The following is a 101,330-nucleotide window of genomic DNA, read 5'->3' as shown; positions in this document are numbered from 1 at the left end:
GGAGCACTACAGGCACGGGGGAGTCCCCTCCTTCGTCCTGGGGACTTCACATTTGAATCCCCCGTGAATCTCAATGGGATCAAGGTTAGCCAGTGTTTATTCTCCACTCCCAAAGGCAAACCAGAGGTGAGGGCATGACCTTCGAAGTTTTGAAGTAACTTGCCTCAGGTACACAGCAGGACTTGAAAGGAGGGCTGATGGCTCAGCAAAAACAGCAGCTTTGGCTTCAGGAGCATCAAGGCCTGAGAGGTCACAGCAGGTGGGTGAGGGAATAAAAACTGGTCTTGTAACCAGCCAGGGGCAAAAACTACAGCCATCGCTTTATACTGGGACAGCGGGGGATGTCCTGCACCCTTGTATGTCCGCACCGAGTGGTGTCCCCAGGTGACTGCACGGGAAAGCAGCAGATTTCTGGCAGGGCTGATGCCGCCTCACCCACCCAAGCTCAGTACCTTCGGGGGGTCAAGCCAACCCCTGCAGGGGGTGATACATAAATCCTTGTCACACGCAGGGTCTGGAGCTGCTGCTGGCACCAGGGTTGCTGAACAGGGGCTACCCAGCGGCCCCGGACCTTCCGGAGAAACGTGGAAATGGAAGATGCAGAAGTGGGCACCAGGTACAGGACAGGAGGAACCAGATATTGCCCTTGCTCTGACTATCCTGTTGGCAGCTGCCACCACATTTTTCTCTGCCTTAGCAAAGCTGCTAAGGCAGGGCTAGGGGTCCAAATCCCAGCCCTCCCCTGGCCCCAGCCCCACATTCAGGCCCATTCACTCTGACACTTCACCAGATGCAATTTTCCCACTTTGTCGGTTCCTCTCATTCCCTTGCCCCAGAGCCGTTGGCTTTCACAGCCCCGGCCACTGCAACCCCACTTGGAGGGCAGCAGCCCCACGCCCCGGTGGCCACTGCTGCCCCTCTGGAGCAGCGTCACTCTGGGGGCATCAGCAAGCTGGGGCAGCACATGCCTAATGGGGCACAACTAAATCATCATGCCCTGCTCACCCAGCCCTTCTTGGCAGCCCAGCTGGACTGAAGAGGAAGGGACAGACAGACACCTTCCCCAAGCTTAGCACCCTCAGCCAGTGACCACCTTGTGCAGCGCTGGCCAGCCCAGATTTGAGCACCTTCACTGGGGAAGGTGCCACGGTTCCCTCGTCCTGGCCCCCAACATGGGCAGCTGGCCCACGAGGTGGCCACTGGTGGCACGGCAGATGGGCCACTTCCACCACTGCAGCGAGCGGCTGTGCCTGAGAGCAGACTGGCCCTGGTGCAGAAGTGTCCCCTTTGTTCCCATGGGGGAGAGAGCCGGAGCTCCAGCTCTAGCAACCCCTTCGCAAACAGCTAAATTACGCCCAACCGCTCGTGTCCGGGGATTCATCCTGTACACTGAAGGCAGCAACTTAATTAGCTGCTAAAGCCTCACAAGCCAGGAGACTTAGACCTCACGGACTGGAGCAAATGAAGCTGTCAAGTTTTTATGCTCCCGTTACCTGCCAGACTCTTTAATCCTGAGTGTCGCAGATGTTAATCCTGGCCCAGGTGACTTGTGAAGAGGAAAGCTGCTCCCTTTAGAAGTCAGCTGGGTCTGCTGAGGCAGGGAGCAGGTGAGGAGACCCTACTGCTGCACAGCAGGGACAGCCCCATGGTGGTCATTTTCCTCGATAACAAAGCCTGACTGGGCTCGGACAGAAGCTTGGCATTTTCCTTCTGTTTGAAGCCAGCTGAAAGAAGCAACTAAGACGGGAAGGAAAGAGAAAAAAAAGGCTTTGTTAAAATTTAAACTTGTCCAAACAAAGAAATATGTAACCAGGGTGAAAACAAAAAGCAGGGCAGGAGCTCGACACAAAACATGACTAGAAAGATAATGGGCCAAATCCAGAGAGGCACCAGGCACCTGCAGCTTCCAGTGAGCTCAGCGAGGACCCATCACTGTGCTTTTAATATCTGCCTCCTCTACGCTCTTGCCTTTACGAGGAGTGAGTCATCTTGCGTCAACTGAGGATGGGCTTTATGCAATTATTTATTTATGTCAAACCCTCCTCCCTGCCCCCACACATCCCTGATCTCATCCCCCTCAGAAAACAGACGCTTTATTAAACGAGGGCTAGAAAACTCCATCTCACTTGGCTTTTGCTGAGGCCCCTTGTTGTCCAGTGGCTGGCTGGTGAGGAGACAGTGGGCACAAGCTGCGCAGCACCTCGCAAACAGTGTCCTCTATGGCCTTGTTTGGCTTTTTGGACACAGGCACCCTTCTCCCTGCAGAGTGGGATGGAGCTGGGAACCTCCTCAGCTAAACAAACACTCCAGGGGTTGTTCAAAGAGAGCAGCAGGCTCCAGCCTGCACCCCCCCCAGGCACAGAAGTTGCTCAGATCTTGTAGCCTCGGAAGGAGGATGAGATCTTCTAGCACAGGGCACTCAAAAGCCAGGGGAGAAAACACCCCAGTTCAGCCCTAGCTGCTGCAGGGTACCGTCCTCTCCCTCCCTGCCCTCTTTGCCGCAGGCTGCGTGTTTTGCTCCTGCTAAAAGCAACACAGCATCCAGAAGCAGACAAGGCCCACTGCCTGTGCCAAGCAACAGCATGTGGTAGCAGGATCAGATGCACACACAGGTGCAGCATCACCATCTCACACCAACAGCCCCCAGGACCAGCCCCGGGCCAGTCCCCTGCCCAGTTCACCCCCAGGGCAAGGAACTTGGGGCAGAGGCAGCATGTCCCATGTCCCAGCTGTAGGCAGGAAGGCAGGACATGATACCAACAGATGTCACTAATTTAAATTCCACACACAAAATTCTGCACCTACTGAACTGGAATGATTTCCAGCAGATTTTTCTGATGCGAAGCCAAACGCAGCTCTAACTAGTTATCAATTGCTTCCATAATATGGCTCGAGAGTGAGCAGGAAAACACAGGAATTACTGGCAGTGAAGGAATTCAGGCTTCCCAGAAGGCAATCGGGGGGAGGAGGGGGGGAAGTTACACTAGCAAGAGATATGAACACGTTCCTTAGTAATTATATCCAACTGTCTCTTGGTGTAGACTTGAATAATTCATGCACTAAAATTACCATCTCCCATGGAGAGAATTGCGAGGGTCCTAACTGTCACTGTGCTTTAGCAACGGCTTCAGCTACCCCTGGCCACACCAGAAGGCTTCTCACAAAAGCAGAGCAAGCAAGGACAGACACCCAGCCTTGGGGGAACCTATGCCAGAAATCCTTGCATCATATTCCACCAGCAGCTATTACAGCCTGTGGACATCCCCCCCGCCCCTGGGCTGGGAGTAGTGCCCTGTTGAGTTGAGATGCAACACACCAACATAAGAAGTGTTTCCTGCTCCTTTAATTTTTTAATGCTCCATGTAACCTTGGTGAAATGCACTTTGGTTTTGCTCAGAGCACCTGCAGCTCCACTCCCAACTAGTGTAGGGGAAGGGGTGTAAAATCACCCTCTCTCCCCAGCAGACTTACACCGTACACCATCCAAAATCTACGTGTCCTGGGTAGCACGACTCATCTGTGCCCCTCATCCTCATTTCACTCACTTCTAGCACAAGGTCTGCAGCTCCTCAGCTGCTGCAGGGGCAGGAGGGAAGACATGGAGAAGTGACAGCCAGGTGGGTTTCTCACACCCACAGCTACCTGCTGCCAGCAGCACCAGAGGTGACCCGATGTGTTCGTTAGCTGCAGTGTCTCCCCCAGGAGGAGGTTTCGAGGCAGTCAGCGGTGAAGTGCTCTTGGAGAACGATTTAATGCCCTCACTGGCTCTGGGCAGAAATTCCCTCCTCCAGCAACACATCTCTGCAGGAGCCTGCTGTAGTAGCCTCCTCCCAGCTGTTTAGGGACAGACAGGAGAGTGTTGGTGACCTTCAGGGACAAGGAAATCTACACACTGCCAAGCCACAGGCACAATGGCAGGGAGTTAGTTTTAAAGAAGAAACTATTAAGTGTTTTAGGAGGAAGCTGGAGTGGTATTTGGGTAGAGGAAACTGAAGAAACAAGCAGTGTATTAAGCCAACTTGATGTTTTGATGGAGCTTCCCAGTCCCTAGGTGATGAGAAAGGGCTGTTTGCCACCCTCTATTTTCTTTTTAAACCACCCTCACCTCCAGACCTGTTAGCTCTAACTTACACTGACCTTGAAGGCCATCATGTCTGCTGAGGATCACCAGAGGACACACCAACCAGAGAAACTGCCCCTCCAACCACCAGCCCCCCGGCTAAACAGCAGCTACACCAGCCCTGCTCTGCCACGATGACTGTCCCTGGCCAGCTTTTAAAAGCCTGTCGCATAGCTCAGCTGCTTTGCAGGATCTGTAAAGAGGGCTCTGAGAGGGGCCCAAGGCTGGCCCAGAGGGTCTGCGCTCCCCCCTGCAGAACTGCAGACAGGCAAGATACCAAGCTCCTTTTCTAACTGTGACTATACACTGTGCACTGCTTTTCCTTTCTCTGCTTCAGCTTGGTCTGCAGCACAGACATACAGCAGCTCTGGCCCACAGTGATGCTTCTTTCACCAATACTTAAAAAAAACCCAAACCCACAGCTGGAAGTGTGAAGAAAACTGTGCTTCAAAAGATTTATTACATATATTTATACATATTTTACATGAATGGAATGTTAAACATACAACCTAAAAATCAATAAAAAAATATTTTCATTCATGATTATGTACTGGCAAACCACTGAAAAGAGTACCTTAGAACAACTTAAGTCAACTTGCAATCATACTGCTCAATTTAAAAAAAAAAAAAAATACAAACACGTTTTACATTAGACATTGCAAATTACATTCTGATTTCTGCTGCGGGTAATGAAGGAAGACATCTTGTCCATTACCACTGCACGTACAGGTGGCATTTCAGAAGCTAGCACGGAGTTCCCTCTAACTCTCTGTGGACAGGGTTAGCTCTGTGGGAAGAGGCGTATCAAAAGGGGGAATATACACTCTGCTCCCTACCAGCAGGTACTTGCCAAAGGGTAGGAAGAGCCAGAATGAGATTCGCAATCAAGTGGTAAGGTTAATGCTGGATCACCACTCCAGTGTGATGCTGCAGCTTTTAAAATTAAGCAGTTCATGAAAACATCCCCTCTACAGCTTAAGCCACCTCCCTTCTTCCTTGAAAGTTATAGTGCTTTGGCAATATCAGCTAGGAGAGAATTCTTGACTGTACGGTAACGAATACTTCGGCTTCATCTTAATATGTACAGGAAAAGCACAGAATCACACCTTGGTGTCTCTTCCTGTTAGCATTTCACACCTTGAGAGCTTGTGACACCAGTCACGCTGAGAAGTGTTTACTATTAAATATAACAAATTAGCGATAAAAGGGACAGATTTGAGGGAAAACAAGAGGAACAGGATTCAGCAACAGATTATGTTCTTGCAACGTCGGGTTACTTACACTTGAAACTCTGCCAGAATCAAGCAAATCCTACTTATCATTGCAAAATCTTTGCCAAAGCACACCCAAGGGCAAAAGTCTCTCAAACAAACATACATAGATTAAAAGCTGCCAGAAAGATCAGCTAGCGGGCTTGCTGCCTTCTACTTCTTGTACACTGGCAACTTATTACAGACAGAACCAAGTCCAACCTTTTTCAGGTGCAGGATATTCCTACGCTGGTTTACCTGAGCAAGTCTTCAGCAACTAATAATGCCCCACAGTGAGGTCATTTTACAGTTTATCCCACCATCAGCTCTGACATACTTAATTGAGAAATGACTTTACAGAACACGATGCAGCAGCTTGGGAAGCCAGCCGAACAGTGTGGTAAGATAACCAAATGCAACTTGAGACAACTTGAGTGTAAGGACTGGGGTTTTTTTCCCACCCCCCTCAACAGGCTAAAACATCTTCAACCCGATTTTAGAAGCAGGTTAATTTATACAAAGAAACATAAGTTCTACATTCAAGAAACAAATCCTAGACAGACATAGTTCTGTCATGAATTTCTCACGCAGAGTATCTTGAATGACAAGATGTTAAGTGGTACAAGCTGATGCCACTGCTGCAGGAAAAAAACATGTTTGGCTGGGTTATAGCAAACCTATAACAAGCCCTCCTCTTCCAACTACAACCTCTTACATTATTTTTGCTGATGCCAATGGAAAACCTGTCCAAAGACTGAAGGAAAATGGCCTAAAACGTATCATGTCTTCAGCTAGGAAGAGGAGAAGAAATTGATACTAAAATGACTTTCAAGCTTAGAAGGGTGGAAAGTGAATCATAAAATACAGCATTCATCAAAAAATGAGATAATCCCCCACTAGCAAAGGTGAGCTGGAAGATCCATAGTAGCACTGCTGCACTCCTGGGTATACAGTAGTCTCTCGGCAGGAAACTCCCAACTGTACAGCAAAATTAGTAGGTACAAGACAGCAATACCAAATTTGCACACAAATATTCTCTTTCAATATGGGAAAGCAGCTAAAATTCACAGAAACTCAGACAGATCATGGCTTATATCAAAACCAATCTCTGTGTTGTTGCTGTTTATGTAGAGATAGTAGTAACATTCAAGTGACAAGTTCCCTGCTTTTGGTGGAACAGAGAAGAAAAGGAGCAAGTTTTTGAAGCCCTCACACAGAAAAGGCAGCATACTAAAAGTGTCCATAAGCACATCTTATATATTAGACATTATCCATCCAGAAACACCAAAGATCCAGATTTCTGAATAAAAATTATCTTTCCCACATTTGCTGAGATTTCAGTCTTCTGGGAGTCAGTTTTACCATCTCTCCAGCCTTTCAGCGAAGACTTAATTAAAAAGCCTATGCTCCTAACATTAAGAACTAGGATAAATGTATAAATCTTGAGATTTGGTCATAAAACCCCCTTTATACCATAGGGGGGGGGAGCAGGGGAAAAAAACGGTCACAAGTATCCACCCACATCTTTGTACATCACCTACACACTTTCCATTTCAAAATACTGCAGTACACTTACCCTTGAATATGACATTAACTTGATTACAAATACGACCATCTGTTTTAGGTTTTATTCTTCCCCAAAATACCACAAATTTGCAGTGTGCTTCATATTTTTGCTTTTATGTCCCACTAAACTCATCATTGAACGTGCATCTTGAAAGAAAATTAGCTACCTCCTTCAAAAGGGAAGTGTTATTATAGATATACTGATTTATAAGAGACAGGACAATGGGTGCCCCGTGCTGACAGCAGCATGGCTCTCTTGGTATTGTACGGGATACAGTTATATACAATCCAACTCATAGCCACCTCCACTATCAACTTCAAAACACAAGTTGCTACTCAAGATATATGGGTATGTTACAAGTTCAGAAAAATCTCACATTTCAAGACAGTGTTGAGTCTACTCTTCCCCTTCTGGCAAGCAGCATGTTTATGGCAGACCTGAGTATGGGAATTATTTCACACCCTTACATACTTAGGGAAGAAATAGGCCAGATGACAGAAAATACTCTGAAACAGCACAGAATTGGCAATCTCAATATATTTACAGGCAAAGAAGCATATCGCACCGTAATTTAAATTATTGCTTCTTGTGGGCAAGTGTGGTATTCCTTGATCGAGACACAGGACTTGTTTGGTGTTTATTTTCCCCTCTGAAGCACAATGATTCAGGACCACTGTGAGGATGTTTTTAAAATGAAGGTGTTGCCTACGATTAGAGCTACGTCTACAGCATGGTCATCGCCAACTGACCAACACAGCTGGAGGGTGACAGAAAGCTTACGTAGGTGAATTTCCACGGGCATTTTCAAACCCAAGCATCACTCTCACGCTTCCACCATCATTCTAGGCTTGGTCTGTATTACCGATTTTGATACCAAAAAACCTCCCACAGCCTTTCAGAAGAGATTTATGGATACCAAGAATGCCAAACTAGGAACTAAGGCTGACCTCCCATCAGTTCCTCCAATAATCCAAGGTATTGCTGCTCTACCATGCTGATGGAAGTAGCAACTCTTACCTTCAAAACCACGCACCAGTGCGATTGCTAGTGGCATGCTTTTCAAACACTGGTCCTAAATGTAGGACAGCAGTGATAACTGCTGGGTCTTTAAACCAGCTACTTGCATCTGAATACAGAAAATCAATGTTTTTAAAAAACAGTAAATTAACTAGAAATATGAACTACCAAAACTGATCTTAAATTGTAAACAGATTTATGTTTATAATATTTACCTACTTAATCCCCAAGCCAAAGGCTATCTATGGCCTTGGGGCACAGGACACCAGAACACTTACCTACCCCCTTTACATCATTACAGGTGAGTTTTCTGTAGGCATGAAGCCAACAGTAAACATTAAATCAATGCAAATGCAAAAGCTTTACTTTCAGAAGGTAGCAGGAACTTAAAACATTGGAAAAGTGGGCCTGCAGGCACACTACTATTCAAATATTTCAGGTGCTGTAATTCCTCACCACCCTCCACCCCCCCCCCCCCCCCCCCCCCGATAATACAAGGCAACACAAATATTCTCGGCTAAAAAGGAATCTGTACAGGGAATAACTGTACATTTGATGTGACTACAGAATTGAAAGTGTGACAAAATGATTCTGCTCCCACTGAAAAAGAGAATACAACAGGGTCCCATAGTTACACGTTCGCTGAAACCAGTGATGCAAGCCCAAAAATGTAGAAACTGCACCGGCGATTACAATAATTAATCTAATTTGGACTCCTTTAGATTTGCAGCATAACAAAGGCATTTTACAGAGCAACATTCAGGAGAAAATGTTATCCAGGCAAGAATTGCTCTGCAAGCAAGATAGGAGAGTTTAATAACATGCACTGAACTTGTTCTCCAGATAGCAGCAGTTGCTCCTGTTCTTTGCCCTTTTTGATATGAATCACAGTAGCAACAGAGAGAAAAATGTACTTAAACAAAAAAAGAAAAGCAGAATTATGTATGTACAAGAAAAACGTTTGAAGTGTTGTGCAATTTATTTGAACTACTGAAACCACTAAAAACGCTGTCGCTAATAAATATTCATAAACTCTCCCTGTGCGGTGAAATTCAAAAACTACAATTAATTCTTGATATAAAAAGTATGCTTCTAAGCCCTGATATCTGTTCATTCCAGTTTTTGTCTTTTTTTCTCCTGTCTTTTTTTTTTTTTTGAACTATGATACTTTATGGGAACTAATATTTATCCACAGTTTTATTTGGTGTACCCCCCAGAGACATCCTGTGTTTTGTGGAGCCCTGGTTATACCAATATAATACAGTAAAATAATAATAAATTAAACAAATGCAGGTGCATTTTAAAAAAAGATACCAAACCACACCACACTGTCAAATGCTGGTTTCCACATGAAGAGACCAAGGATTTAGATGCAAAGTACTACAGATCTTGCCATCAAAAAATGTTCAAACAAGGAAACAAAAACTGGCGTGTTTTAAAAATTAAACACAAATCCCACCTCGATGTTATCTCACCAATGCCTATAATAACCTCTTGCTATGCCCACATTTGCAGTTATTCATTTACACCTCAGGAGGCAGCCTGGAGATGAGAGTAGTACAATAAAATAATTACCTGAAACATTTTTAAAAAAATACCCGTTAAACAAATTACCTTAACTGGCAGCACTTAAAACTGGTAATAATTCTTTTTTTTTTCCTATTTAAAAAAAAGTTGCATAGCTGTAAGATTTTGCTTTGCTGCATTTTTTTTTGTTTTTACTCACAAGCAGTAAAAGAGAAGTTTTAGTTTCTTAAATAGCAATACAATGTGCAGATTTCAACAATCCCTATAGCTTGATCAATATAAATTAGTTACCTGTCTTGGTTTTACTCTTTGGACTGCATTGTGACAAAGGTTTAGTTACAAAATTTTGAAATATAGTATTCCTATGCAGAGAAGTTTATGTTTTCTGTTCCTGAAAAAAGTGAAGAACGTAAAACAGGGTGTGAATTCAGTAAGTTAAGGTCACTGTTAGATCATATTTAGTTTGCCATTTACTCTTCTTCAGCCAACGAGAAGGTGAAAATGTTCCCACTCAAAATCGGGGCCATCCTCCTACAAGGGTCTCAGATAGCACGTATCGAATGTCTCCGCTTCCACTTGAGGCAGTAGGAAACATGTCCAATAACCCGCTTCTTCACAGAACCAGAAGTTAGGCTGAAATTAGGAACTTTGGCCTTCAATACAAAACAGTGTCAGTAATGTCTGTGGGGAGTCGATTGTTACAGAATGTGCAGCATTTTCAAAATCCCTGTGTGTTCTTTGCATGAGTGTTTGGTATACCGAGCACTACTGGCAAGTAACCAGTGTCTGCTATGCTTTTTCCATGTCACTGTCCATCTTTGCCTTTTTCAGCCACAAAGAACGGTAAGTCTCAAGCCAGGCACGCTGTGTTCAGCAAGGGAACCTCACATCTCGTACGTTTTCTGATCAGTGGAAGCAGCTGTTGAAAAAGCAGAAGACAAAGTATCGTTATTTCAGTATATAACACACTCAAACAGCATGAGCACAACCACTGTGTCTTCCTTCCCCTTTTCCTTAAACCCCCAGTTATCACCATCTCTGCTGTCAAAAAAAGCAAACAGAATTTAACGTGAGGTTAGACACCCATGAGCATGTGGAGACAAATGTGCTCATAAACAGCATGTAGGCTTCTTCCACAATTCAGTTGTTGGGGGCCATATAGGAAATGTGTTTGTTTATTAATTTTGGCTAACACTGCCCTGAGGTTAAAGCAATTATCCCTGTAGCAGGATACCTTCCTTCATGTTTTCTCTGCTACCCCTGCAACAACCATAGCACTGCAATGTGACCTGCAACACAGACTCATGGAAGCAAGATGAAACAAATGAACAAATAACTGCCAATGATGAAGTCTTCAGATTTATTTTTTTTTTAATTCCCATCAGAACAACAAAACCAAACCCTCAGCTACCAGCCAGAATTTCAGACATCTCCATTTCTCTAAGAATTATGATGATTGTTGGTGTGTTTTGCCAAGCTTAGAGGCAGTAGTTTAGTTCAAGATAAAGTTTTCAAACTAGTCAACCAGAAGAATAAATCTATCCTTTAAACCTTTGACACCAATTGCAGATCTGCAATCATTAACACAAAACATAAGCTGGAAAAATGTGAACCTCTGTGAGATGGGATGGATAGAAACATGTTAATATTTATATATTTTAAACATTCTGGAATGCATTAACACGAAGGTGGTTTTGAAAATACCTAGTTTCAACTTTTTCATATGATTCCAAAAGTTTCCGTCAGAAATAAATGCCAGTATACTCATGGAACAATCCAAAATTACACAATTGTATTATTTTAATTTTTTTTCATTTCCATGGAAAAAATACTCTTTAAAAGTTAATGCTAAAGCTTTATTGGCACTGACTTGCCACTTTCCAGTATTAAAACTGGAATACATCATTTCAGACCATGCCATATAAGGATGCAGAAACCTTTTACATATTTCAACATACGTCAATACTTACTGATTAATATTGCAGTTCTGAGACACAGTAGCAAATTCACAAATTAAAAAAAATAGCATAAAGAGTTATTTCAGATAATCAGGATATTTATTGTTGAAATGTACGCATCTAAAAATAAGTTTTACCTAAAAATATGAATCTTGTCTTAATCTGATGGATGCTCAGGGCAAGATCTATTTACTTCAAACCATTCATCTATGCAGCTGTTGGATGCAAGACAAAAACGAAAACAATTGACATGAATATCTTAGTAACATTTAGCAGTAAGATATGAATATAAATCTGTTTCTCATAATTCCAGTGACTAGAAGGATTTTATATTATACAAAGAAGTATACATATACATACACACATCACTGGAAAATTTAATAACCCCAAACCACAATAATATTTGGATATTAAATACTGTTGAAAAACTAAACTTCCTAAGTGTTAAAATTTTCTAAGGAAGCATTTTACAAGTTACTACCCATCTTCTATACACGGGTTACTTCACTACTAACGCTATCATCTCGTTTGTATCATTCATTGACATTTTACTTCCTGTATTACAGACACTTGTGAAAACAAGTATGAAACAGGTTTAAAAAGTGTTTCCCCCCCAAGCCTATTAGCAAAACTTAAACACACAGAGCCTAAGCTCCCTGGCCATGATGTTCCCCATACAGGTGATTTTTCCTGTGGGCTTTTCATGCAAGCATGAGAACACTACAGCAGGGAAAACTGACTTCAAATACATTGGTGGAGATGCAGAAAGATGTCGTTGTAAAAACACCTTTAGGGCTGCTGCTGTTGTTTCTTTATTGCTTTTTACGTTTAAAAAACAAACTAAGAGCAAACTAAGTTTTAGTGCTCTTTTAAGCACTCCCTTTAAGGAGTTACCCAATAAATGCAACCTTCTGGAATTTCATATGCATCCTGAGGAATACTTGCCCTTTATGATATATGCAGAGGCAAGGCAGCCGTGCTATAGTATCTCCTTGCTGCAGCTCTTCCAGGCATATTGCACACTCCCCAGCATCTTTACTCAGCACATCCTCTGAAGAAAGAGCACAAAGTTAAATGGTTAAAAAGCAGACTACTGTCTAAGTAAAATATTCCTTATTCAGAACATTAGGGACAGCTACAGAAAATACTTCTTGACCTGCAGAAAGTCCTGTCAAGGTGAGGATCAGTCACACACCAGCTGACTGAAGATTCCTGATGGGAGACCTCTTAGCAGCTCAAATTAAAATATGGTTATGATTCAGTATCTTGCCTGAACAACACAGCTGTAGCTCAAAATGAAGTCCTGTAGGAAGACACCCATATGGAGAAGAGAGGTGGCCATAATCAACAGTTCATACTCTCCCAGCAGATCCATACCACCACACAGGCTGCTCTGATCTGACCTTGGAAACCCGCACTCTGAACCACGCAGCCGCAGCAGACACACGCTGTGCTGCCAACCCCAAGAGCTAAGCCTTGGAGAAGTTAGGTTCTTCGTAGAGATGGTGCGTAACGCCTCCAGGACTTTGAGGATTCACGCTGGGTGGGTTTTTCCTCGCTATACCTTTGACCTCATGCTTGGTTTTCACTATGGAGGTTAGGTTCAAGAACTGAACATAACATTTCTCTAGACAGGGCACAGCAGGTAATTAACCAGCTAAAGATCTTAACTTCTAAGCACTTAGCCTATCATTTGATTTTTCTGCTCTCCTACTCATCTCTCTTCTATATATCTGGCTTTCTTTTACCAGTCTTGCTGGTACTCATATTTCACACCTTCAACCTCCTCTTCTCACCATGTCAGCATGCTCTAGCACATTCCATTCACCTTCTCCTCAAAGTGAAGTGTGCAAACTTTTAGCAACAGGAGTGGGAGTTTTCCATCAGTTTTCCAATGACCCTAAATTCCTGGAGATACTGAATTTTTTGTAGCGTTACCAAGTCCCATAACAAAGGAGGAGAAATAAGTTACTAGGAATGCACAAGAGTTGGCTTTCACACAGAAGTTTCTGGGAAAATATATTATTTTTAATAAAAACCTTCTCTCTTGGACACTTCGCTTAGCCAGAACGTGGGATGAAGAATTCAGCCTTAGCACAAAGCAAAACAGGAGATCACGTAAGGCCCCATTTGCCAGAAGCAGGTTAGAAGTCCCAGTTAGACGCGACCTCACGCAGTGCACAGAGCATTCCCAACAAGGGACCATGTAGCAATTAAGCTGGAAATCTCTGGCAGACCAGAAAGGTGCACCCTCGGCAAAGTAAAACCCACGTGTTCAAATTTCCACAATTTTATGGGAAAAGCTTCCCCTTCTTAACCAAAAGGAGCCAAAGGAACTGTTTATGGAGAGTACAGTTCCCAGGTATGACTGCGAAACCACCAGCTCTATGCTCTTCTCTCCAGTGGCTCCGATACTCATCACTATGGCATTCCAAACACACAGAAAATGACAAGCAGACAACTAAAAAGCTATCATGACAGCAAAAAGTGAGACTAAATGAGGTCTGCCTTGTTTCCCTTAGAATGACAGCAAGCTGTCTTGCAGGTGCTTGGGTTTCTAAAACAGTGCTTATTTCAGTCTCTGCTATATTCATTGGTTAAATACTGTATAGTGGCGTGTGTGGCATCTTCATGAGGAATTGTGAAGAGTATTTAACAGAGGTGATCTGTTATACAGAAAAATATTCAAAACAAAATAACAAACAATATATATCCACCACAATGAATAAAAAAAAAAAGTATTTTACACACGGTAACATTATTGGCAGGCATCATATTAAGAAATTGCTTCTGTTGTTCTATCAGAAAATGTAAGTTTTCAAGAACATTAGAGGTATGAAAGATACAAAGTAATTTAAAACAAAAGATCTTAAAAACTCTCATCTGTCGTTACAGAATCCTGACACTAAGAACTTGCCCAGAAGAGGGTGCTATGGATAAATACTTCCTCGAGGTTGTTTTTTGGGTTGGGTTTTTTTGTATAAAAAGATACTTTAATATCTGACACCAGGAGACAAAGACTCTCCAGACAGCATTGTCCTGCTACAGAGATATTAATCTCTGCCTGAGGCTCCCAAACACCACCCTCCTAAACCGTCCCTTTGCACAACCACTTTGCCAAAAGTCCTATGAGCACATCTACTCTCTTCCCAGTTAGGCTGCAGGAAGAAGCTCCATGAATAATTCAAGCTTGTATCATATACACAGAGCATACTTAATAAAAGCCATTTCTGCCATGGAGTCACTTTATCAGATCAGCAGCTAATACCCAAAACAAAACGGCACTAAGATACCTGAGGCGAATTAAACCCCAGTCTCCCTCACTCAGCACTCTCAAGAGGGAAGCATTTAGTCAAGCTTTGATGACAAAAATTAAAAAGCTGTCCAATAAAAATACAATTTATAAAGGAAAACATTCCTGTGAACTGCTTTCCCATCATTCTCTACTGTACATGTCTGGCTTATTGTGTACTCCCCAGACTGAACAACGCTTGGGTCTGAACTCCCGCTGAGCAATTTAACAAGGTTCTGCACCTTTTGGCTAACATTAGGGCAAGATGCCAATTTAAACATTTGTATCTCCAACTAGCCCTGGCGTAAGTGTCTGAGATTCCTTTTCTTCCCTCCCTCTTGCCATACTGGCCCTACTAGACAAGTCCCAGGCAAACAGCTTGTCATCCTCCCTGGCTTCACCCCAGGCTTTCCCACCAGGATGAGCTGCCGGACACACACTAGGCTTTGCCTAGTCGTGCCAGAGGAACCTGGTGTGAACGCTCACAATGGCTGGCGTGGACGGGGCCTCAGAAACACGGTGGAGTTCTGCCTCCCCTGCAGAAGAGATTTTGTTAACTGGTTTCAATGCTGCTCTTCCTCTGAAATAACAAGGAGTCACCACTCCCTACTTCTTGTGTTAACCTTACGAATCCTACCAGGCTCTCATGCAAGAGAAAAGCATAAATACTGAAGGAATTCATACAAAATACCCAACTGCTATAAATGCCCGCATGCAACTTGGCACTGCACGTTAACAGACTCCAAACCCGTATAATTATGCTCATCATTCATTACACATGTAGAGTGATGACAGCAAAACCAAATCCTTCAAAGACCTATGATACTTTGGGTCTGACTCCCTTTTGACCACTTTAGGTGATTCGGATCATCAATCCCAAATAAAGAAAAAGGAGTGAAAAAACTTGTTAGACCTGGATCCGGTCAGAATTTGTTATGTACTTGCTTTATACAGCACTCTCCTGTACCAACACTAGCTTATACCAGATGGAAGTCAGTTTAAGGACCATTTAACACTGACTTTTAAACGTATCCATTACAGAAATACGTGTAAATCATTTTGCACAAAACCACTGCAGTCTGGCAGATTTTGTTTTCCTATTTTCCTGCAGTAGAGTGATTCAGCGGATACATCTTTTTCTTCTTCTCTTCAAAAAAAAACGCCTAAGTTTGAGATTTCATCATTGTTATGATTAAAACATTTATACGACTGTGTTACCTAAATGGAAGTGGGAAGAGGAAGTAAGCAGAGGCCACAGTTTTCCATTTCGCCCACATGTGGGTACATACACAAACACTCACCACACCCCCACATCCATCTGCCTTGCACCAAATAGGAGGTAAACACTCCTCCACCTTCCCAGCTATTTGAATGAGTACTCACTAGCCAAAGACTGGTGTCAAAGATTAAATCTGCCAAAAGATGTAGTATTTCCCTCCTGGTGTCTGCTCAAGCACTTCTTCCTCCTCTCCTCTATCCCTAGTAATAATCCTACTGTTTTAGCTTCTGATTGTCCATCATTTTTCCTCCTAAAATTCTTTTATCTTTACTGAAAAAGAAAGTCTCCTCTACTCCTGCTTTTATAGAAAAAGAGGTAATACTGAATTAAAATACAATCATCTGGCAATTTTGCACACACTTTACCAATTAAAAACTTTGGCTAGAACTTTTGAAAAATACATCAAACAACTATCAAAGCCATCAACTCAGCCATGGTAAAAATTATAGGCAATGCCTGTGATGAAATAATCTCTCTTTAAACTGAGGACTGCAAAAGCACATGCAATACATACCTTATGGATTAAGTCATTAAGATCTGTGCTACTGCTTTTTCTTTTTAAAACACAGATAGATATAGCTCTACACTCAGGAAACCCCAAGTCACAAATCATGGAGGCAGCAATAGTATTTGGGGAGATATCGCCTTATAGCTGCAGTATTTTATTTCTCTCTAGGCATTCACTGGAAACTGAACACCAAGTCAGAAAGACCTTTGATCTAATCCAGTACAATAGTTTTTCAAAATATCTGTATTTTTTCTAAAACTTAAAAGCTTAAATATCTGTGGAAGCTGCCACCACTGCTACCTTAACAGTGAAGGACACCACAAGAGTGTACCCTTTCAGGAGTACAACTGAAACTTAATTGGAACATACCTTCTGAACTGTATCTTCTCAGCACCAAAATTGGTAGAACAAGAGCCATAAGAGGTTAAAAAAATGTTGATGAAACTTCATTAAATAGCACATATTACCATCTATCTGTTACACATTCATTCATTTTTGTTGCTGATTACTAAAAACTCTCCCAGTTAAGAGTTGGAGACTGTCTTTGCTTGTTTATAAATGGAGTACATCATGCTCTAGACAGCTAGATGACAACATATTTCTTCATATGTATAGCATGCATTCACCCACATGGCGGAATTTATTCTACACTTTTACTGATATGACCTTCTGGGATGACCCAAAGCTTTTCCTTACACTGTTACAAAAATAAGTAGACAAGAAGGACCTGCACATTATTCAGTAGCCAGTAAATGTATGTGTATGTGATTAACATGCTCTTATTAAATGTTACTGATTTGATTTACTAAATCATTCCAGCTTCTGCTGCATCTGTTTTTCTCCCCCTCCATTCCTTTCCAGCTATTTTCTACTATGTTTTCCTCCTCTTCACACCCATTTTCCCCAAAATATCATTCTCTCTAGACCTACTTTTTTTACCACTCCTCCTACCCCCCCCATCATCTCATCTCATTTCATTTACTGTTGCAATGCAGACATTGGAGAAAGGAGGAAGAGACAACGTTATTAGCCTCTATCTGATATGAATAATATAGACAGCCTTCTTACTTGGGATTAATATTCTTGGGAGTAGACGACACTGGGATGGACGGAAAAGGGACCATTATGCAGGGTGTGCTTCTCTCATGCAGCTCAGTAACTATCTTTGCAACCTGGTACTGGCTGCAAACAAAAGCTTTCTCTCCTAGTCCATCCTAACTACTAGGAGAGCAAGCATTTTCGTTGGCATTCTACCTGGTTTTCAGTATTCTGGCTGCCACAAGCAGAACATCCCTGATTCAACACGCTCCAGCTAGAGATCATTCTTGGATGACCACGTCAGCCCTCTGCTGCTGCTCAAAAATTGAGGCAGAAAGACACTTTGAAGGAGAGTTGATTGTTTAATGCTCAGAGCCCTCAATAGTAAGAGAAAGATCACTCAGTTGCACTGCAGAAGATGCTTATTTTGCCACTCAGAGCTTTCCAAGCTACGGGGTCTCTCAGCAGATTGAGCAGGGCAGAGCTGAAGCCATTAGCTTGGTTCACATATGAAGACTGCACCTTCACAGTCAGAAACTAAACTTGCACTGCTCTTGGAGAAGAACACACCTTCTGAAGAAGCAGTGGGTTCCTGAGCAGAAACATTTCTTATTGCTCTAATACAAGGAAGTACCTCTTAATCAGATGCAGAAGGGAAGATTTTTAACACCTAGTGGTTTTACTTGAACCACAGCTAAGCGGTTTTCAGGATTCACAATACCAGAAGGTTGAACATGTGGAAATTCAGAATTCAGCTCTCCTGACTAACTTCAACCCAAATTCCCTTTTATACTGCTGAAAAAACTAATACCCAAACATTGCAACTTTCTGTGCATTTCCAACAGGCACAATAACCCCAAACACCACTGCACAACTTGCGTGGTAATACCTGGAACTTAAGCAATCTGAAAAACACCTTCCCCACCACAATACACAAAAACATAACCTCTCTAAAGCAAACTAACCAGCTACAACAAATGTGACACTTCCTCAAATTTTGACAAAGCATTTGATGAATTTGGTGGTGGGGGTGGGAGGTGTGTTGGCATCTCACTGCACCCCTTTGCAACACTGCAGCCCATCACAACTTCCTATTCGAAGTCCAAGCATTATCCTTGTTTCCCCCTTCCCTCTCACCTTGCTCAGTGTTGGTCCAAGACTGAGATATCTATATACAAACAGATACCCATCATGAAAGACTTCCTGCACAAACACTGCCTACAGTCTTTGGTGCTCCCTCCTCTTAAAACACAGAGGTAAAGAGGTGGGAGCACACAAAGTGAAAGTCGCACAAGAAAAATATTTGCAGAGCAAGGCTTACATGGCAATACTTCTACCGCAACATCACGCTGAGCTAGAGGGATGTGGCTGCAGAAGTTTCATTGTTTCTCAGCTAACCCAACATTTGAAGAACTGGATTTAGATCTTTGTGGGACATTCTCAGCTTTCAGAAGCTAATTCTGAGAAATAGATGCTTCCTGTTCAGAGAGATAACGATTGGGTGTATAGTAGAGAAAAAATACTGACTTTTTGTCGAATAAAGGTAGAACCTGAAAGAGTAGCACTAAAAATACATTTTAGGGAGCAGGATGAGTATAAAAGCCTGTATAGTCCCAGCTACCTGGATACAATTCTAATAAGGTAAACTAAATAATATAAAGGGGAGAGGGATTTGTGCACTGAGGGAAACAGTTCTTTTGTAAAAAGGTTTGCTTCAGTGGCCACAATGGAAATCTATCTGCAACTTTAAGATACGTGGTGGCAATACAAGCTACAATTCTGCAAAAAAACCAATTAAATCCCAAGTTTAAATAAACATAGCTTTCATACAATGTCCAATTAATTAAGATACTTTGCTCACAGACAAAGTCAAGTTTGCATCCCAGGACTCCCAGTGAAGGGCTAGGCTTTGAAAAAAGGCCAAGTAATCCGAGAAATAAAGCTCCTCACTGCCGAGCAACAACATCCACAGCTACTCCCTATGCTATTGGGATCAGCACATCAACTTTCTCAGTCCATATTTACACTTCTGGTAGAAAGCATTGGGGTGAAATAGGTACTCATACAAAATAAAATTTACCAACCCAGTAGGACATGAAACATGCTCCTGTCTTGAGATTCATTGCCAGAGTGACTATGCGTTTCCACAGTGATTCAAGATTTGCTCTTGACACAGAGACAATCATCTGATTGACTCTGAAACTTCTGCTTAAGCTACAGGCTTTCCAAATTCTGTTTAATCAGTCTGCTTGCAGTTTGAGATGCCCTTGAACATTAAGTCGTCTCAAGATAGCTAAACAACTTTCTCCCGTTGCACTGACTAAAGATAAATTCTGTTCACCACATTTGTAAGTACCATGTCCTTAAACTGTCAAATTTCAGTCTAGATACAAGCCAAAGAGCTGCACCTGTTCACAAACAAACCACAAATAAACAGTCTCATCCTCCAGAACATGATGTAAAGAAACTTTGTGCTAGCCTTACCCATTCTGTACTAAGTCCCCATTCCAACTGAACTGATGTATATTTGTGTTTTGAATGACCCAAGGGGTAACTTGTTCTTGAATAGTCTTCCTTGGCATGCTGTGTTTGTCCCAAGGCTTCCCCTGCTTCCTTCAGAAACACTATTCCTAGGAGATGAAAATACTTCTAAATACTGTCTCACCAGGAGGCAACTAGGTGAAAAAGCCTTGAATGCAGCAGTACCAAACTAGTGCCCTACTGTGATACCCCATCATGAATGGTGTACCCCAGCACATACTGTCAGAAACAAAAGCTGCTTATTGCAGCGCATGGAACAAGGAAGCTGCCTTTAGGCTGTTTTCTTGGGTTTTAATCAATATTACATGACCTCTCAGGTTATCGGGTATTAATCTTAAATGTCAGGAGTTAAATCAAAAGTAGCACGTAAAGGGGCAAACCCACAAGAAACAAAACAGCAGCAAAATAAGACTCCTTAGGAAACGGTGTAAGGAACTATCGCTTGGGGAATACGTCCTCCTTGGCTCCATCGGGTAAGAATGATTTACACTTCTCAAGGCTGAGTTTACCATCAAAGAGGATCTTACACCACAAATATGCTACAAAAGAAGGAGTGGTTGAGTAAACAGCCAGGGGCAACCAGCACGTATTGCTGACAAAGAGTCTGCTGCAGTTAGAGAGGATTGTTTCTTACAGGGAGCTGGACATAGCTGGGATGAAGGAAACATACAGAAGCAGGTAAGAAAGAACCAGATCTTTCATCATTTTTGTTCTTTGCTAAACAATGCTTCTTATCTTTGAGGAGTAAAACAAAGCAAAATATTTAAGAGCTACTTATATGTACCTGCCAATCTGCACCAGCACTAAGAAACTGATATGATAGATGAAAAAAATCAATTTAGGCCTGTTGAGGACTTGGGATTGCAATCCAGAGATCCAGTCCAAAGGTGGCTAAACCATACGGTTTCCCCCTGAGCAACGGACAGAAATTAAGTCTTGTCACCAAGGGGGACACACTCAAGAAAAATGAGAGGCCTGAAGCCCAGCTTGCCTTGCATAGCTGATGACTTCTTTACCCAAAGGTACAAAAAAACAAACCAACCCCCCCCCCCCCCCCCCAAAAACACCACAACCAACCAGGCATAAGACCCCAAGAGTATTTATCTACAGAAGCTTCTTCTGGTAGTAAATCACTTGGGAATCTCAGTTAATGATTTAATGAGGAAAAGATACCACTGTGGTCAGGAGGAAGGTGAAGAATTCCTTTCACATACCATGCAGAGTCAGCTCTCTTCAAATAGCTTTATGGTTGGAAAGAAGACTTGACTATGATGCTGTAAGTCTATTAAAATGAGCAACTTCCCATATTAAGAGTGGATGGTATCACCAACAGTGTTCACAAAGACTTGAAAAGTAAAGCAGAGTGTGGATGTGGTAGAGTAGGTACAACGGATGATAGCTGTCTCTGATCAAGCTGAAGGAAAGATCTAAATTGGAAAAGAAAGATCTTCCAAGGGCAGGATGTTGATGTGACTGTATAAGAGCATCCCCACTGAGGTTGGGAAATCAGCTTTTTAAAGTGACTAAGCTTATTTTATCTCCAACACGAAAGGAGACTAAAAAGATTGCAGAACACAGTTTTTCCAAGTGGCAAGGCTTCAACCATTCACCATCACTGAAATTGGTCAGAAGCCAGAGAAATTGCTTTGTGATGATTTTCAGTTAAGAAGTTTCATTCTAGTAATGGTCCGCAACGAATTGAGTGTGCCGGGGACATCCTGGCCTAATGAAATCTATGGGAACTCTCATCTAACACAACGTAGGTGAAGCAGGCACATTAGAAACCTTCATGGAAGGAAAGGATAGGGCAATCATGTCCCTGAAGAGCAGAGGCAGAGAGGGAATGAAGAGAAGCAGCTCAGATGCAGTTAGCTATCCTATTACTCTGGGCAACATGGGCTACTTTAATGGCGACTTATTTTGAAGTTGGATGTAGGATTTGATTCAGTGTTTTCTTCACTTTGTCTTTTTTCAAGTTCCTATTCCAGGCTTCCTATAGGTGCCCTGAGCACAGTAAGTTTTGCAAAGTCTTTTTTCTAGCCTTCTAACATTGGCCAAATAACTTTCTTTGCAAGCTTGCAGAGGAGTTTGGTTTGATCTGTTGCAAAATGAATCCATAGGGAGCACTAAGGAAGATGGCATGAAAGATGAAACTATGAGCCTAAGCTCGAAACAGGAGAAAAACAGGTGTGTCTGACTAAGACACTATTCTTAGGGAAGATACAATGCATTACTGAGCAACACACAATGAAAACACTGGTGCCAAAACTCAGTGCACATAAAGCCCGGCTTATTAACCCCAGTGCCAGGTGCTAGGCCTACAGGGTGCTTTTTTCCCCAGCAGGCTCAAGATCAGCCTTCTCCAAGTTAAAACTGAATGTCTGGTGTCAACATGCATAAACAGGACAGGGATATAAATCACTGTGTAATTTTTACTTGTCTGTCTTTTCTGTTCACAGCAGACAGTCTGCTTTTTACAAGCTACTCCTATTTTAAATGCAATTACCCTTGCAATATAGATGGAATGCAAGACACGTCTGAATGCAAAAGTTCTGATAACATCAAATATTGAGTCGGAGTTTTCAAAGCTATCTCAATTTTTCTGCTCTACACCAACCCATAATTCAGTATTATAATGTATTCCAGCAAGCATAGAAATACAGTATTTCTGGTGCTAACAGGTACCTACAGGTTTTTACTACCCCAGTAAGATATCAAATATATGGGTCTTTAATTTCAAGAGGAAGAAGACCCCAAAAAACCACCAATAACCTTCCTTTACATTTTAAAGCAAATAGCATCAATTTCTAGATCCTAGCAATTAAGTCAAATAAAAGACAGCCACATAATTTCAATAGTATTCAGCAATCATGATCATTCACAAATAATACAAAAAAATTAACATGGGAGATGTGTTTTAAAAAAACAGAAGTCTCCAAAGACAATTCTCCAGTATTTGTTCAAAGTTTTATCCACATAATCTGACAGTACATTTCTACAACCATTTTCAACTTTTATTTTTCTCCTCATTTTTTAAATCTACAGGCTAGCAGAACTATTGGACACCATTATGACAACTAAGCATTTCAGCTAATAAAGCCATAGATTGAAATAGACTTCCTTGGAACTGGGGAAAAAAAAAATATAAGTGTTAACCAAACAATTCCTCCTCCCATCTCTTCATTCCATACAAATAAACATTGTTTATGGGCTAGAAATTATCAATGAATACTGCATTATTGCTTAGCTACATGAAGGCTATCCAATACCTAATGTTATACATGAAGACTATCTAATGAAATGTTGTACAACAAAGGAGGGGATGAGGAACATTATCAAAATGAAGAAAATTTGATCTGGCTTTAAATTACAGATAGCTATTAGTACAGGCTTAAAATGGAAGTTACCTGAGGTTTTTATGAGGCAACTGTAACAAGGTTTCTTAAGTGTTGATATAGTTCATCACTAAATCTAGCAATAGTGAAGTTTTTCGTGTTTCAGCTGTGTTAGAACTTTGGGTTATTTCTGCAGCTGAACAAATCTGTAGCCAGGTCAAACTTAGGGGAGCAAGGAGGTTCCTCCAGAGAGGATACAATAGGCAAGTCTAGTGTTTTGTACCTATGTCAGTATATAATCACTGTAATTCCTGTCAATAGGTAATTTACAGCCTGTTCTAGAATCACAGGATTTTGTTAAAAATACTAAAAACTAGTAATCTTTTCTTCTGTGCAAGCAGTAAGAATAATCCCCAGTTCAGAAGTGAGAGTACTCTATCACATTAACAGTGTTTTCACCCAGCTTTTTTCTGAAGAGTTAGGCTTGTTCTACCACTGAAACCCCCTGCAAAAGCTGGACTGACTTCTTTTGTCATTTTGTCATTCTGTAACTCCACAGCACAAGACTATTTAATTAATCAAAGGGTATCAGGTTTTAAAGCAAGATTTTAATCTGAAGAAAAAAAAAATATTACAAATTACCTTTCAGGCAATACTTTCAATTGATCTGCCCTTGGGGTAGTTTCTGAGCAAGAAGGAATGCCTCTTACTCTTTTATATTTCTTTAGAAAAAAATCCTGATCTGTGAATAATCTGTTCTAGTTCCTGCAAAACAGTGAGGAATTTAGGGAAGGAAATACCATGAAATTCCTACACAGATCACTCCACCTCAGCGAGATGTAGTTTGGCATTTATTTTTAAAAACCTAAAGATTTCAAGTACTTTTATTTCAAAATCCAGCCAATGAAACCTATTCTCTAAGATTAGGAAAAGCTGTGTATTTTCAAGGGTTTTGTTTCCACAGAGCAGCTACAAAAGATAAGTCAGTTTGCTGCTAACAAACAAGTAAAATCTCAAGGTTTTAGAGGTATCAGCTTTAAAGACTGCAGAATTACCATACAAAACTAGGAACATTATTTCCCCTGAAGCTAAATTCCCAGCAGTCACAAGACTGCAGCAGTTGCAGACACGATTTATGACATCCTTCGAATGACCTCTCAAAGCTAAAGACTGATTAAGTGTAAGACATGGAAGGTAGCTCCTGTCTGCCCGTATCACATGATGTGGAGTCACAGTGAGCGTTTGCTACCCAGCAAACAAAACTGTACCTTAGTTTTCTACTGCATGCAGCACTGCGCTGCCATTATATAAGAGAACCACAATGACACACAGCACAATATATCGGGTCCTCTTCTAACCCAATCTGAATCACTCCTCGTGTCACCCGCAGATGTTCTTTGCAGCACTGGTTCACAGGTATATCTCCAATTTTCTAGGACAAGAATCATCATTTGACTTTAGCAGCACTGTCAGTACCAAAGCAAGACAATGGCAGTATCTGAGGTTAGGAGTAGCTTATAAGGAAAAGAAACAATTTGAGCTATTCAGCACGTGAATGATCCTATTTTCTCTATTTCTTTCAGAAACAGGCAGGCTTGTTCTATAGTTGTCAAAAGCTTTACTGTATTTATTCAGTGCTACATATGAAATATTCCTGTGACACATGTATGCATTTATATAAAGGCAATTCCAATGTACTGAGAAAAAAATTGTTGTACCACTCTCAAGAACTGAATTAAGTATGAGGTGACATTGCAGCTATTTTGGCCAGGAGTGATTTGCAACAGCTCAGTCACAGGAAAAGATCTAAGCCTGGCTCAAGGGAAAGCATGCCGAGAAATCACCCACCAAACATGCTTCTCCCCAAAGGTTCATTAAAAGAGTAAGTCACATTCACAACGAATCAGAGAACAGTTTAAAATATGAATGGATGTGATCTCTGCAGTGTGTCCTCCTCAGTTGGATCCAAGCATGTCAACTTTACTTCATTACAGCACGAAAATTCGGCATAGTCTATTGAGCAACCCCAATCTGAACCATGAAAGTGAGCTCTCATAACTTCTTTACAAATCTATGCCTCCCTTTTTCTTACATGAAAAGTAAAACAATAAGCAATATTGATACCTCAACCACCACCACTAAACCTCTGAGATTGTATTTTACCAAGATAAATGGGGCAGTCTGCAGTTCTGGGAACTGCCGTTCCAGACATTTGAAGCACGTCCCTCTCAGTTACACTATGTTCCCATTTCAGGAGCTTTCTTCAGAGCCACACCATTAGAAATACACAACTTACTCTTTTGACTCTGTAGCAAAGGGTTGACAGTTTGTGGGTGTGGAAGAAAGATAAGAGACTGCAGTCTCTAAAAGTGCTGCAACACCCCGCTATTGCAGACTGACCCAATTCATCCACTGGCTGAGGCTGAAATGGGGTCACCGAAGCAGGTCCTACCCCCTTTAAGAGGTAGGTACGTGTTGAACTTGAGTGTGGTTTTATTTAGTGACATTTGTCAGCATTACTCTTTAAATTTAACAACCTCCCTCCCAACAAACCCAAACTGTAACAGGCTGCTTTCGCAGTGATGCTCTTCTGTGAGGTACCAAAAACTGTTGAAGAAGAGATTTGGGATGGTTGGAAGGAAGTACAGCTCTACCGGACAAAAGGATGAGCTAGAGTTTGCCACTGTCTCTCTTGGCAGGCTGGTTTACACGAGTAGCTATCCATGAGCTACACCGGTGAACAGCAGTGAAAGTTTCCTCCTTATTCAAATGTTACCAACAATTCCCAAAGGGAGGAAGTACAAACTAATCAATGTATTTTAATCAGTTCTTCAAACACAATTTCCCTCCTTAACCTTGTAACAATGATTTGCAAGACAAACTATGAAAAGTCTGAGCTGATATTATACCAATTCACAGAATAACAGCTGTGCAATGTCTGATATTAAATTTTATTTACTATACTAATGTTCTACTGTCACCGCATTAGGCAAAATCTGAAAGTTCAACAGATGTTCAACAGTTCTAGTTATTTTTTAAGAACTACTGAAGAAAACAGTTTTAAAGCATCAGGGAAACTGAATGAACCTCCCACGTACTCTGGAGGGTGTTCATAAGTACACAAGATCAAAACAAGAGTAAATGTCACTATTTTAACTGCAAGCACAGGATAAACGTCTGTTTATATGTCCTGTTAAACTACCTTATAAAGTATGCTCTTCTCCCTCCCCAGTACCCCTGAGGGCAGAGCACAGAACTGTCTAGGGCAGAGCAAGAAGCTAGAAACGTTTAGCCAAGAAGCGTGTTAAACTCAGAAAATGGAAGAATTGAGAAAGTCCATGGAGAATTTTATACCTCGGATAAAGTGGAATGAAAGAACTGATTGCCTTAGTATTATTTCGTACTGCTTTGCTGAAAGTCTAGTCCTATTAAAGGATGAGGACAAGGAGGAAGGCTTAAGCTTTTCCAGGCAGACTGGCAAGATGCCCTTTTGCAAGGTCTTTTAGGGTATGATCTCAGGAACCCTGGCAGAAAAGTTAGCAATTATTTTCATTCCAGACTGAAGTTTTGAGTGCATCGGCGAAAACAGTTGACAGCATCAGCCCTGCTGAGTAAAATACTCTCCTTTTTTTGTACACAGAAGTGGCCAAGGAAATCAAGTCACTGAAGTGGGCAGAACTACCAGAATCATATTTCGGTGGCCCAAACATAGGTTAAGGTCAGCTATTTTACTTCCCTTTTACTGAGCAATATAAACTGAACAAGCTCTAGCACAAGTAGCTTGCCCCAAAGATGCTGAAACACCTACCTATCAAGAAAGCTTATAACTTGTGTTAGAAAAAATTAGGTCAGTCCCATTCACAAAGAATGTTTCCAAAATATTTTTATTTAGTCCTTTAGGTGACTCATGCCCATGTTCAAGTCTCTTGATCAAAATGCATATGCTATGGCTGTCATTTAGATGTTCACAACTCCTCTAGCAGGATTATTGCTCATACAGATTGCAGCTCAGGATTCTGACACTCGCTCATATGCAGGCCTCAGCATGTGGCAGTACCAGCATTTCTTTTTCCTCACAAGACAAAACTTAACCTTACACTTAACTTAAACCTAACAATACCTCAAACTGATTTAGACTAAACAGTGTATTTAAATCCTCATGACAAAACCCTGCTTCGCATCCTTGCTAATCTAAATCAGTTGCACTGTTGTGTTCCACGCCACTTAGAATTCTGTTAAACAGCACAGGAATATTGGGCTAGCTGTGCATGGTGTTAGATTTGAACACCCCGGGACAGGAAGAGCACATTGAGTTTCATTCAGTACACCTACCTTAATTTTCAATATTCTGTCTGCAACAGTCTTTCCATATACTAATCCCCCATTCAAAACAGAGCTGGATAAACTTTAAATATAAAATAATGTATGCAATCCCTGCTGTGATGTTTGATCCCCTGCTCTTTTTTGATGTGATAGGCTAAAAAATTCACTTATTGTAATTTAAAAAGAATAATTGCAAATTTGTTACCTTGAGTAAGGAAAAACTCTCCAGCAGCTCACGTACTGGATGTCTCAACACTCTCCCTCTCTGAAATTACACTAGTAAAAGCTTTTCCCCTTAGAATGAACCTCAGTAAATATGTTGGCCAATAATCAGACCCACCACTGTATCTGAATTAAATGCAGAGTGGTCTGAGCAAAAGCAGCATCGATTCAAAGCAGCACCACCCCTGAGCAAGCGGCTTTGAGGAGACCCGCTTAGAAAGTTTCCAGTAGAACAGCGTTCCAACATAAAGTGCTGACTTGATGAAACCCAAAATATTCCACAGGAATGTGCTAATTCAATCAAAACTTTTGAAAGGGGACAGGCCGGCTCGCCGAGCCAGCCAACCAGTCTAGTGAGCTGACTGCCTCTCCCCAGCTCTCCGGGTTCACTGGCTTCCCCATCTGGCCAGGTGCCAGGCTGCTAGTCCCTGCTCTCAGAGGGGCCCTTTAATAATAATAATAGTAATAATAATGAAGTCTTACAAGGGGCTCTGAGAAACAAACAAAGGAATTTTAAAATTAAAACCAGAATTACTTCAGACCCAACTGCAAGGTTTCTTCAAGAGGAATTGGTTGCATTTCTTGCAAAGCATCTAAAACTTGTGCCCCTAAAGTCACAAGTCTCTCCTGTGTCTTCTCAATTTTTATAAAACATCTTCCAGTGAAAAAAAGCATCAATACTGTAACAACACAAAATGAACAATAATTGTATTCAAAACTGAAACTTCACCAGATAGGTGTAAACATCAGCAAGTTGCAGGCAAGTTGCTTCCAAAGCACTGAGTAAATTCAAGTAAATGTCCCTGCCTAACCAAAACACACAGGGCCACCTTGTAATCAACATCTTTTGCAGAGTAGTCCCCAAGTGGGCACCCTTGAGATGGTGTAAAAGGCCTCATTTAAGACTTTGGAGAAGCTCAAAGGACTACATATGGCTATATAATATTTTAGCAGTGTTTTTTTTAAAAAAAAAAAAGTCTGCCAACTAGCAAGTAACCTACTTTCTTCATAAAACTGGCTTTTGGCAACCTGTGGCTAACCAGTGCATGGGACCTACTCTGGCTTCTCAGCAACTCAGCAAGTAACAGTATAAAGAGAGTTTTTAACTGCTAAAAAAAGCAAGGCTATTTAAGACAACAACACCAAACACCACAATGCTTTTGCACAATTCCATTCATTTAACCAGCTTTTGTATCAAAATGCCTAGATATTGGTTCATGTGTGAGCACCACAAGTAGTTTAAGAGATGTGGAACAAAGTTCCAAGAAAAAAGAAAGAGCTCTTTTTACATGCCAGATTGAGTCAGCAATGAGATCTCTGTTGCAGGCAAGTCACATGATTTTCAAAGAACAAGGCTAATAAAATGTACTGATTTATTTATATGAAAATCAGCACAACTTCCAGCATAGAATTGGGACAAATTTGTGACCACTCTCTTTCAGAAAACACATGTAAATCATACAGCTGCCAGAGTTTGCAGTTCACTGACCCTTCTTACTGCCAAATGCAATGCACAAAGGTAGCTCAGAAAGCAATTAGAGATCGGCTGAGAGGACTCATTAATTTTTTTAAACTTCAAATCACAATTAAACAGTCTTATAACATTCTTCTGGGGAAGCCTGTATGCCTCAGACTCGCATTTAAAAAGAAAGAAGGTTTGTCTTCTCAGAATGACAAAATACATACAATTTGCTCCTTGCTGTTTCTTAGAAAGATCAACTAATACATTAACAGTATCACAAGGAAACACATCTAGAACAGAACTAGACATAAGCACAGTTCAATCCAACTGCTCAAGTTTTAAAAATCTCAACACCTGCAAAGTCTAAGGTTCCTTTCAACTACTTGCAACACAAAATTCAGAGAGAAAAGGTGAGGGGAAAAAAAAAAAGAAAAAAAAAATTTCCTGCTAGTGGTAATAGGACTGGGAACCACAAGTGACTAACACAAGCAAATGATGCCTACTTGGCTCTGTTTGCTTGCGTATGTATAGCATAAGGGCAAGATAACAATGAGAAAGTAAAGCATAAAAAGATGTCTTCCATTTTGGAAGAAGGTATCAAAAGTTCATAGCAGCATCTTTTCTTTTCCCAAGCAAAATTTGAGATGCCCTTCTTATGGCTTATGACAAAAAGGCAGATCCATCACTGATCTCCTCATCATGGCAAACAGCAAAATATACAAGAAAAAAGCACATGCTTATAGACATTCATATGCAATTCTGGGCCTGTAATCATGCAGCATTAGGTTATCAATGTGCTAGTTAATTCTCTTTCATTAGCCTTGTTAAAGCAATCACAGTCATACCACAAAGTAACAACTGAGGGCTGCACAACTCTGAAGCCATATCCTCAATTCCTTTGTGCTGCAGTAATTTAAATAACCAGCTATAGGCTATAATTTAAGATTTAGTCCACAACTCTGTGAGCTAACCAACTGAGTTACAAGGATCAATGCACACTTCTATTAAGTGTTTATGAGAATGAGACCATACTTCTAAGTAAGTGTCTGTCTCAAACCAGTCTATGTAATTTAGTAATTTTCTCCTTTCAAGCTTATATAACCATTTCCTAGAATGAGGGTCTGAGTCTCTAAACAGCAGACACGCTCCTAAATTGAGAGGTGACATGTTGCTGGTAATAACTCGTATTACATTGTCCACAACTGCTTTTGTCATGGTGCAGATTATCCGGAGAGTGGCTTCAGGTGCTATTCACAGGTTTTACTTCTGCTCATTTATATAGAAGTTTGTTGACGTAACAGACTGTGCAAAGGTAGTAAGATGGCCCAAAGGAGCTCCAACCAGCAGTGTGCCAGCTGAAAGTGCATGAAACAAACATACAAAAAAAAGTCTGAATATCTGAATATGGCATCGTTGTGATACAAGTGAACATCACAAACAATACTCAGAGGTTACGTCATGTAATTGCTGTATCTTTGAAAAAAAGTTAAGTCAGCTGAGAATGCTCATACATTCATGTAGGCAGCAGCAGGGGCAAAGGGTTTCAGTCAGCCAACTCATAATTTGTACACATCCCATCAATTGGATTACCGCCAGAGCTTGCTCTCTGCCAGCTTGCCTCCTCCTGCTCCACCCTAACTGATCCCAAGTACGTTATCCCTCCCTGACTTGGGCAACTAGCCTGCTTCTCCCTAACGTTCAACATCCCTCAGTACACAGATTTCTATCATCTTATCTTGGAAAATGCTCAGTCAAATTAAAAAAGGCAAACCAAAGAGAAACAAAGCCCCCTCCGTTAGATGAAGTCAACCTTCTCAAATGTGCGTGTTGCAACACCAGGAGAAAAAAATATTTACTTTTCCGAAGTGCTGTGCTTTAAAATGGATTTCACAACTCTATATGATTTCAAATTGTTTTTGCAATTAAGGGCCAGCATTATTGCTATCCAGACAAAGAATAAGGTGGGCCCAACCACCCTTCAATTCCAATTAAAAAAATCCAGTGTAGGATACCATAACAGCAAGGTGCCAGGAGGGTCAGAGCCACTGCAAGTTACTTATGCAATAAATAACTTGTGTTGGAAGGGACCTCTGGAGTTGTCTGGTCCAGTCCCTCACTCAAAGCAGGACCAAGTTAGTTCAAGTTGCTCAGGGCCTTATTCAGTTAATTTCTGATTGTGTCCAAGGATGGATGTTGCACAACCTCTTCAGGTGCCTGCTACTGTGTTTGACCACCCTCATTATGCAGCATTTCTACCTTACATTGCATCCAATTTTTCCCTCATGCAACTTGTGACCACCAACTCTCAACTTTCTGCTGTGCACCTCCAGGAAGATGCAATTCCCTCTCCTATGCAACTTCTTTCTACTCTCATTCTGTTCTCACATATTACATATCTGATGACTGGTGAGCAATAAGCTCATTCAGGAGGCTCTGTAAGATTTCCTGATGGTAGTAGGGCAGCTCTGCCAAAGTAGGCACTAAGATTTCAGTAAGATTTTCTAATTCCTAGTTTTCTGAAAGCTTTTTGTGTGCTTGCCTTAGAACTGAGTGTCAGCCTAAGGCACAGTAATAGAAAAGTTTGCTCACAACAGCGGCAAAAGTCCTGTCTGCCTTGCATCAAAGGTTGCCCAGAAGGAGAGCTTAGTGGTAGGGGAAAAAAAAAGCTACCACAGGTGATTCATTTGACATTGGCAAGTTTCACTGAAATAACAAAAACATACATATCTACCAGTCCTTATGAAGTATTACATATGCAGTCAGCTAAAGGAGAAAGTTCTTTAGCTCCTCCAAGAAAGGGTCATCTTCTTAAACAACATGCAAATGCACAGTGCATCAAGTAAGAGTCCTTAATAATGACCCCAGAAGGAGACTTGACTGACCTACCTCACTACTTCATGGGATTAGATAAGACAATGTTTAAGCTACACATATCTCAAGTGGACATTAAATGCACACTGACCAATCTATGATCTTGTGGTCAAAAACTGGAATAAACACACTCAAAAATAATTTTATATTTGCATAACAAGTCAACAGTGTAAATTATATTAGCATACAGTATAAAAAAGACCAAGTTCTTAGGAATTAATTTGAAAAAAATAAACTGCAAGCAAAAAACATACATCATTTGAATCCACTGAATTTGTTAACAGACCATCTCATTAAATAAAGAATTATCATCACCACTCTAATGTTTAAAATGAATAAATAATTATCAGCTTACTTCTTTCTTACCATTGTAGGTTATCCTTGGTTTTGTCAAACACATCACAAGATGTAAATCCATTTCGTCAGAAGATACAAATTTTGAACATACAGGGCACTTGAATCCTATGGAAAATAAAAATATGTAAGTGTGAGAACACTCAACAACATTGCACATATGTACATTCAAGCCAAAAAACTATTCTGCACACATTAAAACAAAGAAAAAAAATATCTGGTCACTTTTCAGTTCTGACCTGACATTTCTTACATGAATATAATTCCCTTGATTTCAAAAGATATCAAACCATTATTTCTGCAAACTGATCTGTTGCCAATTGCAAACATGTCAGCACCTCTGGAACACAAACTTTCCCAACAACTCCAAGAACAGTTTAAGACAGGAACAAGAGGATAATATAACTCTACTAAAACAAAAAATTAGAAATGTGTAGAGAACGTAGCCATTAAAATCTGAACTCGGGGAGGAACCCTGAATTACCATCTTCATTTTTACTAGGAATACCGCTGAAACTTTAACAAAGGATCTAAGTTTTACATCTCATCACGCAAGCTGCAGCATCTTTTACTGGTCTGGGGCACAGGGAAAATATTAACTCAGGGGTGTCGCCTCACCTACTGAATCACTAATATTTCCTGTAGCACTGAATTTGTTTGACTTCTCTCATCCTAGCCAAGCATGACCTTGCTTAACTCTTGAGATCACACACAGCCTGAGGCAATATGGGGTAAAGAATAATTAAGACGGTCTGGATTGTGATGCAACTGCATAATAGTCCATGACAAGACTGCTTAATACTTTATGTCATTATCAAAGACAGCAGTCTTCCAGTTAAAGGACAAGACTGGCTGGACAAGATTTACAGTCCACAGAAAAGTCTGACTGATTTTGATCTGCTGAATAATTAACATACAAGTGAGAGACAAAAGCCACCAACAGGGATCTTGATACGTAACAGCTCTTAAGGAGTATACCTATGGGAGAACATACGGCAAAAATACCTAAATCCACGCTCAGTGCAAAGGAGCAACATTTTCTTTGATGTCATTGAAAAGTAATAATGCAGGCATGTATAAAAGGCCACTGCACCTTCCACCAACATCCACATCTGGGCCTGCTCCCACACATTTTAGTTTGTTGCCCCTTACTTTTGTACTTCTAACCTTCCACAATGAACTGAGTCAGTCAAGAATGACAAGCGACTTGATGCTGCACCTTCAAGTTACTGATGCCTGAAAATGTTGATCTTTACTGTTAATTATTATCCAGAGGTAGATCAAGCAGCTAACCTAAAGCATTAGCACTTGATACAAGTAATGCACTTCATTTAACAAGACAATTATTTTAATTCTTTAGTGCAGCTAATAGGAAGCAAGTCAAAGCAGACAACTGGTAACACCCATGAGGAACTCTGAGCAGCAGCTGAACATGCACTGGAAACCACTTCCTGAGATAAAGTACAGTTCTTATTCTTCCCATTTTAGTCATAAGCAGTTCATATCTTTCTTCTTGTGTCAGTCTTACACTTCAGTTTAAATATATCTCGTCTCTCCTTATTTTTAATCCTCCTCCTGCAATCCACATCTTTACAAACAACAGTTACAACCACAAGTTAATAAGCATACAACAGCCAAACACATCTTTTGGAAAAAACAAGTTGAAAGAATTAATTTATTTGTAGAAAGATTTGTCAGTCACCCTTCAGCCACTGTGTAGCCTCCTTCCCCCAGGCTGCATCTCAACATGACTAAAATCAAAACTAGTGTCTCAGTCCTCCAAACACCTAAACCCACTCATAACTGTTTTGTTATGGTTTTCTTCAAAAACTGACCCGGGCTAAATTTTCTCTCAACTTTTATCAGCCTAATGCAGCTGATTACTCAAGTCTAGTCAAAACCTACTAAGATCAATGCATTATTCTCATTTATATGCTTCCATAAGGCATAATTAACAACATATTTTGATGTGAAAAAGTACATAACTTCCTTATGCACTGCAGACTGAGTCCTGCTGTACCAGAAGGGAGTGTTTGCGTTACAGCAAGTTAACATTTATGTCCATGGCTAGTTAAGCACCAGGACAGTCATTAACAGGTTTCTTCTGCCTTCTGGACAGAATCCTTCTAGCTTATTCCCTAGGGTCATCAGCACATCTAATTGGGAGCGATGGGAGAAGGAAAAACCATTAATACGTCTTCAGAACCACTGCTAAAGTTAACAGTGTTATTAAGAAGGCACGTATCCCAGGAATGCTTGGAGGGAATACATAAATCCGAACAAAACAGTAAGGAGAGTTTGGGTAGACGATGATGATAACAACAACAACGCTTTTACTTAAAACCATGCTTAAAGATAGACAGCTGTGAAAAATCTGCTTATCCACCTAGAGTATTCAGCTGAATGTGCTTATACAATCATATACCTGCCCCTAAACCTAGTAAACAGTCTACATTCTAGCAATATAGTAAGTATTTTAACAGTACAGTATCTTGTGGCTTGTCCAGTGTCAAGGGATATCTGAAGGTAATAGTTAAACAACTACAAATATCCTCCTGACACAGCAAGTCTGGGATATTTGACTGCTATAGCTCTACTCAGTGTGCAGAACAGGACACTGAAGAACCCAAGAAGTAGAGGACATCACACTTAACTAAGCCTTACGGACCAACTTAACTAAGCCTTATGGACTGCCAGTGGTAAAGGTATCTTTGTGAGAAATATATTTTTCCAGTGACCAGCATCAGCTGCATGCCAGAGACTAGCAAAACAGCAGAAAGAGAGCCTTGAGCTCACAACACTTGCTGAAACATTTTTCAAATCCAAGTGAAATCCAACTTCTCATTCCTTCACAACATTCTGCTGCAATACCCAGCTCCTGAAATTAGCCGTCTTCCCCAAGAGATGCACAGTGTATGCTTTGTGTGAAGGAAATTACCATTTCCAATTCCTTTAGTAACCCCAAAGAACAAATTATTTTGACTGTAGACACAATATTTGCTTTATTTTTAACTCTATTTGAAAAATATAAATAACTGAACAATCAACACTGTCCACAAGCCAGCTAAAGGTGCTTAAAAAAAAAGCTGTATTTTCCCACCTTTCCTCAAATCAGAAGGCAATAGTTTCATGACCCAGTTTACAATTAAGTACTCTGTAAGAACAAAGACTCCATTGTACCACTGCCCAGCAGGCTAACAACATTTGTAGCCTATGTTTGTTTTTACCACCAGTCTCAAGGAACAATTCTGAAAACCTGAAGAAAGTTTCACATGACTTTAACAATCAGCAACAGGTCAAAAATAACTTGCTCTCTACATGATTTGTTTTACTGAGTTTTGCAGATAAACAACGCATTCACAGACATTTGGACAACAAAATGGAAGTAGTCATCAGATGAGGTGGCATCACGTAAAGTGTCCTCTAAAAACTACAAAACTCAATTAACTACTTTCTCACTCTCTTTACAAGAAGAGCGCAAAAGATAATGTATAATTCTGGGTAAAAATTCAGCTCTTATGAAGGTGTTGGTTTCACAGCATCCCCTATCCTCATCCAAGATGAGGAACTATCATCTTTGTATTAGGGTCATCACTGTTTGTCAGCATATCACTGCAAAGCGGTCCTTCCTTCTCCAGTAATAGAGAGGACATTGCCTGTGATACAACCTAAGTCAGGGAAGAACCACCTCCCACCCCGCTCTCTTTCTGTACAGCACCAAAACTGAGCAAGCACATGCCTCTAGCTGACTTTTACAACTGCACACTTAAGAGGCAGGGAGACAAATTTTTACAAGCTCCCATCATCTAGTTTCACAACTGTGACTACAATACTGAAAGTAACACGTTACTGAAAACCATAATCCTGGAAAAAAGTACAGTTACAAGAAAAGAGAGACAGAACAGAAGGTTGCGGTACAGCTACTAGAAAATCCCAAGGTGGTACAGAAAGCTTGAAATAACTAAACTTGTGTAAGTAGCAGGACTTAAATATTCAGAAGTCAATTCTCTCTCTCATTCTCTCTTGAATGTATCACTTTCTTCAGACTCCACCATCTTCTGCATACGAACCTCCAGCTAGCCAAGAAATCCCATCTTCTCTCACATCCATTTACCGAACTCATAACCTTCATCTCTGGAAGGCGTAGAAACTATCGACAGGGACAAGTCGATGGGTGGCCACTCACTCTATCCACACCAATTTCAACCTCTTATTAATATCTTACTGTGTTTGCCTTGCTTTGCAAACATCAGACTGTTTAACTTGCAGTTCAGTGCATAGCAAAGCAAACAAAAACCATCCAACAAATAACAAACTCCTGGACCTCTATAATTTTTGCAAAATCATGTTTGCACTCATTCTGAAATATCTACTTTATGGTGGGGAAAAAAAAGAAAAAAAGAGCGAGCTAAGAACTTCCAGACAATACAGTGCAGTGTCACAGAATTGCACATAAAGGAAACACATTAAAGCAGTATTAGACTTGAACAGAAGAATGGATGACCCTTCTTGTCAATAAACAGTTGTAGCAAGAAGTAACCTCAAATAAAACATTCACCAAAGCAGAAGACTGCATCAGCCTGATCAGAGTAACCTTTCAGCAGAAAACATCTCAACTGGAACACTGCCAAAACCAAACAAAGTATGATACCAGCTGTTCTTTTAAAAGAAGTGATATATTAGAATTTTAAGTTTGGGCATCCTTGTGTTTTCAAACGAGATGGATAAATCCATTTTGGTTTACATTTGAAGAAGTCATAAGAAAAGAGAAATCCCTGCATACACATACTTTCCTAAAATGTATTTGACAATAAGAAGCCTGACAAATGTTACTTATGAACTTGCACTTGTTCTTTGATACTTAGAAAAATAAGTATAGACAATCTGGAAGAACAGCATCCAGTAAACATGATGGCATAAGGGTGGTATGCAAGATTACTGTCACACAAATAAAGCCTGCATAATGATGCTAAAACAACCCACCACAAATAATCCCCTCCCCCCAATAAACAGAAAAAACTTCACATAATCAGAGAAACATGTTAGAAAGGACCTCAAGAGGTCACCAAGTCTATCCCATACTGGGAAACTGGGTTAAATGTACTTAGAGGATTTAACCTGCCCTTAAAAATCAACTAGTGAAAGATTTTACAGACATCCTAGACAACCTACAATGCTATTCCTAGGGAGTTAGAAAAATCTTCCCTTATGTCTAATCTGGCAGCTTTCACTTAAAAAAAGGTTGATTACTTTTTATGCGTTCGGTAGACATGGAAAACAGTCAGTAACTGTCCTCAGTATAAAAAACATGTTCACACTGGAAAATGTGTGCCCTTCGTCTTTTTCCCCTAGCCTGAAAAAAACCAAGTTACTCTAATCTTTCCTCACAGGCCCTGATGCCTAAACCTTTTATTCCTATCGCTGTCCTCTGGATTCTCTCCAACCTTAACATACTGCATTGCCAAGAACCGGGCAGAGTTTTCAGGCTAAGACTTCACGAGTCCTAAGCAGAAATTAATAATTACTTATCACATCATTCTGTTACACTAGGCGTTGAATATCTATATACAGATCTATCTATACATAGAGATATCTCCTTTATGTGTGTGTATATAGGTATGTACATTTTAAACCAACAGATTATTGGTTCATTCCTCTCATGACCCATAACAATCCCTAAAGCCTCAGCAGAACTGTTACTAGCCAGGTCCCATTTTTGAGTGGTATGTTTTATTTCTCCTCACATTCAGTAATTCTCATTTGTCTTTTTTAATCAATTATGAACACTTTTCTAACATGTTAAAAAAAATATGAACTCCAATTTTGTCCTCCATAGTACTTTCAGATCTTACAAGTTTGGCATTATATTTCTTTTTTTAAAGTGCCCACCCTCCAAAAAAAAGATGATTGAAAACAGATCTAAAGTAGACTGCAGTGATACTGGATTTGAATCAATCTCCTAGAGCAGCTACAGGGGTTTTTTTTTCAACTATTTCAGCATCCACCTACTTTTTCACCTAGACCATGTCCTAAGCTTGCTAATATAAAGCAGAATAGCATAAACATTTTATTAAAGTCAAAGTATAATGCCTCTACTTCTTCCACTTCTTCCTTTTATATTCAACTGTGTAGAGGACTATGAAGTGAGATTGTAAGAACGGCAGAAAAATAGACAGGAATAATTCAGATTCTCAGTGAAGTAACAACAGTCCTGGTCAAGTCAAACTTCTGTTACTCCCTTCTTCTGTAAACTGATTTGTAAAACTTAAAAAATAATTAAAAAAAGCCTCCAGTAAAGATTACATGGTCTGTCAGAGTTATGTGTCCACAGAATTCTCTCTTCTCCTCAGACAGCTGAAATGGAAAGACAGAATGAGTAACTCCTTAAGCTCAAAACCATAAGGCTCTGTACATGACAGCATATTGCTTTAACACAGCTTAAATCTTACCTGGCAACTTTACTCTTACCATCAAAGAGAATATGAAGATTACTTCACAGTATATGCAAGAACAGAGGATGGACATTTTAAAAATCTCTAAGTTAGAAGTTAAAGAAAAAAGAACATCACCAGGGTACCCTCTATAGGAGAATTTCTGGGTGCTGTAGCTCCAAATACAAGTGGCTACTCAGAGAAAGTTTGCTATTTTATGTACAGAAGTTTTTTATTAAGGGAGAAAGTGTCTTGGTGAAAAGATACATTTAGTTCTCTAGTTTTCATCCTTCCTTATGCTGTCAATGGCCTAAGCCAGGAGAACACAGTACCATCTGGAAAGACTTCTGGAGATGAAAAGAAATAAAGAAAACTTCCCTCAATTTGGGAGAGAATAGGAAATCAAATAAAAATAAGGAACACAATACAAATGTTCCAAACTCTGTCTTTTCTAGAAAACTGAACCAGGATAAGCACAAGTAATTTCTTCTTCTCAGCACTTACTGATTTTGTGCTCATAATGCTCAAAAAGTCCCCACTTTTGTGCCATAAAACTGAAGTAAACACACTTGTGAATTCCTTGAGGGAAACAAGGGATTCTCTCTAGTATTTTCTGATTTAAAGCTCCCACAACACTCAGTGGGAAAGGAGGGATATGTAAAATGGGTAATAAAAACAAACCTGAAATTTATTTTAGTTGAGCCCATGGAATAATTAGAGAAGATATGTTTGGATAATACTTAAGCTCCTAAGGAAAAACTTATGAAAGATAGAATCTTACTACATAACTTCTTTAGCTCCCTTCATGTTGTTAATTGGGAAAGTGATATCTTCAGTAGCAATCACTGAAAAATAACACAGTGCAGAATGAAGAAGAGAAATTGAACAAGACACATTCTTATTCATAAATAAAGCCTTTATCAACTGCACAACTTCAGGTGCCTAATACCAGTGTAAAAGTAACATATGATGATGATTATAATTGACAGCTGCACATTTTTAGAAACTGAAAAACAATAAATAGAACCATTAAAAGAGGAAAAACACACCTCTATGCTAAAATATCTTGCAAACCAGAAGATGAAATTATAAGTGGGAAGGACCTGTGGAAAGAGAGATTTCACCTCTTAATAAAAAAACAAGAATAGCTGTTATTAGATGAACAGCTTTTTAGGAGTGACATTTTAGACCGATGCAAGCACCCAACAAAGGAAGACAGACCTTAGCTCCACACGTGTTTGTGGGTGGGTGTTACCCCCCCCATACCATCATCCATAGGGATCTGTAGTCAAGGTAGACGAGAGACTGCTCAAGTCTCCTTCACCCAAACTCCTAGTCTTTGCACTTTCAAATTGACAAGCATACAAACAAGAACAGTTTTTAAAGTGACTGTAAGCTATTAATTCACTCTTTAACTTACTACTTTATTAACTGCATTTCAGACATGTCACCCCCTCAGCAGAGAAATGGAACAGAAGCAACTGAAGACAGACAAGTGTGAATATAAACTTACATTGGGAGTTGCATTTGGTAGATTTAAAGGTAACAGCAAGCCTCAGTTTTCATGTAAAAAAGGCTCCACCCACACCCTAAATCCAGATGATTTTAGATTTTAGCTTATTAAAATTGAGAAGTGTATTTTCAACTAGCAACCAAAAACTCCACTTATCAACAAGACTTTCCCCTGAAGAACACCATGAATTTCCACAGCACCTTTCCCAAGGAAGGGGGGCAGGTGAGAGAACTCAAGGGAACACACTTTCTCTCTCTTTCATACAGGTGTGATGACCCCCTTCTAAAATCTGAATCAGGGGCACCAATGGAAAGAAACTTTCCTCTCTCTCATGTCTATTCATTGACAGATCTCTGGCAAGCAGAGATAAGAGCAAGGTCCCCTTCTAGCCACACTGGCAGAGTAACACCAGTAGTATGGGAAGAAACTAGCCCTATCAACACTTCAGAGGGTTCTGTACACAACTGGGGCTTTTGCCACTTCAGAAAAATCTTGTGGAGCACAACAAGGTTGTCTGAATACGCAGTTAAGCCAGGTTGGACATATTTTGGAGCCCAGTCAACTAACTTGCTCATAAAGCAAGTAGCCAGAAAGCATGGTCAATGGTTTGGGGCACAAATGGATTTTATTTCCACATGGCAGGCAAGATTAACCTGTCAAACAAGCTTAGTTCTTGCATTACCCAGATGATGACAAATAACTCTCTGCAAGTCAGCTCGGAGGTCTGAAAACTTTATGCAAATGAAATGCATTAAAACTCTTACTTTAGAGATACTACATATTCCCCTTGCTTTTTTCTTCTTAACTCTATCTTAACTATTACAGTTCAAGGAAGAAGAATTCTTCTCTCTCATTCCTAGTCTCTCCTGAACCTACAATTTTTTTTTTTCTTTCTTCCTTACTTTTCCTACTCCCTCAATTTTCTCTCATTGCCTGGAGGAATATTTTCCTCAAACACCTGAAAAAGGTCTTTCCACTCATCATTCCACAATGAAAGTTGGGGAAGACAGACAGGATAATGGTGTTCTACTGCCAGAAGTAGGCTCTTCTGGAGTAACTGAATAATTTGGCAAGCCAGCTACAAATTTTTAAGTACAGGGAACCAGTTTGTCTATGCTCCCCTTCTCTTCTTCACACTGTCAACAAAGTCACTATTTTCAAAAATATACTAGGGTTAAAGAGAAGTTTCCATTAGAAATCACATCATTTAAAGGAAGTATAGGAAGAGCTGCTCCAAGATCAGAAGAAAGAATGAAGTCCTACTTTCTGAAAACACGCAGATGTCAATATCTTGATAATTTGTACTGTACAATGCAACAAATCTGATTAAAATTACATGAAGCATGACAATAAGAGAGGAGAGGGTGGCTATACCATGCTGAGAATATATTTAATGATAGCTAAAAGGGAAGAAGTATGATGTGAAAACAGCTGAATAATGGTTGACAAGGATGACTAAACTGAACATGTGAAACAGAGCATCTTGTCCGATGCAGAGAAGTCTTCTGAGCAAACTGGCCAAAATGTATACGAGGTCTTATGGGAAAAAAAAAAAAAAAAAAAAAAAAGAAGAAGAAATGGGAGAGACACTGCACTTGAAACGCAGCAGACAGGAACAAAGGAGCAAGCCCCAGGAGAAGGCAGCATCTTAGAAGTCAGCACAGATAATGATGCTGCTTGAAAGCATGCAGAAGACAAAGTCTCTCGGAGAATCTGAAAACTATTACTCTACTACACAAACAAGACGATAATGGAGACCTGAGAAAGCACAGCATTTACAGACAATTGGTCTGTTGTCTACAAAGTTTTTACCAAAGTAAGTGAGGGTAAAAAAAGAAGTCCTCACTAAGGCAAAACTTTGTAAAGTCTGATTTAGTTGAAATACTTACCAATAACCTACTTGTTCCTGCAGAAATAGAGGTAGCAGTGACAAAGAAAAAAGGGGAAAACCAATCAATGACAAAAAAGTCAGAGTACAAAATATTAAAGATTACAACTGGGAAGAATGTAAATAAAAAGTTAAATTGTTATGTGGGATGTTCTCAGGAGTTTAAATATTAATTCTAAACATAATGTTTCATTTTTCAACAGCAACATTAAATTATATTTCAAAAGTAGTTATAATTACATTTATCATTCAGTGTAACAGAAAAATTATACCTATTAAAAGTACGGTTTCAAGAAAGTCAAGGACAAATGTTTCAAAGCATACTTGTTTTCTTGTGCTTTTAATCTAATTTTTTAATCACAGATGCAAGAATTTATTACCTAAGCATAACAGCAGACTTTTCTCCATTATTATACTCTGTATTTTCCCTCTTTAGGTCTCAAAATAGCAGTCCTCCACAGAGGGCACCAATTTCATAATTCTGCAGGGGAACATCTAACCTATGGACTAATTTACTTTCATTCAATTGAAACTAGTGGGAGCAGAGTAAGTATGGTTGTGTTTATTTATTTGGGTTTGTTGGGGTTTTTTCCCCCAGAGTATAGGTATGACTTATGAATGAGGACTGAGCTTAGTAGAAAAGTCCAGGCTGAAAAATATCATTCATCCTCAGCACAAAGGAACTTTAAGGCATAACTTTTTAAAAGTACTGCCATCTCTGCTTATCATTAAGCAGCCTTCTGTTTTTAAATGGAAAATTCAACTAAGAGGAGTTCACTCTGAAGAAGATCCCTCCATTCTTCCAACTGGGAAAATATTTACCTTAGTATATAGACTATTGCAGAAACTAGGATGTAGGTTCATAAGCAGCCAGACTTTTAACAGAATGATTAAAGAGAATCTTACAAAATGGGAAGACCACCAAGGGTTACAAAACACAATTTCAGAAAGGTGTACACTGGAATCTAATCATTAAATCCTTCAGTATTAACAGAATTTAACATGAATTATGTACAAATTTTGATAAAATGCAAGACCGGTTTCTCAAATTTGAATGATACGCATTTATGTATTATAATGAATAGTTTTGCAAAAGTTCCTAAGACAGAACCTTTTAATAACATTTGGGGATATACCATAGTGAAGAAAGCATGCAAAATGCCTAATAAGAGGAATAGTAAAGATGATGCATAATTGTTTCAGAAAAAGATAGAACTGAACCCATAAAGAAATAACCCCCCAACCAAGTTTTCTTAACTACTCTCAGTAAAAGCTGAAGAAAATCAAGCTATTGACTTACATGCTTTAAACATATCAATCGTGGCAGATTTGTCTATATTTAGTCTTTTACCTCTGTTAAGAGAGTACATAGCACCCACACCATATTCTGCAAAATCTTACAGAACATCCATAAATCACAAACCAACCAAACTTTCAAATAACATGCCACATCACTCCTACCACAGCAATTAAGTCAGCAATGTAATTCCTGCTTTTTCATGATTAAGATGCCACTGTTTGAACAACCTGTTAAGAAATATTTTGTGTATCACTGACATTTTAAATGATCTTTGTAGAAAATGTTACTGAGCATTTTCTGTTTTTCACTCTTTACAACTGCTGCATTGGTCTTCAGTCAAACTGTTGAGAAATTTGATTAGTTACCTATTTTAAACATCTACACTTAGAAGAGAAACATCTTGTTTACATTAACCAGATTGTGCTAATAAGATGCACATATATACACACACACAGAGCACAGACTGTAAATTAAGTTTTAATAGGGATGTGCAGTTGGAACAAGTTAGTTTAAATGATATTTTGACTTTTTAGCAGTTTGAAAAATGACATGGTAACTAAAATGCTTTTATTATCCGAGTACAGCTTTTTCTGTAAAAAGTATATGCTTTTATTGCTGTACTGATCCATAACACTACTGAAGGCAGGAAACCTGCGACTATTTAAGAAGTATATTTTGTTCTTCACTGTTCAAAATCATGATCTGTCATTTGAGACATACATATATATAAGCATTATATATAAAAAAAGGAGACACTGTCTTGAGTTTTTTTGAATACTGAGATAGCATGAAACTGCAACATGCCAATAAGTTATACTTTAATAAGAAAGGGTTGATGGGTTTTTTTAGTATGAAACTGCAACATGCTAATAGATTACATTTTAGTAAGAAAGGGGTGTTGGGTTTTGTTTGGGTTTTGTGGTTTGTTCTGTTTATTAAACAACTGACTAAAGAGCCATCATAGTATTCCTATTTCAGGAATGTCCTTGTAAGATCAGGATCACAGTGTGCTAAGTGCTGCAAATGTGTTTGTTCATATATATGTATTAGTCCCTCCTCCAAAGAGCTTACACTCTAAAATAGACAAGAAAAAACAATAGTTACAATAGGAGCAATGTCTCCATTACATACTTTAGAAAGTTAGTAGGAAACTTGTTCTAGCTTACACAGAAAGTCAAACAATTCTCATAAGTGTCTAGGTGCCACCTTATATAAAAATGCCCATTTGCCCACAAGGACATTGAGACAAGGGTCACAGAAAAAGTAAATCATGAGATAAATTTGCTCTGCCTTTCCACGTAGCTCTGCCATCATAACCAGAGCCTTACCTAATGAGTTAGCAAGGCTCTACCACAGATCCCTAAAACCAGTGATTGAGCAGTTAAAATATAAATAATAAAATGCTCAAACAAAAAAACCCCAAAAGTCTGCTGGGTTTTTTTTAAGACTTGAAAAGCTCTTTAGAACAATTCTTGAGGGCAGCATAAAGAATGCCAGGGTCTGAACCTGCACTCCTCTCAGCTCATTTATGCATTCATTCCTTTACCTGCCTTCTGCCTCTTGGCAGCATGACCTCCTTTGCTCTTGCTGTCCCTTCCTGTGTGTGCATGTCAGCTACTAGGGACCAGCCCAAGCAAGTAGGACTCTGAGCCTTCCCAATGGTACACTGGAGCAGCCTACTGCACCTTGTTGTATTAGTCAGCCTGCCAGCAGCATATAAAACAATCTAGAGACTGACAGGATCAAGACAGCAGCTAGAAGGCAAAGACCAGTAAGATGCATTTAAGTAAACCCTTCTCTGTTATAAAACAAACAAACAAAAACACACCCAAAAACTGTGGACTTCTAGAACAAGTGACAAGCTAATGAAGGATGCACTTCAAACGTGTACTATATACATACATCAGCAGCAAACAACTTTTTTTAAGGAATAAAAGTTTCCATGATGCATGTTAAATAACCGGACACCTAGACCTTCTCAAACAACTAAGATTTAATTCTCTTCAGATTCCCACTTCTTCAAAGTGTAAGGCATCCATTAAAAAATAATTTATGAATCCTCCATCACTTTAGTCCTGAGGTAAGACTACTCAGGACTACTACCACTACTAACCCAATGCCAAAATGATTAGAAACAGATTTATATCTATTTTCCCATTGTAGCCTTTCATTCTATGTTGAAAAAAACTCACAACTTCCTAAAAGCTTCTGTGAAAGAAACAATAGTTCTCGACAGGTACTTGCAGTTAAACAAACCATTCTCTGAGCAAGAAAGATTTTATACCGCTAAGTATTTGGGTACTAAATTGTCACAATGTTACTCTTCACAGACCAGGCTTTAAGAACTGCAAAGAATTAATATCATTTATAGGCATTTTTCTGTTTCAAATTAGATCTCCTCCTTCATCTAAGAGGAGCATTAGTCCCCCAAAAAGACTTCTGTTTCAGTAGACAGAAGATGTACTTTCAATGTCTTACAAAACAAAAATCTCCATGATGCTCTTGAAGGATAACTCTCTCACACTTAAACCTTGTTACCAGTTTTCTAAAAGGCTTTTTCATTCTGGATTTTAGGATAGGTAAAAAGTAGCTGTCTCCCACATGGACACCAGCTTAAATCCACTCCTTTTGTTGTAGAAGCCCTCAGAAGGCAAGTCCATTGCACACAGGTGAGTGCAGTTAACAGCAACTGTGATAAATTCACAGTATGGCCACCAACAAATTAGTGAGATTAAGCCAGGTATAAATCATCAGCTCTTGTGGAAAGACAGACTTGTTCCAGTTCTGGCATAGTAAACCCTATCCATATTGAAGACTAGTGAGAAGTAAGCCACAGGCACGTAGAGGACGTCCTCTGCCTCCAGGCTTTGTTGTTTTAGCAAGTAACTTTTTTTAAAATTTGCCTCTCGTTTTCAGGAACACCTAATAAAAGCTCCCAAAGGAAGCCTGACATTCCTGTCAGTCATTACAAAAGAACACTCTTTCTCTCTCTAGTGGAGGTCTTGCCATACCTGTCCTTTACAGCAGTTGTACCAAATCACAAATCAGTAAACTGGGAGATATGCCAACAAGAGAAACCTACTTTTATTGTTTTATCCTTAAGAAGCAATACTCAATACAATTCCTGGCTTTGTGCAGTGAGAATGCCATTTAAACATCTAATCTTACATCTTTGCTTTCCAGAACTGTGTAGACATTGTACCATTCATTCTATTAATCCTATAATCTACAACAGCAGTTTCTGGTTTGAAAGACATTTCTGCAGGGCAGTAGGCAGGCTACAGAAAACTAACAGCTGTTTAATCTTTCAGGGAGATCCTCCAGCTTTAGGTTGAAAAAAGTGAATGCTGAACTTGTTCTGTGAACAGAAGACTTTGGCCTGACACGCTGTTTGTCTGGTACTTTCCACTGAACGTGGTAGGACAGACAGAAATTCTGCTCTTGCTGTAAAAACACTCCTTAGCTAAAACTATGAAAACTGTCCAGAAGCTGGCCTAAAGGGAAAAAACCAGATGCAGTTGGAAGGGTTATGTCATACATATGGGAATATAATAAATATTTTACATACAAGAATATGCTTTTGGGTAGAAATCAACATAAACATGAAAATTGCCCTTCTTCACTACTGTGTAGGTAGGATCATTTTTATTGACATCGGAGACATTCAAAACAACATTGAAAATTAAGCTCTCAGTTAAGGAAGGGAGTTCACAGCACTTAACATCTACACAATGATTTCCAGAAAGAAAATTAAAAACTTCAATTCATTCACCAGGTTTCTACCCGCAACAAAGTTCATACAAGTTGCTCTAGATCTCAAGACAGACTAATCTTGTTTCGCTGTCACCTAGTTACTCTAGAACCATAGTGACAGCTTCAAGGGGAAAAAAGTTCATTTAGGCTCTTAAAAAAATACATTGAATGTTTCAGATGCATTTATGCCAATTCAGCATGTTACTTGACCTACAACACAGGTGGGATTATAAATCCTGCAGTACATCATTGTTGCTCTTGACGTAGCCTGGTATCTTACAAAGTTGAAGGTAGTACCATCTGGCAAAATAAACCAGCAAGCCTTCTGGAATAAATTCAAAGTACTAAAAGGACACTACAGTCTTCCAATCTATTACTATTCTGGCAAGAACACATATACACAAATGTGAGTCTTTAAAACCAATCTAGACAAAAATTCTGATCTTAAATGCATTGATATGGACAGCTATAAAGCTTTTTTTTTTTGGTAATAGACAAACAATTTATAAAAGATGTAGGAACAACTTCTAAAGCACCAGTTATGACAACTTTTATTATCAATTCCTATTCCCTCAGGGACAGTTTTACAGAAAGAAATTGGAAGTGAGGCAAGGAAAAAAACCCTCTTATAAAACCACTAGCTTTTGTCTTGCACTGGCTTATCTGTTAAAGCAGGTTTTAAAAGTATTTAAATGTAAATGTACATGGTGGGTGCCACCCCCAACCATGTCCCTCCCATCCAAGCCAATATGAATAGTGTTTCATTCACTATCCAATCTCTGCATGTTTCTGTAACTACTCAGGGAACTAACAGTTCTTCTACCAAACCTAAGAAATTATAACACCAGGGAAATAACTTCTAGAATGTGACTTCTATAAAAACCTTTGGCTCATGTTATATATCATATCTCCAATGAAGCAAGTTTAAGGAGAGGAAGAAAAAACAATATTGAAAAGTGGAATGCAACCCTGCAAATTACGCAACAGCTTGCCACAGTTCCCAGACAGATGGAAGAGGTCCAACCCAAACAAAGCAAAGTTACCCATAAGTTAGGGACAACTGATTTGGAAACACAGCTTTTCCAGGACATTGAGGAAACACTAATACTAATTTTGATAATGATGGTATTTCTATTTTTCATTTAGAAGTTAAAATGGGTGTACTCCAACAACTGAAATAGCAAAACCTGTTTCTTTTCTTTTCCTCCTGAAATTCACTTTATTTCTTCCATTAGGAAGGGAGTGTAAGATATGCACGTGGCTTCCCTTTTTATTTGTTTAGTAACAAACTGAATAAAGCTGCCAATGTTCTTACAGAAGTTAGTGTAATGGTATGGTAGTATACCAAAAGGTTTTCAGCATAAAAAGGAAATAATATTTACTTAGGATTCCCACCCCTAAGGAAAATCCTGCAAGACATTTGTAAAAAGATAACAATAAGTAGGAAAAAAAGCACATACTATCTTAAATAAACTGCACTTAACAATAGGGAAAAAAATATTCAAACCACATAGCTCTCTGCAGCTGGGTCACAAAAAGAAAGGAAAAAGGTCACTGAAGTATTTACAAACCCTGTTTTCACACATGAATCAAAGTATTACTGTGTTTTCCATTTGGCTTTGAAAGCCATTAAGTGAAATTAAATATTTACATGTTTTGTTCTTTTTCCTCCACACAAAAGATGGATCTTATCTTGTTATCACAGCATTACTGGATGCAAAACTACCCCTTTTCAAAAGTAAATATTTCAGAATACCACCTTCTAGATTTTAACCTCTTGTCAAGAAAAGCTAATGTTATTTCGAAAGGTTAATCTTTCAGTGAGCCTCCTACAGTTTAAGGCATCTTTCTAATACTAATTCAAAACACATCAGAAGTTTCTCCAGGTTTTTAAACATTTAAGGTCAAATATTTTAATCATCTCATTTAAGAAAGTGGTGTCACACAGCATCAAAGAAAACTGCACAGACAGTGTGATAACAGAAAGGATCTGTATAACCTGCTTTTTCTTCTTCTACTTCCACTTACTGGAACGAACCAAACAGGGAAGTCCTGTTGAAACTACAAGACTAACAAAACTTTTAGCAGAAAATAGGAACTAGCTCCGGAAAGTCCTTAAACCATGTGAAAAGCAAACAACAGAGATGAAACTAAGAACAAGGAAGCTAGCTTACCAATGACTGGGAAAGCCAACAAGAAATCTTTCTTCTAGGATAAAAGTGAACAAATAGATGAAGATTGAACTTCTGAAACCCAAATAAGATTTTTTAAAAAAGAAAAAAGAACCAACACATAGGAACTGTAGGTATATGAGTCAGACTTAGAAATGAGTTACAAAAAGCCTTCCAGGGAAAGTCTGTCTGGTCTGCTCTCAAGGCTGTCAAAGCTGCTTTCTGTACCACAGGGAACTGGGGCAAACGAGTCTATCACAACCTCTTGGTCTTTTAAATGCAATTCAGTAGCCCAAACAGAAAGCTTTGCGCCAGCACGAAGCGTTCTATTCTCGAAAGGTCCCTTGTTTCACCTCCCGGCTACAGCACCGGGCGCATCTCATGGGTAGCAGGAGGGGCTGGAGAGGAGCGCCCGCCTGGAAGAGGCTTCGCCTGAGCTGTCCAGGGCGCGGGTGCTGAACGGGTCTCTGCCCTGCCAGGGGCTCCCCTCGGCTTTTGGGTTTTCCCCTTTTTTGGCTTCTACAGAGTGTGTATTAAACCCTGACCAGTTTATCCTTGACTATTACTCTTTTGTTAATCCTGTTATTATTAAATGCAGTTAGCCAAATACCACAACAATGACACAAATCGATATATTAATACGTGAGGTCTGTCTTCTCCAGCCAGGCCAGAATCAAGCCTTTTTAATGGTTTTTACTCTTGGTCTTTAGGCAATATTCACGGCTCAAAGATGCAACGATACTAACTGCAGTTTGTGTTAAGGATGACAAGGTATATGCAAGTGTAAAAAAAAATAAATCTGAAATCCCCCTCTATTTATACACCACTGGTGCCAATTTGTATGTACAGTCACAACTGTACTTTTGTCTGTGTCATGGAAAGGTTTTTCACAGCCTAATCAGATGCTTTGAGTTTTAAAGAATAATTGCAGTTGGCTTTCTTGTTTATACAGGAAGAAGCAGCTTCAAGTTTACCAGCTAACACAAATAGTAATATCAGATAGCTCTCTACATAATTCTGTTTTTAATGAAGTCTCTTATCAATCTGTCCTCCTGAATCTGGCTAGGCAATGACCGACAGAAACAGCAACTTAAGTTTAAGACAGTTACTTTACTGTTAAATGTCATCTGCTTCATTACCATCCTGGTCCTTTTTTGTCAGAAACATCTAGCAAATTAGAGCTTTCTACAAGCCTAATTCAAAGTAGGCAGATATAAAAATTGAGAGATACTAAACTGTAACAGTGCAATAAATGCCCTTCACTTACATTTCAAGGCTATATACATTGTTGAAATTGTATCTAATAGCTAGAAAGAGTCAAGTACAATTGAAAAGGAAAAAAGAGCCCTTCATATTTGCAATGAAGAAAGAACTACCCATTTATAAAAATGCATCAATTGCAAATTTCTGCATTCAAAATTGGGAATCAGTTCTGAAATAGTAAGAGTAATTTGCTTATTAGGAAGTTTTCCAGTGGTAAAATTAGTTGTCACAATAAAATACTCAAGGAAATGGATGGCTTTCCATTAAGAAATTAAGACAGAATAGATAAGCATCAATTGCTCAAAATGGGCTAAACCCAACTGATCCTGCATTCCAGTGCCGGGAAGGAACTGTTAACCTCAAAGTCCCTGCTGTGATCATCAACAAAGAGACTTTCACCCACCCATCACTCATTAGAATTAAATCTGTTCTTGTAACCCCTTTTGTGTAAAGTTTTTCAGGAAAAAACATTGTATGCCTACTAACCTAAAAATAATCATGAAAATTAATTTATAATGTCAAGAGCAAGGCCTGTTATTTTCCAACACACTGTGTGAGAAAGGAAAATGCACTGTTTAAGTATTGCATACAACAATAACTGACTGTAGTAGCTGTATCCTTCCTCTATACTTACCCCTCTATGGACAAGATATTGTGGTGATATTCCTAATCCTCAATTACAGGGTTCAATTGTCATACCATTCACTGACTTTCAGGGTTAGGAAAGCACCATTAAAATTACCTTGCAGTTTAGGAATTTCTGCAGAGGGCTATAAATCTAACAATTTAAAGATGTGAATACTGAGATTACAGAGGGAGCTCCTTTCCTTCAGCAGAGGAAGGGATCCTTGTCAGTTATATATGACAATTTCTGACAAATAGGATTATGCTCTTCAAGGCAGATTTGTGAGCATACCAAAAGTTCTGCACACGTAAGACTCGCTGAGTAAAGCTGTCCTCATCGTGTTTTAGATGTACCAGTAGCTTAGAAACATTGTACCTAGTACATTTATCATCACTCCCTGAAGGAGCACAAGGCTAAATATGTCAGAGAGAAACTACAGTAGGGAAAATGCAAGAAAAACAAGGTACTGACTTGAAGCTTTTCTTCCTTTCCTATTTCTATATGAAGTTTCACATGTCTGAAATGGAATTACAAATGTCTAATTTTGTAAATTCACACATCTGTAAAGCATAAACAGAAAACTGAGATTAGAATTTAATATGTGGACATTTAAGTTCCAGGCTTTAATGCCTTGTGCTCTATGTAGAGCACATTTACCCAGTTAGATCTTTGAGGAAGCAACTTTAATCAGTTTTAACTTGTATGCGCTTCAAAATACCGCTAACAAAAAGAAAAATTTACGTCTCAATTTTCAAGTTTCGGTAAATACAAATTAAAAAAACTGGAGACAAGAAAATACCTACAAACAGATACCCTAAAATAATTTCATCAAATTGGCCTCTCTTCTATTTGATATAGAGCTAATTATCTCTTTCAGCATGTTTCTCTTCAGTGTTACTCCTCCATTAACACTACAGATACAACTATTGCTAGATAAAACCAGGGTAACTTAAAATCCTGATTAAATATACTATCCAAAATCATGTCTTCCTAGGAAAAAAAGAAAAAAGTCCTAAACTAAGACACTGATTTTTTTTTTAAAACGGGAACATTTTAAATATCCAGCTAAATCAGTATTTCTGCAATTTATTTTTGTTTCCAATAGCACTTCAGTTACTAATACAAGCATAGCGAGTAAGATGACTCATCCGCACAGAAAACAGCAAGAGGGCAGAGAAAAGGAAGAAAAAAGGAGAGGCTCTGAACAAGCTAAACACACACACACACACAGCTTTAGTGTGTCACAGGATCACAGTTTAAGAGATTGGAAAACAACTGTATCAGCACAAATATCCATGCATCCTGATTGCCTCCAGGTAAGAGTAATGTAACAAACACCACCATTCCATACAGAATTTTCCCCTCCTCCCTCTTGCTTACAAATTTGGCGTCTTTTTCAGAGGATTTCTTTGAGGTTAAAATTTTCTGGGGTGCTTATGTTTTTCACTTATTTTAATTCTGCATCTTTATGGGTAGTGTCAGGCCAGCCACATGTTGAATACAAACATTTGTTTTAAAACATATTTCAAAGAATGCTTGCATTCTACAGCTAACAAAGTTTTACAGTTAAGAATAAGCTGCCACAGGACGTAGCTGTCAAACAGCCCAGAAATAGTCCAAATCCATGATGGGAAAAGGAAGAAAAATAAGAGTCCTAAGAGGTGCATCTTATAATTAGTATTTTGCAGCACTTTGTAAAATGCAGAACATTTTACAAATATTACAGTTAAATAAAAGTAGAGACATTTGACTACTTGCAAGCATTTAAGAGCCTTCCTCATATTGACAAATTATGCATCACTTTTGTGTACTTAACCTGCAAGCTAAGGTATTTGTTGAGCAAAACAAGGGGAAAATCAGAATAATCCCCAAATTGATATCATCTCATCTAGACCAGAATACATTCAGGTCTCCCATTCTCAGCGCATTATATCAGACCTGTAGCTAGAGTAATTTCTGTTATTAAAAGGCAGTATAGCTACATTAATTAGCCCAGCACACTGTTTCTCAGCATAGTTAGCAATCCAGATCCACCACCGAACAAACAACATGGCTGTATCACTTTTTGGACTTGAAAAGCCAACAACATTCAATATCATGCTACACCCTCATTCAATACCACACTACACCCCACACGCTACGCTTGCCATTTTCATTAGTTAAGTAATGAACAACAGGTGGAATGGCAGAGATGGAAGGAATAACCTGTGGATAGCAAAATACAAGAACCATTTCTCCCGTATACTTCACAGGGATCAGCTTCATTTTTGGATGCTTTTGTCTACTCCTAGTTTTGCTGCTAAGTATGTGTTTTTCATCCGTAAAATACCAGGATAAAATACAAAATCCGTATGCCAGTATTTGCATCAGTAAATTAAAATTCAGCTAAAATGGAGGTCAATATCATTAGTCCACTGAATAAAAATCAGACAACAGCCATACATCTGCAAGTATTTTGCAGAGAAAGACTGCCATGTCTGTTACAACAAATATAAGGCAAGTCATCCTTATTGATAAAGACTGTTCAGAGTAAAATTTTTCCAAGAGTTGAAGGAAATTACAAACATTAATTCCTACTGACTTTTCTAACACTACTAAAAGCAATGACTGCAGCAGAGGCCCTGGAAATTTTTTACTCTGTCACTTAGTAATAAATATTTTTTTGAAAAACTTGTTAAATATTTGACATTTTTTAATGTATTTAGCCAGTGGTCAAAATTCTTTGATCAAAGATTACAGCTAGCCAATCCCTAAAAGAAAATCAATACTGGCTAGAATTTAAAAACTAGAATACTTTCGACAACTACTGCATGACCTCTGGTTCCATGACAGCATAGATTTGCCTTATCTGTGTGAATAGGAACAAGCAATTTCAACACTGCTGTCAGCCCAAGTGGTCTTCACAAAGCTTAATTTTAGTCCACTTTTCACAAATCAACAGTTTTCCCCAACTGTTTAATGTCAAGAAATTATATCATCGGAGCTTAAAACTCTTTTGAACATTTCTTCTGAATAAAGCTTTAAAGCAAAATGTACAATCATTCAATACATTTAAAAGGTTGGTTGCCTGCACACCTGTAGAGGAAAGGCCTGTATACCAGCCCAGCCCACTAGCAGGAACTCTTGCCCTCCAGCTCCAAATGTGTCCATCAGCTGCTTTTGACTTCATCAGCTGAACACAACCATGTGCCTTACAACTGGAGAGGCACAGTGGAACACATCATCCCCCACACTTGCACAATGTAGACCACATTATTTGTGTTAGCCTTCTCATTTCTTTCTTTGCAGCAGGACTAGTCCCACATTTGTACAGAACATTTCCTCCACTCCTTAGCTGTATGCTGTCACTGGATCTTGGTCTTATTGAGTGTGTGAAAACCAAAGTTTATTTTAGCACATGGTTTATTATGCCAACAATGGAATCTGCATTTCCTCCAAACTGAAAGCTATTTCAGTATTGTATGTTACTTCAAAAGCATTTTAAACACTTTGGTTTTTCGCATCTATGGTTATGGAGAAGCCCAGTATCATCTGTCTTTGAAGTGTTATCGCTTACAAAACACACAAATTCATGGATATAAACTAATCCAAGGCTGAGTTGTAGCAAACATACAATTAAAGCTAACTGAAGAGTAATATAATTCAGTCCTTAAGAAGTGAGGCAATGCCTGTACGCTTGTCATCTAGTATCTAAATGTTAGTCATCTAGTATTCAAATGTTCAGACAGCTGAATTAGATATTCAAAGGGTGTTTCTTTGATAGCGTGCAGCCCTTTTACATATGTGAGTTTCATGCTGTTTTCACTCACATGCTGTTCTAGTAGATCATTTCTCTTCAGACAGCCTTATGGCTCTATTGCACGGGTGAAGCAGGTATTTTATTTCTTTAAAAAGAACTTCAAAAATACAAACGTAGTTTTATCATTATATTTTATTATTTTGGAATTGTGATTCATTAATAGATTAATAGAGCTTTAACAAAAATTGGAGTCTTTTTTGGTTTGTTCTGAACTTAGACAAACTACTTGTCATGTATTTAGTACTACTCCCAATATAGAAATACAACAAGTATAAGTCCACATTGATCTGACTACCTCTAATAACTATACCCACATCAATAAGGGGGAAAAAACCCAAACCAAAACACTCAAACCAATCTTAATTAACCATTAAGGTTTCAAAATCACAACACAAAAATTAAAAAGCTCTAGAGGGAAGTTGCATAGGTAACCCCGTATTTGGGCCCTTCACACCTGAACTCAGTCTCAGGACACTTCATCAAAATCACCTCTGAAGATGAATCATGCTTATCCAGTTTAAGAGACTATAGAAGCCCTGAGCCACTTGCTGCACAAGCATAATATGCCTTCCAATATTCAGAATGCAGGTGTGTGATTTTAAACTCACTCTGCCCAAAGGACAGCAAAACACCCAAGAAAATGGACAACAAATCCTCAAGCCTGACATCTTAGACTTTAGTATCCTTGCTTTAGGCTACTCTAGTCATCCTTGTTGATGCAGCAAAGACAATGAGAAGAACAAAGACTGTCTCACAGTGAAAGCAGTTAAATGACCATAGAGAACTGCATTTTACTATTGACACAGTTCTTTACATTCTGGAGATTGTCCACCATTATCTCTCTGAAGTTTGCTTAACTGAGGATGCTCTGCTCTATTTGAGAGGGCCACAGCATCTTCTCAAGACAGGCAAGACTTTTCCCTATACTGGAACTTCATATTCATGGTCAAGAATCAAGGAGGAGTGATGTTCTTCAGTTCACAAGAAGTAAAACTCCTGATAGTTGCAGGAAGTCAGGATTCAAAAGTGACATGAATTTCAGGGAACTATGAGGATTCTTGGTAGGGAGACAGTTTATTTTCTAAGTTTTCTGAAAGACTATCACCAGATTGGTCCAGATTTCATTATAAAAGACAGTTTTTTAAAATTCTCAAAAATACTGTCTGTTGTTCAGGCAATCTGCAGAAAGCACTTCTAAGCAGTCTTCTCTTTTGCTGCACATGGAAGACTTCACCAGTTTTAAGCATCTTTCATGAAGGCCACATCTGTTAGTGTACACTATGACAGTTTTTATTTTAGCAGTACAGAAGAACTGCATTTAGGTTATGCTTAGTGCAATTCAGCAAGAACCCATCCTTCAATTTTGTGTCAAATTCAATACTCAATGCATCTGTATTTTAATAAGACATGGGTCCCTCCCCTTTTTGCATTGAGTCCTAATGATTTAAAAGATGTGCTAAGTGGCTTAACTATATTTCAACTCAAGCAAATGTATATACACCAATACTTGATGAAAAAAAATTTCGAGGAGAATCATTAACTACAACTTCATTTTTCCTCACAGCATAGCCTTTATGCATGTCCAGGCAATGTGCTAGTACTGACATAACAAAGAATGTCATTTACTAGCATTGATACTACTTCAGATGCTCAACTAACATCTCATAACTAAAAACTCCACCTTCAATTTTTAAAACCGTAATGAATTAAGAACGGTCAGGGTTAGGTTAATGGTTGGACTAGATGATCTTCAAGGTCTTTTTCAACCTAGATGATTCTGTGATTCTGTGAAATTGCAGTATAAATCAATCTGACATAGGGACTAATTATGGTAGCCCAACTAGGAAGTGTTTTGAACACCACTAGTTTTAAAAGCCAATTACAGTTAAAATGTTGCTAAATAATTGCTTTATATAAATGACACTTTGTATGGAAAGCCAAATAAATTGTAACAGCTCTTTTTTTTCTTGCCATTATTCTTAGGTGAATTTATTGTAAGTTACTAAAAGACATGCAAAGTGCATGCCAGATGAGAACTCTGTATTTATAGCACACCAAGTCAGTCAGCAAACAGAATCTACTAAAAATATCCACAATGGTATGCAGCACACCCACCCTTTGGGGACTATTCACAGGCTGTGGTGGTCTGACTTTTAGACAGAGCAGACAGGGAAGAAGAAAACACTCAAGTAGGTCAGTTCCTAAAGACGACTAAGAGTAACAGAGTCAAATCCCACACAACATTTCATATTTTGTTTGGCGGGCAGGCAGACATCCTGAGCCCTATGAGATTTTTCTGCATGCTTCCTGACGTCTCTAGGTCAATACTATGAAATTTCCATGGACAAAACAGAAGAATGTCCTGAGTGAAAGTGAGAACCGGTCTCATTCTTTCTATGGCTTACCCTCCCATTTTTGCAAGCATCAGGAATTTGAAGCCTACTGAACAATAGATGTCAAAGAGCTCTGGATGCACACCGAGACATCCTTATGAAAGTCCACGATGATCATTTACAAAGGAAAGGTGGTCTTGGGAACATAGGCACTTGTTTAGGAAATACCTAACCAGAGAGTAGACAGCAAAAACTTTCCTGGATGTTTAAGAAGTGCTGTTCTGGTTTTACTCAGGTAATTGTGTTTTTCATACAAATTGTTTTCTTTTGATTGATAAGATGCAAGTCTTTAAAGATATTCCAAAATGGAAACTCAGAGCACTCAAAGCTTTCTCACTATTTCTTTCCATGGGTTAAACATCTGCAAGAACAACATGTTCCATTACCACAGTAAATGAACACAATTTGTAGAAAAGACAATATGTCTCTCCTGAAACTAATTAAACCATTAATGACCAGTAGACACAGTGCAGAAAAATCTTGAAAATAATACAAATTTGGTTCATGCATCTGCAAATAGCAGGGGAAACCTACCCAAAAATCTTCATAACATTATTCAAAACTTAAAAGTTTCACGCAAGGCTAAGACAGCAAATCAAGAACATGTATACAATGAAGTTTTCCATGAGCAGCTGGCAGGAACGGGAAGAGGAGAACTTACCCAAACAGATGGGTAGGCAACGCAGTTTAAAAATAGTTTTGAATTTCTAGCAGTGACAAAAGGCTTTCTTTATAAGAAAAAGAAATGACTTGGAAGATTGTTGGAGACTAGTCTGCAATTATGTGAGAACATGAGGAGAGGCACACTGTCAGGATATCAAGGTTAGATAGGTATTCAGAAGACATTAAAGAGGAAGGCCTTTGTTTGAACTGGCATTGCAAAGGCTCAATCAGGTATTATCGCTGTCTTGATAGCCAAAAGAAATATTTATATATGCTATTACAATTGGGCTGTTTCCTTTTCTTCAGACGATTAACTATTTACATTTCTCCCCTAAATGCAGTGCTGCCATTTTTATTATTTGGCTTCTCCTAACCCCTTTTGTTTGCTGGGCAGGAGGAGAAGCAGCCCTTCAAAGACCCTCTATCACTCACCTCAGTCATTACTCCAGTGTCTCAAGCCTCTCCTCATCACAGAGACCTGTCTCCAACTGAAGGAAACAAAACATGGCTCCCAGGAGCTTCACTAGCACTACCAGAAGATGCAAACACTTATTTTAGCCGATTTGTCCAAACACTTAACATTTGAGACTAAAAGCACTCTCCTGACTGAGCTGGAGCAGGTGGATGGTGGTGTTGAACTTTTTGCTACTTTCTCCTGTCCCCTCCTTAGGAGAGTTTACATCTCTGCTCCCAACCAGGAACTGTATGCTGCCCACTGTATGCACGCAGGAACAACAGAGCCCACTAAACACAGTGAGACCCTGAAAAGGGATGGGATTCCTCAAACCCATCTGTCAGAACAGCTCTTCCGAAACTCCTTATCAATAGACTTACCCTTGGACTGCTTTCCTAGCACACTGGATTTTTCAATCTGTATTTTGGTTAATGGAATGCTAATAAATTTCCAAAACCTCACGTATCTTCAGAGACTGCAGAAGTGACTCTTTCTCTCACTTAGGAGTCAACTCATCGGTATAACTGAAGAGAAAATGAAGCACATCTATCTATCCCCCGTCTGTGGTTGTTGTGAAGTTATGTGTATGTTTCTATTTCTTCCAGCTTTCAGACTGGTCTCCATTGTAACCTTCTTCTACAATCAGCAGACTTCAAGCCAGCCTCTCATTGTTATTGCTCTCATTTTTCCAAAGTGGACAAACATAGATGTGATTGTGTTTCACTGGTGCAGCCAAGTGAATAGAAACAAATCAAAACACCAAAGCAGCAACAGCCTCTTAGCTTTCACTGTTCTGCACCTTGTAAGACCTACGAACTGCAACAGCAAAACTATCTGAAAATGCACCTGAAAATTTTTGTGTTCACAGCAGCAAATAGCAGTGTTATCATACCTCTAAAAAAAGGCAGAATTTGTATGGAAAAAACATAGCTTTTATTAGACCAAATCCTTACACTCTTCCCTCATTCTGAATGAGTAGAAAGTAATTTAGAGAAATATATTTTATTGAAGATTCACTGGCCTTCCTCAAACATAAAAAAAAAAATTCCCAACTGCCAGGAAGAGAAGGTATTTTAAGTTGTACCAAGGTATCCAGCCTGAAATTGCAGTAGCAAGTTTCACTGCTTCTAACATGAGGCTATCCCAACAGTCTTGTTGCAAAGCACACTTCCCAACGCTTCTCCCACCTCAGGGGGCAGAGACCTCAAGAGCTACAACTTCGGCTAGCAAAACAGGAGCACCACTGAAGTCTGGAGTGTTGAAGAGTTTCACAGATTCTCAAAGCAATAGTACTTGTGTGATACTGGGAAAGAAGGGCAAGGAAGATAGTCATACCCCCCACCCAGAAAAGGTGTGAGAAAGATGAAGAGAACTTCAAGAACATATTCAAATGTACCATATAACTAAACAGATCAGATGGAAACCAAAACAAGATTTAAGTAATTCAGGTTATAACCTCAAGCTTTCACGAACTTTCTTCTATAGAATGAAGAATTCATTCATTACTTCTACCAGCTATTATTACAAACAAATGCCACTATAACATACCTATAAGGTTCAACCCATACTGTGCTATGTACATTCAGTAGCTGACAATAAATCCTGTACCATGAAGTACTTCATAAAAAAGCCTGATCATGATTTGGCTTAAGAACCTAAAAAGCCTAACAAGCTTCCTTCTCCTAATAAAGTTGAACAGATGCAACTTAATCTCCAAATTATTACTCCAAGTCTTGACATAGGCCTGAGACCTGTCAACAGTTGTATCTGACAATATATATTTAAAAACTTGTCTATAAATACATCCTATAAAATTGTATATGACCACATATAACACAGTCTGAGATTTCGTATAATACTTGTACAGTCTCTCCTCAATCAACTTGAATGAAAAACTGATGTGGAAATTTAAGAGACTCAATATGTAACATTTCTGCTATCTTCCGTTGAATTTTTACATATCCTTCCCTAAGAGACTTTTAAAGACAAAAAAATATTTAAAGGCTTTATTCTTGTCTTACAACAACATTCCCAAGAAGAGATTGAAATCTGAACACCAGAAGGATACTTATACTATGTGTTTTCACCAAGAATTCTCCCTGTTGTGACCACCCAGAAGGAGGATAACAAACATGAAGTGGGTTCTGAGGAGCTGTCAACATTTTAAGTGACAGAAGTAACACATCAGCAGTTACTCAAAGCAAAGAAATTTCCAAAAGACCATCCATTTTTAACTGAACCAGTTGTCGCAAGCATCACTGGCAAAACCAAGCTATATTGTAACTACAGCAGTAGCTTTGCTGCACTGCCAACAGTCTAGGCAGTAATACTTAGTTTTTCCTCTGTGTTTTTAAGAAGTAACTGTAGATCTCAAGGCCAATTCTTCTACATGTGGTTCTTAACGGAAGATAGGAATATTTACTGTGGGGCTGGGAAAGAGGGGAAGTTCCATTCACTGAGGAACAGAGCGGGAAACTACTGGTCAAAATTCCTAATAACAGTGTTATCACCTTAAAGGAAGCTGGAACTCGGCGCTGTGTTGCAAGAAAGCACTTGAACGTCACGCGCAGGTTTGGCCTCTGCATCTGGGAGTGCCATAAGATCTTATGGAATTTGGGTCTCACTCTGCTTAATACTCTAAGTCTATTCCAGGCATGCTTGCAGCACAAAAAGATGAACGCATGTATATTTCTTTTTTCGTGAGACCAAGGCCCCAATTATTCAGTAAATTGAACTCTCCCTAAGATGAGACATAAGGTTACATAGCAGTATTTACTCTGTCATACTTTGGTCATAAAGGTCTGAGGTCAGACAGGAACATCAGACCCTCACAGTCAGGAAAGGCTGCTGCTACTACTACAGTTCCTATTAAAGGAAGAGAGAAAATAACTGATCATACTTTCCAATACATTAACATACAATAACATAATACTTTTTATATTCTCGTTCAAATGGCATATTAACAAGCATAGTATGGATTTAAGTATGTTACATTAGAGACTTAATATTTATACATTACTTCAGCATGCAAAGCTGCTCAGTAAAAGTGACAATAGAGTGTAATTCACTAATGGCAAATTAATTACAGTAATTTAACAAATGCAACACCCACGTGTCACTGATTGATGAAGCCAAGCAGTATGCCTAAAAACATACATAGTTGGAGATTCAGTTCAACTTACGGAAGTTATTCGTGTTCTTTTTTATTTTCATTTTCACAGAATTGCTATGCTAATTATCAAAATTAATTTCAGTAGTTTTCGAGACAAAAAGAAACAATTCAGCTAATTTGCGAGTTACAAAACAAGGGAGGGAACTTCAAGCATGCTCATGAGATACAAGATAAATGCCAGATACCACACCTAGACAGGCTTGAGCTAGTTACCATCAGGCCAAAAACAATGCTTCAAGTTGTTTTTCACCACACTGATGCTACTGATGTATGATCTCCAGTGGGGCCACTCATTCTAAGCGTCTGGTTATTACAAGGAATCAAGCAAACACAAAGCACGTGGCGAAATAAGGATGCCAGCATTCAATGTGATGTGGTATAATGTATCACTGATATTACAGAATATTTAAATTGCAAAAAAGAGTGATGTTTCAAGTGAGGCCTTCTTCACAAGTGTTGCAGCTTTATGATTAAACAGTTATTCATCCCTATAAAAAATACTAAGATTTTTAGAAGAGAAAAAGCAAGTAGATTCATGACCATCTTGTGACCACATAAGGACAGTGTATTTTGAAACTTGCCACTCAAACGCCTAACATACAAGATGCCTTATTTATTAGTCAGTAGATGAAGAGAGTGTACCCCTCCTGGCGCTCTTCCTCACCAGGAAAAGTAACAAGCTTTGCATCATTTCAGCCTATATCCTCTTTAATATGCCAATTTCAGAGATTTGCAAAAGACAAAATATGGTGTAGTACAGCCATTAATAGATTATTGCGTGCCATAGAAAAGTACGATCAAATTCAGTTATTCTGAAGAGACCTTCCTGCATCTGAATAAACAGTTTCCTAGGTTATTGATCCTCATTGCTGCATTTACATTTAATCCAGTCCCTCCTGGCAGCAAGTCAGGTTGCAAGACAATGTTTAGGCAAGGAGGGGGAAAAAAAAGTTTTACCTTTGAGGAACAACTGGCTACATATTTTACCGATTCCCTTGTGCTTAGCACGAACTGCACGATACTCCGTGGTGGGGTACACTTTCACCACCAAGAGAAACACATGCATCTTCTTCCCCCACAAGCTACCATGGTGGCATAATGAGCATCCTTGCAACAAAGCACTCCTATTGAGCAGTTTGGTCCTATGAGAATAGTTATGTTTTCTTTCTGAAGGGCAAATATTCCTTTATTATAATAGGGTTTGACAGCTTTCTGTTAACGTTCAACCATTGCACTGGGAGGAGGCAGATTTTAGATGTAGGAAGTAACAGCTATGCTGTCTTCAGGGCAACACATTGGTGGCAAGCCACGTGACGGAAACCTTGCTCACCCTACAAGGGTCAGACTGAAGAAGCTCTGCTTTGGCTAAAACCAGGTTGCATTACCAAAAATAAGAAACCCCAGCCTACTACAAGTAGCATTCACAAATGGATTAACTAGAATACAGAAACATAGGAATTTTACATTAGCCTCCTCCTTCCTAAAAGAAAGCGTTTGGGGAAGTTGGTTAGTATTTAGACAGGTTATAATATGCACGTATATTAGAATTATGAAGAGAATGAATCCACTAAAAAAGTCACCTTGCATCTTAACGTTTGACTTACTCGACCAACGACCTTTAGAATAAGCAGTACCAAAAGCAGTCAGCAACTCTGAAAGCAGTTGGCAGCTTACAGGCAGATTTTTAAGGTAAAGAACGCAGGCAGTAAAATGCAAGTCCTACACCAGCCCCTATTCATCTCAGTATCACGGGAAAGACAAAAAACTATGACAACTTGCTCCACGTTTAATATGCCTCTTAAAGGGCCTCAGCTTCTCGGTTAATTCAGAGTTGAGCTGAGTGTTTCTCCTGCCTCAAGCGCACACGCGGCCGTCCTCAAGGCTGTACGGTGCCGGCGCTGCAAGCCTGCGCCTCAGCGGCACGGACAGCTAATCCGGCTCGGCTCGGCTCTTAGGGGGAAAATAAGCAAAGAAACTTCCTTTAACTTCTTTTTTTCTTAATCGACTTTCAGACCCGATAACTCGGAAAGAGGAACAAGCATCAGCCACGTGTTAATCAGTACTTAAAGAGGGGTTTGGTGCCATTTTAGAATAAACTGCGGAGACACATGATCCAATTAAATTCTAATTATGTAAGTAGCAGGCAAGAGTATTTACACAGGCACTGATTACAGCTATTACAGTCTAAAGTCGCGGCCGGAGAGGCTCCGCTTCCTCCTCGCCGTCCCGAGCGCACCGCCGCGGGCTTCGTTTCATTTTTAACCTCCCCCTTCACAGCTCTTGTGACAAACAATGGGGGACGCTCCCCTGAAAACCCCATCTCCAAGCCGTGTCACCCCCACCCCCGGGCGGGCTCAAGACTGGGAGAGCCGCCGCTCTCCCCGAAGTCACGATTCATTTACCCGTCCCGCCGCGGCGCCGGGGAAGGACCCCACACCCCCCGCGCCCCCCCCCCGGCCCGCCGAGCCCCCAGCCCCGCCGCGGCGGCAGAGGCCGCTCGGCCCTCCCGGCCCTTACCTCCGAACAGGTGCGGCGAGAGGTGAGCGGGCAGCGAGCCGATCACCAGCCGGGGCCCGCCGGAGGAGCCCCCGCCGCCGCCCCCCGCTGCCCGCTCCCGGCCGCCCTCCTCCGGGGTGCTGCTGACCGAGTCCTGCGAGCCGTAGGGGCCGCTGCTGTGGGGGATGTTGAAGGCGGACTGCGCGGCCCGGGCCCCGGAGGCGGTGGCCCCCCCTAAGGACCTGCTCCGGGGAGCCGACCCCGCGGCCACCGACGCCGCTGCTCCGCCGGCCGCCGTCGCGCCTCCGGGAGCGGCGTGAGGAGGCGCCGCCGCCAGGTGCGCGTACCGCCCGCCAGCGCCTGCCGAGCGCCCGCCGGTCCCGTTAGCGCCGCCGCCGCTGCTGCTGCTGCTGGAGGAAGGTAAATCCCCGCCCGAGTACGCCCGGGTGCGGCCATTGGCGGCGGTGGGGCTGCTCTGCTTCGCGCCCATGGTCCCGCCGCCTCCTCCTGGCGCTGCCCGGTGCCCTTCGCCGCCGCCTTCCCCGCGGCGCCCGGGAGTGGTGGGAGTCCGGCCGCGGCGGGGGCGATCCGAGGGGCGAGTCGCGCCGGGGACCGGGGGGGTAGGGGGGAGAGGGCGCGCCGGGGGTGGGGAACGGGTCGCTCGGTGGGTCGGTGCCGAGAGGGGAGAAGCCGCCCGTCAGGATCCGGCTCAGCTGGCGGCCCCGGGGCGGCCGCTGCTGGCGGGTCTGGGGCGCCACCATGAGCTGCTCGGGACGGTGCTGGCTCCCGCCGCGCGGCCGCTCGGCCCCGCCACCGCTGCTGCTGCTGCGCCCGCCGCCGCCGGGACCGCCGCCGCCATCCTCCTCCTCCGCCGAGCCCTGTGGGGGGCAACGGCGGCAGCAGCGCCGCCGAGGCCGCTCGCTTGCCCGCGGCGCGCCGTGCCTGTGCCGGGGGAGGCGGGAGGGGGCGGTCACCCCGGCGCAGCCGCTCCTCTACCGTGTCGCCATACTGGGGGCGGCACCAGCGGGCGGGATGGGGAGCGGTTACGGCGGCAGGAGCCGCCGCCTCTCCTTCCTTCCCCCCCCGGCGAGGGACCGGCCCCTGGCGGCGCGATGGGCCAGGCCCGCCGCCTGCCCCTCTCCTCCCGCAAGGTGCGGGGCAGGGCCAGGCGGGCGGGCGCTGGGCGAGGCCGCCCCGGGGCCGCTCCCCTCGGCAGGGCGAGTCCCCGAGACCGGGCTGCGGCGGGAACCTGCCGGGACACACACAGACACACACAGACAGACACCCCCCCCCCCACACACACACACACACCCACCCCCCGGGGCGGGGGGAGCGGCTGCCCGCTCGCCTGAGGGTCAGCTCCGCCAGGTGCCGGCTGCCCGCTCGCCTGAGGGGCCGAATGCCGCGGGGTGCCGGAGCGGCCGCCCCGACGGGGAAGGAGGTAAAAGCCAAAGTGCCGCCGGTGGTTGCGGGCCGGGCGCGGCGGCCGCCCCGCCTCCCCCGCCGCTTCCCCCGGGGCCGCGCTCAGTGTCGAGTCCCGCCAGGTGAAGGGCGGGAGGCGGGCAGGGCCGGGCGGGAGGCGGCCCGCTGAGGCGGCCGGTGCCCTCCTGCCGCGCCGCTGCCCGGTTGGCCGCGGCAGCCTCGGCGAAGCGGCCGGATGCCCGGGCCCCGGCTGAGGGCCGAAGGGCCCCGCCCGCCGCTCCCCGCGCCTGGGCCTCGGCCTGGGCCTGGGCCTGGCGGGGTAAGGGGCCGCTTCCCCGGGCGGGGCCTTCCAAGGCGGGCGGCTTGCTGTGAGCCTGGTTCTCGGGGTACAGGGTACCTGCGGGGGAGAAGCTGGACAAGAAGGGTGGAAATCTCTTTCATCTTTGTTTCACAGGCGGTACAGGAAAATCCCGTAGACCTCAGTCTCTCACTTAGAGAAAAACTCCCGTTGTTATTGATGAGGTTGACTAACAGCCAAAAAGATTGGCCCTGTGAATTATACCGATGTGGATAACGGGCTCGGTTTGCTCATGACAAAGCGATCAGAGACATAAGATTATTTTGTTCTTTAAAGGTATGTGATATTGCATGTCATGTACATTGAATTTATATGAACATGATTCCTACAATCGGTCATCCAAGGTAAACTGCTTGTTTTTACGGGTTACCATCTGCTCTAAAATAAGGTATGTCACCGTGAAGCAGCGCTGTACACCATCCCGGGACTCTGTCACACCATCTAGGTAGGGATTCCAACTACATTCATGACATTCATGCCAGTGTTGCAACGGCATAGCACCCAGGCTATTTCACAATTAATACAATAAACCAGGTCAAAATCTTAATGGCAAAGTGTTATGTAACATACTATACATATTATGTGCATGTAATTATTACATGTACATTATTATATGTATTATGTATATGTAATGTACAAGCGTAACACATACATAAGATGTACACGTGGGGTATCTCTGATGCTCACCCTCAGATGTGAATAGGTGCAAAGGCCTCCCTTTCCCCCTCTTTTTGCCATCTCCATTACAACTGCGTGTGGCTGCTTTCTGGCATCAGTGCAGCTCACAGTTCAATTTACAAGAAGCGGTACCGTAACTGGGGCTGGCAGAGGAGGCTACCAGCCCTAACTTGTCGTTCTGACACTGCTTTTCTGGACAGCTGAGACACTCTGAACCTCATTTAGAGGATGCTGCTGTAGACGTTGCCAGTCTCAGTAAGAGGCACAGCTGTCTCACGAACAGCTTGGTCTTTTGTGTGCTGGGTGCTGGGCAGACAGCTGGGGTCGATAATCTGCCGTCCCAAGCTATGCCATCTCCACTTGTGAATTCTAAGCTGCAGTCTCTGCTACCAGTGGTAGATACCCCAAGGTGGATCAAGCATGAGGACTTTCTAGTTTGGTTTCCTACAGAAAGAAAATCAGTGTGAATATGCTGTCTGCTCTACCACCAGCTGCTTTTGAAACCCTTGACCAGCTTCAGCCAAATCTCTCAGAGACAATAATAGTATAGAAAATAAGCAGTTATGTAGAAGATAGAGATCCTATTAATGTTCCCACAGAAGGGAAAGCTGCCATAGGAATTCCTGTCTTGCTCGATTCCAAGAATCCGCATGGGCAAAGGATGTTGCAAACATGACTCATAATTTCTGCTGCTCACAGAATGCCTGTGGCATGTTCAGCCCTATTGGAGCAGGTTTAGAGGACAGCATGCTCAGAGTTTTATGGAGTTTTTAAAATTTCCACTACTGGGTACTAGTGGAGCTGGTCAGCTGCTACAATAAACAGCATTTTGAAAATAGCACATTGCTACACAGTACTTTCTGTAATTTCATTACAGTGGATCTGAGAGTTGAGCAGGTATTAAACACAGATTATATTTGACTGTGAATAACCTTTTATTCAATTTAGGATTAAATGATAAAAGTTGATGGGGGAAAAAAAACCCTTAAGACATCCAAACGGTTACTCACTCTTCAGAAAATTACCTTTAACAGCATAGAATATTTCACAGAAAAGAAGTCACAACAACAGGACAGCCTGTGTTCCCTTCTCAGAGAGTGTGGCTGTTCCCAGCGCAATGGAGTGTTCTTTTTTGGGGGGCTTCCATTTTTGTTTTGCATCTAGGGCATGTATTTGCAGTGCTCTCACTATCAAGTGTAAGTCTAAACAGGTCACATACCTCAAAGAACACCTACATCTTCAGAAAAGCAATGTGACGTGCTTCTGAGCCAGCTTTCTCCCCTCCATTCTTCACAACCCCTCTTAAAAAAGGTTAAATAGAATTTTTTCTACATATGGAAAATTGCTTTATATAGCCAGCAGTACAGTTAGGTTTTCAAGCTAACATTTCTTCTAACAAATGACTGTCTGCTAGCCGTTAAGTCTTGTAGAGGCAAGTACCTGGCACTGTAACCTCCACCCATTTGTTCATTAATACACTCCAGAAGTAGTTTGCATAAGAATTTCAATTTCCTACCCAGAATAGAAAATAACCACTGACAAGAGGAAACAGTGCAAAAAGTAGAAATCTTGCTGCTGACCATATTTCCACAGATCTCAAGGACTCAGTGGAGAGCAGATAGTTCTATAAAAATTTACTTCTGTTGGCCTATATGGGTTATTATTCGTGTAGAAACATATCTAGGGAATCTTGTTTGTACTTAAATAAGCACAAAATAGGAACTAACCTTCTTGTTCCTTGTCCAGGATAGTGGAAAAAAACTAGTTTAGACAGGCAAATATACTTGCTGTTCTTTGTTATAAGCTGCATACCTCCACTTCAATTCTGGTTACACTACCTTGTCTATCAGCAAGTGAAAATAATGGACTTGTTTCTTGACTAGTTTCCTTGAAAATACCAGGTGACAGGTGTGCCCTAAGCATACAAAATTGGCTGTAAATTCATAATATTGCACATTTTGGAAAATGTGTGCTGATAAATGAAACGGGTCTGAATTTTGCTCAGCTGTGAGCTATGCAGACAGATTATCCTCCCTCCCCTCCTGCCCTCTTCTTTGGTGGCTTTTACAGGGAAACAAGGTTTCAAGCAAGATTTCATTTCTGACAAAGGCATCTGACCCTGAGCTAATAAAGCCAGCCAGAGGTTTGCATTCTGTTCAGAACACTGAGATCAGGCACTCAGAACACAGATCAGGCACTCCTTTCTAAAGGAGAAAGGTTTAAGAAGAAATGCACACACTCATTACACACAGCCTGATTTTATAATTGCTAGTGTGGGCTCCTTATAGGGCTTGGGAAACTAGATTTTTCTGAGCAGATACCAAACTAGAGCTGTACGTTGTGGTTGGAAGAGATCAATGCGGTTTTTACATTATTGTATATTTCAGCTGTTTGAAATAAATAGCGCTGCACACCCCTTCTTCACAGATACTGAAAATAGAGACTTCTGAATTGTTCAGTTGCTCATAGAGAAAGCAAACCAGAACTGTTTTATCCCTCTAAAATAAGATGTGTAAAATACACATGCCTTATATCTGCAGCTAGAGTAAGCCATCCATCAGACAAGACTGTTATATATTTGCATCTGTAAGCTAAAGGAAATAGGTCCCTGTCAGTGTGACTACAAGTTATACATAAACCTATTATAGGCATCTTTTTAGATATTCTTTGGTATCAGTGTACCTCCAGCTAGTAACTGGTATTTTGAGAGATGCAGGAGACCCTATTATCCAGTATCTTAGATTTTCATTTGCATTGAATAACTCTTCGTACATATTTACTTTAATCCTATGAAGATTTACGCATATGCTTACACCGATGTATGAAAAACAGTCCTGCAACATGTTGTGATCGGTCTTCATGGAAAAAAATAAAATAAGCAGCTTGTAAAGCTCGAGGTTTGGGTCCTAAAATTATTCTGGAAATATGTGGTGATGCTTACTAGAATAAAGAAGTTTGTCCTTGCTTTATAAAAATTCTGTTTAAAACCATCCATCTTTTGTTTGAAGTTTATGCTTTTCTGAAGTTTCTATCACGCTTTCAACAGTATGCTGTATTTTGTACCCTGGAGTTACCCGTAGAGAAAACTGATGTTCACAGAAAAGATAACACAGTCTTAAAAACAAACTGACATTTTGACTGGACTTACTGATTGACCATCTTGTACAGGAAGAAATACTTGGAAATAACTTATCTGAAGAAATGGCAATTTGTTCTGTGAGCTCTGTTACCACATGCTATAAAGTAGTACTGTAAGAAATATACTTTAGTCTAACAATTTTAATAGGAAAGAGTATTCACCATAATAATTTCTAAGCTGTTCTACGTTCACAGTTTTATTATCGTGGCCACTGAGTACCTCTGTAGGTAAGCAGATGCAATACCAAATGCCATTCATATGAATTTGCCATTGTAGTGCATAATCAGGCCAGTGTTGTTACTGGTTCTCCAATAAACTATGTTAGTTTTACTCGTTGGTGGGGTTTTTTGTTAGCAGCTTTGCATGAATTTTCCCATTGTAGCTTCCCGACCTTTCATGCAGCTATAGCCCCGCCCCCCCGCTCTCTTTCTTCAGAAGCTACTGTGCAAACCATTTTTATTACATGCTCAAGGAGTAAGAGAAAACAAATAGTTCTTAGACTATGCCCATATCTACGCTAAAGGCGTTTGCACCAACTCATAAACGAAGTGACATCAATACATGTTTATGTGGGCAAGGTGGGATATGCAGATCTGGGGGTATGGGAGTCTGGGGTAGAGGATTTGACATATAAAGGTCCCATCCAGTTAATTTTTCTGTTTCTGTGATTTCTAAGAGGAGGGGGTGGAAGACAAACTACCAGATGGGAAGTATGTTTACTCTCTCTTGTTTTCAGATCTCGTGTATCAGCACCCAGCAATGCCAGCTGAGTGCGGATTCAGAAGCTGGGGGAGGACTGTTGGTCGCCTCAGCTCCTTTTACATCTGCAGAGGGAAATAGTGATAGTCTTTCAAGGTATATTCCCAAATTACACTTTTTGCCTTGCAACGTAAGGTGCGAGACCACGAAACCCTTCTGCACCTAGAGAGGCATCTGGCTTTACAGCGAGCCTTATCTGAACAATTCATGATAGTTAATAAAGAAGGCACTTCAGGTCTTGACACAGTGAATATTACACAGGTAAATCAGCCTTCAGAAGCTGATTGCAGACAAGCTCTTTTACAGGATACATCTTTCATTACCAGTACTAATTGCTTGAACGCTAGACATCTGTAGAAAGAGGTGAGTAAATGGAAAACAGTATTACAGAAACAATAACAGAGTGAAGTATGTAGGAATGACAGCAGGTGGTAGAGCCATGTGACATTAGATTTGCCAAGTACAATTTGTATTCTCTCAGGTTCTGTATTATCTGCCAAATATTACCTTAACTTCTCAGAATCCAGGAGAAAAAATACCTTTGTCCTTATTTTTGCACAGGATTTGCCAATATTTTCAATTTATAGTTTTAAGCACTATTTTTTAAATATTCTATAGCCTCCTACTTACAGTCTGCTATTGATAAGCCTAATGATGAGAAACGAAAACACACTAGGTAGTTACTCAGAGGGCTTTTAAGCACAGCTGCTTGGGCAGTCACACGTGTCGCAGTGACATCGTGCAACAGAAGTCAAGGGGACAGTAACAACCTTAAAGTATCATAAGAGCAAGGCGTACTAGTGTATGTGTCAGGGTATACTTCATGAACTAATGCATAGTGAAGAATACAAAAGCACATAACTGGATTTTTCTGAAGGCCTAGCTTGCAGCCGCAACTATACCGAGTCAGGAGGAATGTCAGAGCTCCGCTTCGTGTTCTCTGCCAGAAACGTTTTCTGCCTCAGCTTCTGTGCATCACGCCTGGTGTAAACCAAGCACGAGGGTGGTGTAAAAGGCTCCATCTGTCATGTTGGCTCAGATCCACTTGACAGAAGCCGGAAACCATGAAAGTAGGCGATGAGAAATAAGAATTGTGAACCCGCTTCCTCCTCTCTCCGCTCTGCCCTTCCCCAGTTTGTACTTCTCCAGAAGCAAGAGGAACAGTGTCTTGTCCTAGATTGCTGCTTGCAAAATGAGGGGAGTCGGGGTGCTTCATGCATCTTCCTCAGCCCTCCCATAACAGCACAGGGACCACTCACAATTTATACTGAGGGACTTAAATTTCATGAAGAAACAAAATGTTTTCCAAAGAGTGACAGAAACCAGCTATTTCACCACTTCAGAAAGCCAGCATATACTTCCTGGTTGGTTGCTCTGCCCCAAGCTGGTTTCAGTTCAGTATTCAGAAAATGCCAGGCAAGTAGTAAATCAGGTTCAAGTTAGAACAGTCCTTGTACCAGTCTGGTGTAGCAAAATATGTCTGGATGATGCAATGTCTTTCTAGACAGTGGAAATGCAAAGACTTAGTCTTGTCAGTAGGTTCTTGTCGAGATGAGTACTGTTAGTTACAGGATTAACCATCCCTGTGGAGCACCTGCACAACACTACCTTACCAGGGTCATAATTTATCAAGATATTTCAGAACTGTTTCTTTTTCTCTATTACTTTCTAAACAAAGCTTTTCCTCCAAAGTCATGGTAGCTCCTCTTTAACTCAGATGTGATCTGATCACAAAATGGATAGGGCCCTTTTACAGCCATATTAATCCCACTCAAGGACAGAATGCAGTTCTACACTTCCCACGTGGAGTTCAAACAGTAAAGAAAAGACCTGTTTTGTAGGAAACACATCATGAGGCTGGAGAGACTTGGTTTCATTCTGGATGGCAATTCTTCTTTTCTTTTTAAAGGTAAAATACAGAGCAATCTGGTATTGCAAGTCCACACTGACATCTAGTGCTGAAAAAATTGCACTAGCCAGTGAGGAAACAAACAAAGAAGGAAAGAGGTGTTGGACTGGAATGAAAATCTGAAAATACAGCAAAGAATCCCTCCTGCTTTATGAAAGCGACTGGTGGTCTGTCGATCTCTCCAGTAGGCAGGAGGTGCTCTGGCTCCATGAACTTGGGTGGTCTGGGAGCATCCCTTGGAGAACTGCACAGGGTAGCAGGTCTGACAGGCAGACCCTCAGCGTAGCAACCCCTGGCTGCCCCTGAAAACTGCTTTTCAGGACACAAGGAATCTTCAGTTGTGACTTATTTTAAGTTTGTTTTGTAGTCACCGTTATTGTAGGACTTGGTCTGGAGCAGCATAACTAGTAGAGCACTGCTGTCAATGGCCCAGCAATCTTGATTTTACAAACAAAGACTTCACAAGGATGAAATGTTCTCAGCTTCCAATCTGAGAAGAGAATTACCTGGTACATCGGAAAGATTCTCTCTCTAAGCTTTTCCTAGGGAAAGGGGTCATTTGTGTAGCAGTGGCTTTTATTTTTTAATGTTCTCCTACCTCCCATTCTGATACAAAACATTCTCATCATTTTTCTACAACAAAAATTTGCACTTTGTAATGTTTTACTGTGCCTTTAAGGGCAGGCAAAGACTGTAAAACAAAATATTTGTGATTTTTCATTGTCATTTCTGCCTTCCATGGGAAAGTAAAAAGTAATAATAATGTACTGAATAATGAGTGTTTTTCAGTGTCTTAGCTGCCAGCATACTTCCTTCCCTGTCACCGGGGAAATGGTGAGATTAAAACGAAGTGCTCTGTGTGCCTCAGAATTGAGATATGCATGTCAGTGTTGTATAAATCATCAAAGGAGATGAGCAAAAGGACAGATCCAAAACCATGGAGATCAATGGACTTTTTTCCCCATTGAATCCCAAGAGCTTTGGATCAGGTCCTGGCAGATGTCAGAGCTCTGCCAGCCCCACTGAGAAACTGTAGTCCAAATGCTGGCATGCTGTTTGGCAAGTCTCAACCTTAAGGTTAAGTGGAGGTTGGCAGATGTATCCTCTGTGGAGGGAATCTTGGTGTTGGTGAGCAGGATTTCACAGTGGGACCCAGCACAGGGGACTTCTTGTTTCTCTGCATGGAGACAAAGCAGGTCCTAACCCACCAGCCATTGCTATGTGTGAGGACATCCTCTTCCTCCAGAAACCCTGCTCTGTGCATTAGGGCACATCAGCAAGCTGTATCTCCTACCATTTGGTACTACCTGGGAATAGCTCTTACCTACTCCTCTTTCACAGCACAGCAAGCAACAAATAGCAGGATTTAGCTCTTACTGCCTCATGAGTGTGACAGCCTCAGAAGAAAATGTGGCTTTTGTCCTGCCCATAGTACCCTTCTTCCCCTTATAGTCAGAAAGCCCAAGTACTCAGATATAATTTCTTCTTTTAATTTTTGCAATTCTTTATTTTTCTGAACAATAATCATATACTTGTAAGCATGTTGTCATGTTAAGGCTGTATTTCTTTTCCCCCCATCTCTTGTAATCAACAACCGTATGCAGATTTTAAAAACGTTTCAGACTTTTGTGTCTGGGCTGGACAGATTGGGACATACAGGGAGGATTGGCAGGCCCAATTAGACAATAAGTAGCATAAGTAGCTGTCAAAAAATAAGGCTAGAGCAGAAAGCATGTGGCATCTCTCACTAGATAAGCTAGAATGATTGGCATACTCAGTCAGAAACACTAGTTTTCTGATTTAATGGGGGCTTAAACCAAATTGTCTCACAGCTGAGACCGTGCAAATTAATCATTAAAATGTAGGGTTAGAGTCTGATGTCAGTTTAAATTCCATTAATATCAGTGGAATTGCACCAAATTTATTGGGTGCAAAATTTGACCCGTAATTATTATTAGGAGTAAAATCATGCAAAACTGCATCACATGTCTAGAATTTTCTTGAAATAAAAATTAATAGAGTAGTAAAATGAAAAATGTAAGATAGAAAAAAAAGGAAAAGGAAGAGGAAAAGGAGAAGGAAAAGAAGGGGAAAAGGAAAGAGGAAGAGGAGAGGAAGAGGACAAAGGAAAGAGGAAAGGAAAAGGGAAAGAAAATTAAAGACTGAAAGAAATGCCAAGAAAAGGATGAAGGAATTTAGGAAAATTCCCTAATGAAATTTAAAAACATGGGGAAAAAAAATTCCCAATGTATAATAATAACACTGAATTAAATCACTTCAACATTGGTGTCATCGTATCGTGTTCCCATCCATCCTTTTCTTTTCAACTTTCAAGAGGACCCAAAGGACATGCAATCTGGTGGTAGCGAATTATTCAAGAAGGTGCCACCAACATTTTAAAGGCGACTGGTTTGCAGACCATATTTGGTGCAGTGATTGAATGTCCAGGATGAATATATTCAGCTAACATTAGTTCCTAAGCCTTTAGGAACATTGCAGAGTGTATTAAAATCAATATTTTTTCAGTGCAATACTAGACAACAACGTATATAATCCCAACTAAGAGCACTGACTTCCTTTTTGCAGAACACGATCTATTTAAATAAAATTTCAAATAAATTCTGGGGAGCAGTGAGTTAGGTTGAATGGTAATAATTTAGTGTTCTGCACTTAATATTAAATTCCCCACCTGATCCTTTGCATTGTGTTTAGGAGTGCGATTCGGTGAAGGGAACACTCCTGTTCATACAGACAACATGAGTCAGGGCTACTTGTCAGCAAGGGTTGCAGGAGCACAGCCCAAGTCAGAGAGCCTCTGTGGGGCCTTTTAGTGACTCAGGACTTTGACAAGTCCCCAGGCTGGGGTGAAGGAGTAACTTCTATAAAGCAGTAGACTGGTTTTACAAACAACTGCTGCCATGAGACAGGAATGACAGAGTTTTGGCAGTGGACAGACCCATGCAGCAGCAGATTAAGCTGGGGTGGCTGACACAACTACCAATCTTGCCTGATCATGCTGCCCTTATTTTAGAGGCTGGCATCCTTGCCTGGAGCTGACAGAGGGATACAGACAGCTTGATGTGTTAAAGTAAAGCAAAAAATATGTCAGTCAGGAGCAGTGTCAGTTCAGGAGCTGCTGCGTGGCCCTTCAACCCACTCCCTGTGAGGCTAAGAGAAGGGGTGGAGCAGCCCTGCTTTAGTCCATTGCCACATGCGAGTTAATATCCTGATACTTCAGAATTTTGGCTATGAACAGCTTCTAATTCAAGCTGGCTGACCTCAGTGACAAAGAAAAATGTAAATGCGCAATGACAGTTATGGAGTGCAGTGTTTTAGACAATGACAGTGGAGGAAAATAGTGCTTTAGAAAATTCACAAATACATAAATCCCCTTGAATTGAAAAAACTGAGGAGCCTTTTTTTTTTTTTTTTAGCTCCCTCCTTATATTTTGAGTAATTCTCCTTGTCTTTATCTGAAAATGGTTCTTTCCAGAATCCTTTCAGACTTCATTTAAACTCGTATTTGATGATCTGATAGTTTGCTCTGTCTGACAAAATTACAATGCAGTTTTCATCATCTGTAACTCACCTGATGTGATGTGCCTCTACTAATAGCGCTCAAACCAGGTCTTTGATTCAGGTCCCTATTTGCAGTGGAGACTGAAAGAGAAATCTTATTGCACTTCCATTTTTATGAAGGGCATTTTGCAAAGGGAAGAGGAAAAGCAAAACTTAATAAGGATGATAAAAACTATTAAAAACCTGTTGTTAAATCCAAAATTATTTACATGAAGAATTCTTTCCCAGTGGAAGAAACTGGAAAGAGTTTCCAGTTGCTTGGAGAGCAACAGCATAGGTCAGAAGGAAACTTGTTCTCTAGCTTGATTATTTGGGCAACTTATAAGTCACTTTGTCTCTTGTTGATTCAGTTCCTCCCTTTCTACTCTCTACCTCTTTATCATTTTGTCAGGATAAAACACATTACAAATTGCAAGAAGCTCAAACAATAAGTAGAAGGACCTTAATAAGCCCAGAAGGTCAATACATTTTAAACTCGATCCCTATGATAAGAAGAGCTTTGGAAACAGAACTCTTGCAGAAGCCATGGTATCCAAGTTACACAAATGCCAGTCACAAAAAAAAAATTGCCACTAATGCCAGCCTGCTAAGCAGAGCCATGAAGTACAGAACATGCAATAAACGTTTCTGCAAAAATCCCCTGTAAGTTCATGGAGAGCAGGATATATCTTTCAAAATGAGTCAAGGGAATACTTTATCATGTAGAGATTGCTGTGGCTAGAGAAGCCACTTCTGAATTCTGAATTTATAGATATCACCTATACTGGAATATAATAGATGAATATTTTGTCAATCGGCAGCTGACATAAGATAAATGTGTTTACTGTTAATGCTGCTGTCACAATTAATCATAAAATCCCAGGAATCAGATGCTACAGCACCTATTGTTTTTCATTAACATCACTGTGAAGTGCATGTTAGGGCTTTCTCAGGTAGGAAATTAATTCTTATTAAAATGTCTTGCGGGCATCAAAACTGAAGTAATGAGACAGGAATGAGCTGGGAATCCAGAGGCAAATGGGGGGGGGGGGGGGCGGGGAGGTGGTGGTGTTATATAAAACAGCTCCTTAATAATCAGTAGGGGGAAACTCATGAGAAAGGAGGAGTATGCCAGATGGAAACAGCTTTGCCTGTTGCCTGAATAGAGCCTTTCACCCCATTTTAGAGAGGTAGGGTGAAACATTGTCAAGGCTGATCAGTCCCACAGACAGACAGTAAAGAATTTGGAGTGTCTTTCTCTATTACTGTTTGCTAACTGAGCTGACTGCCAACTCAGACCATTGGTAGAAGTTTAATTATCAGCCTTGTTGTTTTCATTATAAACTACTGTTCCTTGGGGTTTTATAATTTGAGTTCTTAAGGCCTTTCTGTGTGTGGTTTGGACATGGAGGTAGAAGAATGAAATTGATTTAGAAACAGATTTAACCAGACCGGTGCTGAAATTGCGGTTAAACTAGCCTGACATAGCTCTTCTACCTACTTCTGTAACACACATGCTAAAAATCCTGCCATTATACTAACGGGAGACCAACATAACTGGAACCACGTCAATAGTCTTTGAGATAAAGCTAGCTAAGACGCCTTTCTAAAGATGCGTATGATTAATCTGGAATCTCTTAATGAGGCTACAGCCTGGCACATGTACAATGGGCAGGTCAACTTGTCAACATTTGCAAGAAATCCTGAATTATATTCCAGATTTTGATTCTCATGGAGCTTGTAAGATCTTTTCCCTGTCCTCCTCTTCCAGACCTGGGATATGCCAGTTTCCCAGTTCTACTGGTTAATAAAGGTATGGAAGCATAGTTGTTGCTGGGAGGCTTACATACCAGCAAATGGATATGTCTGAAAAGTGAGAGCCTGAAAGGACAGAAAGCAGATTTCTATAGACAGTATTGCCTTATGCTGATTTTCAAAGAAATGTGGAGATTCATTTTTTCACAAATCAAAGGAGTTCTAGAAAGGGTTATTAGTTCCTCTTCTTCTCCAGTCCTTCCAGAGTACTTGTCATCAAAGTATTTGTTACCTGCCTGTTCAGCTCTTTAGAGGGCTACCATATATTGTTCTGGAAGGTGTAATTATATAATTATATGGTTATATGGTTGCAAATCCAGCATGTTGTGTGGCTATTTGTGTAGATAGACATTATATAATGCTTCCAGAAAACGTTTCCATGGTGGCAAAAAAGAAGTTGGAATTGAACCAAGTTTTCCTGGGCCAAATTGTTCAGGTTTAGCTCCTCAGGATCTGTCTCAGCTGTAGGTTTAACTCAAGTGAGCGGTGGACCCAGCCAGAGCACATGCAGCTGCACTGCAGGGCTGTGTTCAAGTGTCACCACCCATCTCCAATCTAATCCTCCTTCCTCTGAGAGAGGAGGATGGGCAAACAGAGGTGGAATAACTGTACAAGCACTTTGATTGTCATTTGTATTTGGTGTCAGAGCTGCTGTGGGTATATCCCACAACTCTCAGCATTATGCTAACCCAAGCTACTCTGTCATTCGTTTCCAATGAACCATGGGCCATAACTAGAAAGGCCTCATTTGAAATGGTTTTCTTGCAAAATGTACCTCCCCAAGGTGCTGGTGTGACTGTCGACAGCACAAGGATTTAAGGTTATAACCCATCCTAGCGCGAATGCTCAGATGAGCTGGTCTGTATTTGTGGACACATCAGGGATCTGGGCGTAGCACGCAGCTAGGACCCCGAGTGAATCCTCAGGGGATGGCTCAGGGATGGCTGGCCTTTGAGACACACGTACACAGACAAATGGGGAATCATCTCGAGTTGCCTGTCCTCATCTGTCTTCTTGTCACGGCTTGCTGGCTTGCTGATACTTTACTGCACAGATATGTCCACCACGCCCCAGGCAATGCCCCTATCTCAGGAGACATCTATAAACCATTTACAGATCCTAAGCGAATCCATTTTAGCGTATATGGATATGTGTTATCCAGTCTACCCAGGATGAATTTTAACTGGTGCATAAGCGCTGTGTAATCGTTGTTTTCTGTGGTATTTATGCATGCTTTATAAAGATACTGCCCTCTGCATAGCTAGGGTGTTCCTCCATTTGTATGGTAATGAATCAGTATTCAGGGGGCCTTTTCTGCTCTGCTTCTTACCCGGCCCTGTTCCCTCTGATATCTGAGCAAGGCCCCCAACAGCAGAGAGGCTAATGAAGGTAGGGGAAGATGAGGACAAAGAGCCCCGCCATACCTATTGAGGGAGAAATCTGCATCTGAAAGTGCCTGCTGGAAATGGGAGAGATGCCAAACAGCAGGGAGAAGGGTGACGCTCTAGAATATAAAGGAGGGCATACGATTATCTTTTTCTGTCTTTAAGTCACTGGTTATTTGTAAAAAAAAGGAAACAAACAAGGGGAACTGTTTGATTTGGCAGCAGCACCGTTTATATTCATATCCCAGCACCTGCAGACACCCCTTCTCTCCCACAGTCCTACCTGCTGCTGCGACTCCTCTCCTAATGCTACAACCATTCTGCTCTTCCACCTCTCTGTAACAGAGCCTCTACCAGCAGCTGATGAATGTGCTGGATCTGCAGTTGCCCCAGGATGCAGCAGTCAAGGCAGCGCTATCTGAGCATGCAGGTGACGTAAGCGCTTGTTTTCAGGGATCATTGCCTTTTTGAGAGTGTAGATTATGCAGTTGAACACATGATGCCTACACCTCAGGTCACAGCAACCACCATCGCTCAGCAGCCATCGCTATTCCAGTTGAATGGGTTTTGTTTTTCTGTTTCTGAGCAGACATGCTGCCATGCTGCTTTTGCAGTTCTGCTTCCACCCATTTTTACTCCTCTCTCCTGGGGAAGGCACCTAGGTCTTTCCCACGATAGTCCCTCTGCACACCCTGCTGCCTCCCTCTTTGTCCAAGAGACCCTGGCAGCCTTCAGGTCCCAATGTTTAGTGGTACCTCCTGCTGAACATAGGTAAAACTCACAGCTCACCTCAAAAGAGAAAGCGAGAAGCATCTTGGCAGCAGGCTACAACAGCAGAAAGTTCTTCAGTACTCACACTCATGGGGGACAAACTGCAGCAGAAGCCTGAATGACATGTAGAAACAACATGCCGAGCCAGCATCAGTGGGTGCTGTAATGCTGGAGAAGAAGCCTGCTGTCTGCCTCCTCTACTCCTTTTTTTGGTAGCTGGGCTAGTTAATAGACAACAGCCCTTCTTCTGGAAGATAAAAAGGGGATTATATGTAGGCCCAGAGTGAAAGAGTTCAACTGGGAAAGCCAATCTTCCCCCAGCAACCCATGTTATGCTTAGCTCTAAACCAGATTTTCAGCATGGTGGGAGGAAAGCTTCAGGCCCCTCAGTGCAAGTTTGATAACTGTGTGAATCACATGCCAGTGGACCTGGGCTGAGAATTTGTGATCTAAATCTCAGCTTCCCCAGTGCCAGAAGCATCCCAGTTGAGGCTCATCCAGGATTAATTTGCAAAGACTAAGAAAGAGAAGGAGCAATGATTGACATGGTAATACAGCATCTCCCATGCAAAAACTCCCTCACCCCCTCCAGCATTTTCATAACCAAATACACACCTTGTTTTGCACTATAAAGAGCATGGGAATGAAATGTGATAATGAGACATAACGAGATGCATGTATAAGACAAGCTGTGGACAGGCAGTGAACATAAAAGAGATAGTGTACATGTGCACATAGGGAAGAAGTGGCAGATAGGCACTTTCCTATAATCTAGCAACAATAATCATGGCAATAATTAAGTTCTGTTTTCATTTTTCCATCCTCCATGCACCTTTGTGTATCTGGAGAAAAGAAGCAAATAACCAGGCTTTCTGTTCAGATTCTTGTAACTAGACTCCAGTGAACACTGTCAAAAATGTCCGCTAATATCCACTTAAATCATCAGGCAAGTTTACTTCAGCTGTCTTCCTGCCCCTTGTATTCTGCATTTTTTTCTTTATTGACAAGGAAAAAGCTGCATGGAAAGCCTACAAGAATGCATTTTACAGAGAATATTGAAAAATATCAGTTCAGAATTCACTTTCCACAGTCCATAGCACACCCAGTGCTAAAAGCTGCTTTTGCCTTATCAGGAATCGGAAGCAATGCCAGACCTGCCTCTGTTTCTTACACTTGCAAAATTAATATCAGTAAGCTTCAGTTCAGAAAGGGCTTGGAGAGATTGTCCGGCAAATATTTTCAAATGATAAATAATATGGGGGAAATAAAACTGTCTGGACAGTGCACCAGCAGAAAAAGAGACAATATTTGTTCACTAAACTCTATTCTAATTATTGACATATGACAACTAAGAAGCATTAGAGGCAAAAAGAGGCTGTCATCTATCCATGTCCTCGTCTTTTTGGACTATTCCCAGTACTAATTGCAGCAGACGAGTGTTCCGGACCGGAATCCTTTGGCTTTTCCACTCATTGCTTAGAGGAACTCTAAGCCTGCACAAAACATTACAGGTTTTCTGACTTTTTTGCAGTAACACTTCTGTCCTTTTGCCTTTTTGCAAGGCTACGGATCCACAGCAACAACTCTTTAGCTGAAAGCCTATTGTAAGCTGAACCAACAGTAGCAGATGCAGAAACAGATTTCCCTTGGGAAAGAACGTCAAGTCAGTCTGACAGCTGTAGTGGCAAGTACTAGCAATGTTCATTGCCCTTGTAAATCTTGGGGATAAACATCCCTAAAATGTCAATGACTGATGGTGGAGGTTGAGTAGAGTGTAAGTGTTGTAGTACACAGTATACATTCCTGTGCTCTCATTGCATAAAAATTACAATAAATGGTCATTTATATAGGGCAGGGTGTAGTTGCCTACACTGTGGCATGGAGCTTGGGGTGGGTGAAGACACTTCTCCATGAACATGTCATGATGATCAGTGTTCATTGATTCTTTTACTCCCTTACATTTGTTACTGTCCAGGTGGATGCTTCCCCTTACTGAAGCAGAAATCGTTTATGCATAGCGCAGTGGCAAGAGCTGTGCAAACATTAAAATGTGGATATGTTTCATTCCTGCTGATGAAAGCAAACCCCCGGCATAAGAGAAGCAAATTATTCCCTCTCTCTCCACCGTGGCATGGAGGTCTCTATAATGAGCTTGGGGGATTTCTAGTTCAGTTTTGCTCCTTACTTGAAAGAAACATTTACTTTGCTCCCCATGCTGCAGCCTTTGCAGGAGAAGCTGTGCTGGCTGCACACCCTCTTCTGGACGGGGAAAAGTGCCTGCCTTATGACACTGAAGCCACTCTCTAGGCAAATTTTTCCTCTCAGCCATCCTTCCAGATACCATCTTTTTGCCTTTTCACCTTGAGGGGCAAGGAAATTACTGGTAGGACATCAACAATGAGGGGAATTTCACTGGTGAAACCAGCAGCCTGCTTATCATTGTTACTTTTTACTCATGCCTGGATCATCTAGCAGGGGTTTCTATGACAACAGAAAAATTATTTCTTAACATAAATCAAGTTTGTCAGACTTATGCTTGTGCATAGCACTTGCTGAAGGCTAGATAAGCAGTTCTGAGACCAAAAGCAGACAAACTGATCCATGCTATGAAAATGGAGCTACCAAGGATCCCTTGTTTTCCTAGGGAAATTTGCTTTGAGTATTGAATTGTGGTTGTTCTTTTATATTTTGAGAAGGAAAAGCATGAGAATAGTGAATATAATGAATTAATATGCTTATCTTTTAAATGCAGAGTCTTTGGAACAAATCAACTGTGTTTCTAAGAAAAGAAGTGTGAATATTCAGCACATAAACAGCATAGGAAGAGGAAGAAAGGAGAAGATTCATAGAAGCTCCTCTTTAGAAAATGTGAAGGGATTTCTGAAAATTGCATTCTGTTCCTGTTTGATACATGGGTAACAATAATAGTTCTTTGTAACCTGGTTCCCAGAGTGCAAAACCAAAGTTTACCTATTGCTTGCACATTTTTTCTCATCTTGTCCTCTGGCCTCTTTTTATTAGACCCTAAAAATATAGTCATTATGGGCAGATAGGAAGGACTATTTTGCAGACAGTTCATCCCTATTGCATGTATTTCTGCTGCATAGTGATGAGCTTTTTAAAAAAGTATAAATTTCTTTATGGCCAGAATGATGAATGGTAGCATCCTGTATCTGTTTAATCTAGAATGATCATAATTTTTAGTTATGACAAAACCCTTTCAGAAGTTTAGTGCAACTTGTAGCATTGATTTAGCTATTGGTTTTAGGCAGTGAGTTACTCTTGTTAAGCTAGGTGGCTAATGGACTGTTTTAGTTAAGCTGTCTCTGATGGGGGGGTGTCCTGTTCATCCTGTGGAGGAGAACAAACTCCATGCCTGGATATGGAGGATGGGCTACAGCAGGAATATAAACAAGTATATTGTCCACAGCACAACTCCTGCTCGTCTCAAAGGGAGCTTCATAGAATGAGTAAAGGCAAAGCCTCATCTTTTGCTGCAGAAGGTAATGCACTGTTTATTATTCTTTCACTATGTTAGTGCTTGATTCAGCAGAACTCAGTAGGAGTGATTTCTCTTCCCTTCCTTCCCATCTTCCTTTCTCTGTTTCTGCTCTACTTCCTTCTTGGCATCTTTCCTTTCTTCATCCTCCTCCTTCCAGCAATTCCAAACACAGCCCCAACTGCATCTTGGCTTCATTTTCATTCCTCTCCATCTGCTAAAAAGTATTCATGTATTATGTATCAAATGTTGACATTTATAATGGTGTCAATAAGGTTTTGAGTCAAAGCCTGAATGGAAAGAAGCAGTTTGGGCAGCATTTACCTCTCTCGTCAGTATTGTTTCAGACTATTTTCAGACTCAAGACAGTTGCACAGTTGGGTCCTCCTAGGAAGATTTCCTGAACAACCATGATGGATAGGAGCATATTTTGTTCCTTCATGGAGGTTTAAATGCCAAAGATTATGGTGGTTCCATGTAGTTAACTCGTGCAGCAAGTGGACCCAGTGTTTCAAGAATCCTGTATCAAAGTAAACATACGCAACTGCAGTAAACTGAATGTGTAGGTCTTTTGAAACATCCACATACACAAATACACATGATTGGGAGTGGGATTGTGCGTTTAAAGCTGCAGTTCCACAGTTGAATATGATCTAAGCTGGGGTTGCTCTCCACCTTAGATGCACTCACCATTCTTCTCTTCACTGGTATTTGTCTGATCGTCCAGTGAGCCAGTTAAGGGAGAGAAACTAGCAATTCATTTCATGGGGGGGGGGGGGGGGAGGGGCGGAAAGCAGCATTTTCTTCCAGTTTAGTTCTCCAAACGAACTCACTGCAGGATTAGGTATGTTTTTGCCAGTGTGAGGGAGAGACAGAAAATCCAGCCATCAGTGTCACGGGGCAGAGGGGCAGGTAGTCAAGAGGTAACAGCAGCCTAGGTCAGCTTAGACTGACAGAACTGCAGCTTCAGTGGAGATTCTGAAAATCTCAGGCATGACTTTGCTGTATCTATAAAAACACCAGAGGTCTGTCAAACTTGCTTCAGAAGTATTGTGGCATTAGGGATGCTTAAATTTACAGCCCTGTTTTCCATTTCTTGTCTTCAATGTATTGATTGCTACTCTTTCTCCAAGCTGTTTGCTATGCATCATACTTTCATTTTAGTAGAGGTCTCAGACATATATTGTCAGCTCTGGATATCTGGATAAGACAAATTTCTCCTGCTGTGCAGATTTATTTGATTTATGTTTATGGGATGCCCATATCTGACTATTTGGATCTGAACTGCATATACACTAGAATAATTTGATTGCTGGTTCCATAGGTCTTCCAATTACAAGACACTATATTCAGATGGAGCCAAAATATGAAATAGGATTAGGCACGGGACTAGTCAATCCTTATTTTTCCCCAAAGGAGATTTTTTTTTCTCTTTCACCCAATACAAGGTTCAGCACTTGGAAGGAAGGGAACAAAACCAATTGAAACAAGCTGAAATTCTGCTCCTTGATTAAGGTGATTGATTAAGTAAGAGCTACACAACATAGACTAACAAGTACATGAAGGAAACAGAGAAGAGAAAAAGAGAAACATGAGAAGAGAAAGCCCAGTGGTTTTCTGAAGGCTTCAGGTAGTCAAAGCCCTGCTTGAATGCCCGGCTAGGTGAACTGTGTCCTCTTTACTCTTTGATCTTGGTCAGCAAATGATTCATGGCATTTAGTGATCTGGTATGCCAGCTTGCCAGTCAGTTATCAGGGAGTCATAGAAATCAGTCACAGCTCCTCTTTCTTCATCCCACCCTTTTTTTTACTTCATGCAGTTAATCTCCCAGCAGTGTATTTACAAGTGGGAAAGAAGCACCAGTGAAATGGAGAAGAGCTCTCTCTCTGTATGGCCCCTCTTCCACACCTGCCTTTCTGTTTAAATGTTTTCTCTTGTGTTTGGTTCTTGCTGCTCCTGATCTTCTGCAATATATCTCATTTTCTCTAATCATTTTACAAACACAGACTGAATCAAAGGACACCCTCCAGGGGAGAAATAACGTGTCTTAAGATCAAAAGTTCTGATTTGGTTGCTGTCAGAGGTCACCCACCCTGCACATTACATTCACAATTTATTCTTGAGTTGCTGTTTATTCACTCTAAGTGGTTCAATCCATACATAATATCCTAAAAAAGCCCTGGTCTTGAAACATGCTGAGGACCACCCAAGAGCTGCTGAAAATTTCCCACTCCCATGAGAACTGAAGGTTCAAAGTAACGCCCTGTGCTGTGCCTTAACTCTTCTGGTCAGAGCAGCACTGAAAAGCTTCACCCTGATGCATCTGCTTCCCACCTTTCCTGTTTGCTAACCATCATCTGATAGGTACCAACTAGAGCAATGCATTTCTTACAAGTATGTCTCAAAGAGAGAAGAGCTCAGCAGCACTTTCTGATATGTAGAACTTTTAAATATATTTTCTATCCACTCAGCAGTATCTATAGGAAAAAGTAAATCTGTTACTGCAGTTGTAAGTGATGTGGGAGCCATTAAGAATTGCCTCTTCATTCATTGCTCCATACCATGACACTCTGGGCCTGGAGAGGGAGCTGTGATTGTTGTCCTCCTCTTCCCAAGGGTCAAGAATTAGCCAAAAAGCAGGCAAGATCATACAGGGAGCAACAAGCAGTACTGACTGAAATTACCAGTAAATGACCTCTTTCTGAAGAGCTGCTATACCTGAGATGGACATGGGGTAGCCACACCAAAAAAATTGTCTTCTTTCAGGTGGAGTAATTACCTTGTTCACAACTCCTTCATGATGACAGGAAATAATGTCTGTTCCAGCAACGATAAATGGTCTTTGGCAAAAGAGATCAGTTTTCAGGGATCTGTCTTAGATCACCTTTCTCTCACTCTTGAAATCATTAGCTGACAAGTTCTTCCTAGGCAAATATTTTATCTCTGATGAAAGTAAAGCTCCCTCTAACCTCAGTGCTTGAAGACTTTTGAACTAGGTCCTGGCTGTGTCTTTCCTTCTGTCCTAACTGTCCTTCCAGACTTGTGTGCAGGATCCTGGGAACCATGAGAATAAAGCCATGAAGGTCAACTGGTGCAGCCGTGTTAAAAGTCCTATTGTAGTTTCAGTGGGATGAGTACTCTACATGTAACTGGTTGAGATAGCGTTTATGTGTAGGTACAAAAGCTTTTTTCTTTTTCCTTGAGTTCTGTGTCTAGATCTTCAGGAACAACCTCCTGTGGCTACACAGTCAAAGGAAATTAAATGTGGGAATCTTTGCAGGAGAATTCCTAATCCCATCCCTCAGTAGATGAGCACAGGCCTTTGTGGGAGACTGTGTTTTTTATCAATCACAAGAGTTTTCAGTTTAAATGTCATTCTGGTACATGTGACGTCCATGACTTTTCATCAGCTACAGTCTGACCCTGTGGTGCCATCACAGGATGATATGTATCTGTCTTATAATGGAGGCAAAGCTTCTTCTCTCAAGAGGTGAATTCAGAAATGTAGCCAACCTACATGTGCCTCACAGGAAGGAGTGTATTATTTAGTTTCCCTTTATTATTTATAGTCACTGGGATCCATTAAATCTGTGAGGCTGCACAAATGTTTGCAAAACTGGAGCTGTATTCTTTTAACCCGTACTGCACCTGGAAACACAATACAACATTGCATAATAGACACCTGAGGGTGTTGTCAAGGAGAAAAAGGTAATGTTGTGAAGTGATTTCAAAAGGAATCAGAAGAGGTGTTCAGTCATTAAGCTAATATTTGGCAAGGGAAAAGTGTCGTGTCTATAGACAACACAAAAGATGTTTTCAGAGGATAGTGAATGGAGAAGGATATAAGAAGGCTGTGCCAGATGGCAGAACCAACAAATGAGAAAATAAACCATACTGCTCACAGGAATTTTACATGGCAATGCATAGTCTAGTGGGCTGTGTAGGCTGGAGTAACTCCATTAAAGACAAGGAAGCCAGCAAGTCCAGCTGAGGACGTGGAGAAAGATGTTTCTTTATCAAGCCATGTTGTGCAAGCCACACTTTGGTGCCTTATATGCTGTTTGTTTTCCCCTTGTACCACACTACGGGCCAAATTTGGCTTACAAGGTTGTCAAGCAGCTTATAACACCCAGCCCTAGCAGCAGGACTGCTGCCACTTTCAGAAGCAACACATACAGAAGCACTGCAATACACAGCAAACAACACTGTGGACCAAAGCAAGATGCCCATGCTGGGCAATAGTAACAAATGGTATATAGGCAGGAACAAATGGTATACAGCCTCGAAAACAGCCATCTGAGCTTGCCTGCTCTCACCAGCATACAGCCCGGGACTGGCAGGACAGAGGTGCTTGGGCAGTCCAGACTCCTAGAGAGATGTTATGCTTCATTTTCTCTGCATACCAGCTGCTTCTGCTCCTCCATTGTTTCCAGAGGAGGCAGGAACAAGCAATTGCAAATCTGCACACATACCAGCCAATCTGTTGTCCCATTATATCCCTAGATCTGCCCTCACTATACCTAATGCAATAGTGAAGTCAGACACAGGGTACTCTCTGCATTCAAAGCCTGTGAGCAATTTTAAAGGAAAAGCAAAGCCTTCAATGAGAGGGAATTTTGAGGGACCTAAAAATTGTATTCTATAGCATGTAGAATACATGCTTGTGATGAAATGACCACATCATACACAACCAGTGCTAAGCACAAAGCCATTTGCAGGGAACCAGAGGGCTCCTGTGAGGTTTTGCATGTTTTGCTCACATTTTCCTTTGGCAGGATGAATGCCAGAGAAGAATACACCACCTGATTTGGTTTTCCCTCCAACTCATTTTCCTGGACTTCTGCAAGTCAAAGTCCCCCACAGGCAAAGTTTTGTATCAATGACTAGCTACATCAGACCTCCAGATAAATGGATAGAGAGAGTCTGGTAGTGGCTCAGAAAGTTCACTGTTCTCAAAGTGAGTTACTCTGTTATTTCTTTCCTCAGATTGCAAATGGCATTTCTTGAGTTATTCTCTCTATTTTTTATCCATCATCAAATGCCCTTTAGCATTTGTGGACAACACCAAATAAATATGACCCTGTTGTATTATGGGTTAAGAGCAAGAACCTAGAAGAAAAGTTAGGGTTGATGTAAGTACAGCACCAACCAGCTCATGCATTCATCAACTGATCTCAGGCAAGCCTTCTGAGATGTTTATCAAGTTAAATGCTCAGTTCTTTTCTCCCCCCCCCCCCGCCCCCCCCCCCTTTTTTTTTCCTGTTGTCTTTGGATTTGATACCTATTTAGACTAGTCATTAATTCTTGTCTCGGTAAATAGGAGTACTTTGGAACCACGTACTGGGTCTTCTGGGTGGCTTTCCCTGAACAGTTCCATTCCTGAGCACTGCAGTTCAGTAGCAAAGCATTATGAATTGAAGCTTCATGAGTCCATTATGCAACTCCTCTCTAGATACAAGATGTCCTAATTTCTTAACAGTGTGGACAGTTGCTGAGTTTTTTGTCATGGTGAGGATCTCTCTCAGGTCCTCCTCACTATGGTTATAACCATAAAACCACGAATATTAAGGACCTGTTAGTTTTCCAATGTTTTCCTGCAACCCCCTCAGAGCTCACCAGAGCATCCATTTTCCAGTCAGAGGTCACTTGGTGCTGTCAGTAGGGCACTAATGAGATATTTTTCTGTCCTGGCAGTGAAAAGAGACACAGTGATAACCTGTAAAGCCAATTTAGGTATTTTTTCAGTGCTCTTTAGTGTAGCATAGGTGTATATCCTTTATGTCCTCTCCAGGTTGGCTATACCAGTTTGTGTTCATGACGGAATGGCTAAAGCTGTACAACTTATGTGTACAAGCCATTATTTAACTGCTGAGAGAATACAGAAGAAAAGCCTCTGCTGGCAAGTTGTAGCCTGAGCCTCCAGCCACCTGCCTGTGACTGCTGCACCAGCAGTAACCTCAGGAGCAGGATGAAAGGCAAGTGGGTTTCAAGAAACCACTTTCCTGTTAGTTTGGAAGTCCATTTTCAAAGCCTGTAGAGAAGAACAGGGTTGAGCAGGCTCCTCAGCTCTCCTTCCTCCCTCCAGAGATACCTGAGGACCTCAGCAATACTTGAAAGTTTGAACAGAAACTGAAGTTCTTGTGGTTCAGTTGATTTTGAAATGCTCTGGATAAGGAGGCCTCTCTTGCAATGTATGCTCTCTTCTCTACGTGTGCACTCAGACATGTGGTACAGGCTGGAATCATAAATCTTAGTCAGAAGAGTAGTCCTGTGAATGAGGATCAGTCCTGGGACTAAGGAGGAAAAGGTTGGCATCCTCCACTTAACCTTATCTGATGTAGTTAGGCTTTGTTTATAGTCAGTGGTCAATGATAGGTATCTTCCATAAGCCTTTCAGCCCACCAAGCTTAGCCTCTCCACTGACTATAGAGATTGGCTCTGTACCAAGGTTAGCTTAGATGCTTGATATCTTGAAGACTAAATTTGGGTAAAATGAATGCCCTCCTACATGATGATATTTTGTTAGTACTTTAGGCATGATCACCACAGACCACACCCAGTTTGGCTGCTGTAACCCCTCATTTGGTATTGCAGCCTCCATTTCTTGGGCACTGCCTTTCTCCGCTGACACTGTAAGAAGCCAAAGGTTGGCTGTTTTGGATCACAGCAGTCAAAACCTGTCTTTCCTTTCTTCCCTTCAAATACCAGGCCTGTCAAACTTTATGTCTGAGATAGCATTTAAACTGCAAAATAGCTTTCATTTCTTATTTATACATACATTTCTTTGCCTCTGCTCAAGCTGCCTGAATGTCAGGTTTTGACAACCAAGGCACTGGGTGGGACTGGGACTGGTAGAGGCTGCAGTCTCACAAGAGAAGTCAGGAGTGTCTTGGGGACAAGTCAAGCTCCTTGGAGGTAACGAGGAGATTTGATGAACCAGAGTCACTAACTCTGCTAGAACATGGTAAGGCAGGGATGGGTGTTAACAGCACTCGGAGCCAGAATGGTAATTGTGTATTTAGTTGCAAGACACCCAGGAGTCATTTGCCATTGAGAGGGACTCTGCATAGTGGGGAGGACTCTCAACAGATGATTTTTGTCCATCTTAAAGACTATATCTGCCTATATTATTTGTGGGTTTGATCTTTATGGCCTAATTTTCAGACACAGCTCTCACCTCCATTGCTCTAGAGTTAGTGACTCTAACTATGCTTCGGGGGATTTACTTCCTGTGAATTCTTAAATAACATAAATTGCCCTATTGATTACACAAGGGGGAAATATTACTGCTGTATAGAAGAGCTGCAGGATTAGACTCTTGAGGGTTAAGATTCTTCTAGCTATGATCAGCTTCCCCATTTGGTCAGCCTCCAAGAAATTGAAGACAAGCAGAGCATCATCATACAATATACAATTACATTTGTGACACATCGCATCTTGCTGTGCCATCTCTTCTTAAATCAGAACCTGTTTTCACTCTTACAATTTAATAGAGCATGATATAAAGCTTGAATAGAAAGCATTTCTTTTAAATTTGACTGAAAATAACTTTCCTTACACAGTAAGCTCATGGCTTTTTACTTTATCTTATGGTCAGTTGGCTTCCCCTTCACACATACACATATTTTATGAAGTGAATTCATACAAATGAGATCTCTAAATTATTCATTTACTTTGTGTTTTATTTTAAGTTTACTGTTATAAGAGTTCTCAGAAAAGGAGTTGGCTGTTATGCAAATGCAGATTTTGCAGACATAGCTCCTATTCTTGTACATAAACATAGTCAAGTATATACTTACGCTTTTGATTTGAAAAGCAGTAGCTTTAATGGCTGCTGAGGAAGAGTTCAACTTGCATACTTTTGTCACCTCTGGGTTTTGTTAATCTCTGTGACTGTAAATTTGCAAAATAAGTTGTATACATTTGTTGATCAGATATAAGGCCCCATTCTAAGTAAAAACTGGGCCCTGTTCCTACTGAGGCAGGTATCTGGAGCGAGGTTATGGGAAAAGCTCGGTTTTTATTTTTCAAGCCCTCTAAGGCAAGACAGAGTAGCTTCAAGATTTTGCTACATTATCTTCTGCTTTCTAAGGTTTTCTGTTAACTCTGGGAAACAAACATCTGCTGGGAATGCTCTGTACAACTCCTGGTCAGCTGGCTGACCACTTCAGGCTCCACTTATGTCTTAAATCCCTTTACCTGCATTGTTGGTGTGACTGCTGGGTATGATAACAGTGTTTTAAGCCACTCATTGCAGGAGATCTTTGCGTTAATGAAAAAAAGGAAAGAAAAACTGGATTCTGCATTTTGGTGATGTGGAGTTGTAGTTAATTAGCCCTGTGCAAGTTTTAAGAAGTTGAGTGAAATCATCTTCTTTGATCCACCATTAATAAAAAACTTCTGCACAATGCAGTCCTAATTATTCAGCCTAGCAGCATCATTCGTACAGGTGCAGTTTACTATTTCTCTTCATTTTCTTTTGAGCATTTCTAGCAACAGCAACACTAGGCATAAGTAATCCATCAATCACATCTCGTGGTAGCTCAGTAATTTTTCTTTATACTTCATAGGTTGGATCAGAATGAGGCAGCCAGAAGTATTTATTATTTGTGGTAACTTTCATTTGTTTTCCAAAGGGTGCAGGAAATAAAGTTGTCCTGTATAAAATACACATTAGCAGGAAAAGCACACTAAGATGCAGGTGGTTTACATCTATTCCAATCTGGAACATGAGTTAGGATGGTCTTACCTCTTGGCAACTTCACCCATACTAAAAAATGTTCTCGAGTGCCTTTCTGTATACAGTATACAGTAACCAGGTTTCTTGTCTCAGCATGGATTGTCCATTTTTATGCTTACAAATTACAGTAGAACAGTAGAAAACCCAAGCATTCTGGTAGGCAAATGTTCAAGATGAAGTACAGCTGGTGTTTTAAAAAGAGCCAGAGGTTCTTTGCCATATCTGTCAAAAACAAAGTTCAATCAAAGAAGAAAGCCCTGCTCATACTGCCTCATTAGCCTGGCACTGGTTTGTGGGACAATGTGCCACCACGGCCCATGTTTGTTCAGGAGAACCATGATTGATTACCAACCAACAATGATGCAACTGTTCACTCTGAAGGCCTGAAGAGACTTGCAAGGCAATTAACACCCGAGAACAGAAAATGATCTTGGCACAAATGATCTCATTAGAATAGATTTATTTATGGAAAGAAGACAAATTTGAAGGTGTCATTTATATTCCAAGGAAAGCTTCTTTGTGATAGGTTGCTTCAAGAGCACACCACGTTTAACATATTTACTCTGTTAAGGATATTCAGGACTAATGCATTAAATGTGGTGGTGAAAATGAATAAGAAGATTGGGGAAAAAAAAAAAAAAAAGAGCCAAGGTTAGATTGCATGTACGTTAAAAGCTATGTCTGTTGACCCTAAAAGATGTAACATTGGTTAAAGGGATTCTGAGCTTGTTTGCAGGAAGATATAATTTCAACAGACTTGCAGAAGTCTGAAATATTAGTGGCAACTTGGTTACACCTCACAAGGTCAATGTGACTTTTCACAAAGAATTTGTTACAATGTCCAGAAATCTGCTGAACAACGAGATTCAAGTATTTCCTCCCACTACAGGCCCACTATGACTGGAAAAAAGATGAAGAAAATCAAAGTACAGTGTCCTGTGCAGTTTAGTAGGGTAGCCAGAAAGATGTCTGGCAAGTGGCAGAAAGTCAGCCATGGATTCCTTTGTCTCTTAGTCAAAGGGAAAATAATGGGAGATGTCCTGTTGTACTACTGCACAGTAGCTTGTTTTTGTACTTTGCACTTGAAACAGAGACCTGATCTTGATCTTCAGTGTCAACCTGATCTCCAAAAAGACCAACACAGAGGGGATAAGCACTGAGCACTTCAAAAAGATAAACAATGCAAAACAATTAAGATCATGTCTAATTTCCTAACATTGTGATAGAGCTAGTCTGTCAGCACCGCAGTTAGCAATATGTAAGTGCAAAAACAAGAGTCTATTTCAACTCTGCTAAGCAATCCCTCACCATAGACATAGTCAGAAATATGTCAGGAGGTGAGAGTGTTACAACTGACTCAACAACTTGAAGCTCCCTTCACATCAGCAGGGACTTCAGAAGGTACTGAAGTACTGGATCCATTGAACTGCTGCTAAGATTAAGAACATAGGTCTCCTTTTAAGGAAGACCCTATTGAAACTTAATAGAGGAGCTATGTTTCATAGAAACATCCCACCTAACATTAAGAAAACAGTACAGAGTATTATGACTGAGCACCATAAATGTCAGCTTTATAACCTTATAACCTTAACTCTGCCCTTTTGTCCACCACAGTATCAGGCAGGGCACACTTTAGGATAAGTGGCTGACTGAAAGGAAATCGTGGAAAGCCTATAGCTTCCATTGACATGTATCTTAAGATATTTCTCTCTGCATCAATCAAGTCCCGCCCAAGCCAGTGCCCTGCACCCCCCACCCCCCCCACCCCCCCCCAGCCTAAAGCAGCAGTCTTTCTCTTCTGATACCTCTTTCCTGTGGGGTCCGAGAGAGGGGAAATTCTGCTACTGCTCTGTGAATCCCCTAGGTTTTCTGAGAAAGACTTTTATAAAATTTACTATCAGCTAAGCATTACCTGGTTCAGGTAATTCCTGAAGGCTAGGGGAGGTGACAGTTTAGAGAACAGCCATGCCTCTACTACCATGAGGCTATATATTTTCCTGCTCCAACAGGCAGCAGGAATGTGGCACAAATGTTCTCCTTTCACTGTTGTTAAACTGTGACCAAGAATGCTACAACTGTAAATTAATCAGCTTAATGTTAACAGTAATTGCAAAAATAATTTCTGCAGGTTAAATAAGAAATGCTTTCGCTTCAGATAAAGGCCAGCACTTCAGCCATAAAGTTGATGTCAGTTAGTTGTTCATCATTTTGTCATACTTTAATTCTCTGTTATAGCAGGCTTGTATTTTTTTGAAAAGAAAAAAACAAACTAGAAATTTCTCCTGTTCTTAGCAGTGAGCATTTTGCTGTATGACTCATGACATTTGAATGTACATATAGCCTACTTGAACAATAAGAGCCTAAACAGTTCCTCATAAACCATTAATAATGATATGTTTAACCAATACCTGAGGACAGTATCATAAAGCACGTGCTTTGTAGATTGCAGATCCCCAATATTTGGAAAAAAAAAAAAGGTTTTATGTAGGTGACTATCTCCATTAATTAAGCTATTCAGATCCAATTAGCTTTTTCCAGAGGGTACTCATTACAGTTCTCTCAACTTAAACAATAAAACAAACAAGCAAAAACTACAAACCCAATCTTACTGTTCCCAGCGTCACGATGAGTTAATGTCCTGCTCACCAGGAAGCGAGCAGTGATGCTAATGCTTTTAGTCAGGCATGCTCTTTGCCTTCATCTAAGGGTGGGGAGCAACTCTGATGTTCATTAGAGACACTCATCACTGTCACAAGAGAATGGCGAGTCTTCACATCTCTCTGCCTATACCACAACAGCAATAGCCTCCCATGGTCCTCATATTCCAGCTGCAAGAATCTTCCGAATGTAACTTGCCAATCACAAGCCTGACTACTGCATTTGAAGGAGAGGCCAAAGTTGTCCTGTTGACTCAAACAGCACTGCCCATATGCTGATAGTATAGCACATGTGTGAGGATTTCCAGGACACAAGCCCAACATAGCTGTTTTTCACAAAGGATTTCACCCAGCCATGTCAAGTGAGATGCTACTACACACCAACTTGTTTTTCCGTCTGAACACTGCTGGAAGCATTTTGCTTCTCATAAACAGACTGAGATCATCTTTCCTCATTAGCTAGGTCATTGAATGCCTAGCCAAGTTATTGTGCCGTGTTATAACATGCACATTTCAATGCTTAATCACTTCTGACCAATAGCTTTCAAATTACAAAACTAAGGATAGATCCCTAATTTTTAGGTTTCTTTGCTGAAACATGCCCCAAACTCATGTTCAATGCTACCTGGCAGTGTGAACGAGCACCAGGTCATTTACTTAACACTGATACTGATTGGCAGCTCTGACAAACACCCAGACATTCCTGTTCATTTCTTGCCACCTTGCAGGACTCTGGCGGATGATTGTAATCCAAGAGAGGACTCATAAAACCAGAAAGAAGGAGAAATAAAGGCCGGATACGCTGGGGAGCCAATGAGACCAGAGAACAAACTCTTCTGCCAATGACTCAGAAGCAACCTCCTCCCTTAGGAGGTGTTATAGTATTTTTTTTGTTAGGGGGCAGAATTTGGATTAATGAGAGACTTGTCAGCTATAAATAATAATATTGCTATTTGGGAAACCAATCCAAATAATCTGTGAGTGCTCATAAAAATTGATAACCCCTGAACTGAAGTGATGTAGGACTTGGTGAGTTAGATCTCTAACCCTTTTGTCCATAGCAGGTGCAGGTGCTGGCATGCAGGTGGGACTCTGTAGTTGCCAGGGATGGAGCAAACTGAGAATTGGGTTCAAAACTGAACATCACCAACAAGCCTGAGAGAGAGAAAACAAATATGCCAAAGTGGTTTTGGATGAGAGGATTTCAAAACACTTGTTAGTGATATCAAAAAAGTCAATTTGACACGTAAGTCCTCTCCTCCTCTGGTCGCCTTTGCATCTACAGTCTTATATTTTAACGTATCAGATTTTGCAGCAGTGCAAAATCTCATGCCATGACCATTCCCTTTGTCCTGCTCTTCTTCCACAGCTGGTGAAATTTCAACCTATATGGATAAATAGTGATTTAGAGATCAGATCTGCATAATCCTATTTTCCTTCAGTGGATGGACTCAGAAGGAACAGCATCATAGACATTGTTAGTTTATCAGGTGACCTAGGTGGAAGCTGGGAGTGCTGTGGAGGGCATAGCTGGAGGCAGATGAGGGGAAGTAGGACACAAATCTGTAGGAATTCAACATCCATTTATTCTGATGCTCATGGAGCAATTGCTTACCTGAGACAACACTTGCAGTGAGCTTCAGCACCAGGTTCTGCTTTGTAATGATGGTGAGACCTAACAGCAGAATTCCCCTGTGACGTTTGAATGGTTAAACAGGTTTTGTTTCAGAAACTAGGGGAAGTATGACAAGTATTATTATGATTAATGGGTGTTATTATACTGCCCATTTCCTAGATGTGTTATAGCTAATTTTAGCCAACACACCAACTCTTTGTGCAGTCACATGAAAACACACCAGTGTATGAGGAACGTGCACAGCTACAAGCTGGGCACATGAATTTTAGATTCTGCAAAAGGGGCTAACTGATTCTCTTTAAGCATCATCTCCTCTCTCCTACCCTCCAGGTTGGCCTCAAAAGCTTTGGTCACAGATTTGTCTCTAGATGCCTGTGTCCAAAGTTTTGCCCTTTCCAGTTGCTAATTTTGACTGGCTCTGCAGGATGATTTCAGGGTATCCTGAAAGCACTACCTTGGTGTTGCATTTAGGGTGAGAATAAATTTGGTAAGAGATAAATCCCCTTGCGTTCTAGCTGGTCCTCAGAGATTAGAAGGGCTAGGGGCGACTGGACTTATCTCTTAATAGGTATGCCAGTTGGGGCTGTAACTATAGGTCTGACCCAGCCCAAACAGCCCATATACTGTAAGTCTGGTTGCATTCAAGAGAAGCAGTCAGATTCACAAATAGTACAGTTTATTTTTATGCAACATCTACAGATTCTTTAAGACTGCCTACGATAAATGCAAAAACTGCAGGTTGGCTCTATCTATAGCACTACACAAAAGAAAAATGATTGCAATCACACACACTAAGTTCCCGGGTAAACACTCGATGTAGCCGAGGAAATCTTACCAAAAGGCGTCCCTTCTGGAGGGGGACGAGAGCACAAACCCACCGATCTGTCCCTCCGATTTGGTGTCAGATTATCGTCCCTCCAAGTGAGGTACAACCTTGGGGTAGTATTTATCCTAGTCTGTATGTGTGAGTGGGTGGGACTGTAGTCAAGCCGTTATCTTTTGAGTAACAACACAGTACATTCTCTGGTGCCAGGGGTACAGCTGGTTTTTGTGAGAAAAAAGGGAGGATGAGGAACAAGACCAGCAGGCTACTGCAAAAATCATCCCTTGAGAGAAAAGAGTGGAGCAGGAGATAAATCTGTCCTTGAAATGAAAGAAGAGGACCATGCGGCCTACACCCCACTTCGCATTCCTCCTTGGCGCCACGACAAACACAAGTGACTGGACCTCCATCCTGTCCTGTGCTTGCTCTGGGCACCCTGTGTCAAGGAAATGTGTGTTTTACAGATTTCTCACTGTTTTGTGTTTCTCACGTTTCCAGCACCTAACACTTGGCCACTAGCTGTTCTTAGTCCCAGGCTAACTAGCTGTACTTCTCAGGAACCCAGAGATGCCCATCCTCACTGAACGTATGTCCCAATGCTGTTGAGATCTTAATAACATGGTTGTAACATGCAGGAAACTGTTGCAAGACAGAGTCTCAGTGTTAATGACATGTCCATGCAGCACATACCCAGAATCCAGTATGGGCAGCATTTGCAGTAGCTGGGTTAGGCATCCCTACAGAGCCCAGGGTTACCATCCAGGGAGGAGAGCAGAAATAACAAGCGTCAGACACACAGTCATTTTGGTGGAGCCCTGAATCCTTCATTCATTCCAAAGACAACTCTGTAGATGTAATGACAGGTTTGCTTTCGAAATGCAGCAATTACTGCTGATTTGAAGGAATGGTACCAAGATTGATAAGCTTGCTAACCGCTATTTAGCTGGCCTCTCAGGAAGATTGTAACACTGGCCTGGGGGAAAACCCACCTTTTTGATACTAATGATTAGGATGAGCTTCTGGGTGATGCTAGAAATGTTGCCTCCTAACCATGCAATGGTGCTACAGTCACCAACAAACAGGAGTTTCTGGATGATCTCTTCAGTGACCCTTGCAGTTGGATCTCACCAGCTGTGGATGAACCAGTGGCCACTGTCACTGTTAGTCACAGCCTGAGAAGGACAAGGCAAGATGACTGAAAACAGGTTTGAAAAAGGGGATGACGGCCTGATTCTAACACTGAAAACCTCTGCTTTGCTGGCATTCATGTTTCTACACCATGTATTTCTGTATCCTTTGGCATGGTTCTCACAGATGCTCAGACTAGAATTGACTGCTACAGCCACCCGGTCTGAACGACCACATAACCTGGGCCACAGGGTTTAACCCACAACCTTTCCTCTGCCAAGCTGATCCAGGCTGTCATTCCTGTGGGGTGGGAGCATACCAGGACAGTCCTGAATGAATGGTGACTTTCTTCTCCAGCTGGTACATCGATGTGAGAATGCAATTAGACACAAGATTTCATATCAAGTCACCAATTAGGGTAACATCATACAGGTGCTAAGCAGTCTGCATGTGTTGTTCTTTGTCTGACTTCATATTTTGCATCTTACAGTAGTCTGGCCAGTCAAGGTGGGAGTCATCTCACCTGACATCAGATGTCTCCATCTGAGCTGGCCTTTGTCATCAGTGAAGAGAAGTAGGTACTTGTAAGGCATGAGTCATCTGCCCTCTTTTAGATGTCTGCACTGGGGTGAGATGACTCACTCTCTTCCTAATGACTACAAAGGAAGTTCAAACCGCAAGCTCAGATCAAGACATTTATATTGTAATGTCTAAAGTTAGATGAATCGAGGTGTGTCAGTGGCCCAGTCTCACTCCTGATCTGTCATTTCTAAATAAAACAATACATTTGCCCTGAGAAAGATGTGTCTAATTCCCACCTACTTAAGTGGGCACTCTCAAACTTGAAATAGCCCAGTTTCAAATAAAGTGTTTAAAATATCATATGGAAATGCCTCCTCTCCCTGGCTTCTATCTAGCCAGCTTCTATCTTTTGCTGCTGTTTTACAGTCACGTCTTCCTATTATTTTTTTAATTATACTTCTCCAGCCTTCTACTCCCAATAAGCTGCTGGGAGACCAAATAAGGGTGCAAGGAGTGGACACAGCAACATACCACTAATTCTGCCAGCTGAGTGAAATAAAGTGATTACCCAAAGGATTTTTTTCACTCTAGTCTCTTATTTTTTAAAAAAAATAGTAGTTACTTATGACAGCGATACAGACTTCTCCAACAGAGTGATCATAGTGGGCAGTGTCCCTTTAAATTAGATTTTTCTAATCAAGTGACTAACTTCATGAAGCAACCAAAATCAATGCTTTGTATTAGGCATGGAACCAAAGCAATTATTCAAGCATGCACCTCCCTTCAGCTTTTATCTCCCCTCAAGGGTTTTCATAGTAAAGTAGGCTTTTTTTTTTTTTTTTAATTAGCCCTTCTGCCCTGGAGTCTTCTATTTGATTTTCCAGTATCCAGGGAAGTTGGGTTTTTTTTTTTAACTACTCAAGCCTTGAATAGCAAATTTTGCCTCTTAGTTCTTCATTACCAGTGATAATAAAGCTTTGTGGAAGACATTCTGATGATGCAGAGACAGCAGCACACAAAGGCAAAGCAACACTTCAAAGGGGCATTAGCTCTGATATTGGAATCTCATTCATCTAACTGGCTCCTAAAGGACCACTTAGCAATTCACGGGGGCACAGTTCACACATATACATCAAGTGGCATGAAAGGCCCTTCGGTTCAGCAGAGCTGCCTGATCTCAGTGCACTTGAGTGCGTGGAGCTTTATGAGTGTTGTTGTATTTTTATTTTTCCTTGATTTCATTTGGTTTCATATGGACGACTAACCACTTGCTTAGCTGTTTCTGTATGTGTCGTGGGGGACCCGGAAATGATACTATGAGGAGTACAGTTATTGTATGAGGATCAATTCGCATGTTTGCTGCCTTCCCATATATGCTGAGCAACCTGTGACCACTCACCAGCCAGCGATATGCAGTACCATGACTACCCAGGGGTAAGCCTCCATATCACGGATGCTGTTCCTTTGCTACTTAATCATGGTGTACCTCATCAATAGTATACCAATGTACACATAATCAATACATAGTTAATCAATGTACTTATATTCAATGGGCATGAGTATATGTATCATGCATTGTCTTATCCACAAATATTAGATACATCTATTCAGGAACTGTAATTTTATTAATGAGATAAGAGCATTGGAGCATATTGTCCAAGGGACTCCTCAAATGTAGGTCCACATGCTGGACCCAATCGTTATCAGCGACTGGTGAATCTGTATCATGAGCACCACCCTATAAGAGCACTAGTGAACTCAGAGTTGCTCAGAGGGGCTCATCCCAGCATGCTGCCATCAAGGCAGAGGAGCTTATCCCAGTATGCCGTGATCAAGGCAGAGGAGCTCATCCCCTGCCGCAGCAGCCAGGGCTACCTGCAGCAGAAGGGGTATAAGATTGCTATTGCCTTTTCTATTATTTGCATTCTTTGCACAATAAACCAATG

At 41.0% G+C, this 101,330-nt stretch overlaps 1 protein-coding gene across 1 annotated transcript; it reads right to left on the bottom strand.

Annotated features, from left to right (window-relative positions):
* Positions 1-8,741: 8,741 nt before the first annotated feature.
* Positions 8,742-65,508, bottom strand: ZNRF2 (zinc and ring finger 2). Its single transcript, XM_074860398.1, has 5 exons — positions 64,607-65,508; positions 32,677-32,772; positions 12,385-12,490; positions 11,577-11,654; positions 8,742-10,400 (listed from the first exon to the last, which is right to left on the bottom strand). The coding sequence occupies exons 1-4, from the start codon at positions 65,073-65,075 to the stop codon at positions 11,597-11,599; spliced, it is 729 nt and encodes a 242-aa protein (XP_074716499.1). The 5' UTR covers positions 65,076-65,508; the 3' UTR covers positions 8,742-10,400; positions 11,577-11,596.
* Between the last annotated feature and the right edge of the window lie 35,822 nt (positions 65,509-101,330).

This window comes from Strix uralensis, chromosome 1 (genome assembly GCF_047716275.1).
Source record: "Strix uralensis isolate ZFMK-TIS-50842 chromosome 1, bStrUra1, whole genome shotgun sequence".
NCBI classification, from domain to species: domain Eukaryota; kingdom Metazoa; phylum Chordata; class Aves; order Strigiformes; family Strigidae; genus Strix; species Strix uralensis.
Note: the sequence above shows the minus strand (reverse complement) of the source record. Positions and strands in the feature narration are given on the sequence as shown.

Excerpts from the sequence above, each read along its gene's own strand:
- ZNRF2 (XM_074860398.1), bottom strand. The coding sequence starts at position 65,075 with ATGGGCGCGAAGCAGAGCAGCCCCACCGCCGCCAATGGCCGCACCCGG. Across the intron at positions 32,773-64,606 it reads CTCGCCGCACCTGTTCGGAG|GATTCAAGTGCCCTGTATGT; the intron begins GTAAGGGCCGGG and ends TATTTTCCATAG. Across the intron at positions 12,491-32,676 it reads ACCAAGGATAACCTACAATG|AGGATGTGCTGAGTAAAGAT; the intron begins GTAAGAAAGAAG and ends CTCTTTCTTCAG.